This window comes from Malaclemys terrapin, chromosome 4, assembly GCF_027887155.1.
Source record: "Malaclemys terrapin pileata isolate rMalTer1 chromosome 4, rMalTer1.hap1, whole genome shotgun sequence".
NCBI lineage: Eukaryota > Metazoa > Chordata > Testudines > Emydidae > Malaclemys > Malaclemys terrapin.
This window is the reverse complement of record NC_071508.1, coordinates 132,792,235-132,899,379: the sequence shown is the minus strand read 5'-3', so window position 1 is coordinate 132,899,379 and position 107,145 is coordinate 132,792,235. Positions and strand designations below refer to the sequence as shown.

Sequence of the window (107,145 nt, the reverse complement as noted above, 5' to 3'; positions counted from 1 at the left end):
AATGGGTCAGACCAATGATCCATCGAGCCCACTATCCTGTCACCCAATGGTGGCCAATGCCAGATGCTTCAGAGGGAATGAACAGAACAGAGCAATTATCGAGAGATCCATCTCCTATTGTCTAGTCCCAGTTTCTTGCAATAGAGGCTAGGGACATCCAGAGCATGGGGTTGCATCCTTGACCATCTTGGCTAATAGTCATTCATGGACCTATCCTCCAAATGTAGGTGGGCACGTTCCTTGTGTGGAATGTAGGTTACTTTAGGACTAAAGGAGGTACAGCTGAGAGGTGGCTGAAGGTATATTAAGCCCTATAGGAGCAACAAGGGGGGAAAAGGCAGATGGGTGCTCAAGGGGATTAATAACATCCATTTGTTGCTTTTCTGCTTTCCTAAGCACCAACCCAATTGGGGACTTCTTGAAGTGGGGAAGACCTGGAGCCCCAGTGCTCTGTCCTTTGGCCTTGCTTGATCCTCTGGCCCTGCCAGATGGGGTCTCCTGCTGTTTCACACCTCTGTCTGTCCTGTTCTACATGCACGAAGCAGGAGATGGAGGGAGGGGGAATGGGCTATGACAGTTATTGTTGCCAGTTTCATGCCCACTCCCTCCATCCCACTTTGCTCAGAGGAAGCTGTGAGGGGGTGGAGGTGGGGGGCAGGCATCAATGCTTTTGGTCTGAGTACCATGGCAGGCCACCAGAAAGGGCTAATGTGCTGTGCCATGCATACTATCTCAATTCAAGTCAGATATATTATTCATATAGCACTGGAGATGCACCTGGAGCTTTGCAGAATGTGTAAGATGATGACAGTGTCCCTGCCCCCAAAAGGTAGTCCAACTCTGATACACAGGTCATGCAGTTCTGACATGCAGGCTTGCCTGGTGAGAAAACAGCCCAGGAGGGTTTGTGAAAGAAGTGAAGAAAAGCCTGGGTGTTTTTCCCTCCTTCTACCAATCTGTCTCCCATTCACTGTTCTCTGCCCAGCTGCTGCACTCATTTGAATGTCATTAGGCAGCTGCACCTGTATGCAATTTTGGGTATGTCTACACTGCAATAAAAGACCCACGGCACAGCTGTGGCTGGTTCAGATCAGATGACTTGGGCTCAAGGGCTTGGGCTGTGGGGCCATACAAGATATTCCGGCCCAGGTTGAAGCCTAGACCAGGGTTTGGCAACCTTTGGCATGCAGCCCATCAGGGAAATCCACTGGCAGGCCGGAACAGTTTGTTTACCTGCAGCATCCGCAGGTTTGGCCGATCGCAGCTCCCACTGGCCGCGGTTCGCTGTTCCTGGCCAATGGGGGCTGCGGGAAGCGGTGGCAAGCACATCCCTTGGCCCGCACCACTTCCCGCAGGCCCTACCTCCTGGATAATGCTTTCCAGGCAGCATTCAGGGGCATACATACAAGATTAGAGGTGGATCCCCACATGGGTGTAGTGCAGATAATGGGGTTGAAAGCACTGGCTCAGGAACGTGAAGCAGCCTCTCGACTCATTCCAGACCCAAACTTGCGTTGAACCTTTTTTAAAGCTTTGTTGTATTCAGAGAGAGATCTCATCTCCTCCACCAGCATCACAATATCAGGAGACGGGACAGTCACTGAAGCAGTTTTTCTGTTCCGGGCCAAGAGCAAAGGTTCTAGATCGGGGTTCTCAAACTGGGGGTCGGGACCCCTCAGGGGGTCGCAAGGTTATAACATGGGGGGTCGCAAGCTGCCAGCCTCCACCCCAAACCCCGCTTTGCATCCAGCATTTATAATGGTGTTAAATATATATAAAAAGTATTTTTAATTATAAGGGGGGTCGCACTCAGAGGCTTGCTGTGTGAAAGGGATCACCAGTACAAAAGTTGAGAACTAATGTTCTAGATGCTAAAATGATAGATGCTGCAGAAGAACTGAAGAGAGGGAGGGCCTGATCCTCAGTTGGTGCAAATAGGCATAGGCGTACATGCAGTGGTACCCTTCACTGTTTCATGAGCAAATGAATGAAAGGATGTAAATGATCTTAGTTTATGGGATCTGTCTGTTAGTCTGATCCTCAGCCGGTGTAAAATCAATGTAGTTCAATTGATTTCAGCGGAGTGGCACCTATTTACATCAGCTGGCGATTTATCTGAGAGAGAGAGTCTGGAAATCCTCATTTTGCAAGCTCAAGAGGGTTCAGAGGATAAACCATCTTATAAGATTCGGATAAGCATCTTGGATCCTTAAGCATAGCTGAACAGCAGACTTTAAGGTTCACTGATCACTTCTGCACACCCAGAGCCAGTCCTGATATCTACATTCTAATGGCCAAGATCATACAAATGTGATATGTCCTGTAATGAATGCATGCAAGATTGACTGATTTTTGCATTTTGTGCAACAGAATGAATAATCATTTTCCCTTCAAAAATAAGGGAAATGCAAGATAACCTCGCTATCTGTATAAACAACCATCTTTTTTATATCCATTATGCTGTAGGCAAGAAACTGGTACAAGTACTGTGTGAATATGATCAGGTTTGTTATGAAGTTCCTCTTGTGACATTCCAGAGTCAACAAGCTAATTATAAAAGAATAAGTGCTTTCTTATTTGAATACACTTATTCACTGGGATGTGTCTGAGATTTCTGGTTAAGCACGTTTTATTGGCTGGATTACCAGTGATAGGTAATTTTATTTCCTCATTGGGATTTTCCAAGAGCTGAGCTAATTTAAATCCTGCATGAATCCAGCTGCCCATGAATAAGTCCTAGGATGCCAATACATGTACAATCAGGTTGTTTTTTGATTACAGACTAAAACCACGTGCTAACACATAGCTAGCCATGGTCTCTGTTTCAGATATCTTAGAATCTGATTTGGAAACACATTCACTTTCTGAGTCTAAAATAATGGGAGGGGTTTAACTGCATAAAAACAAAATAAGTGCAGCCCTGTAGCTGAGTTTATGGAATAGTTCCCAAAGCAGGTTGAACTGGAAAAACTACTGTACACTAAACTAGCTTTTCCATAGAGGCTATAGGGGGCTGAGTTAATGCAGTAGCCTTTTTCCTATGGATACATGGATTGAGCTTATCATATGTCACAAACAGAAAAAAGTCTGGAATCAATTTAGCCCACACAGGAATTTGCTCACGTGACCAAACCGATCAAACAGTTGCTCTATTCTGCGCAGAAGAGAGTAACTAAGTCACTTAGTGGGTTCACAGAAACTCAGCCAGACACCCGTTTCCTTACAAGATTTTGAATGTCAGCTCACATCCACCATAATCTCTTCACTGCCGAGAGGACAGCCATACAGTCCCTGAAATCTAACTATCAGATAGAGATCAAAGCAGCAGACAAAGGGGCACCATTATAGGCCTCAACTGTGATGACTCCAATAACAAGGCTAACCGCCAACTCTGACACCACCAACTATAAAGAACTCAAAGAAGACCCTGCACCACAATTTACCCAGGAACTTAAGGATATCATCAATTCCTTCTCCTAACAACACCAACATACATTCTACAAACTTCACGAACCCATCCTAGGGACCTTCTACATGCTTCCCAAGATACACAAACAAGGGAACCCAGGCAGACCCATCATATCTGGCCACGGCACTGAAGGAATATCGGGACTCATAGAAACCACCCTCAAACCACTCACCATACAAAGGGCCAGCTTCCTCCAGGACACAACCGACTTCCTCCACAAACCCCGCAACATTAACAACAACCTCTCTCAGAACACCATTCTTGCTACCATGGATGTCACCTCCCTATACACCAACATCCATCACAATGATGGCATCACTGCCTGCCGCAAATACTTACAAGACAATGGACAACCCTCAGCTATTCACCCCAAACACATCACCAAACTCATCCATTTCATCCTCCCCATAACACTTTTACATTCAACAACAAACATTTTGTCCAAACCATGGGAACAGCCCTGTGTATTAGGATGGTTCCCCAATATGCCATCCTCTTCATGGGCCATTGTGAAGGGCTCCTGTGGGCCTGTTCCATGGGCTCCTCTGGGCCTGTTCCATGCTAACGAGATGCACCTGCAAGGTTTGTTCAGCCTGGAGAGGGAGGAGCTTAAAAGAGGGAAACTTACCACAGAAAGGGGTGGGGAACAAGAAGAAGGCTGCTCCACCCAGAGACTGCTGGTAACAGAGGTAGTCCAGCTGAGGAGTAGAAAGCTGCAAGACACACCACTCCTGAAGATGCCCTGACTGACAACAAAGCAATATGTCCCAGGAAGAGGGGTAGAAGGTAAACCCTGTGAAGGGGCAATGGACTCTGAGAGACTGAGCCCTTAGAGTTGAATCTCTAGGGACTGCCTGAGAGACTGGTCCTCGTGCCAGCCTGATCCTCCTCTCTTGCAAGGGGAAGAGACGAGGAGGAGCTACCCTCTGCCCATGGGTGGCTTTCCTGACAGAGCTCCCGCAAGTGCTGCCAACCAGGGGAGAAGAGAGGGTAAACAACAGACGGTGGGACTGGATATGCGGGGTCTAGGAAGCCCCCCCCACAGCTGCCTTGAAGAAGAATTTCTGAACAAATGCATCACAAAACCAATGATATACCTGAGATACATCAATGATATTTTTATTCTCTGGACAGATGGCTTAAAATCCCTCATAGATTCCTACCACAACTTCAACAACCATCACCCATCCATTAAACCCTCTCTGGAATACTCCCCCACCAGCATCAACTTCCTGGTCACCATAATCAGATTTAACAATGCAATCCTACAGCCAACCACATACAACAGCAGAGGTCAATTTTTGTGTCCCCTTCCAAACACCTCCATTTCCCCTACCTCCCAAAAAAATCTGTTGATGGGAGTGCCTGAGCTGGATACATTGATGTGGGACACGTGACCAATATCTTGTGTGCCCTGCATTGGTCATAGATGCTGAGCTGGTCATTGGTTCAGAGATCCTAAGAGAAAAGAATGGAACATATTGGCTAGGGTGGAGCATATTGGTGGAGTGGGAGCAGCCAAGAGCAACAGAATATGGAGGGCCCTGGTGAATTTATTGAGGTAGGTGTGCCAAAAGACCCTGTGACCATATTTTTGTGTCTTTGGGCCAGAAGTATAGGTGTGTATGGGGTGTAGTGTTAGCTGAAGGTTTTTCAGTTTCAATAAGTCTGATTGATGGAACCCAGACGGTAAGGGGAAACAGCCGATCAGCCAATAGTACCTGTGTGAAAAGGGGGTACCTGGTTCAGGAGGGAGTGGTAGTGCCTGCAGGCTGAGGCTGGGACGTTTGAGCCAAAAGTGTCAAGTGTCTGAAAGAAAGCAGCTGGTAGCTCAAAGGGATCGTTGTGAGATGGGTGAATGAGGAAATGTGATCTCTCGCTTTAAGAGGTGGGGGCAATGGAACCAGTTATTGAAACTGCTTTGCATTTTATCCAAAATGAGTCAGAGCACAGAGCTATCAGTATTCTTCGGCAACGTAGTATCTAAATATTGACCTGAAATCAGGGTTTCTTTCCTTCTAACCCAGTGGTGTTCAAACTTTTTCAGTCAGCTCGCATCCCCCCACCCCCAGTAATGGAATGTGCCTGTGCCCCGCCTCCCATTACTGCAAATGAAGCTTATGTCGACCTAATTATGTCAGTGTCTACACTACAGCCTTGCTCCCACCAGTGTAAGAGCCCTACTTCACTGACATCATAACTTCACCTCCACGAGAGGCATAGGGCTTATGTCGGTGTAGTTAGGGCAACACAGTGTCCTGATAGATACTGTGCTACTTATATCTATTGGCTGTCATTCTGCTGGAGAAATTGACAAGAAAGCTGGCTCCCGGCTCCCCAGCTGGGCTGCTGCCCGGTCTCCACTCCAAGCCAGGCTGCTACCTAGGCTCCCGACTCAGGCTGCTGCCTGGACTCCCCGCTCCCTGAGAGGAGCCCTGATGCCCCCAACTCCCTGCAGGGATGTCACCCAGGCCCTTGACTCCCCACTACCCGCTGGGAGCATGGCAGCTGACTCTGGGCACGGGTTTCCCTACCAAGAGCCCAGCTGCCCCCTGGGGCTCTCTGCTCCCCACTAGGAATGGGACAGCTGCACCGGGCTTCTCGGCTTTCTGCTCCCCGCCATGAACAGGACACTGACCAGACACTGGGTGCAGATCTCCATGCCGGGAGCCTGGCTGCCTCCCCGGGCTCTCGGCTCCCTGCTCCCCACTAGGAGCATGGCTGAGCCCACCGGGTAGCTCTTCACCCTGAGTCCAGTCAGCTGCCATGCTCCTGGCGGGAAGCAAGCAGCTGAGAGCCGGGGCGGGGGGAGCCAGGCTCCCAGTGGGGAGATCTGCGCCTGGTGTCCGGTTGGCTGCCCCATTCCCAGAGGGGAGCCGAGAAGCCTGGTGCAGCTGCCCTGTTCCCAGAGGGGAGCCGAGGGTGGGGGGCAGCCCAGCTCCAGGTGCGGAGCTGTGCACGGAGCTGAGAGCCCTGGCTCTCAGCCCCCCACTGCCCCTTTTAAGTCAATGGAAGCACTCCTGGTGAGGACGCTCACCACCAACAGAAGGGAGGACAGCGTGGACATGAACCACTGCAGTAATTGCTGCGGTGCCTGTAAGTCGACCTAACATAGATCAAGTTAAGTTCATAGTGTAGACGTGCTGTAAGAGTGCCTTGTGAACACCAGCTGCCAAACTTTAGGTTTGGGTTAGAGGACTAACCTGAGCCAGGGTGGTGGCTTGATGGTTCCAAGATCTTGAGCAGTTCTTTTGAGATCTTGGCTTCAAATGCTATAAATCTCTCACAATCCGCTGTACAAGATATTTGTTCCATCTTGAGCCACATTTGTACTGAACTGTCAATGTAGGGCCATCTGGTTTTGACCCAACCCAAAATCAAAACCAAAATCAAATTCAAATCTGACAGCAGCACTCTGAAATGTAGGTTGGAGGAGGAGTTCATTTTTGTGGCTGGTCTGACATCCTCACCCAGATACTTGTTGGAGGAAGATCCATATTTGAGGTTTCAGTTTGGGCCCAGCTGTCATTGGTATGTTTTAAATGTACAGGAGCTAGTAATGTTGGCAGTATAGTCTAGCAGCTAGGGCACTGCCCAGCAGTCAAGGGACTTGTGTGCTAGTCCTGGGTCTGCCACTGAACTGCTTTATGACCTTGGGCAAATCACTTAGCACTTTCTGCCTCCGTTTCCCCATTTATAGAATCGGGACGGTGATACTTTATTTTTGTCAAGTGCTATGTGAGGTCTAAGTAGTATTATTGTTAAATATATTTAATGGTGAATATTAAGGAATAATGTCTGAGAACACTCTGAATCTATGGTGACCCTTTGTGCAAAAAAGTCCAATGATAGAGGTATTCTCGTTTATTTCTACGATTCTTGTGGCTATCATTGTGGCAGAGTCAATGGAGACAGTTGGGTGAACGGTGTTAGCACAGGAAATATTCTCACTTCCCCATCTTTGCCTGAAACACCTTTTGCCAGGAATTGATTTGGGCTTGAGAAATCTGTGCCTGGAGGTTTGCAAAGAGAAAGATTAGTTTTCTCCTCTTTGCTGGTGCTGATAGGCTTTCAAGGAGCGGAAATGGGGTTATTCAAGCTGCAGCACACCTGAATTAAAATGCAAATATGTTCCAGCACTTTCTATTCTCAGTGCTGCCTTTTCAATAGGGAGGGAGCATTGATTAGTGGTTAGAGCAGAAGACAGTCAGGAGAGTTGAATTCTATCCTTGGCTTTTCCACCGGCTGTGTGATCTTGAGCAATTTACTTAACATCTGTGCTTCATTTTCCCTATCTGTACTGGGGTGTTGGCGGCAATAATTACCTATATTAAAGGAAGGGTATGAGGCATAATTATGCATGTTAAGTACTTTGAGATTCTGGAATAGAAAGCTATATGAAAACACCACACTATAGTTGTCTTATGACCCCATCTTCATGCCGTTCATGCTCCTTATTTATATAAACTTGCCGTTGTTAACAACTTCTGAAGGCACACACCTGTTGTGGTATTATCACAAACATGCAGCAGTTAACCCTCTACAACACCAAATGAGGTGGGGATGTGCAAGCTGTATATTTTCCTCAAATACTTAAGCTACTGGTGCTATCCAGAGAATCCCAGATTTCCAAATATCGCTCAGCAAAACCGCTTGTTACTCACCATTGCTCAGTATTTCAGATGTATCCTTCCTCTTTTGACTCCTGGTACCTCCTGGTTAGTGCCCTAATGCGAGTGCGGGTAGGCAAGTGCTTCAACTCAGGTGCCCATGCACTGTGCAATCCAACACCTTCTGAAATAGTTTCCAAGAACGGATATTTAAAATGGCGCCCAGCAGCTTGCAAGTCAAATCGTTTTCAACAGCCTTCTGTTTACCCTGCTACACCCTGGCTACCAGCGGGCAGCACAGCTGTTACCTGAAACCCTTTGACATCCTGTAATAGTTCTTCCCTCGCCCGCTCAGAGGGTGGCCACTCAGGCCGGCCCTGTCTGGCCAGGCCCAGAGTCTACAAGGCAGCCCATAGCCCACAATAGGGTCGGGTGATTAAGAATCACTATTGGCTTTAGCCGGGGCTTGGGTAGCTCTAGTAGTCAGCCCTTAAACGCAGTCTCTCAGGGCTGGCTTTGGCCTGGGACAGGGCTCAGGCCACCAGAAAACAGTGTTTTAGGGCTGGCTCTGGCCTGGGGCAGGGTTCAGGCAGCCAGCAAGCAAACAGTCTCTCAGGTGAGTGGTAAGAGAAGTTCCTCTCCTGAGCTAGAGCCTCCTTGCACAGTGTAGGGGGTCAGCTGCTCTGTGGTGGGGTGGCAGGGGGCTGTGGGCCCACCCTACCCCACCGCATCCCAGCCCAGGGCCCTGGCAGGGGCAGGAGTGGCTGCCCCTGTGTCGGTGGGGGTCCAGCCACAACACGCTGACTGAGTCACACCGGGCTCTGCAGCCGGCTGCTCTGTGGCTGCCCCTGCGCTACTTCCTGCTTCCCCGGGGTTTGGTACCTGCAGCCTCCAGGCCTCTTCCGACTCCTCGGGATAAACAGCAGCAAGTACTCCGGGCCAGTCCTCGTCAGCGTCTGGGAATTGGGAACAGCCAGGTGCAGGGTCCTCTCAGGGACGTGGGACAACCGGCAGAGCGTCCTTCTCCTTTTCAGGCTCTCCCCCAACTGCGCCTCTTATACTTCCAGCCATGCCCCCGTACTTCCGGTGAGGGGGGCAGGGCGATCTAGGCTATGTCCTCCAAGAGGCGTGTAATAGTTCCTCCCTCCCTGCTTGGAGGGAGGCCACTCAACCTCACTACACATCCGTTCATGAAAACAGTTTTGAAACTGTCAGTTTCTCAGTGGAAATGGGGCCATTTTTATAGATAACCTCCCCTATGTAGGTAGAAATGTTTATGTCCTTAAAAATCTTTAGTTCAGATTTGTCTTTGACCTCCCTGAAACAGTCGCTCAAATGCAGGCTGTTATGTAAGTGTCATAGTGTAGCTTCTATATTGTAGGTAAGGAGCCTAATTTTAGATCAGAAGGAATGAAGTGCTGATTCAAAAGGTCATCCAACCATACCAAATCCTGTCTGGGCTACAGCTTACAATAGGGGAGTCCTGTCTGATGGTAGCAGTTCCTGACATATATGGGAGTATGCCCTGTTAACGGTGATCCCAAAATCTTTTGCAAAGGGGAAGGGAGGGTTTCTAAGAGTAGCGAGAGATGCTGGGCAAAGATTAGAGTGTTCTTGGCGATGGTAGGAAGGCTCAAAGGAGCCTCACAAGGACCACATACTATGTCAAACATTATAAACTATCCATCCTGGGCTCTGACGAGTCAGCAAAGCCCTTAAGCATGTGCCTAACTCTAACCAAGCCGTAATGCCAATGGGACTACTTATAGAATTCAGTGGTTAGAATATAGTGGTTAGAATTCAGTACATGCTTATGTGCTTTGCTGGATCAGGACCTTAATCCGTAAAGGGAAGGAGTATTACTGCTCGTATGGTACATTCGCTTTCTTTTAGATATAGAATGCAAACAAGCAGAGACTGTCTCTATCCCACTTAGGCCCTCCCTTGTACAGCTGTCCTGTGGCAGTAACTTGGACCACTTTAAAATTTACCATATTTTTACCTCTTTGCCCCCAGGAAGTTCAGCTGAATGGGGTTCACCTGCATCTTTCGGAACTGGAGGCACTGTTCCTCCTGTCTCAGAGAAGATGGTAGCAGATCTTCAGCAGAAGTTCATTTGTTGGGAAATAAAGTCCTTGCTCCCCACTTTAAGTACACGGCAGACCTCCTCAGAACCTTGGCGTCATGAATCTTTCCTGTGCTTTCCCTATCTGCGTTTAGAAACCTGCCTCTGTGGTCAGCCATGCCCTGAAGAATGATAGGATGATATCCATTGTGGTTCATTCTTGCCCATTCTGACTGGCAAACTATGACCGCAGTGCAGTTTGGGAACTCCATCCTCTGAAAGCCAGCAAATATTTTAGGCACATTTCTTATGCCAACCACCTGTGTGTAAATCACAGGGTTAATTGCCTCACAAACCTTCACTACCATGACCCCAATAGTGGGCTTGCCAGCACCAAAGTGGTGTGCTAGTGTCACAACTGGGACGTGAGTGGTCTGAGAAGGGCTCGGGACTCAGGCTGGGTTAGAGGCCTATGGCCTGGTCTACACTAGGAGGTTATGTCGAATCTAGCAGCGTTAAATTGAATTACCCCTGCACCCGTCCACACAACGAAGCTATTTAGTTCAACATAGAGGTCTCTTAAATTCGATTTCTGTACTCCTCCCCAACGAGGGTGTGGTGGGGCGGCTGCCCCATGCCCGGAGAGTGTGGGCTGTGGCAGCCCCGGGCGCCTGCGTATTCCGGCAGCCAATGAGAGAAGGGCTTGTTGCGAGCCAATTAGAGAACAGATTGGGGCCAGCCAATCAGGGCCCAGCTCAGCCATATAAAAGACTGCTCAGGGAGCAAGCAGTCAGTCTGTCCCAGGCCTTCAGAGGGGAAGGTCTCTCTCCAGAGCTGGGAGGCCAGCACCACGGACAGTGCCGTACAGGCCAGCCTTGGAGAGCGGGAGAAGGTCCTACTCCATAGCCTGCCAGGCGACCGGCTTTGTAGGAAAGGACCTAGCGGGAAGGAGGGCCGTTGGGGAAGCGGTCCAGAAGAGCAGTCAGAGGAGGAAGGAGAAGGAGGACAGCAAGGCTGTCACTAGAAGGCCTCTGGACCGGGATTCAGAGTAGTGGGCGGGCCTGGGTCCCCCCCCTTCCCCCTTTTTTGTTCCCTTTGGCCATACACTCAGCTATAGGCCGCAGGGAACAGCCAGCCGTACCCCCCCAGATCCTGGACTGTAGGGATCAGACTTAAAGGTGTGGGACTGTTGATCATCCCCCTGGCCCCCCGGAAGGGGGCACAAATAGACAGAAGGACACTGTCGGAGGGCAGTGTTCCAGAAAGAGGACCCTGTGCGTTGGGAGCACTGCGGGTCCACACGCCAACCCCTGGCGGGATGACAGACGGGACACCACCAGAAGGAGGTGCTCTACTGGATCGAACCGATTCCCCGAGACGACCAGTAGGAGACGCTGCGGTGGTGAGTCCCAACCCTGTCACAGAGGGGAGTGGCGCTAAATTCGACATGGCCATGTCGAATTAGGGTAGGTGTGGATGGAAATAGACGCTAATAGCTCTGGGAGCTATCCCACAGTGCACCACTCTGTTGACGCTCTGGACAGCAGTCCGAGCTCGGATGCTCTGACCAGCCACACAGGAAAAGCCCTGGGAAAATTTGAATTCCTTTTCCTGTCTGGGCAGTTTGAACCTCATTTCCTGTTTGGACATCGTGGCGAGCTCAGTAGCACTGGCAACGATGCAGAGCTCTCCAGCAGAGGTGACCATGCAATCTCAGAATAGAAAGAGGGCCCCAGCATGGACTGATCAGGAAGTTTTGGATCTGATCGCTGTGTGGGGCGATGAGTCCATGCTTTCGGAGCTGCGATCAAAAAGACGGAATGCAAAGATCTACGAGAAGATCTCTAAAGACATGTCAGAGAGAGGATACAGCCGGGATGCAACACAGTGCCGCGTGAAAATCAAGGAGCTGAGACAAGCGTACCAGAAGACCAAAGAGTCAAACGGATGCTCTGGATCCCAGCCCCAGACAAGCCGTTTCTACGAGGCACTGCATTCCATTCTAGGTGCGGCCGCCACCACTACCCCACCACTGACCGTGGACTCTGAGGATGGGATATTGTCGACGGCCGCTTCCTCAGAGATGTTAGCTGACGGGGAAGATGAGGAAGGTGAGGAGGAGGACGAGGCAGTCGACAGCGCTTACAACGCTGATTTCCCAGACAGCCAGGATCTCTTCATCACCCTCACAGAGATCCCTCTACCAACCGTCCCCAGGCGTTAACCCGGACCCTGAATCAGGGGAAGGATCAGTCGGTAAGTGTTTTAAACATGTAAACATTTATTTTGAACAGAACAGGAATATTAACAATGGGTTTATCATGATTAGTTTGTCCTAGGCACTCTACTTTTTAGTCCTTGCCATTGCAGCTACTGGAAAAGAAGGTCTATATGTCCAGGGATAGAGCTGAAATCCTCATGGGACATCTCCACGAAGCTCTCCTGGAGGTCATTGGAAAGCCTTTGCATGAGGTTCCTGGGGAGAGTGGCCTTATTGTGTCCTCCGTGGTAGGAAACTTTTCCTCACCAGGCTATCATCAAGTACTCTGGGATCATTGCCTTGCAGAGCATGGCGGCATATGGCCCTGGTTTTTGCTGGCTTTCACGCAGCATGCGTTCTTTCTCGGTCTCAGAAATTCTCAGCAGAGTGATGTCGCTCATGGTGACCTGCTTAGAATTAGGGGAATGTTACTATTGGGACTGCTTGCCTGTTCCTTTACAGAACTGTCACCGGCGGTTTACAGCCACATGGTGGAGGCGGGAGAGGGGCAGCATACCGGGATCTTTCCCAGGGACAGCCGCGAGGGGGTGGGACAGGGCAGAGTTCATGATTGCCGGCAGCAGGAACTGGCCAATGATAGGAGCATTGAACGTGAAAGGAGGGCACTGCTCTAATTTAGTTTTAAGCAGCCAAAAGTCTACTGCTTACCATGTCAGCCTGCTACCCGAATTCCGCTGTCCTGCCCCGCTTGTCTGATCTCCACTGCAAGACCCCAGGCACTGAATGTGAAGGCCGAAAATTTGACCTTGTCCTGAGTGCGCATGTGATAGGTGCTGTGCATGGTCTTGTTCACAGAGAGAGACTATGTTCATTGTTCACAAAAAACTATCTTTGTGAGGAATTCACTCCCTTTTTCCCATCCCACAGCTGCGACTGTCTCCCAACTTACCCTGGCATCCCCCTTGCAGAGGCTGGCACAGATTAGGCGGAGAAAGAAAAGGACACTGGACGACATGTTCTCAGAACTTATGGGCTGCTCCCAAGCCGATGCGGCCCAGCAGACCCAGTGGAGGAAGAACATGTCGCAATACCAGCGAGCACACAGCAAACAGGAGGAGAGGTGGCGGCAGGAATCTTGCCTGGCCATCCTACGTTGATGTTTGTAAAACGTCCCCTATGGTCCACCAGTGCTTGCAGCACCATTGAAAAGTAGCCCTTTCGGTTAATGCACTGGCTGGCCTGGTGGTCCGGTCCCAGGATAGGGATGTGAGTTCCATCGATAGCCCCACCGCAGTTTGGGAATCCCATCGCAGTGAAGCCATCTATGATCACCTGCACATTTCCCAGGGTCACTACCTTTGACAGCAGTAGCTCAACGATTGCTTTGACTACTTGCATCACAGCAACCCCCACGGTAGATTTGCCGATGCCAAAGTGATTCGCGACTGACCGGTAGCTGTCTGGCATTGCAAGCTTACAGAGTGCTATGGCCACTCACTTCTGGACAGTCAGGGCTGCTCGCATCCGGGTGTCCTTGCGCTTCAGGGCAGGGGACAGCAACTCACAAAGTTCCAGGAAAGTTCCCTTCCGCATACGAAAGTTTCGCAGCCACTGTGATTCATCCCAGACCTGCAGCACTATGCTGTCCCACCAGTCCGTGCTTGTTTCCCGGGCCCAGAATTGCTGTTCCACAGCATCAACATGACCCATTGCCACCATGATGTTCACGACGCGGGGTCCCGTGCTTTATGAGAGGTCTGTGCCACTCTCAGACTTCATGTCCTCACCGCGCTGCCGAAGCATCCTCGCTCGATTTCTCAGCATCTGCCTCTGGAAAAGGTGGATGATAAGGTGCGAGGTGTTGACAACGGCCATAACTGCAGGGATGGTCGCAGCGGGCTCCATGCTCGCAGTGCTGTGGCGTCTGCGCTGTCACTCACCAGAAAAGTGTGTGAATTGATTGCCCGCCAGCACTTTCAGGGAGGGAGGGCGGTAGTGATGGTTGGATTACGACAGTTACCCAAAACCACCCTCGACACACTTTTTTTCCCCAGCAGGCATTGGGGGCTCAACCCAGAATTCCAATGGGCAGCGGGGACTGCGGGATAGCTGCCCACAGTGCACTGCTTCCAATGTTGACACTTGCCCCGTTAGTGTGGATTCACAAAGTCAAATTATTGTCCTTAGTGTGGATACACACATTCAACTTTGTAATATCGATTCCACATATTTGATTTAAGTACAATCGAACTACTCTCGTAGTGTAGACATACCCATAGAATATCAGGGTTGGAAGGGATCTCAGGAGGTCATCTAGTCCAACCCCCTGCTCAAAGCAGGACCAATCCCCAGACAGATTTTTACCCCAGTTCCCTAAATCGCCCCCTCAAGAATTGAACTCACAACCCTGGATTTAGCAGGCCAATGCTCAAACCACTGAGCTATCCCTCCCCCTGTTAGATAACAGGAGGTCAGAGTTGCAGCAGGCCAGGGGGAAATCGGAGAGTTATGTGTCAGGCAGGGTCAGGTTACCAGGAGATCGGCAGTAAGACCAGCTTTTGCAGGGGAAGCTGTCCTAAGCAGGGAGAACAGGACAATTTCCTGTTCTTGTGCTTGATTTAAATAGAAGCTGAACCAATCCGAACCCCCAGTGTTCTGCCAGTCAGCTCCCACGACTGGGGTCCTCTGTCAGAGTTCAGCACTATTCTGACAACTGTTAGCAGGTCATTGGGTGGCAGGTTGGAACTTACTAGCTCTAAAGAGCCCTCTAGAGCAGGGTTCAAGTGCCATGGTCCCTGTCAGCTGAGGACCTGTAGCTGTCCGGGGTAGCCAACCCCCAGAGGGAAATAGCAACCTGCTTCTGTACCGCTAATGAATTCCTCAGTTGCGTTTTCTGGCAGCCGAGGCTTGGTGCAAGCTCCTCATGTAGATCCACGAAGATCTATTTCCTCATACAGAGGTTCTGGAGCCACTGCTGATCATCCTAAGTCTGAAGAACAATGTGAGCCCACCAGACTGCACTAGTTCTCCTGCACCAGCAGTGATGGTAAACCCAAGCCTATTCCATGGCAATAGCAGCATTCCTCATGTCTGTCCAGTCTGCCATGAATGAATAGTCCTCATCTTCCAGGTCCAGCTGCCTTCGACATCTCAGAAAATGCTCCTGAAATACAATCCAGCATCTCGCCGTGCTCATACTTCACTACACAAACATTGTACCTGCAAGAAAGATCAGGATCAGCTCATTCAATGGATTCATGGCTGTGACCCAGTTTTGAATGGACAGAAGTAAGGAGAGACCTGATCTGGAAGAGTCACTGGCCAATGTGAAGGTGGGGAAAGACTCTCTTCTGCACAGGAGTCCAGAAAGAACAGGAATGTGCTACCAACAACATGCCACAAACCAGTTCCTAGGGAGGTTCCGTCTGACACAAAGAACTCTGGGATATGCCCCCTGAAACCATAGCCCCAGAATTGCATATCTGGAGCAGCAGTGTGGATGCAGTACACAGAGTTCTATGCATGACCAGCACAGCAAATGTGGACTCTTGGGGTGGGTTTGCCTAGCTTGCGACTGCATGGACACAATCCACGATAGGGGCATGCACACCAGTGTAGACTTACCTATAGAGAGATGTGGCCGGAGGGCCAAGTCACTGGACCGACCACCAAAGTCCGTAGGAGGAGGGTCAGACAGAGGGGCTGCAATGCTGGGTCTTGCCATGAGGAGGCACTCTGGGATGATTACTCTATGTTATTGTTACTATAGTAAGCGGCAAAAGACAATTCTTTGGAGCTGGACGCTTACAATACATGTTTCGATACAAATTATTGCAAACACTCCACTCATAATGAAAGAGACATTACAAACAACAAGAAGGCAGTAGGCCAGGGAATAACTACTAATGAGGCTGGATCAGTGTCACTAGTCTGAACACTGTTAAGTGTACTGTGAATTCTTGGTGTGCTCTGTAATATCTTATGTGGAATTCCCAAGAGAAAAACTGGGCCAGGGCTTTGTCAACAGCTAACTTGAATGATCCTGGGATTATATGACAGGGTTGCCTGTAATAGGAGGGGACTGGACTTGATGACCCAGGAGGTTACTTTCAGTCCTATATCCTGCCTACCTTATGGAAATGAAGCAACCGTGAGACTTAAGTATGTGGATACAGTGATGCCTACAATGTAATATTTAGACCTACCATGAGTGATCACAGTATCTTTTCACTTGAATCCTCCTGCCTTGGCTGGGGGTGCTTTCCACGTTGCATTTCACCACTGTTGTGGCATATCTGATTGGAGACAAAATCAGAAACCTTCTCTGAGAGCTTAGCAAGAGTTCTGCTGCAAGATTAGTAACTTCTCTTCATTGAATGTGTAAGGGGACAGTACCCCTCACACTGCCCCCTTCAATCCAGGAATCTTCTGAAATGGATCGCTGGCTTTAAGAAGTACAATTGTCTCAATGTGCAGTGGGAGAGGGCGGCAGTAATGGCAGGTGGATGTGCAAGCGTCAGCACAATGCCGTGATGTCCATTATGTGAATACACTTCTAGAGGAAATACATCCAGTTTGTTTGTATCAGTTAAATTAGGTTGTTGAGATTTCTAGGTTCTAAAAATTGAATGAATTGTATTTTATTGGTATTGGAGGAACCCCAGTCATTGTCCAGGACCCCGTTGTGTTAAGCACTGTACAAACAGATATATTTTTCTCTGAAGGTTTCAAAACTGCAACCATGGGAGAGAAAGCGAAAGGTTGTTATATTTGTAAGCATTGAATCCTTATTTTCCCCAGACTTCACATTTGGCATTTACACAGGCACTCTCCTCCAGCTGTGATCTCATCACATATTCTAAGCCAAGCGGGCTTGGTTAGTAATGCATGGAAATCTTCCAGGGAAAACCCTAACCAGGGTTGGTTAGTAGTGCACAGAAGTCTTCCAGGGAAAATCCCGCTGGTGCTATGGATTCAATAGTTGAAGTCAGTGGGGCTTTTACCATTGATGATTGTGGATGAGACTTAAACCCTAAGGCCCCCCTGATCTTCTGTGCACGATAAAATTCCCATGGACCATTTCAGAGAAAGCAGTAGCTGTAATGTCCTGACCAGATAACAGTCACTTCATTCTGCCTCCCTAAAACTCTCACTGATCAGTCAGTTTGTTAAAATGTTCTTTTCCCGCCCTGCCCTCTTGTGCAGTGTTGCTACGTTCCATCCCAGAGGGAGTCAAATTGCAGTGACGGGTGAGGTGATTCACATACATGGACCCATGCCAGCACTCATGCAAATTGTTCCAGTAACTCCAAAGGAGTACAGAGCCCATTCTTAAATCATCTCTGCCTGCAATAGCATTACCACAGTATTGGTAGCATTCCCTATCGTAAGCATGGGCAATACGGTGCCATTATTGTAGCATTAACTAGTCATCAAAGGCAAAATGTGAGCAGTTGTAAAGGTGACCACTGGACTCGCGTGCATTTGTAGCTACTTGCGTAAGAAAGGGCTTGCTGGAATAGGCTTTGTTTATAAGGCTTATAGCACGAATGTCTCTCAGAACAATTACTCTATTTCCTTTAGCAAAAAGTCCTGGCGCTGGGAAGCTGTTGGGAAACTCCCAGGCTATTTTTGGCTCCTGTGATGCCCATTCACAAATTTGCAGTGAATAAATTAGCTGAGCTGGGGCTAGGAGGCTAAGGGAGGAATTTACAAGCGGCAACAGTGAATATAAACTTACCTACCGAGCGCTGTGATAATTTCTTAAACAGGAAGGGCAAAAAATAGTAGTTGTCATTTGTAGCTGCATGAGAATAACTCTATGAAGCTGTAACTTACTACAGCTGGTTTTGCTCATAGCCAGCAGGCAGCTGTTCCATTAGGCTCGGTGTTGTCTTTGTCCTACGTGCTTAATCAAGCAAAAACAGGCACCTGCTCAAATTAACCTATCCAGTACTCCCACAAGCAAAAGGGGCTTCTTAATGGTAATCCAGTAAAAGAAATGTGCAACCGTGGGCTTGTTTAAATAGGGAATGGTTCACAAGAGAGACTGTCAGAGGACACAGAAAATACTGCTCAGGCTCAGGGCCGGCTCCAGGCACCAGCTTACCAAGCAGGTGCTTGGGGCGGCCACACCAGAGAGGGGCGGCACCTCCGGCTCTTCCGCGGCAATTTGGCTGGTAGTGGGTCCCTCACTCCAGCTCGGAGCGAAGGACCTCCTGCCGAAGTGCCGCAGATTGCGATCGCGGCTTTTTTGTTTGTTTGTTTGTTTTTTGTTTTGCGAGGGGGGGGCGGCAAAAACCCTGGAGCCGGCCCTGCTCAGGCTGAATGCATGTCCGGGCCCAAGTGCGGTGGAAACGCTCCATTTCTGCTCTGAAGGGGAAGGCAGGCAACAGATGAACTGCCAGCTCAGCTCTGTGTTCTGTGGGGCAGAGCTCTGCACCATCGATTCAAAACGTCACATGCTGTGCGCTGTAATGATCCAGTCAATAGCAGAAGTGTGATCCCTACATCTATCACATCTGATCTGTACGAGCTGTTATCTGCATCACCCAGAGGCCACATGCGGGGGTGACTTTGGTGTATTGCATAACTTCAGTGAGATTGCTCTAGACATGAGTAAACAGCCATTATTTACCTGGTCTCAGTGTAGTAGTGAGGCTTCCTCAGTTACAGACCTAGGGCCCAGCTCTGTTGCTCAGGGGGTTAGAGCAGTGGTCTTGGACTGCAGGGGTCGCAGATTCAAATTTCACAGGGGTCTAGGTAGCAGTCTCTGACTCAGACTCTCCTCGCTGGTAGCTCATCTCTCCTCATGTGTCCCCCCAACCCCAGATTTCTGCCTTCCATTTAGCAACAGCTTTATAAGAGGTTTTCAAACTGTAGGGCGCACCTCCCTACGGGGGCACGGAGGAACTTTTGGGTGGGGGGAAGCAGCAACGCCAGGCAGCTCAGGCCAGCCCTGTCTGGCAGGGTTCAGGAAGGGAGCACCACCTCCACCCCCTGACTCACCTCAGCAGGCCACCCAGCCTGTCTGGATTGGGGGTGGGAGGTGCAACCAAAAGGGTGGTTTTCAAACTTTTTGAGCTGACCCCCCTCCCTTTGAGTTACAATTTTTGGTTGCACCTCCCCCTCCCCCTCCTCCTCACACACATCGCAGACAGGCTGAGTGCCCTGCTGAGGTGAATCAGGGGGTGGAGGTGGCACTCCCTCCCCGAGCTGCCTGGCGTCACCGCTCACTGTCCTTCCCAAACATTCCTCTGTACCCCCGTAGGGGATGCATCCCACTGTTTGAAAACCTAGTAGATCCAGAGGTGATGCATGGGGCAGTCACATGCCCCCCTAGAACCTTTACATTGTGCCCCCACTCTATCAACAGCTACACATCGCCTCTGGCACCATCAAACAGTGCTGCAGCTGAGGGCCTGCAGGGCTGTCTCAGTAGAGCATAGGTACAGACTAATAGTTGAGAATCCAGTTGTGTTTAAAGAGCAATTTGCCTTTGACAAGCTTTAAAGTGATTGAGGCTCTTTGGGCCCAACCAGCCTGTGTGTAAGCAGCGCAATTACTCTAAAGTCAATGGAATTGTGCCTGCTTATTACAGGGCTGAAGTTGGCTCCACGGATCTTGCTGTGCAGAACAGAAGAATGAATTCATCTGAAAGTAACCAAAGGAATAATGGCACTTGAAACCATGCACTTTATGGAAAAGAGCTTCATGCACAATGCTGCAAAGGCTGAAAATTCAAGCGGTTCCAGGCACGAGATCCAAGGGAGCTATTGAAATCCTAGGTTTCTGGAACTAGTGTTCAGAAAGACATCGCTCCGCGTGGGGTTTCTCAGTGGGGGCAGAGGCAAGTGAAGGGTTGGGCCATTGGCTACATCAGCGATAGAAGGAGCATGGATTAAGCAGCACAAATAGCATCCCTGAATGCCTCCCCTTTCCCCTACAGTGCTCTCTGCACCTCACCCCACAGTGCACAACCATTCTGCTCCCCTCACAGTCATCAAAGGTCAAAGAAAAATCACCCTCATCAGCTTGGTGTTTCTCAACATCTTCCTGCTGGGTTAAATGAGTCACAAAGTGAGAACTTTCCAAATAATGGCTCCTTCGGGAGGTCGTGGAGTGGAGTAACTCTAGATTGACTATAAATCCAGCACATTCTTTCTGAAATATTCATTCCTTGTCATACAACTCTGTTAATACATTACATGTGTCGGTCCTCTGGAGTGACTCTATGTCGGAACATGTGAGTTGCTACTACTAACCAGGTATTCAGTGAGAACATACACAATCTGGAGATAGTCTTGAGATGCCAACAGGTAATTCATTCATGGTCTCTCTCTGGTGGTATAAAATTCTTAGGACCCATTCAGTTATAGGGAGTCTCATAAGGAAAGCCTGTGTATTGCATTCTTGCAGAGCAATCAATGTGTTCTAAAAAGAGCGGATTGCTGGGATATTCATGTGTGAAAGTTCCACATTCTTTGTGGCAAAGGCACTTATCCACTGACATTTTTGGCCATCCAAATCCCCAGTGAACCCCTGAAGTATAATCCCATAATTACACATTATCCACTGAATGCCCAACAAATGGCATAATGTTATGCTTATAGCACAGCCTCCTCATATTGAAAGGCAAATAGATTCCAAGATGTGAGATCCCCTTAATGCCCCCAATGAGCCATGCAGAATGTCATGTTCAGTTGCTCGAGATATCAGTTTTTTAAATCCGATTACATGGGTTACAATAGAACAAGAGCAAACTGAATGCACTATTTGAGCTAAGCCTGAGACTGAGCGCTAAAATCCCCAATTTAAATCCCTTTCCTGTCACTGATGCACTGTGTGGCCTTGGACAAGTCACTTAACCACCATGTCTGAGTTTCATCCTTTACGGAATGGGGTCAGTTCTGTTGATCTTCCTCATGGGTGATGGGAGGGTTGGTTAGTTGTGTTTGTATGGTGCCCTGAAGATTCCAAGTGCTGTATAAAGGATAGGTAGGTGTTAGCAGCTGCAGGTTCAACATACTGTTGTCACATCAGATTCACTAACTCATTTTCATACGGCCATAGGATTCGTGTAGTCAACAATCTCATCTGATTCACTCATCCTGCAATTCGATCCATGCAGATGGAAGATGATTTAAAATCGCTGCTGTTCAAGTTTGCAGCTGACACAATGATTGGTGGGGTAGTACATAATGAAGACAGGTTACTGTTAGAACAATTTGAATCTCCTGCTATTACAGAGTGTACTACCTTTTACAGGCGAGCCGGGTGCTGCAGTGAGAACCACCTTCATATTATCAAGGAGCCTCCCTGCTCCAATCAAGGGCTGCTCTATTTAAAACAGGAAGCTGAGGTGATGGGGCATAGCGACCAGGAGCAGCACAGCTGGTGATCTCTGGCCCAGCTCCCTGCGGGTTGGGTTTATGCAGAGACTTTTGTTTTGAAATTTAAGTTTTGAGTAATCCAAACCTAGACTCTGAGGTAAGAACCTTTAAATTGTTGTTCAAGTTCTCCTTTAAGGGTAGACATGTTAATTAGAGTGTTTGGTTTCTCCAGGCTGGAAGCTGAGTTGTGGTAAGAGATGCCCAGGGAATCTGGGCTGCTCGGGGATCCCTGGACCCTCGATCTACCCTGGGCGGTGCACGCTAGGGGACAGGGACATGGGTTGGGGGCTGCTCTTGGGCACCCTAGGCCTCCGCCCACAGCAGGCGGAGGGTCTGTGGTGCCTTGCAGTTGCCAGGGATCCCTGGGCGGCTCTTATCACAGCCTAGGGTGACCATACATCCTGTTTTGGCAAAACAGTCCCTTTTTTAACTTTTTTGGCAAAACTGGGCATTTGTCCTGTTTGCTCTTGCCAATTATCATCAATTGGCAACAGCAAACAGGACAAATGCCCAGTTTTGCCAAAAAAGGGCTCGGGGAGGAGGTGAGCGGTGGGACTCAGGGGGTTGAGTGGTGGGGTTCAGATGAGGCCCGCATGGGCGAGGAGAGGAGCTTGGTGTGACATTATCTGATTAGAATATGACCATGCAAATCATTGTTGCTACCACTGTTATATAATTACAACTAATTTTATACAAAGTGTGTTAAGTAAGGTGTCAATAGAAAGGGTTAAGTGGCTCACAGGCTAAATGACCCAGAGTCAACCTTTAGAGACATGTTAGAAAAGTATGTGAATAGTCATTAGGGCCATTCCATGATAGATAGACTAGAACTTTGAAATGCAAACCTGTAGTGTTAGCGAATTGGAAGTGATACTAATTGTATGTGTTTACTTGTATCTTGTTAGATGTTAGCCATGTAAACAGACAGTTCCTATCTGTTTCTATAGCTATTAATGCAGAGATATCAAAAGGACATCTTAATATTTAAATGAACTGTAAACATAGTGGTATCACTGTATTCTTTCTTTGAAATGTGTAGCAAGTCACCTACAAATGGTGGAAAACAGGCAACTGCCTTGTGTTAATCCCTGTAGCTAACTACCAGTGCTACTTAGGAAATAGGTCTATTTCAAAGTCTCCTTGATTACCTATTGTTTGTTTAAGGACTCTGAGCTGTCAAAAGAAGACCTGGAACTGTATAAAAACCCTTTGGTCCTGATCCTTTTTATTTCAGAATTGCTTGATGCTTCATGCAGGGGAAGCTTAAGTCATAACACTGAGATCTTCAGTCCTATCTGGATCACCCTGAATATGGACATTGGATTATAAACTATGGACTAATTCTGCAACTACAAAGCTCACCATCTCTACTATGAATCTGATCTCATGTCTGTATGCATATTGATCTTTTAACCAATACTCTCTCTTCTTTTTTAATAAATTTTAGTTTAGTTAATAAGAATTGGCTGTAAGCATGTATTTGGGTAAAATCTGGAATATTCATTAACCTGGGGGGTAATGTGTCCGGTCCTTTGGGATTGGTAGAACTTTCTTATATGATGAATAAGATTTTCAATAATTCTCATCATATTTGACTTGGGTGTCTGGGTGGAGCCTAAGGCTGGGATGCTTTAAGGCAGTGGTCACCAACTGGTCCATCGTGATCGACTGGTCAATCCTAGAGGATCTCCCAGTTGATCGTGATCTCCGGTGGCTCAACGGGGCTGTTGCTAAGACAGGCTCCCTGCCTGCGCTGGCCCCACGCCACACCTGGAAGCGGCCAGCGTGGCCCCAGGGGTGGGCGGGTAGGGGTCTCCCTCTGCACACTGCTCCTGTCTGCAAGCACCACCCCTGAATCTCCCATTGGCCGGGAATGGGGAGCTCTGGCCAATGGGAGCTGCGGGGGCAATGCTTGCAGAGAGGGGCAGTGTGCGGAGCCATGTGCAGCCCGCCCCCCCACAGGGACCACAGGGGTGCATTGGCCCCTTCAGGGAGCGGTGTGGGCCTGGGGTAGGCACTTAGCGGCAGCCATGCTGCACCAATGACCGGGAGCCACCATTGGCAAGTGCTGCCTGGCGGGAGGCCGCAGCCCAACCCACAGCCCTGAGCCACCTCCTGGAGTTAGCACCCCAAACTCCCTCCTGTACCCTGAATCCCCTTCTGTACCCCAAGCCCCAGTCTTGACTCCCCTCCCAGAGCCAGCACCCCATGCCCCCTCCTGCACCCAAACTCCCTACCCCAGCCCAGTGAAAGTGAGTGAGGGTGGGGGAGAATGAGTGATGGGGGGGGGGGAATGGAGTGAGTGGGGCAGGGCTTTGGGAAAGGGGAGGAGCCTCAGAGAAGGGGCAGGGTAGATCCTGGGTTGCCCTTAAATGCAAAAAGTGTTCTTGGGCGTAAAAAGGTTGGAGACCACTGCTTTAAGGGAACAGTGTTGTTGGCTTCGGGGTAACCAGTAAGGTATTATAGAAGCTGTTTTGTGCTGATTTGGTAAATCTAAAATATTGGGCTATCCACCAACTTTGGGGATTGTCTACCCCATTCTTTGGAGTTCACCCTAATTGAGTAACTACAGCGTGGCTCCCCTGGGACTCCTGGTCACACTTGGGCAAGTGGCTTGGGCCAGCTCTGGTTCAGGGGTTGGGGGAATATGGTCACCCTACCACTGCCCGGCTCTGGCTTCAGGCATGGCCTCAGGGGGAAGAGGAGCAGCAGGGCGGCAGGTCCCCAGGGGGAGCGGAAGAGAAGGAGCAGGGGATGGGGCCATAGTTCCAGTGTTGGCAGCCCCTGCACTTCTATATAGGTTCTGGCATTCCATGGGAGCCCCCAAATTGGTTGGGGCCTCTGGGCCCGGGCCCCATGGGCCCATGTGTTTATCCACCACTGAACAAGATCCCGTGGCTGGAAATTTAAGAGAAGTTCTGTAACCTGTATATGAGGGGAGTTGGACTAGATGGTACATCTGGCCTTGCAGTCTCTGAATCTATTAGTTCCTGTGTTCATTTCTTTCTTTCATGAGCCTTGGGGAGAGCATGATTGCCTACATTCCCCTCAACAGATTCCTAACACTTGTAGCTCTGTATCATAAAGATTATAATCTAATCTCATGCTTCAGTATTTAAACCAGTCATGTGCAGGAGCCAGGAAGAAATTCCCCCTCCCCCGATGCACTGTTGAAATCTGGTTTTTTTTTTTTTTTTTTTCCATCTTCCTCTGGAGCATGAGAGATTGGTTACAGCTAGAAATAGGATACCAGCTGGGGCACACAGATGCTCTGTGGTCATACAGAAAATCCTCTGTTCTAGATGCTTGGCTGGTGTGTCTTGTTCACATGTGCAGGGTCAAACTGATCACCAAACTTGGGGCTGGGAATTTTCCTCCAGATCACACTGGTAGGGACCTTTGTTTTGTTCCCCCCCCCACACACACACACCTTCCTCTGTGTCATGGGGTGTATATACTTGGTGCTGGCCCAGCAACCAAGGGGTTAAAGCAGGTACTGCTGGCCAGTGCTGAGTGGCAGCCTCACAGGAGCTGGGAGAATAAAAGAGCTGGGATACAGAGGGGCATGTTGTCTGCCAGAGGAGCAAACTGGCCAGAGAAGGAAACTTCTGGCCAGCCGTGCAGAGACAACACCATGAGAAGAGACAACTGGACCTACAAGCCAGAAAACCCTACAGCAACCAGGGGAGGTAGGAAGGAGATGAGGACACAGCAGGAGCTGATGAGGCCCAAATCTGCCTGTCTAGCTTAAGGGCCCTGATCTGGAGCCCAGTGGAGTAGGTTGGCCTGGGTTCCCCTTTCAGTTTCAGCTCCAGCCCCCTGAGAGACCTAAAAAGTGAAGTATCAGAGGGGTAGCCATGTTAATCTGGATCTGTAAAAAGCAACAGAGGGTCCTGTGGCACCTTTAAGACTAACAGATGTATTGGAGCCTAAGCTTTCGTGGGTGAATGCCCACTTCGTCAGACGCATGTAATGGAAATTTCCAGAGGCAGGTATAAATATGCAGGCAAGAATCAGTCTGGAGATATTTATACCTGCCTCTGGAAATTTCCATTACATGCGTCTGACGAAGTGGGATTCACCCACGAAAGCTTAGGCTCCAATACATCTATTAGTCTTAAAGGTGCCACAGGACCCTCTGTTGCTTTTTAAAAAGTGAAGGGGTTTTCAGAGCACCAGGACCAGCTGACCCTGCCTAGCACAAGGGGGAAACCCCAAGCAAGAGGAACTCCCTGGCTAATGGGGGTTCTGTTGCACTGACAGTGACACACCACCTCACACTCCACAACAAGTGGCACAGATCATCTGTGAGGATCTGGATGCATCTCACCCAATCAATTCCCTGCCATTGCAGGGCCTCCACATTGGTGGAACCTCAGTCTCAGCTGTTTGCTGCCTGTGGCACACCACAGCTTAGGGTGAAGATTATGTCATAGAAATTTCTGTCAGTTCCAGCTGAGGAATAAGGAGAGACGGACACAGCTAATCAAGCAAGGAGCCCCGGGAGGGGCGATCCGTTTATTTCAATTGCAATTGGGTTCGAGCTCATAAGTCAGCAAGAACAAAGAAAACACTTACGCCAAAGCATTATATGCAGTTGCTTATGATAATCTATCGCGCTATGATTGGCCAAAATTTGCCATCATTACCATACATAATTAGCAAACTACATGTATCTGCCCCTCTTATGACTCCTTAATGTTCATCTATTTGCCCCCTTCTCCTTGCTTATTTTGCAAACTAAGCGGTTAGCTATCTACAGGACGCAGGCACAGAAAGGTCCATTGTCTCCAGGTTTGGAGTTTGGCTACATTTCCTCTTGAAGGAACTTCCTGACTACCTATAGCTGACCCTGCATTTTGTCCTTCTTTCTCCCATGTGTACGTGACAAATTTGCCCCCTGGCAATTAAGTAGAATAATTTTATATCAATTTAAAATACTTTAGTTTAATTGAGGTCATCTGGTTTGCCATAGGGATATTTGGGCGACATTTAATGACTTGTGATATGCCCATCAGCCTATATGATCTAATTGTTCCCCTTCAGCCTGAGACAATGGACCTCTAATGCACTCAATGGCAGCCCACCTGCACAGATCCAGTTGTACAATCAGGGTCTAGTAATGGTGCCAGAAACACTTCTGTGTCAAGTCCTGGTGTACTTGTTTCAAATATTAACTGGGATTGGGCGGGAGCAGGAACTTGCAAGTGATAATTTTGGTTCACTCATTGGCTTCCTCTACATCCCCCAAGCAAGCCACTTAATTTACTTATTTCCTCATCTGTTAATAAGAGATTACTTGACTCACACAGGTGTGCTGAGGGTTGGTTAATATTTAATAGTAGCTGGCAGATGGAAAGCACAGTAAGTGGCCTTTTTCCCCATAGTCCTATAACCTTGTATGGTGTAATAATACTTAGCCCTGCCGGTGGGCACCCTTTCAAAACCTGCTAACTTTGTTTTAGACAAATAAGAAACTCAGTATTTACTAGATTTGAGGTATTTCCCCTGCTAACTATAAGGAAGTATAGGGAATATAGCAAATGCTGAGGTAATCTTACTTGTCTGAGGCAAAGTTAAAGGGTGACCAATACAAGTGTTAACTATTGGTTGGTGTCATTGTTTCTATTCTGTAAAACATTACAGAACTGGCAAAAAGATGGACATAGAAGAATTGTGTGTATACATTTTATTGACTTCATGAAACTGAATACAGGATTGTGACCAACATATGTGACTTCAAGATTCTGCTTTTCAGCTAATGCAGGCTAGAGAGTGGTGTGTGGTGTTTTTTTTGTTTGTTTGTTTGTTTGTTTTTTTTAAATAAACTGAAAAGAAAAAAGTCAGGTTAAAAAAACAGTATAGAAAATCAATCATCTGACCTATCAAATAAAAAATATATTAACACCATGGGGTTCTGATGACATTAAAGTGCTTACCCTACAATCTGGTGTGGTCATGATGTCAGCAGCATGTCTGGACTATATATCCCCTAAATCCCAGCATAGACTATGTCTGTGTATAAATTTAAAACTCAGCTGTGTATGCACCTCCATAATATGCATTTATTAGATAGTTTATTCCCAACTCTACCTGCTTGCTGTGTGGTATTGTACAAATCACTAGATTTCTCTCCTCATACATTCCCATCTGTAAAATGGGTGTAATATATTATTTATCTACCTCACAATGGAGTTGAGAAGCTTAATGTTGTTAGTGATTTGGGATGCTTCAATGAAAGGCACTGCCTGATGAAGTACAAAGAATTGCTGGCCACTGCTATTATTCTAAGTAACTTAGTATGGAATGTTAGTAAAGACAAACTACAATCTAGAATACAGAAACCGGCCATCAGTGTTGATGAAGGGGGGAGAAAAGGTGAGCTCAGGGGTCCCCCAAATCATCTAACATCTGTGTAAATAAAGTGAAATGGGAGGGTGTGGGACCCCCAGCAAACATGATGTACGGGGCCCCTAAATTTCTCTCAAAGGGTCTGCAGACCATCATTTTCACTGCATTTCCCTGATATTGTGCACCATTGTAACAAGACCATTTCATCTGTCTTGAATAAATGCAGGTTATTCCAGTCATGTCCTTGGGGAATAATTAACACTTGGTTGAGAATCAAGCTCCTTACTTGAAACGTCAGTGCCCCCAAACTAGATCTTTCTCTGTATTTTACAGATATTTAGTCTTGCTGTGGAACATGAATGGAAAGCGGGAGGGGCTTGATTTGACCAGATTGCTAAACTTTATCTCTAACACTTCCTCTAATGCCAGGAGTTTAGTTTGTCCTTTTCTGTAATCAAACCATGTATCTATTGGCAGTTAAGAGCCTCTTAGGGATCAGTTTGTACTTTCTCAAATCATCTCTATAGAATGGGCAAAAAATAATCACAGGTGGGATGGTAAAGCTTGGCCAGAATTTTATCCCTTCTTTTTAATTTTTGTTCAATATATTTGATCAACTTCATATAAACTTACACTAGATCGGATACAACACAAACTTGGGAAAAGAGCAGAATCCTAAAGCTCTGGTTTACTGAGAGTAATAACGTAACTCTGAGGTCACCCCTGCTTGCCTTAAATCTGCACGTGCTCACATTGAAGCCAGTTGGAGTAAAGCAAGCAGGATGTGGCCCTTACTGACTATGTTATCAGCCCTCAAATCAAGGCATCATAGCATAGGTATGGACTGGCTTAGAAACCAACCCAATCCACCAGAGCAGATAGACTTTCAGAGGCAGCTCGCAAAACACTCAGCAGGAAGGAGCTGGTTCTGAATCTGCAGACCAAGTTTCTAATCCTTAAGAAAAGGATTGGAGTGCATCCAGCAGTAATGCAGGCAGTTTGCCCCTCTTCCGAAAACTAATCCAAGTGTCGCCCAGTCTGCCCTTGTGGGTTAGTGGTAGACAATGCATTTTTCAGCCAGCAAACACAGCAAGTCACCAGTTTAATGGTGCTCTGCTACTTACTACCCAAGAGTGAGATACTTACTAATACATACATCATTAATCCTTGCTTTCACTGTCCTGGCAAATGAAGTGTTTTCCCAATAAAACCAGGCCGATTCACTAACATTCAAATGCATGTTATAGGATAAATAGCTCTTCACTCAAGAGCCCCTGGCCTTGTCATCTCCTCATTCAAATCCTGCCTCAAGATTTGCTTCTTTGCAAAGCTGATCAACACTCACCCACAGCTGTCAAATGCCCTCGCCACCCTGATATTACATGGGTGAGAGCTTTCCTCAATTTCCACCTGCTTCTGTTGGTACCAGGCTGGCTTGGATTTTTCCTGGAAGCTTAACAGGTGAAAAGGCCCAGAGCAGCAACTGTCTATAGTGGCGCCTTGTATAGTTCTAAGCACATAATCACAAAGCCTAGAAACAGGATTGCACCTCTAGGTATTGAAAAATCATGTCTCGTCCAGAAAATCATGAGACTGAAATTAGTAAATAAACAAGGGGGTGCTTTTCATTTGCCTTTTGGTTTTTGAGGCTCTAGGGTGCATTCGGGTCCTGTTTTGAACTCCAAGCTCTCCTCTGCAGCCAGCAAGGCTAGAAAATGAAAGCTGAGATTCCCGTGTGAACCCAGGCCTCAGAAGCTGGAGCTTTAAGAAAAACAAAATCTTGCCAGATTTGTGATAAAATCATAAGACTTGGTGTGATAAATGGGGATGGGGGAAGGTAGTTCCCTTTTATGGACACCCAGCCAGTCAGTAGTGATAGAATCCTCCTTGACAGTTGTACCCAGGGGTGGCTCTATGGTTTTTGCCACTCCAGTCACGGCAGTCAGGCAGCTTTTGGCGGTGCGCCTGTGGGCGGTCCGCTGGTCACGCGGATTCGGCGGCGCGCCTGCAGGAGGTCCGCCGCTGCTGCGCCATCGGCGTCCCCGAAGCCGCGGGACCAGTGGACCTCCCGCAGGTGCGCTGCCGAAAGCCGCCTGCCTGCCACCCTCACAGCAACTGGCAGGCCACCTCCCGTGGCTTCCCGGCACAGGCATGCGCTTGCTGCGCTGATGCCTGGAGTTACCCCTGGTTGTACCCTAATTGCCTTAACTGTAAAGGGTTTAGAGAAGCTTAACCTGAGTTGGCACCTGACCAGGGGAACCAATAGGGAGGCTGTACCCTTTCAAATTGGAAAAAACTGCTGGGTGTGGGAGGTTTTGTCTTTGTCTCTTGGGCTGGAGAGAGGGGAAGGCAGCAACAAGCTGTAAGCTTTAAGCCGGTATGGGAAATCATCAGCATCATACCTAGAAACTCCTCATTTGGAACCCCAGATATGTAAGTAGCACAGGAAAAGTTAAGACAGATGCGATTAGGAACGTTTTTGGTTATTTTGGTTTGTGGGTTCCTCTGTGCTAACCCAAGATGCTTTTGTTTAGCTTGTAACTTTTAAGCTGAACCCCAAGAAAGTTATTTTCGGTGTTGAATCCCTAAAGCCTGAGTTTTCAGATTTGGGGTGGGGGGGTGGGAAGGTCTAAGGGGACCAGACATCCCGATTTTTATCATGACCATCCTGATATTAGGGGCTTTGTCTTATATAAGCAACTATACTGCACCCTCCCCCGCCCCAAAAGTGTCCCAATTTTCACACTTGCTATCTGGCCACCTGTGGGGGTCGAGTAAGTTGGATGAGGCTGCCCAGGGTGTCAGTGAAAAGCTGACAGGCTCAGTGATGAGACTCAGAGGGGGAGGTTAGCTTCAAGTGTGCATGCAGGCTGCCTTCCAGACCAGGGGCAAGAGCTCTGCATTTAGGCTTGGCTTTGCCTTTTGAACCCAAAGTACTTAGCCACCTGGTGTCTAATCAACACTGTCCTGTTTTGCAAAGGCTGTCCTGTGTCACTGCAGACATCTGCCGCTTGCACAGCTCCCAAGAGGGAAAGGCCAAGGGCATTGGCCCTGCTGAAGGAGCCATAGTGAGAAAGATGCGCTGACGCCAGAGACCCGGTCTTGGAGTAGTGGACCCTGGAGCAAAGCAGAGGCCCGGGGCATATCACTGAGGGGGATAGAAAGGTTAGAGGCAAAGCAACAATAAGTTCCTTTTGTGTAAACTCTATACCCATAATCTGGATGTAACAGGTCAGATCCTCCACTGGTATAAATCTGTTTAAGTCAATAGCACTCCACTGATTTATACCAGATGAGGATCTGGTCCAATGTTGCTGCTGGCATCTGCCTTGCATTTGCATTCTGAACACTGCTGGCAGATTGTCATGGATTTTTCAGGAAGAACAGGGATGGAGGGAACACACAGTAAAACGCCCACCTTCTCCTCCGATACGTCAATAGTTCTGTGCTGCCGTGGCTGCGCCATGTGAGTGCCATGGGCCATCGCTAGCTCCCTGCGCACAGTCTGAGTGTAAATGGGCTGTGTGCCATGACCCACTACTCAAGACTTCACATCCTTGTCTTGCTCCTTGACGCTTCACAGGGCTGTAGTCCTGTAGATCCTTCCAGGATTGTGGAAGGATCCCTCCTGTTCAGAGGTAGCTAAGATTCAGGGGCGGATTCAAGTGGCCCTACATTCAACAGTCATCTTGGAATCTCCATCCTTCACACCCTGTAGAAGATGGAGTTTCCCACAACACAACTTAGCACCATTGTGACGGTACAGTCTATATGGTTTTATAAAAACATAAGTGAATATAATGTAACTGGAATGTGCTTCATGCAAAAGGTCTCTTGTAAGGTATCATTACAAGGCTTATAATCTACTGAGTGTGATCATCCTATTTGTATAAATGTACCACTCTTGTATCTGAAACTAGAAATTTAAAATAGAACTCTGAGGGCCTATTGTAATTATGCAAAGTGTGGGCCATTAATGGTGGTTTGGAATCTTGATGACTCTCATTAACCAGGACCATTGTCCGCAGATGGCTGCGTTTTACCTGTGAGTCTTCCTGTATATGTGTGTGCTGGCAAGTGGGCAATGAAGTCTTGCAGTGACATGTGATCATGTCACCTGAACTGGAATCCATCTTTAACCTGGTGCTTTTCCAGTGGGGGGGGGGGGGGGGGTGGAAACCCAGAGGGAAAAAGGGTTCCCGCCTTATGCAAAAGCAGGGCCGGTGCAACCACTAGGCGCCCTAGGCAGCTGCCTAGTTTGCCAAGTGGTTGGGGGGCGGACAAAAGTGTGCTCCGGGGCGGCGGTGGAATGGAGGTGAGCTAGGGCAGGGGGGCACAGGGAGGGCCGCCTGCAGCAAGTAAGGGGGGTGGCACACAGGGGAACCGCTCCCCGCCCCAGCTCACCTCTGCTCTACCTTCTTCCCGAGCACGCCGCCCCACTCTGCTTCTCTCCCTCCCAGGCTTGCGGCGCCAAACAGCTGATTGGCGCTGCAAGCCTGGGAGGTGGGAGAAGTGGAGCAGCGACGGCATGCTCGGGGAGGAGGCGGAGCAGAGGTGAGCTGGGGTGGGGAGCTGCCACGCGCGGGGGTGCCTCAGGTTGGAGGGGGGAGCTGCCGCAGGGCTCGGGGAGGGGGCGGAGCAGAGGTGAGCTGGGGTGGGGAGCTGCTGCACGGCTCCCCAGGCCAGAGGTGGGGGGAGCTGCCACCTGATGTGCCAAGACTACCTCTGCTCTTATTTTCCCAGCGAGCTCAGGACTCCAGCACCCTGTCTTGCTGAGCCAGACACTCCCGTCTGCTCCAACACAGACCCAGGGTCTGAATTACTTGCTCCACAGCTGCAGGTTTACCTGAAAACAGCTCACAGAAATTAGTTGGGTTAGACTCCCAGTGGGGTCTAAACCCAAATAAATCTGTTTTACCCTGTATAAAGCTTATGCAGGGTAAACTCATAAATTGTTCACCCTCTATAACACTGATAGAGAGATATGCACAGTTGTTTGCTCCCCCAGGTATTAATACATACTCTGAGTTAATTAATAAATAAAAAGTGATTTTATTAAATACAGAAAGTAGGATGTAAGTGGTTTCAAGTAGCAACAGACAGAACAAAGTAAGTCACTAAGCAAATAAAATAAAATGCACAAATTTATGTCTAATCAAACTGAATACAGATAATCTCACCCTTAGAGATGCTTCAGTAAATTTTTTCCTCAGACTGGACCCCTTCCAGGCCTGGGCACAATTCTTTCCCCTGGTACAGCTCTTGTTCCAGCTCAGGTTGTAGCTAGAGGATTCCTCACGATGGCTCCTCTCCCTCTTTGTTCTCTTCCACCCCTTTATATATCTTTTGCATAAAGCGGGAATGCTTTGTCTCTCTCTGGGTTTCCACCCCCCCCCCCTTGCTGGAAAAGCATCAGATTAAAGATGGATTGCAGTTCATGTGATATGATCACATGTCACTATACGACCCCAAGCCTTCATTCCTTCCAGCCTGACTCACAGGAAGGCTTGCTTGCAAACAGAGCCCCAGTCAATTGTCATGGTTGATGGGAGCCATTAAGATTCCAAACCACCATTAATGGCCCACACTTTGCATAATTACAATAGGCCCTCACAGTTATATTTCATATTTCTAGTCCCAGCTAGGAGAGTGGTACAGTTATACAAATAGGATGACCACACTCTGTAGATTATAAGATTTGTAATGATACCTTACAAGAGATCCTTTGCATGAAGCATATTCCAGTTACATTATATTCATTCATTACCATATTTTTATAAAACCACATAGACTGCACAATGTCACACTGCCCTCATTAGGGCCTGCAGCTGGGCTCCCTGCTAAGGGTCTTGACCCATACACCTAGGGTGACCAGACGTCCCGATATTATTGGGACAGTCCCGATTTTAGGGGACTTGTCCCGTGTCCCGACCAATGTAAGGTCGGGACGTCTGGTCACCCTATATGAGGGGGACGGAGGCAAGCCGGCGCCACTCACCTTCCCTCCCTGGGCCCTGGGGCAGCGCGCAGTGAGCTCCCGGCGTGGCGGCGCCAGCCCACAGGGACCCCTGCCTGGCCAGCACGAGCCTGCAGAGCACAGCCCTGCCCCTGCCCTGGCACACAGAGAGGCAGCGAGGAGGTCTCGCTCCCCTGTGTGCTGCAGCAGGGCGGGGCCTGTAGACTCCGGCAGCAGGCAGCGGTCGCCGGGCAGATAGCCCCCCCCATCCCTGCCCCCCTCCCCTTGACCTGACCTGACCCTAGGAAGGGGCCAGAGGGACTAGGAGGGACCTGCCTGATGGATGCTTCCTGGGAGCCGCTCCAGGTAAGCACTGCTGGGCTCACCTGGCCTCCTGGCAGGTCCCTTGGGGGGGGGGCTCCCCTCAGACCCACTGCCCTCAGGCCCCACCCTAACCCTGTTCCCTCAGCCTCCCCCGCAGTCCCCCCCTGTGGCCCCCAACCTCAATCCACTGCCCTAAGCCCCCCGACCCTGTTCCCTCTGCCTCCCCCACAGTCCCTCCCCTCCTCCCGATCATCTCACCCGACTCACTGCCCTCAGCCCCCACCCTTAGCCTGTTCCCTCAGCCTGCCCCGCAGTGTCCCCCTTGTGCCCCCCACCCTCAATCCACTGCCCTCAGTCCCTGCTCCTGTTCCAACAGCCTCCCCCACAGTCCCTCCCCTCCTCCTCCCCCCCCCCCCCCCCGATCATCTCACCCTGCATGGATGTGGAAATCTGTCCCGGATTCCAGGCTGTTGTTAGCCCCTGGGGCAAAAGATCAGCAGAGGTTTCCAAAGGGAAGTTTGCAGCCTTTGCTCAGACCCAAACATTTTCACTTAAAAAAATAAATAAATACCCAAACCTATCCTGACACCCATCTGCTCTGTCCAGATTTGCTGTTATCCCTGTTGAGGCCAAAGTGGTTTGAAAAATTAAAAATCCTTGACACCATTGTGTTGCCTCCCCGTGTTGCTCGTTAATCTGATGGACCTGCCGATAATGAATAAAGATGAATGCCCTGGGAGCAATGTGTCAGGCAGACAGTTTGTGAAGTAGGAATGTGAATGCTGAAGCCCTCACAAAATGCAGAGGCTTTTCTTAACCTGAGAACTGAAAAAGAGCCAGATACCCTGCATGAGTTTGAAAGTGACAAGAGCCTAGCGACTGACCAGAGCAGCATCAGGTTTGAAGTGACGAGGAGGGTCTGTGTCATGAAGTCTGCATTTCCACTGAGGACTCTTCCATTGCCAGGGTAGCGCTGGCGCTGGTCTGCCCAGCACAGCAATGCTGAGAGGTGTCAGTGTAGACCTGCCCCACTGCCCTCAGCCCCCACCCTGACCCTGTTCCCTCAGCCTCCCCCGCAGTTCCCCCTGTACCTCCCACCCCGAACCCACTGCCCTCAGTCCCTGCCCTACCCCAAATCTCTTCTTCAGCCTCTCCCATCATCCCACCCCCATCACTCCCCCTGCTGTCCCACCGCCTCAACTTCCCCCCATTTCAGTCCTGCTCCCCTCTGTCTTATCACCTCCAGACCCTGTCCCTCTCCCCAACCCCCCGACCCTCCCCAGCCCAGCCCCATTGTCTCCCCCGCTCCACCCCACTCTACACAGCTCTCTACCCTGTCCCATTCATGCTCCCTTCAGCCCCTACCCGACTCCCCACATCCCAGTCCTGTCCCATCCCCCTCAGCCCCCCCGACTCCCCCAGTCCCAGTCCTGTCCCCGTCAGTTCCTCCACCCTGCTTTCCCTGGTCCATCCCCACACACCCACCGATTTCCTCAACCTCCCTCCCCCCAATCCCACTGCCTGGACTCACCCCCGTCCCACTCAGGACATGTAGGAAAAAGAAGCAATGGGCTTAAATTGTAGCAAGAGAGATTTAGGTTAGACATTAGGAAGTTTTTCCTAACTGTAAAGGTAGTTAAGCACTGGACAAATTACCTAGAGAGGTTATGGAATAGCAGTCATTGGAGTTTTTTAAGAGGTTAGACAAACACCTGTCAAGGATGGTCTAGTGGTGTTATTACTCAGTCCTGCCTCAGTGCAGGGGTTTGACTAGATGACCTGTTGATGTCCCTTCCAGTCCTATATTGCTGTGATTCACACTGAATTGCCTTGTGCCACTGTCTAGTAGTAGTGGCACACAGTTCTCTGACATGCAGGTTTATAAAATTGTAGTTAATATACAGTTTAGAGGATAGCAGTTTTAAAGCTCTGCATGTTCAGACCAATTGAACTGAAAATTGTGATCTATAGTATTCAAAACTATTAAGATGTGGGCTAAAATAAAATCAGCATGAATTGCTCAACAATATCAATGGAATCAGCATTGCGCTGCTATATATTGTAAAACATTACAGTGGAATCTTGCAAGTATTACATAGCACACCGCCTTGCCCAAGTGGTAACTACGCATAACATCTTCCTGTTTCAACATTCATAACTTGTATCCCAGAGCTCCTAAAAGTTGTTTTTTTTTTTTTCAAACACTGAATACTGCTGTTATGAGTTTTAACAGGTTTTTTTTCTTTTAAACCACAGCACTGAATGTTATTCTAAAATTGTTTTCCAAATATTCTTAAACTCCCAGTTTATCCCCTGCTGATTTTCATTGTGAAAAGTATTGCAGGTCTAATAATAATATTTGGCATTTTTGTAATTCACTGTCCAACATGTGTTTTGTGCCCTCCTCTGTGGATTTTTAGAGGATAATTGTATAGCTACCAGCTAAGGGAGTTATATCTTGAACTCAAGTAGTAGAAGCTCATGCTTTTAAGTCTGGATGGCTCAGGTTCAATCTTTGGTGACTAGCTATGATGGAGGTTGCTACACTTATAATCCCCTTAATCAGAGGTTCTGAATATGCTTTGTTGTAGGCAGAGCTAGCCTATAGTTAAGCAACCGAAAATTTAGAATGGGAAGTGTTGAAATGTTGGGAAGCCTATAATTTTGCCAGTCTGGAACGAACATCCCATCTGAGGGATGGGGGCGGGGAGAGAGGAGAGTGAGACAGGACCAGGAAACTGGGACAAGGAATCCAGAGCTGTAGTGGGGGGCAGTTGAAATCAGATGAGGAGCTGGGGCGGGTTAGACAGCAATAGGATAGACATAGACTGGAGGGGACGGGGAAGAAGGGTCTTTGGCTACTAGAGACCACTCCATTCAGGAGCCTGGAATAGACCCAGAATTCCTGAGTTTCACAGTTCCTCTTCTGTCAGCAGATATCTGTGATATCTCAAGGGTGAGAGTAATTAACGATTAACAATATACTAAGGGTCATGGTGTTTTTCTAAAAGCTTTTTCTAAAAGCTATCCTCTAGGAATTATTTTGGGAAAGTTCTATGTCTGTGCTATACAGACGGTGAGACCAGGTGATCACCAGATCCCTTCTGGCTTTATAATCTTAGAACTAGGTACATCAATTCACATGCAAAATTCTCATTGAATTCAATAGGTGTCCTTGCCCTGTGGCTTGTGGTGCGGGCTGCAGCAGGGGCCGTACAACCCCTCTCGCAGCTTCCTAGGGCCCCCTCTCATGGCTCTGTGCACCTGTGTCTGTCATTGTTGTCCTCTCCCCTCCCCCCACCCCGCTCGCCCAATGTGTCCTGATATTTCACTTCCTGCGATCTGGTCACCCTACATACACCCGGCCACCCTACAGGGAAACAGGTGGAAGCCGGCTCTTTAACAGGGCAGCCAAAGGTTTTATACCTCTGCCCTGTGACTCACCTCCCACCTTTAATGAGCCACAGGCTCAACCAGCTCTGGCCTCTTCTTGGCCGGACATATTGGCCCTTCGGAGGGGTTTCTTTTTCTACCGCTGTTGGTTCCTGTGGGTCCTCCCTGGGATTCTTAGGCCCCACCTCCACGGTAGGGGCAGGTCTCCCACACATGTCCCTTAGCCTGACAGAGTCCACAGTCCTGTTCAGGCTGTGTCTGAGTGTTCCCTTGCCCCTTCTGGACCTCTCTCTGAGATTGCTGGGTGCCTAGATACCCCAACTTCAGGGTCGGCTCCAAGGCCCCCAAGTCCTTTGCCTTCCTGACCTCTTGGCAGTGCGGGCGCCCTGGCCATAAAAAAACAGGACTGCCCTCAAATGGAGTGTGGGCTAGCAGACTTTTGTGGGTGGACTGGGGGGTGGGAGGAACCAGGAAAATTGGCCCTTAACAACCAATCCTGTGTTGGTGGGGGGAAGCCCCAAAAGGGTTTGGTGGGCTCTGCCTCCACCTGCTCACTGGTCGGTAAGGGTCTGGTGAAGACACATTGGATGGTTCTGGGGACAAAGGTAGCCTTCGGTGTGTCCATGGGGAGCCCGAGTTCCCCTGGAGGTCCAGGGGCATTTCCAGTGGCAGCAAGTAGGGGTAGTGGGGAGGTTACCCTACCCAGGCCTACTGGGAAGCGATTCAGGGGGAGGCCCTACTTGCAGGAAAGGAAGTGGGCCCTGCACTGAGGCAAAACCAAGTAAGCCTAGACCATCCTTGAATGGTTTTTTGTCAACCTGTTCATAAAAACCTCCTATGATGGAGATTCCACAACCTCCCAAGTAATTTGTTCTAGTGCTTAACAACCCTGACAGTTAGGAAGTTTTTCCTAATGTCCAACCTAAACCTCCCTTGCTGCAATTTAAGTCTATTGCTTCTTGTCCTGTCCTCTGTGGTTAAAAAGAAGAATTTATTACTCTCTTCTTTGTAACAATCTTTTACATACTTGAAGACTGTTATCATACCTCTCCCCCACCCCCGGACTTGTTTTTTCAATCTTCCCTCATAGGTCATGTTTTCTAGACCTTTAATCATTTTTGTTGCTCTCCTCTGGACTTCCTCTAATTTGTCCACATCTTTCCCAATGTGGAGGGCACTAAACTGGACACAATACTGCAGCTGAGGCCTTATCAGTGCTGAGTAGAACGTGGGAATTGCTTCTTGTGTCTTCCTTGCAACATTTCTGCTAATAAATCCCAGAATGATGTTTGCCTTTTTGCAGCAGTATTACACTGTTGACTCATATTTAGTTTGTTGATACACTACAAACTCCAGATCCTCTCTGCGGTACTCCTTCCTAGGCAGTCCCTTCTCATTTTGTGCAATTGTTTCTTCCTTCTTAATTGGAACACTTTTTTCCTTTGTCCTTACTGAATTTCATCTTGTTTATTTCAGACCATTTCTCCAGTTTGTCAAGATCATTTTGAATTCTAATCTTGTCCTCCAAAGTGCTTGCAACCCCAGCATGGTATAATCTGCAAATTTTGTAAGTGTATTCTCTATGCCATGCTCCAAATAATTTATGAAAATATTGAATAGAACCTGACCCAGGACAGATCCCTGCAGGACCCTGCTTGATATGCCCTTCCAGCTCAACTGTGAATCATTGATAACTATTCTCTAGGTATTTATCAGGGCTTGCTTAGGGACCTCTTTGTGCAATATATTGACTCCTCCATTGTCCTTGTCTTCTAGAAATGAGAGTCAATTTCTGTACATCTGTTACAATGCTTTGAGTTATGGGCAGGGAGGAGCAGAAGTCATGTTTAGGAGCATGACTTAGAAGAACTGTAAAAATTTTGGATGCTCTTATTTCTGTTGTCTAGCTGGTCTTTAAAAGCATGTGACAAGAGTTGGAGTGTCAATCTCGGCAAAGAGTGTTCTATCAGCCGCGCTTTCTGCATTTTGTTGGAGTTTGTCTATTTTCTGAATAATGGACTTTTTCTTGTTCCGGTCCAATCCTCGACAGGTGAGAACAGCTTCAATATGTTCCTTTCTGTGAAAAACAAAACCAGTGTCATTCTTGGGGAGCCCAAACAATGCAAATAAACAGCAAGCCACGCCCTAAGGTAAGGTAGAGCGGAAACAGCCAAACACTGTTTCCATCCCTTAATATATCTCAGGTGTTCTCTGCCTATTATCCCATAGTCACCATGGGCTGACACAGAGCATTGCTGAGGGGCCTGGAGGCATAAAAACTCTGGGACAATCAGTGATGCTGATGAATGGGATAGCTTAATGGTCTCTGATACAGGCAATTGTGGATAAAATACAACATAGCTGCAAGTGCCCAGGAATGTCTTTTTTACAGTCAGCTGGGAGACTTGCCCGTGTAAGGACTGCTGGGTCAGGGTACAATGTAAGTGTTAGTATAGAATCAAATTCTGCCACCTTTATGTCGATTAATACCTTATTCTGTGAGGAGTCTCATTATCTTCAACATGGCCACTCGCCAGGTGGGTTACTACTTATTATGAGTAAGGCTGGCAGAACTGGGCCCCAAGATTTGCAAACACAAAATGGGAGTTCAGTGCTCATCTCCTATTGGAAGCCAATGGGAGTTAGGTGCTTACCTGCTCTTTGTGCTTTGAAAATCTACTCCCTGGATGTTTTCGACATTAATGTGAAATCTCCACCTTCATCGCACTAAGATTTCCTGAGAAGCTGTGGGTCTTTTATGTAACGAGTATTTGATTGTTAAATAATGTGGGCAGTAATACTCAAGAAATGGACAGGCACTAATTAGATTAGAGCTAGTAAAGAAGACTTAAGTAGTGGGCACTATTTCAGAAATCTGGGCGCAGACAGATGCAGAAACCCATCTGAAAATCTGAGTCATGACTGCTAGGCTCTAAAGCAAGACAGTGCTAGGAGGCTCTGGCTGGTTTTCAAAACTTGCTTGGCCAAAGATTCTAAGATTCAGCAAGTGCAAGCTAAGAAACAAAAGCCAAGTTGATGAACTTTGAAATCTACTTGTAGCTGCGTTTTAAGGCTAATTATTAAAATTGTCATTGACCCCAATCCAGCAGATTTAAGAGTGTCACATGCTTTAAAGTTAAGTATGTGCAGAAGTCCTTTGGGGCTTTTTTTTTTTTTTTAAGGGTTAGATTGGTTAAATATTTTGGATTCAGTTTCTGTGTTCTGAGCAATCTGCTAAATTTAATGCTTAAATTAATCCGTGTGCAAATAACATCCAGTGGTCAGGGCTGGTACAAGGAAGTTTCGCGCCCTAGGCGAAACTTCCACCTTGCGCCGCCCCCCGCCCCCCAGCCCTGCGGCAGCTCCCCGCCCCCCCCCCCATCGTGAGGCGCCCCCCCCCCCTGCGGCAGCTCCCACCCCGGCCTGGGGAGCCATGCGGCAGCTCCTCCCCCGCCTTGAGGCACCCCCCCGTGGCAGCTCCCCACCCCCCCGGCCCGGGGATCTGTGCAGCAGCTCTGACCCGGGGAACCCCTGGGCTGCCGGTGGCGCGCTGACCCGGGGAACCCCTGGGCTGCCTGCCGACGGCTCAGACTCCCTCTCCCTCCCAGCGTAGCGGCCTCTGTAAAAAAAAAAAAAAAAAAAAATGGGGGGCACTGCTTTTTGGTGCCCCCAAATCTTGGCACCCTAGGCAACCGCCTAGTTGGCCTAAATGGTAGCACCGGCCCTGCCAGTGGTAACCACACAACATAGTGCAATCACCTGCATTAGCTTTACAAACTAACTTTTGTGAAACATACTTTAAGCTATGCTGTTTAGTGGATATATTGATGTCATAAAACTCTATTGTTTTTGAAGTATGATAATACCACCAAAGTTCTAGTTCTAGAGAAACAATAACCTTACATGTATCAGACTCCTTATTGAGTCATGGAAAATCAATTGATAGTTTAGAGGGGCCTAAGGATATGAGATCATACCTGACTTGTAGGTACTGTGGACAAGCACAGTGCTTCAGATTCACTTTGGTGTAAAAGAATGGCCCAAAAGCCCACAATAAAAGCTGAGAAATGTGTATCAGGTTCTGCTCTGTCTGATGTCGCTTTGCCACTGAAGCCTGGATTGTAACCTTACAATCCCCTGGCCAGGTTTGGAAATCTCAACCATAACTTCACTTTTTAAAAACAAAAGACTAAATTCTGCAGCAATCTGGGGCCCAGGAGAAATGCTCAATATGCACCTACCACTGTGTAGTCATAGACATAGAGTTTAAGGCCAGGAGAGACCAGCAGATTCCAGTCTGATCTTCTATCACAGGTAACCAACACCACCCAGCCAGCCTAGCACCAAGTCCAACAACTAGCATTAGAACACATTATTGTAGTCCTGGCTCCATCCAACCCCTGTATTGATGTTATATTTATATTTCTAGTGTGCCAACCACCATGGCATCTAGTAGCCAAATTAGGATATTATTTATCCTATAATCCTGGAAGGATACATATTCTCTGCCTCACCCTCAGTAGGGTTGAAATCCATACAGGAGGTTTTAGAGAGGAATTCGCCCCCACTTAGAGAGGAAGATGCCCTTTCTTATACAGCTGCCATTCCACATATGGGTTTTTAAAAACAGCCTCCAATTTTGCAGGTGCAATTTTGGAAGCACAATAAATTGAGGGCACAAAAGAGAGCATTGAGATGCCAAACTACTGGATTGTGCCAGCAAAATCAGGGTCTGGGATGCGGCCCCTTCAAAAATCCAGTTAAAATTTTCAAAAGCAGCAACTGACCTTGGAGGCCTCAGTTTTTGGGTGCTCATCTTAAGACCTAGACCAAACCCATTTCCTCCAACGCTGAGCCCTGCAAATTGGCTAGCACAGAGCCTTCAAATAAAACACAGTAAAACAATATGGGATCGGAAATAACTTCTGTGCACCATAAAGTTCAGCTGATTCTGCTGCTACCAACCCGGAAGCAAATTATATAAATATTCAGGGGCAAAAAACCTGAGCTTCATCCTGCTCACAGCACTTTACATTGAGAGAACCTCTGATATTAACCCCACATACCTGACATCTGGATAAGCCTGACATATTTCCTCAATATATTCCTTGATTTTGCATCTGTTCTTCTCGGAAATTATGTTTGCAATGTAATGAATGGCAGAATTAAGCCAATCCACATCAGAGCCCTAGAAATAAATTAGAAGAGGTGAAGTCTGTGATCTGTATTTTAATGAGAAATGTCAACATGTATGATTCACATTTACAGAGAAGTTAACCAACTTGCTTAAGATCATGGCATGAAGCCATGGCAGTCAGCCTCGAACCTTGTTCTTCTCCTGACTCCTAGTCTCTAACTTGTAAGCCATGCAGCCTCCCTGTGAGACTCTCTATAGAAACAATAACACATGGCAGTGGATGTTACACTGTAATATGATGTCTTGGGTGTATTGCAATGTTGCATAGAAAGGACCAACAGTGAGTCTGTGAAATGAAGGGGAACAGGGTCCAGAGGTTTTAGTTTTTCTGTGGCATTATCAACCGTTTTTAAGGCATTGTTAGTCTCAGTGGTTCACAAAGGGTTTTAAAAGCAAGCAGCTGCTTTCAGGCTCCTTCCTTGGAACTGGGAACAGTGGGGACGGAGCTCTTGTGTGCATGAAGGCTGCTTAGATCGTCCTACTGGAATTTCAGTAGGGGTCCAACTCTGCAGTCACGTGAGTAGGCCCAAGGGGACTGAGTGCATGAGTATGGCCCACTCATGTGAATAACAGTTTGAAGGTTCGTGCCTGGACTAAGTCGACCAGATAGAAGCGTGAAAAATTGGGACAGGGGGTGGAGTGGTATATAAGGTGCCTATATAAGAAAAAGCCCCAAATATTGGGACTGTCCCTATAAAATTGCAACATCTGGTCACCCTAGCCTGGACCCTGCATGATAATATGGTAGATATCAAATGCCAACCTCTCGGAAAGCTGATTTGTCTGCATTGCCCTGAGTGGCTATTTCCTCTACCTCGCTTGCCAAAGAAGCACTACTCTTGGCTCACTAATGATCAAAGCTGGGAGGTTTGAAAAGAACCTAAAGCAGTTCGGTGCCCAAATCCCTTGAATTTCAATAGCAGTTGGGCACCCACCTCCCTCAGGCTGGGATATTCAACAGCATTGAAGTGCTTTGAATGTTAGTATCAATGACTACAAAGGGTGCGGTCAGCAGTAACTCAAGCCTGAAATATCACCCATCACAAAGCCCCGGCTTCTGCCTCTCCAGGCCTTCTCTGGACGAGGACGGTTTTCCTAAAAATATCCCACCGTTGATCTCTCTGGTTTCTCTCCATCAGTTGTAGCAAAGGTGGGCGTAGTGCTAATGTAGACAAGCTTCAGGCAGCCCCTAGCATTTTAATCACTGCCATCTAAGCCTGTTGTGAGCAGGGTTCGGTGGGGCAGGGCCTGACCCATATTTTCATTTGAAGTCACTGGGAGCTTTTTGAAAAGTAGGTCTGTGGTCCTTAAGCTACTAGTGACTGCAGACGATTTGTCTACACCAGTTCTAGAACTGGTTGAGCTGAACCAGTGATTGCAACAATAGGGGATTTTAGGAAAACTATGCTAGTGTAGTCACAGCCCTATCGATCGGCTGCTTCTCATGTTGGGTTTCATGCCAGCCCACCTTTCATTTTCTGTAATGCAGCTAAAAAGGCCTTGATGCAGTAGGAGGTTTTACATACCAGCTCTTTGAAGTGCTTATGTATGACAGTAGCTTCTTCCTTCATCTTTTTGCCAACCTTTTCCCGCTTGGCTCTCTTCATTCTCTTTCTCGGTTTGATAGCCTGTGTGATGTACTCTCTCACCACGTACTTGTGAGCATCCCCTAGAAAATCCTGTTTATTTGTTTTAAAAGAAAATATGGAGGGCAATGAGGTGTGAGAGCAGAGGAGCCTTGGAACTCCTTGGCAATGTCAGAAGAGGTAGATGAGAATCCTGGGCTGAGCATCTCTGGGCTAATGAGCACACGTGAAAGGCCAGCCCAGGATTCTGTTCTGAATGCCACTTTTCGGAAGAGCACTCCGCGCAGTGCGTGGATGCTTCTGAGCAGGACACATGGCTCATGTTCCCTTCCATCCACCATCTGCCTAGACATGAAGTGAAGATAGTGAACAAAAAGAAGCCGTATAATTACTCACTGTCTCTATCCAAAATTGATCCATGATTATATGTTGGTGATTTGGTTCTTCAGTAACTAATGGGGACATGTGGGACTGTTTAATAATAGGTTTGGATGCTGCCTGCAGACTTTAAATTTAGAGCTATTGTTACCTATCCTTGTATTTCGCGAGTGTATAGATCTGTGCAGTGTATATGACAGTAGCATGTTAAAGTAACTACTGCAACCTTCTTCGTATGGCAGATATAGATGTAAAGCAACAACTATAATTCTACATTTAGGTGGCTAAGCCAGATAATTGCGTCAGGAGTAGTAGAGTATATCACTGTGATGCCTCCTTTGTATTTGTGAATCGAGCATTGAGTCGTTTTATGTTTCATGATCTGTTCTGGGTGACCACAGTTGCACACTGGAGAGTTTTTTTGTTTTCCATTTGTGCAACAAGTATACACATCTGCCATGGTTTGCATGGATGTGTTTTAGGGTTGCCCATGAGCTTCCTGAAAGATTGAAACCAGGGGGTCTCCTATATTGGATCGTTCACAAGGTACTTGTGACTTCTCGTGAACTTCATTCAGCTTTCCAAGCTTCATCAAAGTTGAAGTCACACTATTAAAGGTTAAGCACGTGGGTCCAAAAGGGCTCACACGCCTTCAAGTGGAGGTGGGGGATGTTGTTAAGGTCTTGGTGGATGTGGAGACATTTGCTTCCCTTGAGTCGCTGGACTTCCCAGAGGGTTGCAGCATTGCAGCGAACCAATGGAGGAACAATGTGCAACAGCACTGGCAGCCAGGGTGTTACAATTGAACAATAATACTAACCAATGCTTTTGGTTCCTCCTTGAGACCACTTCCCCTATTTCAGTTGTAGAAAGGAAGCACTAAAAGGTTATTTCCATGAAAAAGTAAGGGACTGTGACAGCGTACCCCATAAGGCTTTTTGGGGGGGGTGTTTATAAATGTATGTATGATATAACTGGAATATGTTTTGTGCTGCCTGTGCCATGTAACATATCTCCGTAAAGGTTATGGTCTACTATATCTATTCATCCTATTTGTACATATATATCATTTTCTACTTAAGATTAAGAATATGGGCTGTATGCTTGCTTGGTTTCTAAGTAAGCTTTGGGAGGCATTTGGTCAGCTTCTTTAGGAAGGAATTCACCAGGTTAAGTACCTGATCAGGAAACACTTGGGGAACAATGCATCTTGGAATGCTCCAATCCACATGAGAAGTTTTCCTGGAGACATGCAAGATGCCATGTGGACAATAGCGTCGGCGTGTAAAGACTGAGTTATGCAGGGGCATGTGACTTGCCCAGGTGACTCCAGAACTCCATCTTGGAGCTGGACTTTGCATAGGAGGGAGGAGGGGGGTCTCCACCCACAAGAGCCTATTTAAACCCATGGGAGACCCCTCCATTTGGTCTTCAGCTGGCTAAAGAAGGAGCCTCTCCACCCCTCCCAGGATACTTGAAGGAGACTGAAACAAAGGACAGTAACTACAGGGCGTGTGAGTGATTGCTGGACCCAGGCTAAAAGGAGATTAGCCTGTAAAAGGGAGTGCTCTGGAACTGGTGAGGAAATTATCTGTATTTAGTTTGATTAGACATAGATTTGTGCATTTTGTTTTATTTTGCTTGGTGACTTACTTTGTTCTGTCTGTTACTACTTTGAACCACTTAAATGATTAGGGGTCTGGAGCACATGACTTATGAGGAGAGGCTGAGGGAACTGGGATTGTTTAGTCTCCAGAAGAGAAGAATGAGGGGGGATTTGATAGCAGCCTTCAACTACCTGAAGGGGGGTTCCAAAGAGGATGGAGCTCGGCTGTTCTCAGTGGTGGCAGATGACAGAACAAGGAGCAATGGTCTCAAGTTGCAGTGGGGGAGGTCCAGGTTGGATATCAGGAAAAACTATTTCACTAGGAGGGTGGTGAAACACTGGAATGTGTTACCTAGGGAGGTGGTGGAGTCTCCTTCCTTAGAGGTTTTTAAGGCCCGGCTTGACAAAGCCCTGGCTGGGATGATTTAGCTGGGAATTGGTCCTGCTTTGAGCAGGGGGTTGGACTAGATGACCTCTTGAGGTCCCTTCCAACTCTGATATTCTATGATTCTATGATTCTATGAAATCCTACTGTCTGTATTTAATAAAATCACTTTTTATTTAGTAATTTACTCAGAGTATGTATTAATACCTGAGGGAGCAAACAACTGTGCATATCTCTCTATCAGTGTTATAGAGGGCGAACAATTTATGAGTTTGCCCTGCATAAGCCTTATGCAGGGTAAAACGGATTTATTTGGGTTTAGACCCCATTGGGAGTTGGGCATCTGAGTGCTAAAGACAAGCACACTACTGTGAGCTGTTTTCAGGTAAACTTGCAGCTTTGGGACAAGTGATTCAGACCCTGGGTCTGTGTTGGAGCCAGACAGGAGTGTCTGGCTCAGCAAGACAGGGTGCTGGAGTCCTGAGCTGGCAGGGAAAACAGGAGCAGGGGTAGTCTTTGCACATCGGGTGGCAGCTCCCAAGGGGGTTTCTGTGATCCAACCCGTCACAGTGAGTCGCTGGACTTCCCAGAGGGTTGCAGCATTGCAGCGACCCGATGGAGGAACAATGTGCAACAGCACTGGCAGCCAGGGTATTGCAATTGAACAGTAATACTAACCAATGCTTTTGGTTCCTCTTTGAGACCAATTCCCCTATTTCAGTTGTAGAAAGGAAGCACTAAAAGGTTATTTCCATGAAAAAGTAAGGGACATACCTTGCAAACTTTCATTTAAGCAATTGTTAGTTATATCAATAGCTGCACTGACGGGAAGGGAGTGACCTTTGCAGGGTCAGCCCCTAGTCTGGAAATAAGATCGCCACCTATACTGCTGTAACAACATGCCAATTGCAATGCATAGGAAAAGGATACATACCTTGTTAACAGGTTGCTCTAAATGTTTTAGGTGTTGGCAAAATTGTACAGTTGCTGACATTATTGAGTCCAATATTTCACTATTTAACCTCCATGCGTTGGTCAGAATTTTCTTAAAGAGTGGCTGGAAAAAGACCAATTCGCCAGCGTTATTATAGTAACATCTTCCAAACCCAAATTACTGAGCAAACTCTGTATTTTGGGCACTGTACACAGCATACAGGAAGACCCAGACTAACTCGTTCAGAAATATCTTAGGCACTAAAGGCCAGATAATTAAAGGGATTTAGGTACCAAACATGCAGATAGGTACTTAGTGTGATCTTCAAAAGCATCTAAGTGCCTAACTCCCATTGATTTCAACAAGTGCTAGGTGTGTAGGTGCTTTCGAAAATCTTACTAGGTGCCTAAGTACCTTTACCTTAGACTCTAAGTCACATTGAATTTCAGTGAGACTCAAGCCCCTGAGTGCCTTTTACTTTTGAAAACATTACTCATATGTTTCTAAGTCCCTTAGGAGCATTTGAGAATATTACCCACACCCAGTAACGTTGAGACCACTCCTGCTTTCACTGCACACTCAAAGCTCTTTCGGAATTCTGCTGGAATTTTAGGCACACAAGGAATGCAGGAGTGCGTCCGAAGTTAGACATGACCATGGTTCAGAGAAAGACAGTGTGCAGCTGGAGCAGGGCTAACTCTGAAGTGCAGCTATCCTGAGGGATCAGTGCTAGAGCAGTGGTAAACGTCATGGCGAGCAGGCTCTCACTTACAGTACATGCTTTGTTTGATTAAGGGGATTAAGTGCAGATGCTGTGTTTTTCCTGCATTTTGGTTTTGTGTAATCCCCTGACTCTATTTTTTTAGATAAATAAAACCCTTTTGCATCAGCTGGCAAATCTTATGGGTAAGGAGAGAAATTGAAATATTAATCATAGAAACCCGAAGTGGAATGTAAGAGCAACTCACTGAGCACTGTTGGAACACAGTGATACTTGTGGTCAGGCTGTTTTCTTGATATATTGTACAAGGTTCAGCTGGTGTCAGTCACCATCGCTCCCTTGCTTTCAGCTGAGCTACACAGATTTACACCAGCTGAGGATGTGACTCATCCATCAGAAGCAAACCTGTTGGAAGCTAGCTCTGAAACTAACCACCTCCAATCTCAACTCTTATCCAGAAATAAATCAAAATGCGCTAGGGCAAATCCCTCCTTTTAGGGAGGCCGTCCCCAGTGTCTGTGGATCTCATGCTGAATCCTCCTCTGCTTGTCACTCTGATCTGGGTGTGGTGGATCTGGCTGTGGGAAAAGTTCCCAGATATACACTCCACCTGTTCATGGTAGAGGTTAAACCTGTAGTGACCCAGCCTGCTCATTAACTCCTTCACATCACCACCCAGGGTACATCTCTGCTGAAATCCTTATCCATGCCCTGCTCCTCTCTTTGATCATTGCAGGTCTCTTCCCTGTGGTCTGCCCATGGCTCTCCAGACACTAGCATCTCCAGAATTATGCTGCCTACGTGCAGTCGTACCAAGAGAAGCTCCGTCATAGCTTAAATGCCTCCACTGGCTCCCAGTGGGTATTCAAGTTCAAGTTCAGTTGCCCTCCTTCTGATGATTCTCTTGCGATTTGCCCAAGCTCAGCTTTCTGTCTGCTTCTTTCTACATCTCTCTAAGCTCCTGACCATCTAACTCCTAACTGAGCCTTCCCGCAGTTGGTCCAAAAATCCCTTCCTCTGCATGCCCTGCCATCTGGAACAGTATTCCCATATCTCTCTGCCTCACCAACTCCATGCCTTTCCAATTCTATCTTTAAAACATACCGCCTTCTCCTTTGCTGGGGCTCTTGGCTCTGCCCCACCCCTGCCTATGTGTGACAGGCCTGAGACAAAGCTTATGGAAGCCAATGGAAAGACTCCCACTGACTCTAGTGAGCTTTGGATCATGCTGGAGCTGGGCTATGCCCAAATGCTTCCATTTGTTTGCCAGGATGTGTCTTTGCACCACTGTTTCCTGTTGTTTATTCTCTCTAACTTACAGAGTGAAACTCCTATCTGACAAACTATAGGTAATTCATCAATGTGGGGCACAAGTCCCAAACTTTCCTCTCATTTCCTTCACACAACTCTGCTCCCTCCTGCCCCTCAGATCCCTGTACTCTCCTTCCAGGTCCATGTTCAATCTATAAACCATCTGTGGTATATCACTGCACAATCCTCTTTCTGTTTTAGCCACATTATGCCTTCTTGGGGGAGATCGCCCAGAGCCAGTGTGCACATAGCATGCAGGCTGTAGAAATCCCTATCAAAGCATCTGAAAAAGCCCTGCTACAACAGAAATAACTTGTCATTTCAGCCTCTTATCCCAGATCTCCACTGTAGTGCTGACAGGAGGACTTTGCCCTTCCAGTGGTGAAAGATCTCTTCGGTTTTGCTATGACAACATACTTGAACAGAGCCCTGAGGCAGAATAAACTCATTTCATTGTCACTATGCTGTGATATGACTTTAGATAGAAGTTGGTAATAGATCAGGGGTCGGCAACCTTTGGCACGTGGCTCGCCAGGATAAGCACCCTGGCGGGCTGGGCCAGTTTATTTACCTGCTGACGCGGCAGGTTCGGCCGATCGCAGCCCCCACTGGCCGCGGTTCGCCGTCCCGGGCCAATGGGGGCGGCGGGAAGCCGGAGCCAGCAAATCCCTCACCCGCGCCGCTTCCCGCCACCCCCATTGGCCCAGGACAGCAAACCGCGGCCAGTGGGGGATGTGATCGGCCGAACCTGCTGCGTCAGCAGGTAAATAAACTGGCTTGGCCTGCCACGGTGCTTACCCTGGCGAGCTGCGTGCCAAACATTGCCGACCCCTGTAATAGATCATGATGGCAGACTTGTGAATAAATTAGGCTAAACAAAGCCCCTAGAAAGCTATTTTTTAATCAAACAGCCAAATTCATTTCTGGTGTAATCTCACTGCCTTCACTGGGGTTTCACCAGGAGTGAAATTCACCCAAGCTGTTTTAGGATATAGTATGCTAAGAAGCCCCCAAATATACTTATTTGTTTTGTGCCAGTGGCTTAACCAGTGCATCAGTGTTTGTAACAAAAAGCCTAAAACCCTAGAAACCTGACTTGGGGTTGGAGAGGTTTAGTACCAAAACTAGACATGCCACATTTTGAAATGACCATGATCTCCTATCCATGGAAAATGGGATGTGTATTGGGGAAATGGCAATAAATCCTGAACTACCAGGTTCAGCTCAAGTCCCACAAACATTCCAAACTCTTCTTACCTGCGTTTTTTGTTTAAATTTATCCAGAACATCCTTTCTGAAGCTCATTGTCACATCAGTCAGGACATTTTCCAGTTCTGTCGTGTCAGCGTTAAATGTTGTTTGTAAGCCTCTCCTAGAGAGAGAAGTAAAAGCAATGATTTAATGGTAATCGGCATCATGTGCTACTGCTCTGGACAAGTTAGCCAAAATAATCAGCTCAGATTTTTCAAAGGAATCTCATGCTTCCCCAACAAATTCCTTTCTTTCCACTTGTTAATGGTCACAAAGAATTGCAGAGATGCCAACCCCCTCTAATTTTTAGTAATCCTCCTGGTTTTTTACATATAATTATGAATTCAGGCATAAATCTACTACTTGTGCAAGCACACAGATAAAGTGTGTGTGTGTGTCACTGCCATTCAGGCCCGACGAACACAGCACATAAGGCCTTGGGGGTGTTTTTCTCCACCTCTCCTGTGGCACATACACGGATTGCGCACTGAGGGGCAATCACTGAGGTGATTTTGAATGGGATGCTGCTGAATTCCCCACCCAAGACACGGGAGCGGGGGTCGTGCTCTAACTGCCCGGTGAGGACCGTGCTGAGCTATGTGAACACACTCTAGGTCAGTGGTTCGCAACCTTTGCAGACTGCTTGGACCCCTTTCAGCAGTCTGATTTGTCTTGCCTACCCCAAGTTACACCTCACTTAAAGTGCTTGCTTACAAAATCAGACATAAGTGTCACAGCATACTCTTACTGAAAATGCTTACGGGCTCATTTTGTCTGTATGGAATTTTAGTTTGTACTGACTTCACTAGTGCATTTTATGTAGCCTGTTGTAAAACTAGGTAACTATCTAGATGAGTGGATGTACCTCCTGGAAGACCTCTATGTACCCCAGGTACATGTACTTCTGGTTGAGAACCCCTGCACAACACACACCACCTGTGGCCTGGGTGCTGCATTCACCACCCCAAACCTCATTGCCAGTCGCTGTGGCTTGCCTGCTCTCAGTCCCTCACTGCACAGCCTGCAGGGGAGGAGAAGCCGGAGGGACAAGAGGAGATGGGGCAGAAGAAGAAGAGAGAAAGGGAATGTGACAGAGGAGAAGGATCATCCCAGGAAGGAGGTCCAGGCCTGGAACTGGTCCAGGTAATGAAGAGCCCAAGGCAGCATAGGAGGGCAACTTTCCTCAGAGCTGATCCTCTCCTTCTCCCTGTTTGGCAGTGGGGATTGGTTGGGGCATTGCTCAGGCCCCACCCTGTTGGCCAGAGATAGGGAGTGGAGGGGCAAAAGGTCCTGATTTTTACTAGGGTAGGAGAGATGGAGGGAGAGAGAACCCGGATTCTGCAGGGTGAGGGAGGAGAGAGAAGTCCAAGCAACCTCCCTAATTTTTTTTCTGTAAACGTCCCTAAAAGTTTCCGAGCAAGATCACTATCTCTGCAACAGCATCACTACTAGGGGTGAGCCAGAGATGAACAGTTCTGATCTGGAGCTAGATATTGGCCACCTGCATTTCTGTAATCCAGGGAAGTTCAAATGCAGGGTTTTGATTCAGGTCCATTATGATTTATTTGCAGTAGAGCTCACTGACTGGTAAGTGCTTTCCAAGCATGTAAGGAGGACAGTCCCTATTCTAAGGAGTGTATAGTCTGAGACAAGTAAACAGCGGTCAGGGGAAGGGCAATAACAATAAGCAATTTATGGTAATACAAAGAATAAATTATGCAGAAGTCAATTTGATTCCCTATATGCAGCATCTCTTATCAATACGGAATTGAACAATGAAGTGTAAAAAGAGGTGTGCCTGTATGAAATTATGTGACTTTGTTTAAAACACATAAACTGTTAACTTTGGAATGTATTAACATGACCAGAATGGAATGAGTGACAAGTTCAAGGTGAAATGAAGTTTGGAAATTTTGGTGAAGTCCACAGCAGCTTAGATAGGACAGAGCCTCTTTATATTTCCCACATTACACAATAGCAATTGTGCAAAGCTCTCTTCAGCAAGTTGAAGCAGCAGCAATAAAATATTTGTGGCTAACCTTACAGCTGTGTTAGAAAGAATGCTTTTCATCTCAAGCCTTCTCTGCACACAGAGCTGTCCTAGTTCTGGTGCAAAGCCTGTGGGAACCCTCTTACTTAGGTTGAAACTGGGCTTAGTTTGTTGAGTTTAAGTTGATTAGGAACAGGGTAAAGCTAAACTAAACTAAGCCCCTCTGAAACTGAAGTTAAAGTGTCCACACAGGCGTTGGACCTTGTTTAACTAAACGGCTGCAAGTACCAGAGAGAGAAATGTGAGATGTAGAAACATATTTGTGGAAATGTGTATATATATATTTGGGGTGGGAAAAGGCTAGTGTAGACACAGGCTGGGTGGAATGGTCAGCCTCTCATTTTTGTTTCTGCTCTGTAGTATTAAGGGTTGACCAGCTCCGAGCTAAGCCAATGACAAAACCCCTACCGAGTGGTTTTTCAGTGTGAGCAGGACTGAGCCATTAGTCCCAAAGTTTCATATTTGGATGCATAAAGCTGGACACCTAAATCTAAATTTCAAAGCACCCAGACAAGTAGTCTGATACTTTACAGGTGCTGTGCACTTGCAGCTTCTCACCTCCAGGTGCTCAATGTCTTTAAAATCACGCCACTTAAGTGCCCAAATAGGCAACCTGACTTTAGCAATCCGGCACCCCAGTCCTGCAAACACCTGTGCACATGTTTAACTTGATGCATGAATACTCCTGCTGGCTCCAACTCCTCTATACAGGGGTGCTGGAACTAGAGGTGCTGCAGCACCCCCTGGCTTGAAGTGGTTTCCATCATATACAGGTTTTACAGTTTTGTTCAATGGCTCTCAGCACCTCCACTATACAAATTGTTCCAGCGCCACTGCATCTACATCAAGGTAAGCAGGTGCTTAAGTGCTTGCGGGATTGGGCCCAACTTTGGAAATGCTTCCCTTCACTTCACTGTCATATGAAATCCTTAGCATGGAATTCCTTAAGAGCTAGTATCACTTAGAAATAAGAACGAGGAGTACTTGTGGCACCTTAGCCCTGGTCTACACTACGAGTTTAGGTCGAATTTAGCAGCGTTAGGTCGATTTAACCCTGCACCTGTCCACACGACCAAGCCTGTTTTGTCGACTTAAAGGGCTCTTCAAATCAATTTCTGTACTCCTCCCCAGTGAGGGGATTAGCGCTAAAATTGACCTCGCTGGGTCAAATTTTGGGTAGTGTGGATGCAATTTGACGGTATTCGCCTCCGGGATCTATCCCAGAGTGCTCCATTGTGACTGCTCTGGACAGCACTCTCAACTCAGATGCACTGGGCAAGTAGACGGGAAAAGCCTTGGGAACTTTTGAATTTAATTTCCTGTTTGGCCAGCGTGGCGAGCTAGTCAGCACAGGTGACCATGCAGAGCTCATCAGCACAGGGGACCATAGAGTCCCAGAATCGCAAAAGAGCTCCAGCATGGATCGAACAGGAGGTACTGGATTTGATCGCTGTATGGGGAGAAGCATCCGTGCAGGCAGAACTCTGTTCCAAAAGACAAAATGCCAATATATTTGCCAAAATCTCCAAGGGCATGATGGACAGAGGCTACAACAGGGACACACAGCAGTGCCGTGTGAAAATTAAGGTGCTCAGGCAAGCCTACCAAAAAACAAAGGATGCAAACGGTCGCTCCGGGTCAGAGCCCCATACATGCCGGTTCTATGATGCGCTGCTTGCAATTCTAAGGGTGGCCCCTACCACTACCCCACCACTGTCCGTGCACACCTGCAAGGGGGGAGTCTCACGCAACAGGGATGATGAGGAGGAGGAGGTTGAGGATAGCGTACAGCAGGCAAGTGGAGAATCCCATCTCCCTGGCAGCCAGGAACTGTTCATCACCCTGGAGCCAATACCCTCCCAACCCTCCAAAGGTGGGCTCCCGGACCATGAAACCCGAGAAGTCACCTCTGGTGAGTGCACCTTTGTAAATATAATACAAGGCTTAAAAGCAAGCGTGTTTAATGATTAATTTACCACGCCAAGCCAGTAGCAAGTAGTCTGGAATCATTGCAGAACAAAACTTTGCAGCGAATGGGCCCGGGCTTTGGCTGTTTGCCTTTGGCTGAAAATAAATCATCCCGCTGTTACCCACGCGGTGGGGGGAGGCCCGTTCATGCTGAGCTGTTCGGGTTTGGCTGACAAGGATCTTCCCTGATACTAGCCACATGGTGGGGGAGGGGGTGAAGCGATCATCTGAGAGAATTGGGTGGTGGGGGGAGGGAGGGAGGTTTGGGTTGTGCTGCACATTCACCCTAAAAACCACAGCCCCTCCTTTTAAATGGCCAACCCAACGGGCTTTGCTTGGTATGGGAAAGGAGGGTGCTGCTGTTTGAAACCATTCCCACATGTTATGAAGGTTGAAGAAGCCGAAACCCTTTGCCTTACCATGGCTGCCTGCAAGCCAAATTCTGTTGCCCCGCCGAGAGTGTGTGATGTCTCACACCAAACTGGCAGGCACTCAACATAAAAGGCAAAATGCGACCTTGTACCAAAAGCACATGTGCTATGTAATGTGAATCGCTTGATTCAGTGTGAAATAGTCTTACATTTTAGAGAACAAAGGGATCTTTTTTTAAATACTACTCTCCCTTTCTTTCCTCCCACAACTGCAAATGTTTCTACGCCCCCACCCATCATCTCCATCCCAGAGGCTTGCGCAGATTAGAAGGCGAAAAAAACGCACACGCGACGAGATGCTCTCAGAGCTCATGCAGTCCTCCCACACTGAAAGAGCTCAGCAGAATGTGTAGAGGCAAACAATGGCAGAGTCCAGGAAAATGTTAAATGAATGCAATGAGAGGAGGGAGGAGCACGCTGAGAGGAGGCAGGATGCAATGCTGAGGCTAATGGGGAAGCAAACTGACATGTTCAGGCATCTGGTGGAGCTGCAGAAAAGGCAACAGGAGCACAGACCACCACTGCAGCCCCTGTATAACCACCTGCCCTCCTCCCCAAGTTCCATATCTTCCTCACCCAGCTGCCCAAGAAAGCAGGGGGTGGGGGGAGGCTATGGGCACCCAGCCACTCCACCCCAGAGGATTGCCCAAGCAACAGAAGGCTGGCATTCAATAAATTTTTTGAACTGTAGTATGGCCTTGTCCTTCCCTCCTCCCCTCATCCATCACCCCACCCGGTGCTTCCCTCTTCACCCACCCCTCCCGGGCTACCCCTATTTGTGTGGTGAATTAATAAAGAATGCATGATTTGAAAACAATAATAACTGTATTGCCTCTGAAACCAGTGATCGAAGGGGGGAGGTAGGTTGGCTTACAGGGAAGTAGAGTCAACCAAGGGGGTGGGTTTTGATCAAGGAGAAACAAAGAGAACTGTCACACCGTAGCCTGGCCAGTCATGAAACGGGTTTTCAAAGCTTCTCTGATTTGCAGGGCGCCTGGCTGTGCGTAATCGGCCACCAGAAGATTTGCCTCAACCTCCCACCCCACCATAAACGTCTCCCCCTTACTCTCACACAGATATTGTGGAGCACACAGCAAGCAGCAATAACAATGGGAATATTGGTTTTGATGAGGTCTAACCTAGTCAGTAAACTGCGCCAGTGAGCTTTTAAACGTCTAAATGCACATTCGACCACCATTCTGCACTTGTTCAGCCTATAGTTGAACTGCTCCTTACTACTGTCCAGGGTGCCTGTGTATGGCTTCATGAGCCATGACATTAAGGGGTAGGCTGGGTTCCCAAGGATAACTATTGGCATTTCAACATCCCCAACAGTAATTTTCTGGTCTGGGAAGTAAGTTCCTTCCTGCAACTGTTCAAACAGACCAAAGTTCCTGAAGATGCAAGCGTCATGCACCTTTCCCGGCCATCCCATGTTGATGTTGGTGAAACATCCCTTGTGATTCACCAGTGCTTGCAGCACCATTGAAAAGTACCCTGTGCGGTTTATGTATTGGCTCGCTTCTCAACTGTGAGGGCTGCTCTCATAGAATCATAGAATATCAGAGTTGGAAGGGACCTCAAGAGGTCATCTAGTCCTAGTCCAACCCCCTGCTCAAAGCAGGACCAATTCCCAGCTAAATCATCCCAGCCAGGGCTTTGTCAAGCCAGGCCTTAAAAACCTCCAAGGAAGGAGACTCCACCACCTCCCTAGGTAACGCATTCCAGTGTTTCACCACCCTCCTAGTGAAATAGTTTTTCCTGATATCCAACCTGGACCTCCCCCACTGCAACCTGAGACCATTGCTCCTTGTTCTGTCATCTGCCACCACTGAGAACAGCCGAGCTCCATCCTCTTTGGAACCCCCCTTCAGGTAGTTGAAGGCTGCTATCAAATCCCCCCTCATTCTTCTCTTCTGGAGACTAAACAATCCCAGTTCCCTCAGCCTCTCCTCATAAGTCATGTGCTCCAGACCCCTAATCATTTTTGTTGCCCTCCGCTGGACTCTTTCCAATTTTTCCACATCCTTCTTGTAGTGTGGGGCCCAAAACTGGACACAGTATTCCAGATGAGGCCTCACCAATGTCGAATAAAGGGGAACGATCACGTTCCTCGATCTGCTGGCAATGCCCCTGCTTATACAGCCCAAAATACCGTTAGCCTTCTTGGCAACAAGAGCACACTGTTGACTCATATCCAGCTTCTCATCCACTGTGACCCCTAGGTCCTTTTCTGCAGAACTGCTACCTAGCCATTCGGTCCCTAGTCTGTAGCAGTGCATGGGATTCTTCCATCCTAAGCGCAGGACTCTGCACTTGTCCTTGTTGAACCTCATCATGTTTTTTTCGGCCCAATCCTCTAATTTGTCTAGGTCCCTCTGTATCCGATCCCTACCCTCTAATGTATCTACCACGCCTCCTAGTTTAGTGTCATCTGCAAACTTGCTGAGAGTGCAGTCCACACCATCCTCCAGATCATTAATAAAGATATTAAACAAAACCGGCCCCAGGACCGACCCTTGGGGCACTCCGCTTGAAACCGGCTGCCAACTAGACATGGAGCCATTGATCACTACCCGTTGAGCCCGACGATCTAGCCAGCTTTCTATCCACCTTACAGTCCATTCATCCAGCCCATACTTCTTTAACTTGGCGGCAAGAATACTGTGGGAGACCGTATCAAAAGCTTTGCCAAAGTCAAGGAATAACACATCCACTGCTTTCCCCTCATCCACAGAGCCAGTTATCTCATCATAGAAGGCAATTAGGTTAGTCAGGCACGACTTCCCCTTCGTGAATCCATGCTGACTGTTCCTGATCACTTTTCTCTCCTCTAAATGTTTCATAATTGATTCCTTGAGGACGTGCTCCATGATTTTTCCAGGGACTGAGGTGAGGCTGACTGGCCTGTAGTTCCCCGGATCCTCCTCCTTCCCTTTTTTAAAGATGGGCACTACATTAGCCTTTTTCCAGTCATCTGGGACCTCCCCCGATCGCCATGAGTTTTCAAAAATAATGGCTAATGGCTCTGCAATCTCACCCGCCAACTCCTTTAGCACCCTCGGATGCAGCGCATCCGGCCCCATGGACTTGTGCACGTCCAGTTTTTCTAAATAGTCCCAAACCACTTCTTTCTCCACAGAGGGTTGGTCACCTTCTCCCCATGCTGTACTGCCCAGTGCAGCAATCTGGGAGCTGACCTTGTGCGTGAAGACAGAGGCAAAAAAATCATTGAGTACATTAGCTTTTTCCACATCCTCGGTCACTAGGTTGCCTCCCTCATTCAGTAAGGGGCCCACACTTTCCTTGATTTTCTTCTTGTTGCTAACATACCTGAAGAAACCCTTCTTGTTACTCTTAACATCTCTTGCTAACTGCAACTCCAAGTGTGATTTGGCCTTCCTGATTTCACTCCTGCACGCCTGAGCAATATTTTTATACTCCTCCCTGGTCATTTGTCCAATTTTCCACTTCTTGTAAGCTTCTTTTTTGCGTTTAAGATCAGCAAGGATTTCACTGTTTAGCCAAGCTGGTCGCCTGCCATATTTACTATTCTTTCTACACATCGGGATGGTTTGTTCCTGCAACCTCAATAAGGATTCTTTAAAATACAGCCAGCTCTCCTCATCTTGGTATTCCTGCGCTTCAGGGCAGGGGAAAGCAAGTCACAAAGTTCCATGAAAGTGACCTTACACATGAGAGAGTTTCACAGCCACTGGGAATCATCCCAGATCTGCAACTCTATGCGGTCCCACCAGTCTGTGCTTGTTTCCCGGGCCCAGAATTGGCATTCCATGGCATGAACCTGCCCCATTACCACCATGATGTCCAAATTGCTAGGGCCTGTGCTTTGAGAGAAGTCTATCCATGTCCTCATCGCTATCGTGATCGCGCTGTCATCGGCTCCTCGCCTGCTGTTGCAGGTTCTGCACATACTGCAGGATAATGCATGAGGTGTTTACAATGCTCACAACAGCAGTGGTGAGCTGAGCGGGCTCCATGCTTGCCGTGGTATGGCATCTGAAGGAGAGCAGGAAAGCAGAGCTGCAGCAGAATCGGTGGATGACGACTGATGCCACGAGAACGGATAGTTATACCGAACAATGAGAGGACCCACGAGGTGGATTCATGGCACTGGGAGAACAGAGTTGCAGTAGAAGTGGTGGAGGATGACGGTTAGCACCGCGCACATTTCCCGAGGAGGAACACACGTACCCGGGAGCCTATGACAGACAACGTGGAGAAATTCTCTACCGAGGCAATAGCAGCAGAGCAGAAGCGGTGTATGATGATGGTTTGCAGACCTACAGCACTGTCTGCTGCCAGCAGCACCCAGGACACAACAGCGGCGGTGTCGGTGAGCTGAGCGGGCTGCACACTTGCCGTGGTATGGCGTCTGCACGGAAAAAAGGCACGAAACGATTGCCTGACACTGCTTTCACGGAGGGAGGGGCGACTGACCACATGTACCCAAAACCACCAGCGACAATGTTTTTGCCCCATCAGGCATTGGGAGCTTAACCCAGAATTCCAATGGGCAGCGGAGACTGTGGGATAGCTACCCACAGTGCACCGCTCTGTAAGCTGATGCTAGCCATGTTAGTGAGGACGCACTCCGCCAACTTAATGCGCTTAGTGTAGACATACGCAATTGACTGTATAAAATCAATTTCTAAAAATCAACTTCTATAAAATTGACCTAATTTCGTAGTGCAGACATACCCTTAGAGACTAACAGATTTATTTAAGCATAAGCTTTCGTGGGCTAAAACCCACTTCATCGGATGCATGCAGTGGAAAATACAGTAGGAAGATATATCTTGTGTGTGTGTGTGTGTGTGTGTGTGTGTGTGTGTGTGTGTGTATACACACACACACAGAACATGAAAAAATGGGTGTTGCCATATCAACTATAACAAGAATAATCAGTTAAGGTGGGCTATTGTCAGCAGGAGAAAAAAAACGTTTGTAGTGATCATCAGGATGGCCCATTTCCAACAATTGACAAGAAGGTGTGAGTAACAGTAGGGGGAATAGTTCTACCTTATGTAATGACCCATCCACTCCCAGTCTTTATTCAAGCCTAATTTAATGGTGTCTAGTTTGCAAATTAATTCCAATTCATCAGTTTCTCGTTAGAGTCTTTCTGAAGTTTTTTTGTTGTACTATTGCCACTTTTAGGTCTGTAATCGAGTGGCCAGGGAGATTGAAGTGTTTTCCGACTGTTTTTTTAATGTTATAATTCTTGACGGCTGATTTGTGTCCATTTATTCTTTTGTGTAGAGACTGTCGGGTTTGGCCAATGTACGTGGCAGAGGGGCATTGCTGGCACATGATGGCATATATAACATTGATAGATGTGCAGGTGAACGAGCCCCTGATAGTGTGGCTGATGTGATTAGGTCCTATGATGGTGTCCCCTGAATAGATATGTGGACAGAGTTGGCAATGGGCTTTGTTGCAAGGATAGGTTTCTGGGTTAGTGTTTTTGTTGTGCAGTGTGTGGTTGCTGGTGAGTATTTGCTTCAGGTTGAGGGACTGTCTGTAAGCAAGGACTGGCCTGTATCCCAAGATCTGTGAGAGTGAGGGATCGTCCTTCAGGATAGGTTGTAGATCCTTGATGATGCGCTGGAGAGGTTTTAGTTGGGGGCTGAAGGTGATGGCTAGTGGCGTTCTGTTACTTTCTTTGTTGGGCCTGTCCTGAGGTAGGTGACTTCTGGGTACTCTTCTGGCTCTGTCAATCTGTTTCTTCACTTCAGCAGGTGGGTACTGTAGTTGTAAGAACACTTGATAGAGATTTTGTAGGTGTTTGTCTCTGCCTGAGGGGTTGGAGCAAATGTGGTTGTATCTTAGAGCTTGGCTGTAGACAATGGATTGCGTGGTGTGGTCTGGATGAAAGCTGGAGGCATGTAGGTAAGTATAGCGGTCAGTAGGTTTCCGGTATAGGGTGGTGTTTATGTGACCATTGCTTATTAGCACAGTAGTGTCCAGGAAGTGGATCTCTTGTGTGGACTGGTCCAGGCTGAGGTTGATGGTGGGATGGAAATTGTTGAAATCATGGTGGAATTCCTCAAGGGCTTCTTTTCCATGGGTCCAGATGATGAAGATGTCAGCAGTGTAGCGCAAGTAGAGTAGGGGCGTTAGGGGATGAGAGCTGAGGAAGCGTTGTTCTAAGTCAGCCATAAAAATGTTGGCATACTGTGGGGCCATGCGGGTACCCATAGCAGTGCCGCTGACTTGAAGGTATACATTGTCCCCAAATGTGAAATAGTTGTGGGTGAGGACAAAATCACAAAGTTCAGCCACCAGGTTTGCCGTGACATTATCGGGGATGCTGTTCCTGACGGCTTGTAATCCATCTTTGTGTGGAATGTTGGTATAGAGGGCTTCTACATCCATAATGGCCAGGATGGTGTTTTCTGGAAGATCACCAATGGATTGTAGTTTCCTCAGGAAGTCAGTGGTGTCTCGAAGATAGCTAGGAGTGCTAGTAGTGTAGGGCCTGAGGAGAGAGTCTACAGAGCCAGACAATCCTGCTGTCAGGGTGTCAATGCCTGAGATGATGGGGCGTCCAGGATTTCCAGGTTTATGGATCTTGGGTAGCAGATAGAATACCCCCGGTCGAGGTTCTAGGGTGTGTCTGTGCAGATTTGTTCTTGTGCTTTTTCAGGGAGTTTCTTGAGCAAATGATGTAGTTTCTTTTGGTAATCCTCGGTGGGATCAGAGGGTAATACAGACTAACATGGCTACCACTTAGAAATAAGAGTATGGACAGAGCTGATTTTGTAAAAAAACATAGCTACTGCTTTAAAGACCATGGCATACGAGTAATTACTGGAGAGACCATGCCATCTAGAGGCTTTCTGATGTTAGTGCTTAATGTGGATTCTAACAAAAAATGCACTGGGGAGAATGGAAGCTGCTACAACTTAAAACTAGAGCTGTCAAGCGATTAAAAAAATTAAGTGTGATTAATCGCGCTGTTAAACAACAATAGAATACCATTTATTTTCAATATTTTTAGATGTTTACTACATTTTCAAATACACCTCTACCCTGATATAACGTGACCCGATACAACACGAATTCGGATATAACGCGGTAAAGCAGCGCTCCAGGGGGGGCGGGGCTGTGCACTCTGGTGGATCAAAGCAAGTTCAATATAATGTGGTTTCACCTATAATGCGGTAAGATTTTTTTGGCTCCTGAGGACAGCGTTATATTGGGGTAGAGGTGTATATTAATTTCAATTACAACACAGAATACAAAGTGTGCAGTGCTCACTTTATATTTTTTTATTACAAATATTTTCACTTTAAAAAACAAAAAAAAATTATTTTTCAATTCACCTCATACAAGTACTGTAGTGCAATCTCTTTATCGTGAAAGTTGAACTTACAAATGTAGACTTGTGTACCAAAAAAAACTGTATTCAAAAACAAAACGGTGTAAAACTTTAGAGCCTGCAAGTCCACTCAGTCCTACTTCTTGGTCAGCCAATCACTCAGACAAACAAGGTTGGTTACAATTTTCAGCAGATAACGCTGCCTGCTTCTTTTTCACAATGTCACCTGAATGTGAGAACAGGCATTCGCATGGCACTGGTGTTGGTGTTGCAAGGTATTTATGTGCCAGATTGCTAAACATCCATATGCCCCTTCCATGCTTCGGCCACCATTCCAGAGGACATGCTTCCATGCTGATGTTGCTCATTAAAAAATAATGTGTCAATTAAATTTGTGACTGTACTCCTTGGAGGGGAGAATTGTATGTCTCCTGCTGTTTTACCCACATTCTGCACATATTTCATGTTATAGCAGTCTCGGATGATGACCCAGCACATGTTTGTTTTAAGAACACTTTCACAGTAGATTTGACAAAATGCAAAGAAGGTACTGAGGTGAGATTTCTAAAAATAGCTACAGCACTCAACCCAAGGTTTAAGAATCTGAAGTGCCTTCCAAAATCTGAGAGGGGCGAGATATGAAGCATGCTTTCAGACGTCTTAAAAGAGCAACACTCTGATGCGGAAACTACAGAACCCAAACCACCAAAAAAGAAAATCAACCTTCTGTTGGTGGCATCTGACTCATGATGATGAAAAATGAACATGCGTCAGTCTGCACTGCTTTGGATTGTTATCAAGCAGAACCCATCATCAGCATGGAAGCATGGCCTCTGGAATGGTGGCTGAAACATGGAAGGGGCATACGAATGTTTAGCATATCTGACACGTAAATACCTTGCACCGCCAGCTACAAAAGTGCCACACGAATGCCTGTTCTCACTTCCAGGTGACATTGTAAATAAGAAGCGGGCAGCACTATCTCCCATCAATGTTAACAAATTTGTTTGTCTTAGCGATTGGCAGAATAAGAAGTAGGACTGAGTGGACTTGTAGGTTCTAAAGTTTTACATTGTTTTGTTTATGAGTGCAGTTATGTAACCAAAAAAATGTGTATTGTAAGTTACACTTTCACGGTAAAGAGATTGCACTTCAGTACTTGTATGAGGTGAATTGAAAAATACTATTTCTTTTATCGTTTTTACACTGCATATATTTGTAATAAAAATAATAATATAAAGTGAGCACTGTGCACTTTGTATTCTGTATTGTAACTGAAATCAATATTGAAAATGTAGAAAAACATCCAAAAATATTTAATAAATTTCAATTGGTATTCTATTGTTATAAGTGTGATTAATCGTGATTAATTTGTTTTGAGTTAATCGCATGAATTAACTGAGATTAATTGACAGCCCTATTTAAAACCAGATTCTGGGGGCCTATTCTGACCTCACTCACTCACTACGGAGTGTGACTCGATTGATGCTATTAGTTACTCCTGATTTCCAATGGTGGGAGTGAGCTCAGCATTGATATGTGATACATCTCCCATCATCCTTAGGGATGTGGAATTTGAGTTCTCTGAGCACCCGGGTAAATAATAAACACCGTGATATACCTGAAAGGGTTGTGTTTTCAAAGGACCCCAGATATGGGTATTTGCAAAAGTTGGCTGCACAAATCCGGTAGGATGAAATTCACCCCTGCCTCACAGGGCCAGTGCAAAACCTCTTATGCATTGTGTGGGGTGGGTGGGTGTGTGTGGCCAGGCCATGCAGGAGAATCTTTGTACCATCTATGTGCTCGCAACTGACCTAGAAGCAGGGTGTGGGAAAGGCTGTAGATCCCCTGGTCCCAGTGCCTCATGGAAGCAGTAGCTGTTATTCCCGCCCAGACTGGCATAGTGAGGCAGCCCTGGTGTGAGGCAGCCCTGGTCCTGAGCTGGGGGGTGGATTTCACCTCTGATGACCTCTATCCACTTAGAGCCTGAACCCTCTGGCTTTCTGCCTGTGGGGTGAATTTCAGCCAAACTGCAACATGCTGATTTGGCAGTTAGACACGTGCTAATAGGCACATGCACTAATCAGGGGTTATTAGCTCCTTTGTAAAGTGCTTTGAGATCTGCTGATATACAGCCCTATATAAAAGCTAGGCATTATTATTGATCTGAAAACCTGACTCTAAAGCTACCTTTGACATACGCAAATCCCTAAAAATCACCACAGCCAGCAATTACGTTGAGAGTTTCTTTGCAGGCTAAATGTTTTCTATGGAGTTGTTCTAAGGCCAAAGGAAGCAATCATCAGATTATGCTGCTGTTTACATGCGCTTTTAACTTGTTTTTTAAACCATGACCATGTGTCTTTGAAATCTGCAAATGGGCTGGAATCTAAACCCCTCTTCTGAACACCAAACATTTCTGTTACTCCATCCCTATTTCCCAGACAAACTGAGCTTTTATCTGTGTCCCTGACTCTGAGCTAAATTTTACCCTGGGAAATAAGCACTGCTATGCAAATCAGGAGTAACTCATCCAAATCCATCCCTGGCATAACGCCATTGTTGCCCTGCAGTTACTCCGAGGATGATTCTGGCCCGTTGACTCTGGTGGGACATAATTTCTTCCTTGTTTCTTTGCTAAACCATAAGATCCAACAGACATCTTCCCCCCTCCCCCCCCGCCTCCAAAATCATAAAGGTGTTATAAGGGAAATGCAGACTTACATCAGATCACGGAAGCTGTTAACGTAGGCTACTAAATACGGCACAAACAACAAATCCTCTCTCTCTTTGTACCACTCCACAAATGCCTCCCTGAATCTGCAACAGAAATTTCAGAAGACGTCATTGCTGCTGGTTGTCAATAAAACAGGGTCGAGTTCTTAATGAATTCTTTAACTAATAGAGCTGCAGTGACCTTGCTGCATGTAATGGGGATAAAGAGACAAATTCACTGCTTGCCCATGCCGTTCTCAAAGTACTTGCATTTTTTATCTGTGCGTTATGTGCGTTAGAGGAAGATATACCATAGATAATAATTGTTTGGCTTTGTGCTTGCTTGAATCTGAAATCAGCAAAGCTCAGGATGGATTCCAGAAATGTTTCCCCATAAAAGGCTATAGGTGAAAATTCTGATCTTTAGTTATGGGTGATTAAATGTGTCATTGATAAGTGGGCTTGTAAATCACTCCTGTAATTTCTGTAGCTTTTGGACCAGTGTAATGTATACCTACTTTAGCCCAAAGGAAAGTGCTTTAGCTTAAGGCTCATTTTACAACAGAAACCAAATATGAGCAAGGCAAAACACCTACACTTACACCACACTGACAAAATATGGGGGAATCGGGTCTATATTTCCTATATAATGCACCTTTAAGGACACTGGTGTGTACAGAGACAAGCAGCCACTTTGCACTGAGGTCCATACAGACTTTGGGAGGAGACACACAATGCACACTCTCATGGAGACTTTACTTTTGTTCTTTCTTGTTTTATTGCTCTGTTAGTTTTAGATTAACTTATTCAGACTGACAACTTCAATTTGCATATGCTGCCTAAGAAAACACATAAATTGGGCAGCATATTCCAGTGAGTTATTCAGTCAGGTGCTTATCTTCCCTTGTGTGGGACTCACATTGGGACTCCATTTATAGAAGGAAGTTTAAAAAAAATAAAAGGGAAAGGAACATCTTTAGTTCAATCACTTTTAATGGTGAAACCAAAATATTGTTCTTATTAAAAAAAATCTCAGACAAACTGCTGGTGTGAACTCCCCAGGATTTCCCTATGGTAACTGGGAGATTAGAGATGAGACTTGAGGGATAATTATTGTCTTTAACATTTTAAATACCTGTCATGCATCACAAAATGCTACAATTTCACATATTAGAACAGAAATTTGCAGTCTTCCACACTTGATTTTGTAAAATACTTAATAGCAAACTACCATTTGGCTCATTCGTGAGGTGCTAAATTTCACCAGTTAATGCACAATTATTTTTAGTCTCTGTTTGAGTTGGTTCATGCTGAAAGGTCCTTCTGTTTTTTGCAACTTCAGAGTGCTGATCTGAAAACTGGGAATACTTAAATACAACAAACCATGGGCCGTAGGAGGTTTAGACCTGTCCCAAGATGAGGAAATAACTTTTTCATCTATGGAACCCAAATCTTTCCAGGGAGTGTCCCAAATCTGTGTGATGATCTAGAGAACTGAAGAGGACACCAGGGCTTGAACGTTAGAGGTATTAAAATATAGGCATTTAGCCATAACCCCAGTGGCTACTCCCATGCAGAAAGTACGTAATTCCACCTAAGGGGCAGAATAATCTCCACTGCTAGAACTGAGTGAAGTTAAGTGAGATTCAGAAGTCAGGCTAGAAATGAGTTGTGCATATTCTGGGCCTGATCCTTTGCCCATTCAAGTTAATGGCAAAGGTCTCATTGGTTTAATAATGCAGGATTGAGGCCTGCGTCCCTTATTTGGGCATGCTCAGTACTACGTTTAATTGTTGTCCAGTACTTACATACCACAGAGATAACTGGAAATCCAGTTAATACTGACAGATAGAAAACCCCTTTTCAGCCATCCCTGTTTACAGAGCTGACATCAGATGTATGGGAGACGTGCTGTATGGGAGACTCATGCACCCATCTGTCTATTTACTATTGTGTATGTTGATTGTTTTGGAAATCTCTCAGATCCTCTGTTAAGTTTGTCAGGCTCACAAGAATTCAGACGAATCCTGATTTTCCTAGAAGCAAGCACATGCAAGCCCGGTGCTAGTGTTAGGCCCACAGTATGAATACTACTACTGAGCGGTGGCACCAGGATACCCATTTTGGCAGGACTATGTTGCCAGAAACAGCACTGACCTTGGTATGAATTCTCTCAGTTCTCTTATGCTGATCTCAAGAGTTGCAGTTTCCAGACTTCCCAAGATTTTGCCAGATTCGTTCTTATGCTGTCCAATGAACTAGAAAAGAGTCAGACGAGAATCCAATGAATGGAAGGACAACAGCAGAAAAGCCTTTGTCCAATGAACTTGTGTTACTTGGGTCAGCACTAAAGTTAGTGATCTGCGTATCTAGGGGGAGAACCCTGTGATATTTACCAGACTTATTTTGGCACTTTCTTTTTAAAACAATAATCCAGAATGGACCAAGAATTTATGGTGTGGTAATTCATGTCTAATGTTTCAATGTGCTGTCTAAGCAACCAAAGATGAATTATCAACAGCCCTGAACTGCCTTGATGCAAATCTCTCTCTTCTGAGCCCTTGTTTAAGGCCCAGTTCTCTGCCCAGCACCCGTGAGTAGCTGCTCTGAACACTGGGGAGATGTGCATGGAGCAGTGGAAGGTTTCCTCTCTCCCAGCCGGTGGAGAGCAGCTAGCTATGTAGCTCTAACAAGAGTCACAGCAGGGATCAGGGAGCTGCAAAAGTGGCTTGAAGCTGCCTTGACTCCAGCTCACACAAGCTGTTCTGAGAGCAGCTCGGGTGCCTTTTTAACTCCAAAATCCTTATTTGTACTTGAATCACTGCCTGTACTGACTACTGTACTTCATTCTCTCTCTCTTCTCTCCCCTCCCCCTGCCATGGTCCCTCCTAATTTCTACTCACACAACTTCAGCTGTGTCTGGAAAGTTAGACAAGCTACAATCTTGCTCAAATGCTGTCCACGACATCCTGCCCATCTGCTAATCCAATTCAAATCTGTCTTTCTGGTTATCAAAAATGTGCAATATTCTTCTATGGAAAGTGAGTCATGGCAGTGGAATAAAAATCTTTGGTTCTGTTCCCCCCCCTAGTATTATTTAATTGAAATGATTCAACCCTTTGAAAGTCATGAAAATGAATCTAAAACCCTCCTGGCTTTATTATCCTGCAGCCCCTGATGCTAGTAGGAGCTTTTTGTTTTTTCTTACTGTTTAAATTGGAGTGGCTGTCACTCTACCAGCACCATTTCTGAGGTTGCAGCAGCCCTGGGACAAAGTAGCTCTTTCAGCAAAGAGGCTTTTCTAACAAACCATTTTAAATCTCTTTGATTAGAATTTTTTTTTTAAGACTTTAAAATCAGTTGCCTATTATGTCTGTGACACAATTGACAGCAGGTTTAATTTGCAGCTAAGAGGCGAGTGGTAGAACTAAAAGGTGTAATAAACGGCATTTTTTCACCTCCTAATGTATTCTGTGAGCGTGTGACGAACATAAATTATCACAGGAGGCAGCACCTACATACCAGAATGTAATATTTAAGAATGTACTTTATACACGCTAATCAAATACCGTTTGAATATCCAAGGACAGCGATGAGTCGTACTCGGTTTGTGAGGTTTCTGGCTGCTTTTCCTCCTTCCACTTTTTTCTGGTCTCCAGCTTCAGAATGTTATCCAAATAGTGCTTTATTTTCTCCTAAATGTTAAAGGGGAGAGAGGGATGGAAACGTACAGATCAGCATTAATAAAATAAACAGAGGTTAATAAATACACACTGTGTAGTGCACATCCTGGAAAAGCACAGGCATCCGTGCAAGGGGAGCTTGGAAAGGTTCAAGAAGAGCTCTGCAGCAGACATTCGTGGGGCTAGACCTTGCCACTGTTGCTCGTGGTGGTGAGTGCTCACTCCCAGGGTGGGTGCTGTTGCCTACTGTTCATGAGACTCATGCTCACCAGTGTGAGTAGGGGAGGCACAACCTCTCCCTCCTGCTGGCTTTTATGTGGGGGCAGCAATTGAGACCTGGAATATTCATTACAAAGCACATTTTTCTTACCATCCTACAAATCACAGGCACTTAGCTGGTGTGCTGCATTTAGCTATTAGTAACCTGTATAAAACTGACATGTGCATTCAAAAAAAAAATCATATGTTCCAAACCCTTTACAATCTTTATAGAACCCCTATGGAAATCAGGAGACCGTTACTGTTTAAGGATCGTATTCGGCACTCAGTTACTCTCAATCTGAAATCACTCCATTAATTAGAAAGAAGAGACAGATTTTCTGCAGTGAAGGTAATTAATCACTGGAATGGTTCACTTGGGGCCGTGGTAGATTCTCCATCACTTAGTCTATGAATCAAGACTGGATGTCTTTGTATGAGATATATTCTACTGCAAGTTATAGGTTTGATGTGGGATCAACTTGGTGAAATTCTATGGTCTGTATTATGCAAGAAGTCAGACTAGATGATCATAACAGTCCCTTCTGGCATTAACATTTGAGTTACTCCGGTTTGACACTGGGAGGACTGGACCAAATTCTGCTTCCTGAATATTAAATCTGTCCTCCAGCTGCTGGTGAAACAAAACAGTCCGTAGGAGAAAGGGTTGGAAATGCTGATTTTAATCATAAAAAGCCACATTCTGATGCCCTGACTTGTACTGAATAATGCCTTGTTCCATAAGCAGTCCCCCTGAAGTCAGTCAGGCCCACTGATCAGTTAAGATCCTGTTCAGTGGAAGGACATCAAAATCTGGTCCCCAAATGTTAATTTCAAAAGCATTTCACATTCTGACACGCTGGGGAGCCCTAAATACCAAGTGAGCCAAGATACCTGACTGAGCAAAATAGGTGCAACTTTCTTGAAAGGCTTTGCAGCTACGCTGATATAGCTATACCAGCAGAGCCCCCTAGTGGTGGAGTTACAGCTTACACTGGCATAACGTGATCTTTTGCTGGTGCACTTACACCACCTCCCCAAACGACATAAACTATACTGGAAAAAGGACTCTTTGGCTGGCATAGTTGCATCTACACAAGAAGGGGAGGTGCTGGCATAGCTATATTGATTAAGGGTGTGGATTTTTTCACACCCCTGACCAACACAGGGGTGTGAAAACTTTGTAGCATAGACCGGGCAGAGTTGAGCAGTCTGTAATGCAGCTTGTCACTGCAATAAACTCAAAGCACAAGTGGAATTTTAAAAAACATAAATAAGCAACATTCACTGATCATATTTTTGAAATATCTCATTTAAATGAGTCTATTATATTTTCTAGGGGGTTTCTCTTAAACTTGGCTAAGTATGGTTGTGAATTGTCCTTGTGTCTGTATAATGTATGACATCACTGGAGTTACTCTGAGTTCACATCAGTGTAATAGATTGGAATCAAGCACCACATTTAGATAGCGTGCTTCCATTTCCTCTTTCTATTCATTTAAGGCCAGGTTCTGCCTGGTGCTGAGTGCCCCGTATCAATAGGAGTCAAGGGCGCTCAGCCTACTGCAGCATCAAACCCTGTAAGAGAGACTGTGATTGGAGGATGCAAATCCCACACTGGAGAACAAGGGATTAAGGAGCAACTCTGGTCCCTGGCGACCCCACCCTACTGCACCTGTGAGGCCTGCATGAGAAGAGAGGTTTAAAAGGGGAAGCAGAGCCATTTAGAGGAAGTAGGCAGTGGAAGGGAGCCTCTCTGAGCGCTGGGGAAGTGCTGCCTAGGAGCTCTCGCTGCCTGAGACCTGGCAATGCAGATCTGACAAAGCCTGCAAAGGAGAGACTGGTGATGGATTGTGAAGGTCAAAAACTTTATTTGCCGTTCATTAATTTATCCCATGAAGAAAAGGGGGATTTATGGGATTCATGGAGGCAGCTGCTTAGCACCTCAAGGTGCAGAACTTAGCTGCCCACTACCGGGCCCTGGATTGGAGTCCAGTGGCAATGGTGGGACCAGACTCCCCTACCAACTTCAAAAAACAGGACAACAATAGAAGCATTTACCTTGGTGGAGAATCCAACTGGGAAAGACCCTGAATATTCCCAGGCCCCAAGTCCCCAAACTAAGGTGACAGCCCCGAAGCCCATGCGGGTGCTGAAAGACTTCTACGTGATCAGACTTTTTTTTTTTTTGGTATACCCCAAAAGGCTGGACTGAGATGTTTGACCCAGCTGGAGGGCTGAGCCTCAAAAGACGGGACAGCCCTACAAGAGAGAGTTATAACTGACAAGGGGGCACATCAGGGAAGGAGACAACCTGCTGTACTCCCCCCTGACCACTAGGCAGCCCTGGTGGTGAGCGTTCCCCTTTGGAGACATCTGAATATTCTATGTAGGAGGCTGGAATTATTTGTTCCTGTATAAGCCAGACAACAGGGCCCAAAGACTTACCGCTAGAGAATCCTTGTAGTCCTTTTTCAGTTTATCCCAAGTTTCTGATGGTAACAACTGAGGGAGATTCTCAGTCTTTACCTCCGCTTGGAGATCAGGGTGTCCCAGGAGAGTTTTGCTACAAAATTCAAATGAACACATTAGGTTGCCTTGGAGAGTAAGTAAATGGAATATTCATGTTGCATGAGCTACATAATTATCATCTTGTGTGAAATTTACTTAAAGCTTAAACTATGTGGCATGCTTTCAGGCTTTAACAAGAAACCATTCCTCACTATTTAAAATTGTAATTCTTCAAAATCGTAGTGGTTCTGAAGACTAGGTTTCAGCCCAGTTTAGAAAGCATGAAACCCTTGTGTTGCTTGGACATGAAAAGTTTTATATAAACAAAAAAACATGAAACTGATTCATTTAACAATGAGTTGTTGGGATTTTTCTAGAGCTTGTTCCAGTAACATTGTTTTTGTTTTCTTTGGCGTTAGCTGGTCACACTGTGTGTCTATTTCCTTTGGAAGATAACAATGAAAGTTCACAGCTCAGCTCATCTGGGTGATATTCTGAAGGGCAGTGTCTGGAAATCATGCAAGGGTACAAACAAGTTTGGACATGAGAAACATTTCCTTGCCTACGGAAGAAGTAGGTGGATGCTGAAGTAGAGGCTGATTTTAAAGGGAATTGAATTGATAAACTACTTTACTTTACCACTCATTTCTCCCATGAGTTACCATGCAATACATGACAGCTGATTAGTGGGAAGGTAGAGTACCACTTTGGGGTAGAAACAGATGTGCTGCTTACTCAATAGCAAAAAATCCATTATTGGGTGCCATTATGATTCAATATTGTACGATATTCAAATGTGCTATCCACCAACCCATCCATACTCTGCACAAGCAAGATCAATTTACAACTCTGTCTTCTAAATACAGGATGAGAAAGGAAGAGAAAATGTTTGTAACCTCCTTGAATGTGGAACATGAATTACTAACTATTCACTAGAGCTATATCCGGAAGTCAGCTGCAATGACAACATCTCATAAGGGGCTTTATCTTGTACTCAAAACTCCCATAAATTGCAATTAGGTCTGAGTACGGAGTGCAAGATCAGATCTAAGTTGAATGAAAACTGCACTGTATCAAGTCTGGATTCTGGCAGGCTAATGCAGAGGGAGTTTATTAGGAAAGAGTTGGTGGTGTTGCCCTGTCATCTGGCCAAATTTGTGGGTTGGGAATGTATAAGATGACATTAGCTGTACAAATAGTGTGTACTCCAGCATGCTGCATGAATGTGTCATTCATTTAAAAGTACACCCAACCTAGATAGCGCCTTTCTGTCTGAATTTTTTTTACCCACTGCTGTTGCAAGTAAAGACTCAGATGACTTTATATGAAAGAGAAATGTATTTGCTTTTTGATTTTTAGTTTGTTTGCTTTAGTTTATTTTGACAGGATGTTTGGTATAATCAGCTTCAATCTCACGTCTGTGGAATCAGATTCCTCTGTTTATGTGGGTTTTACACACAGTAATGAGAGGGAAAATATTTCTTAAAATAAGAAAAATGCAATTGTAAAGTCACAAAAACTGGCAAGGGGACTCAGGCAGATGTAGTAGGAGGCGTGAACCGGAGTGACATCGTTCTTCGACTAGAAGACCGGGACCAAGAGACTTTCTCCGTGGGATCATATGAAGTGGAACCATAAACTCCCTGAACATTAAATTTCACCAAATGAGGGTCAATCTATCTTCATCATCATATCCACTCATTATACTCCACACTGGAACATAGCCATTATATGAACATCATACCCTCATATCTCAATGTCTGTACTTTGACCCATCAACCTTTTACTCCCAATCGGGGATATTGCAGATTATGTATTCCTTAGGACACCCAATCTTAAACCGAACTTCGCACCCCTCGATAATCTGTACGTGATTCCCTGATAACCAGAAAGTTCTGTGCTTAAACTCTGTACCGTTCACTTTTTTAAGCATCATCTTAATAAAAATTTTAAATCTGAAAGTACTCGAAACTTATGGCTAGATTTCAAGTTGATTACATCTGGCTAAGTAAACAACTTCACATCCAATGCAATTTCAATCACCATTTTTGAACAGGGATGCATAAAGCTAAGCTCCTCAATCAATAGTTAAGCACTTATATATAAGTGGCCCAATCTATCCACCTCTTTTGCAACTGCTTTTGTGTTTACTTCGGTGTCACTGGAATGCCCTTCAGGTGCCGGTTGGCCTGTCTACTGCCCTCTCCTCATTCAGGTTCCCCCTTAAGACCCACCCACACCTGCAGTGATGCTGCTCTGAAATTAGCCAGCCACTAATGTGTAGGTAGAGAATCTGTATAAACAAGCATATCATAAACAAGTCCGGCTGATTTGTATATTGTATCCTTTTCCCTCCACCCTTCATGTATTTCTATTGTCTTCGTAGGGCTTATCTACATGGAGTGGCAATGCGCACTAGAAAGGTGTGCCTTCTAAAGTGCACCAATGTGTTGTGCACTAACTAGAAATGTGGACCCTGCTGGGGCTCACTAAAAGTTCCCTCCTGTGTGCTAACGTTGAAACAGAACTTTTTAGTGTGCACCAGCCAGGTCCATGTGGGCCAGTTTGTCGCACAACATGTTGGTGCGTTTTAGACATCTCACCCCTGTAGTGCACATTGCTGTACCATGTGGACAAGCCCTTAGACTCAGTAAGCTGTTAGTGCCAGCCCCAATGTCGTCTTGCGTATCTGTACTCTGTATACCACCAAGCACAGTTGGGTTCCTACTGTGCTGTAAATAATTTTTAGAGGTTCTGAGACCCCACACCTCTAAAGTTATTTATTTGAGCCAATTCCTCTTTTTCTTTGGGCTAATGCCATCTAGTGGTGTCCCACATACCCAGGCTCAGGGGGTGGCCATCAGGTAGGATGACAATATTTCCCAAAGGGAAAATGGGACACCGCGTGGGGCTAGCCTGAGCCCCCCCTCTCGCCATGTGGGGCTGGCCTGAGCTGATCACCCAAGCCCCCTTCCCCGGTGGGGCTGGCATCGCTGCTTGCCTGAGCCCTGCCTGCCCCCCCCGCCCAAACCCTTCCTCTCCCCCTGCCCAGGGATGGTGTCACCACTCGCCCCCACACCCGCATGTTCCTCTGTACCCCACTTTTTGACAAAAGTGGGCATTTGTCCCGCTTGCTCTTGCCAACTGATCAAGTTGGCAAGAGCAAATGGGACAAATGCCCACTTTTGCCAAAAAGGTCGGGATGGGCAGGACAGAGCTTAAAAAAGGGACTGTCCCAGCCAAACCGGGACGTATGGTCACCCTACCAACAGGGACAGGTGGCAGTGTAGATTCTTTCCAACCTGCATCACAGCTTAAACAGGTGCAGCCCAGAGTTCCTCCACGCACCATGCATTACAGCTGGAAAGATCTGCTAATAGAGGCTGCGCTTTGCAAAATGTTTCCATGGGGGGGAACTGAGCTTTCTTAGAGCTGAAATATAACATTGGCAAGTGGAACTTATGGGTATCGTGGGCACTGCAAGTCAGTGACTAAGAGAAACAAGGCAATCTAAATGTACAGTGGATGCATGTGGTAAGCATTTTACGCACAAGCCTTTGCCACTATCTTTTATCAGATTGGTACGTTCCGTTATAGTTCAAGTGGTTGCATCTGTCTTACTCACATGGGAACCCAAGAATAACTAAAAGTGTCTTGAAGCACCTTGCAGATTTTCAGAGCCAAATTATTATTTGGAGGAGAGAGAGTTGGCATGGAGAATAGTAGCTTACCTATAGTACGTGTTAACAACCCAATCAAGTAATGCGTAAAGTTCATTGAATTCCAAGGGTCTCTGCAAGAGATTTTGCAGGTGTGAAGAAATGGCACCGTGAAAGGACTCCACGTATCTTCCACAAACTTTATAGTCATCTGGGTAACACTTTTGTACCGACTGCTTGATTTTCAATAAATCTTCAATAACACATTTTCTGAGGAACCCTAAATGGATAGCGAGCCAAGAATCATTGTCCTCCTTCAATGAAATAGGCACGTTACGGACTCTCTTTTCAGCACTCCCTCTGACAGCTTCCTTCCACACGTCTCGCCATTTTCTGGGTCTGCCAACCTCGTCCGATTCTGAAGAGCTGGGGCTCTGTACATCAGCGTGAGCTTTTTCTTCCTTGGAGATTACGGTCACCATAGAAGTCAACAAACTTTCATCTGTATCGCACTGATCAAGTGTTTCCTCCACAATGGATCTGATTGCGTTAGCAACAGAGTTACAAAGCAAATCCACATCCTTGGCTTTCCGGGCATATTCTGTAGGATTGTCTTCATATTTCTTGGCCTCTTTTTCAGTTATAACTTCTTTCTCCAAACACCTGATGCTTGCAAATGCCTCCAAAAGTTGCTTTTTCTGAATAAGTTCATTTATTTCCATAACTGCAGAGAGAACATGGGCGGGGGAGAGAGCAGATTGTGAGTTTACTTTTAGATATTTAATGTGCCTATTACAACAGTAAAGAGCACAGGAGAGAGCAGTGTCTGAGTCAGGACTGCGGGGCTGCTTTGGCTCTCTACTGCATCCTGCGTGAAGAGTGGCATTCCAGGTCACCTTTAATCTCCCTAACTCATGTTTGACATAGAGGAGAAATACTGTTCAGATGAAATCACTGAAATATCCGAGCCATGGCTCACAGGGTATGTCTACACTGCAATGAAAGACCCGCAGCTGGCCCAGATCAGCTGACTGAGGTTCGCGGGGCTCGGGCTGCGGGGCTACGAAATTGCAGTGTAGATGTTTGGGCTGGAGCCTGGGCTCTGAGACCCTCCCCCATGGGATATGACCCAGTGGTCCTAGCCCCCCATGCTACTGGTGCACAGTGGTAGTGTCACTGTTCTAACCCAGATGTTGGGAGGGCTGGAGTGCAGCTCTGAGCTGGGGGCTAACAGCCTCTATCCATCGCCCCATACTTTGCCTGCATGAACCTGATCTCTTGGGCTTTGTACCAGTGATGTGAATTTCACCTGAATGAAGAACCAACTTCTTCCAAAGCTCCTACCGTTCCAGCAGGTCTTGTGAGCTGTGGAAATGGCACTCGGGAATTAAAGTAGTATCTCTCTAGCATCTTGTGAGCAGGTCTTGTGAGCTATGGTGCGTTTTAGACATTCTGTGTCATTGGAATGCCCTTCATGTACTGGTTGGCCTGTCTACTGCCCTCTCCTCATTCAGGTTCCCCCTAAGACCCACCCACACCTGCTGCCTTAGACAGCACATTGAAATGTTTGTAGCTCTAGCATCTCAAACTCCAAGATGGGACCGACTTAAAGCTCTTGCTCCGAACACCCCCGAACTTCTGTTTGGGTCTATGCCTGAATTTGGCAGCACAGGCCCATCTCTGCTTAGATATATTTCAGATTGGCGATCTTATTTGTGGTGCTATTTCTGGTTTGTACTGTGTATTTTAAAGCAAATATGCGTCATACGGCATTGTTCCTATAGTTGTCACTGTAAATCAGTCTGGCTGCGCAGATTTCACACTGAACATAAGACCACTGCATCAAGTCATCAGAGGAGGCAAGATCTACTGGAGAGAGCCCTGGACTGAGAGCTGGGATTAGATCCCTGTCTCCCAGCTCCACCAGTGCTATGCTTGTGACTTTGGGCAAATCATGGTCCCTGCGCCTCTGTTTTCCCCTTCTCTCCCTTTGTCTGTATTGTATCTTTTTTCTGGGCAAGTGTTCTCCAACGTATGTTTGTACAATGCCTAGTACAATGGAGCCCTGATCTCAGTTGAGGCCCCTATGTGCTATTGTAATAGAAATAATAATATTTGCATGAGTCTACTAAAAAGATCTCAAAGAATGGGTCTGACTCATCCCCACCGTAACTTCCTTGAAGCCAAAGGAGCCCCACCATGGCTGGCATGACACCGTCATTTTGCAGACATGCACATAACTACTAGGTACTGACTATTCGCTGTAACGCTGGTTTCCAAGCACTCTATGCTGTTACCCAGTCTGGGAGGGTTGGGGAAAATCCATTCTCAGTCTCCGGTCACTTTAGGAGTGGGGGCCTTCCTTTTACACTCCCACTCAGCTGAGTTATCTACTGTGCAGATTTTGAAAAACGATGATAAAAGTGCCTTGAAAACACAGTTCTAAGGGACCACAAACAGCCAGCATTATACCTCGCCACGCCATAGGAGTGAAGGTAGTTTGCTAGTAATAATTTGAACCAATTTCATTGGTTGATGCACCATTTGGACTATGATAATCATCAGGCCGGCTCCAGCTTTGTTGCCGCCCCAAGTGGCAAAAAAAAAACAAAGAGAAAAAAGAAAAACCCGATTGAGCTGCCGCCGAAATGCCGCCGAAGTGGAAGAGAGTGAGTGAAGGACCCGCCACCGAATTGCCACTGCAGACCCGGACGTGCTGCCGCGTGAGTGCCGCCTCTTTCTATTGGCCACCCCAGGCACCTGCTTCCTTCGCTGGTGCCTGGAGCCGGCCCTGATAATCATGGAACACTAGAGTCCAAAAGGGGGCTGATCCAATTAAATTTTCCATTTCCCACTGTCGCACCAAGAACCGCAGCTCAGTCATTAGTCTAATTTCACTTGCTAACCAGAAATGGAGAGCGTACAAAACTGCCTTTCTGGATGCAACACTGGTGTGACAGCAGAGATCCTAGCTGCTGTGTGAGAGACTCCTATTCTGGAGCATCTTCCGGCTCCCGGAGGTCACTGGGAACTTGAGCCCTCTAAACGGGAGCTCTGGGTGTGGTGACGTGGCTAAGGGAGTTCAATCTAGTCAGTCTATCAAAGAGAAAGTTTAAGAAGCAATTGGATCACTGTAAGTACCTAGGCAGGAAAGAGAGCTCTGATACTAAATGGCTCGTTCATCTAGCAGCCAAAGGCCCAACACGATTGAATGGCTGGGGAAACTGAAGGTCGACAAATTCAAACTGGCAATAAAACCCACTTTTTAAAAACAATGAGGGCGATTAACCACTGGAACAGCTTACCACTGAGTGTGGGAGATTCTCCATCACTTGTCATCTTTAAATCAAGATTGGGTGTCTTTCTAAAGGAGATGCTCTGGTGCAGACACAAGTAATTGGACTCAGTGCAATGACACAAGTTTATGCAGGAGGGGAGCCTAGATTATCATAATGGAGCCTTCTGGTCATGATCTGTGAATCTAGGTCATTAGGTATGCAAAGCTGACAAGATGGGCTCAGTTCCATTTTACAAAGCTCACGCTGTAACAATGTGAAGCAGTTTAAGCACCTTCACTGATATAGGTCTCACAGTTGCCACACTGCCCTTCCAACCAGTCCATACAGTGGCATCAACAATGGCCTCTGGGTCTTGCCTAGATTAGAAATGTGGGTCAAGGTTAGGTCAGGGTGTATTAATTCATCTCAACCTTTTTCCTAAGTGGAAACACTGTGTTGCCTTTTACCTTGGCTAAGCAGTTAGAAGTGTTGCTTAGTCAGGTTGAAAGGCATTGCAATGTGTCCACTCTAGGAAAGAGATATGATTAGGTAAAGGTCAGTTAACATAGACCCATTTTTCTAGAGTAGACATGGCCCATGTGAGTGCGCAGCCTTATGACTTGGCCTGGGAAAAAAAAGTGCAGCAGCATTACTGTAAGAAATAGCAAATTAAAGGGATGTATCAAGACAAGTGTCCCTCTTGAGGATCCTTCAATGCTAATAAAATACCATTTGAGGGGGGCGCAGAACTTCCCATTCATGGGGTCTCCCTTGGTATCTGGGAGACCTCGTCTCTGTGCTCAGCCTTTAAAGACTCCAAAAAGACCTTGCAAGGGATCAGGCTATTCTCTACCCAGGCAAGTCCATTTCATTCAATGCTCTATTGCGCTGGGGCCCTGCAGAGTCTACTTTGATTGAATCTTATTAGAATCCTAGCAAGTGTTTTTACAGTGGGTTATATTTTCACCTCTTACCTGAGAGAATGGGCTCTGCCCCTGTATTCTCCGCACTCTTGTCCACACTGGTGTCGGTCATGTTTTTAGCACTGCTGCTCTCTTCATTTTGTTTGAAGCCTTTCAGTGTAAAACCTTTGTTTCGTCTCAGGGTGCCAGAGTCTTCGCTTGCTTTGTCTTTGGCTGGACTTCGTTTACTTCTCCTGAAGCTTAACATTCTTTTGAGAGCACTTTCGGGGCTCTTTGCCTCCAGATTGTTCACGGGTGAGCTATTCAGTTCAGAAACAGAATCCGTTCCTTCATCCTCAGTGCTTTCTACTGGGGAGGCTGGTTCTGCTGGAGACGCCATTTTTTCACTGGGCTTAGGTATCTGGTTTTCAGAAGGAGGAGGAGTAACTAGTCAAAGAAAAGAAACAGACAAGAGCAGAATTAAGCAGTAAGACTTACATGGGATCTATGTAATGCTGGGATATTGCTGTGTCTCATGAGTCACCCTTAGGCGGCAACTCTTTGTATCCCCCCAGTCTGTTGAATTGACAGAGGAGGCAAGTCTGTAATAGCCTTTGTTGCACCCCAGTGTAACCAGGTTGTGAAGCATGAAGCAGTCTTGTCTATGCCTGCTGTGGATCAGGTCCCTGAAAACAAGAGCCCCTGGCAGGATGAGCATGGAGTGATGTTGCACTCTCTGATTTTATGAAAATATGCTAATGTGTGTGATATAATGTAACTGGAAAATGCTTCATGCAAAAGGTCTCTTGTAATGTATCATCACAAAGCTTATAAGTGTCCCTCTTGAGGATCCTTCAATGCTAATAAAATACCATTTGACGGGGCCGCAGAACATCCCATTCATGGGGTCTCCCTTGGTACCTGGGAGACCTGGTCTCTGTGCTCTGCCTTTAAAGACTCCAAAAAGACCTTGCAAGAGATCAGGCTATTCTCTACCCAGGCAAGTCCATTTCATTCAATGCTCTATTGCGCTGAGGCCCTGCAGAGTCTACTTTGATTAAATCTTATTAGAATCCTAGCAAGTGTTTTTACAGTGGGTTATATTTTCACCTCTTACCTGCGAGAATGGGCTCTGCCCCTGTATTCTCCCCACTCTTGTCCACACTGGTGTCGGTCATGTTTTTAGCACTGCTGCTCTCTTCATTTTGTTTGAAGCCTTTCAGTGTAAAACCTTTGTTTCGTCTCAGGGTGCCAGAGTCTTCGCTTGCTTTGTCTTTGGCTGGACTTCGTTTACTTCTCCTGAAGCTTAACATTCTTTTGAGAGCACTTTCGGGGCTCTTTGCCTCCAGATTGTTCACGGGTGAGCTATTCAGTTCAGAAACAGAATCCATTCCTTCATCCTCAGTGCTTTTTACTGGGGAGGCTGGTTCTGCTGGAGACGCCATTTTTTCACTGGGCTCAGGTATCTAGTTTTTAGTAGGAGGAGGAGTAACTAGTCAAAGAAAAGAAACAGACAAGAGCAGAATTAAGCAGTAAGAATTACGTGGGATCTATGTAATGCTGGGATATTGCTCTGTCTCATGAGTCACCCTTAGGCAGCAACTCTTTGTATCCCCCACTCTGTCGAATTGACAGAGGAGGCAAGTCTGTAATAACCTTTGTTGCACCCCAGCGTAACCAGGGTTGGGAGGCACCTCACCACCACCTGCCTCGTGCATGAAGCAGTCTTGTCTATACCTGCTGTGGATCAGGTCCCTGAATACAAGAGCCCCTGGCAGCATGAGCATGGCCTTCCAGGCCTCCACAGACAGCCCCCTCTCTATACAAGTAGTGATAGGTACACACCAACCTCCAAATACTCTGAGCGTTCCCTGCATGAATAGCCACTTGTCCACTAAACTCTCACAGAATTTAGAGTGAGGCCTGCTGCTCCCAAAGGAACAGGACACACAAGCTTATAAGAGACAACTCTGGACCAGCTCTTTGTTTACCACCACAGCACACAGATATATTTATAGTGAAAACAAGAATCAGTTTATTATCAGAGACGAGAGATTCAAGTGATAGTGAGTAAGAATATGAAAACGAATGGTGACACAAAAACAAAATCATAACAGGCTTTCTAGATACTAACCTTAACTGCCAAGTTACCCTCCTGTCTAAAGAAGCGTATCTCACCCAAAGTTCTCTCCAGAGTTTTCAACCAAGCCTGGTTGAGACCCCTGTTTTACGATGCAAAAGCACTTTCTTCAATCCCTGATGGCAGCCCTTTTACTCCCCCAGTGAAGGGGGCCTTTGTTCCCTCCAATCCCCAATATACTCAAGCAAACTTTTGCTATGCACCTCCAGAGAAGGCTCTCTTCTTCCCCCCTGTGCTTCACTTCCTGTTAGATTATATCTAAGGTTCTTTCTTACAGTCCTTCATCTGCATTCAGTTCAGACTGGCGATAGGGGACCCACTGTGAATGAGACAATACTCAGTTTACATGTAAATGGATAGGCATCTCCTGTCTGACAGACAACCTGTTTGTCACTTTTCCTGTTGACTAATATCTGGATACAGACTTTAAAAACAGATTTTCTGCATATATGCACAACTCCTTACAGAGTACCTGTACGTACCCATGTCACAAAGATATTGATGACCGGTGTGACGCCAGCTTTCATTTAAGACTTCACATGACATTCTTTGGTGAACCAGAATGTACAGACCAGAATCAGGTGATTCCTGTAACCCTTCTGCACCCCCTTGCCACTTAGCATTCAGAGGTTCTTGGGTCCCCTAACCCTACCTTCAGAGCCTGGCTCTTTAGCACAGATTGTGCACGTGCATGCTCTTAGTCTAGAGGGCCCCAGTTCAATGCCTGAGAGCAGCCCTCTTGTATACTTTCAGGTATGCTATGCACTCTCAGTACCTAAACTGGTACCACTAGTTTCCCCCTCCAGCTGAGTTTAAAGCAATTTAGGGCAGATCTATGCATTAGCCTATATGCGCATTCACAGCCTATAACCCAGACATGTTAGCTTTGGGCTTGGTTGCTGCTGCCTTGTTTATGCACAGAGATCTGCAGACATTCAGCCTTGGAATCTGGCTCGAGATGTGGATGGTCAGTTATCGACATCACACAGCAGTGACTAAAGCACACTGAAAAGACTCAGTTTTCGCCTCTAGTTCCTTAAATAAGAAATCAAAGCATAATGCTTTCTGTGCTCTGAATTGTCATGGTTACAGTTCTGCAGAGGCTACACAATGCAATGAACTTTTATATAGCACACACTGTCTGAAAGCACTTCAAAGTCACACAAATCAAGGCCAGTCTGGGAACAGTTTGCAGATCGATCTGATTTTTTTTATTATTATTTTTTGGTCTCACAGGCCTTACCTACACTAGGAGCATTTAAAAACAGTTGCCCACAATTTCTAATATGTTAGGAGCCCGAGTGCAGGCAACGAGCCAGCTGCTGACATCTTTTTCAGTGTCATTTCATCTCATTTCTCTTTACGGTAAAGGGCTAAATTGTGATTATTATTTTTTTAAGTCCTGTGCTGAGGAAGCCCTGGTGCAAGGGCAAGACACCGTGCCCCTGTGACACCTCCTAGAGGCACAGTATCTCCCCTGTTTTCTGAAGGGAGGTTTGACTTCCGTATCTGGATGATTACCAAGGCCTGTTTAGTGTTCTGAATGCCCCATTACCCACCCTGGGAGGATCCCTAATTGCCTCCTCCATGCAGACCGTGCTGCCACTGCCTCTGGGAGTCCAGCTGGGGCTGTGATGTGAATCCCTGGGGCCTCATGTCTCTGGCTGGCTGGGAAGGGAGGGTCCCAAATAAAGGTTTCTCCTTCCCACAGATGCTGCTGCTGCTTGAGATGGAGGCAGGGCCTGATATAAAATTTTTTATTAAGATGATGTTTAAAAAAAATGTGAACGGTACAGAGTTTAAGCATAGAAGTTTCTGATTATCAGGGAATAACGTACAGATTATCGAGGGGTGTGAAGTTTGGTTTAAGATCGGGTGTCGTAAGGAATATATAATCTGCAATATCCCTGATTGGGCCTAAAAGGATGATGGGTCAGAGTACAGACATTAAGATATGAGGGTATGAAATTCATATAATGGCTATGTTCAGGTGTGGAGTAGAATGAGTGGATACAATGATGAGGATGGGTTGACCCTCATTTGGTGAGATTTAACGTTCAGGGAGTTTATGGTTCCAGTTCATATGGTCCAACAGACAAAGTCTCTTGGTCCCGTTCTCGTAGTCAAAGAGCGATGTCGCTCTGGCTCACACCTCCTGGTACTGTCGGTGGCCAGTGACATGTTCGATGTAGATGTCCCTGGACCATCGGATGGTGTCTGAGACCATGCGGCGCCACATGAGCCATGCATAGCATCAACCGATCCCGCAGGTCCGCAGCACACGCTCGTTGCAGGGGTCCCAGGCACCCAAGGCTCCGACGATCAGGGAGTCCATCTGCACCTCGTAGCCCTTCGCTCTCAGGGTGTCTACTAAGGTGGTTCCTTGGCCCTAAGTGCTTCTAAACTACCAGCAAATTACAGCACCGCTTCATGTCTGCAGAACCTGGCTGGCCATGGAGTGAGGGGGTGGAGCCAGTGCTCCTCTCAGTCCCTGCCTGCTTGTTCCTGAGACAGTGAGCCTGCAGCCCCAAGGGCCTGGTAGCTGGCATAGGTATGTAAGGAGAGTCCTTGCTTCCCCTTCCTCCTTTGCGCAGCACTGTCATCCCGACACCCCCCGTGGAGTGTCCTCTTTTTTGAATGTTCAAATATGGTAACCTTACCACACCCCCACACCTCCACATGCTGTCCTGTGACTCAGGGTTCAACATGGGTTACATTGAGATGGCTTTTGAGAACATTAGAATTGTACGCAAAGGCTGGGGACAGTTATGGTTATGAAGTGTTTATACTGCAGTAGCCCTCAGCAGCCCTGATAAGGATCAGGTCCCCACCGTGCTAGAGGCTTTACAAACATATCGGAAGGCACCGTCCCTGCGCCAAAGAATGCAATATTTACAATCTATCAGATAATATTGTGCAAGAGGGTGAAAACGTAGCAACACTGCAGTGAGGCATCAGAATAAAATAGCAGCGTTTTACCAAGATGGTAGGAAACAATTTGCAGGTAAGTCCAGATCACAGCATTAAAGTTACAATTTAAAAAAAATAGGAGAGGTGAGATGCCATTTTTTTGTTTTTGATTTGGAACCGTCAAGTTGTACACTAGCTTAGCTAAATATTATTATTTATATTGTAGTCGCACCTATGTGCTCCAGTCATGGACCCCCACTATGTTAAACACCATAAGAACACAGAATAAACCACAGGCCCTGCCCTAAAGAGATTAAAATTTAAGTATAAAATAGGAAAGCGAAGGTGGATACAGACCGAGGGGGGAGCACAAAGTGTTTCATGTAGCTAGGTTAGGGGTTCTCATAACAAAAATTTTGGTGGCCTCAGAGTGCGGCCACCAATTCTTGCTGGTGGCCACTGACAAATTTTCTTAAAATACTTAATTAACTTTAGGAAAAACAAATAAATATGCACATTCACACATTGAAATCATTGTAATTGATTTATGTAGGGCGCCTTTTGCAGACTCAATAAAAATCATGCCCAGTTGTATTTTGGTTTGCTGCGTCCCTCCTCAGTCCCCCACCCACCGCTCGCCTCCTTCCACCTGCCACTCACCTCCTCACTCCCCTGCCAGAAACCCCCATACCCGAGAACCCCAGCCTGCCGCTGGCTCGCCGCTTCTTGCCTCCTCATCCCCGCCCACCCGCCGCTGGCTCCCTCATCGCTCACCTCTTCAACCCCCCGCTGCCCGCCGCTGGCCTTTTCACCCCCTCTACAGTGGTGGTCCACCACAGGAAAAGCCAGAGGAGCGATACCTGTCCGGGCAGGCCCTCTGGAGAGCATGTCTAATGGCTCCTTCCTGTGCTCTGCAGGTAGCTTGGAATGAACATGGAGGCCTCTTGCTGCTGTTAGGATCCCTGCAGGGCACAGGGGGGTTGGCAGAGAAACTCACCTGGTTTAGCTGGTAGCAGCAGTTCCTTGCTCTCCTGAGAGCCTGGCAGCTGATCCCTCTCCCTACAGTGAGGTTCTCCTCCTCATCTTCTGGATTTCCAGGGGGCTTTATTGAAAACAGCCCGTACGAGGAAGAAAGTCAGTGTCTCCCAGGCAAAAGTCCCTGCAGCAGTTTGCTTCACCTGTTCGGACGTCGAGACTGTTTTCGCTTTCACTCTTGCATTGATAACAGAAGGAAAGGGGACTAGGCCCTGGGGAAATTCCAGGAAAAGGAGAGTAATGATTTACAATGCCCTGGAGTGCATGAACCTATGTACCCGAGTCTGTAAACACTTAGCCGGCTGCTGCCGTGATTCTTTTGAAGGTCATTGTGTGCAGCAGGGAAAAGGGAATCTTTCCTTAGCCCCAAAATGATCTGTGCAATTATATTTCTCTGCCCGAGGCTTGTGTGGGCACTGGGCAACATTCTGACCTATTACCACTGTGGCTGTGCAATCCCAGGCAAGTCTACAAGAGGAGAAAATAATTTGGTTTTGACCCTTGTGGATTTGAACTCCAACAATATTTGCTTTGGGGTCCAAATGCATGTCCAACCAAATCTCAATTGCAACTGTTGTATTTAGCCAACTGTCCTGCATTCCCTGGAATGATTCACTGGCTTGGCTTGTGCAATGAAAGGATAAACCAGGAGAGCTGTGTGTGTGTTCAGGTGGTGGTGGTAATACTTTTGTTCACCTCTTCTCTCTGTGCACCGGTCAGAAGAGCAGCAAAAGTATACCAGATTGCTTATGGGGACAGTTAGAAGAGCTAAGGATCAGTGTAGTTGCTTAGCTAGTTAGTGATTTTTAAGTGCTTTAAAAACCCTTTCAAGCCTAGAATGGGCTAAGATCTGATCTTTCTCCCTATGGCCTTGGCTACACTTGCAGCTGTACAGCGCTGTGAGGTAAACCTGTCTTCGTGCAGCTGAGTAGGGAAAAGCGCTGCAGTCTGTCCACACTGACAGCTGCCAGCGCAGTGATATGGCCACACTTGTAACATTTGCAGCTGTGTTGGGAGGGGTGCATTATGGGCAGCTATCCCAGCATTCATGTGGCTGCAACGTGCTTTTCAAAACGGGGGGGTGGGGTGGGTTGTGACAGGGAGTGTGTGGGGAGAAAGAGTGTTTTTTGGAGCATGTCAGCTCTCTATTTTGCAAGTTCCGAACTCCCGGCCCCCTGCTCATTCATTCACTCACTCAAAGCAAGCTGCAATCTGTTTGCTTTTCTCTGTGGTACGAGCTTTGAAACCGGCACTTCCGCATTCCTGCAGCCGGTCACAACAATGGAGAGGATTGGCCACTTGACAAGGTGATTAGTACAGCGCTGCAAGCGTTTACACTCACACCCCTGAGTCGTAGCCACTCCGCTGCAGCTATTATTCCTCTCAGAGATGTGGAGTACCTGCAGCGGTGTACCCAGGGAGATACAGCGCTGTAAGTGCCCTGCCAGTGTGGACGGGGAGTGAGTTACAGCGCTGGGGGAGGCTTTACAGCGCTGTAACTTGCAAGTGTATGTGACGATTCTGTGGTTGCAATCAACAAAGTGTGGTGTTTAGATGCTGCTTGTAATTATTAGAACTGGGAGCACTGGCTGTTGGGGGTCTGAAAGGACAGGAAACAGGAAGGAGGGGGAAGGAGTTGAGGAGTCTGGGAGAGTTACAGGGTGTGCAGCTACAGCTTGGAAAAGAGACTTCCGCTGTAAATAAAGTTCTGTTAAAGTTTGTTAAAACCTTGCGTGGTGGATACAACACAAAGCCACGGGTTATTTCTGCAGTGCCATAGGTGTGGATGGTGAGTATTCACAGAGAAGAGAAGGACTCTGCCCCGAGGAGGTCACAGTCTGCAACACAGTGGCCTGAGGTACCAGATCTAAATAAGCTACTTGCTTATTTTACAATACGATATGGAGCAGTTAAAATAACGGCACTAAGTCCAACACACCAGCAATGCTCTACAGCAGCTCCTACGCAGAAGGAGGCAGATTTGGATGCTAATTTGAAGAGGAGTGAGTGAATGGCAAAGGAAAAGCAAACACTGGTGATGAGCCAGTGATGTGATGGAAGGATCTAAACTAGGCCTAATGGGAAAGCTCTACATGTACAAATATAAAAATATTCCTTATCAGCACTTGGGATTATCCCTGATCAGCCTTTGGTGTCCAGAGACCCCTATAGCTGCTCCAGTGCAAACCCCCACTATAGACAAGGCTTCAGTGTCCTTCTCATATCGTACTGAGTAGATGCTGGTGCACTCAATAAACTGTTGTTAAGCCCTGCAATCTTGCATCTGGAAAACACATACTCCTGAAAAGTGTTCACCATCCTGAGGAAGCATCACCACATTACCTTTCACACATCAGCCATAGCATAATTCCCTGTCTGCTCTCTGGGTGCAAATGGTGCAGGAGATTTATCATCAATATTATTTGTCTCTCTTTACGTGCGATTGCTGATCCTCCCAATCAAAGATATTATCAGGTTGCCTCTTACAGTGAAATGCAGTGACTGGATTTAAGCCGGGGCCTCCTTCCAACCAAACCAGTTCAGAAGGGAGGAAAGAAAAGAAAAGAAAAGAAAAGAAAAGCACAAATGGTTTGAGAATAAAGGGCTGAGAGAAAATCCATGTGAATCTGTCAAGATAAGGCCTTTTCCTGTAGCCATAGTGTGAGGCCTAAGGCCTGTGTCTGCAGCCATCTTAGGAGAGCAGCAGCCATTAGTTACGAAGCCAGAAGTCACATCCTCACATTCCATCTTTACTACATTAAAACAATGTAATAGCAGGCTGTTAAGAAGGCGCACCTGTCCTAATAGCACCCACCATCACCAGATAAAGAAACAGATCTTAAGATGGTTAAAGAAAACTTAGGGCATGTCTACACTCGCACATGTAGAGCGCTTTGAATTAAAACAGCCTTTGTAGAGCACAGTAGGGAAAGCGCTGCAGTCTGTCCACACTGACAGCTGCAAGCTCACTGGCGTGGCCACATTTGCGGCAATTGCAATGCTATTGGGAGCGGTGCATTATGGGCAGCTATCCCACAGAGCACCTCTTCCCATTCTGGCGCTCTGGCTTGTGGGAAGGGGACGGGCGGTTCAGGGCATTCTGGGTTCTGTCCCAACGCCCCATGATGCATCAGTTCGCAGCCAGCAATCCCTGTGCTTCCGTCCACATTTGGTGCTAGGGTGTCCAGACGTCCCGATTTTATCTGGACTGTCCCGATATTTGCCTGTTTGTCTCTTGTCCTGACCAATGTTAGGTTGGGACATTGGACAAACAAGCAAAGGCTCCAGAGCCCGGAAGGGCTTGCGCCCCCCCGCCCCGACTCCGCCCTCTCATTCCCCCATTGGCTCCCTCCCCAAATCCCCTCCTCTTCCCCAAGCTCGCCATTCCTCCTCCCTCCACAAGCGCTGGGGGAGGCCCCGGAGATGCAGGGGAAGCACGGGGCCAGGGTGAGTGAGAGTCCGGCCTGGCCCCGAGCGCAGGCAGGACTCAATCGGGCGGTACCTGGAGGGAGAGTAGGGGGGCGGCCCGCGGGGCCAGGCAGCGGCTGTTCTCCCCACCTGGGCAGCGGGACTCGGGAGCAGCCGCTGCTGCAGCTCCCACTGCCGCTGTGGGAGGAAGTGGCCAAGCACGTGGTGCTCGGCGGCTGTGGCTCTGGTGCCTGGGCCCCGGCCCGAACCCCCCGAGCCCGGGCCTGTTGCGGGGACCCAGCAGCGCGCACGCTGCGCCCAGCCCCTGGCCAGTCGCGTCTGGGCTGGCTGGCTGCCCAGCTGGTGCAATGCCCCGGGCGGCCCCAGAGTGGGGACAGCAGGCCCCAGCCCCCCTGTCCCGCTTGGTCCCACAGGGGAACGAACGAGGCTTGGCTGCCGATGCCTCCGCCCTGGGGCCGCCGCGGGATAGCACCAGCTGGGCAGCCAGCCAGCCCAGACGCGACTGGCCAGGGGCTGGGCGCAGCGTGCGTGCTGCTGGGTCCCCACAACAGGCCCGGGCTCGGGGGGTTCGGGCCCGGGCGCCAGAGCCACAGCCGCCGAGCGCCACGTGCTTAGCCGCTTCCTCCCACAGCGGCAGTGGGAGCTGCAGCAGCGGCTGCTCCCGAGTCCTGCTGCCCAGGTGGGGAGAACAGCCGCTGCCTGGCCCCGCGGGCCGCCCCCCCTACTCTCCCTCCAGGTACCACCCGACTGAGTCCTGCTTGTGCTCGGGGCCAGGCCGGACTCTCACTCACCGCAGCCCCACGCTCCCCCTGCATCTCCGGGGCCTCCCTCCAGCACTTGCGGAGGGAGGAGGAAGGGGCGGGGGTCGTTATTTTGCTCTGCCGCTGTTTTTTTTTTTTCCCCGCCCCCGCGTCCTGATATTTGATCTGGGTGATCTGGTCACCCTATTTGGTGCCATCTTTCTACGTTTTTTATACTGCGCACTCTGTCTTCCCTTTCGATCTGTGGGAATGGAGCCCGAAATGCTGAGGAATTTGCTGACGAGTCTTGCCAGCACGTCACGTTTGGCAGTTGAGTTACTCCTTAAGATCCAAACTGACAGTGAGGACTCCGACGATGATATCGACTCGAGTAACGCATACGATAAGAGATTGCTTGTGGCATTCACGGACATGCTCACCACCATGAAACGCCGCTTTTGGGCTCAGGAAACAAGCACTGAGTGGTGGGATCACATCGTCATGCAAGTCTTAGATGACGAGCAGTGGCTGCGGAACTTTTGGATGAGAAAAGCCACTTTCATGGGACTGTGTGAGGAGCTCGCCCCCACCTTGCGGTGCAAGGACATGAGATTGAGAGTTGTCCTGATGGTGGAGAAGTGGGTGGCTATTGCAATCTAGAAGCTGGCAACTCCAGACAGCTACCGATCAGTCGCTAATCAGTTTGGAATGGCAAAGTTGACCGTTGGAATCGTGTTGATGCAAGTTTGCAGGTCCATTAACCGCATCCTGCTCAGAAGAACCGTGATTCTGGGTAATGCGCATGGCGTTGTGGCTGGCTTTGCACAAATGGGTTTCCCTAATGCGGAGGAGTGATAGATGGGACGCATATTCCAATTCTGGCACCAGCCCACCTAGCCTCCGAGTACGTTAAAGGGGTATTTCTCTATGATTCTCCAGGTGCTTGTGGATCACCATTGGCGTTTCATTGACATTAATGCAGGCTGGCCTGGAAAGGTGCGTGACGCCCGCATCTTTCGGAACACTGGCCTGTTCAGGAACCTGCAAGCCGGGACTTTTTTCCAGACCAGAAGATCACCGTAGGGGAAGTCGAAATGCCCATTGTGATCCTTGGAGACCCTGCTTACACTTCAATGCCGTGGCTCATGAAACCTTGCACAGGGAGCCTTGACAGCAGCAAGGAGCAGTTCAACAACAGGCTGATCCGGTGCAGAATGACTGTGGAGTGTGCTTTTGGTTGTTTAAAGGGCTGCTGGCACTCTCTGTATGGGAAGCTGGACCTGGCCAATGACAGCATCCCTGCGGTTATATCTATGTGCTGTACCCTCCATAACATTTGTGAAGGGAAGGGTGAAAGATTCACTCAGGCATGGAACTGAAAGGTTCAACACCTGGAGGCTGAATTTGAACAGCCAGAGAGCAGGGCTATTAGAGGGGCCCAATGTGGGGATGCCTGGAGGGAGCAATTTGAGGCTGAAAGCCCCAAGCACCGGTCGCAGCAACTGGCTACCCTCCTCCTGGCTTGAGAACAGCTCTTGGCTCCATGCATCTAGGAAATCCAAGGTGTCTTCCTCCTCCAAAGCACCCTTGCTCCTGCTTTCCTCATCCTCCTCCTCCTGCCTTGTTGAAGTGGGCTCTGAAGTGTCCATGATGGTCCTTGGAGTGGAGGTGGGGTCACCCCCAAGTATCACATCCAGCTCTTTGTAGAAATGGCAGTCGCGGGGTCACCACCAGAGTGGCGGTTTGCCTTGTGGACTTTGCGGTAGGCATTCCGCAGCTCCTTCACTTTAACCCTGCACTGCAGTGCATCCCGGTCATGGCCCCTTTCCATCTTGTCCCTTGATATCTGCCCAAAGGTATCATAATTCCTATGGCTGGAGCGCAGCTGGAACTGGACAGCTTCCTCCCCCCAAACACTGATGAGATCCAGCACCTTGCCATTGCTCCAGACTGGGGATTGCCTGGCACATGGAGGCATGGTTACCTGGAAAGATTTCCTGAGAGCACTCTACGCCTGGCTGAGCAAGCAGGAAGGGGATTTTCTAAATTCTCAGAGAATTTAAAGGGCGGGTCTGACAGTTGGTCACCTGAAGGCAGGGCAGTAGAGTTCAAAGTGATGACCAGAGTGGCTAAAACAGGCATTGTGGGACACTTTTGGAGGTTGATCAGAGCACATTAACAGACCAGGGCGTCCACACTGGCGCTGCAACACTCTAGCGGAGACGCATCAAACGTTATTCCCCTTGCCAAGGTGGAGTACCAGGAGCGCTCTAGCCGTGGAGTCCGGACGCTCTACGTGCCTTGCCAGTGTGGATACGTCGTGAGTTAAGGCATGGGGCTGCTTTAATGTGCTCTAACTCACAAGTGTAGCCATGCCCTTAGTTTGATAGCATTCTGTCTGGTAAGAAATCAATTATCAATAGTTGTGGTTGTGAAATCCTCATTTCTTTATTGTTTTGTCTTTCTGGTCCCCACTTCTCTATTGTTTGTCTGATCTCTGTCTGGTTCTTTGATTGTTTTTGTCTGTTATATAATTAATGTTGCTAGGTGTAAATTAATTAAGGTGGTGGGTCTGATTGGTTAGAGAATTTTGTTACAATATGTTAGGATTGGTTAGTAAAATTTTAGTAAAATGATTGGTTAAGGTATAGCTAAGCAGGACTCAAGTTTCACTATATAAATTGGGGTCCAAGAAGGAGACTAGCAGAAGGAACAGAAGAATAAGAAGGAAAGACCTGAAGAAGAAGAAGAACTCACCTCTAAGGGTAGGTTTACACTTACCTTCGGGTCTGGCGGTAAGCAATCGATCTTCTGGGATCGATTTATCGCGTCTTGTCTAGAGACAATAAATCGATCCCGGAAGTGCTCGCCGTCGACGCCGGTACTCCAGCTCGGCGAGAGGAGTACGCGGCATCGACGGGGGAGCCTGCCTGCCGCATCTGGACCCGCGGTAAGTTCGAACTAAGGTACTTCGAATCCAGCTACGTTATTAACGTAGCTGAATTTGCGTACCTTAGTTCGAAGTGGGGGGTTAGTGTGGACCAGGCCTAAGACACAGCCTAAGATCAAAGTTGCTAGGTTTCCTCTGCACGAACGTGACGCACAGCAACTAGAATCCAGATGAGACTGGCCTTGCCTGGCCAACAGGGAAAGTCCACCTACATGATCAGGATTGGTGAGCATAGCATTGCATGCTTAGCATGTATATTCTGTTTGGTAATTGTAAATAAATAGAGAATAAGGATATTACTGTGTTAGGCTCTTTCACTGGTAAAAGGTCCTGCAAACCCGCAAAGAGTAAGCTCTGAGCCCTAGGAATTGGGTAAAGGTGGGTGCCCGAAGAGTGTGTGAGTAACAGAGAATTTTGTGCAGGTAACAAATCCACCTCTACATGGGGCTGTACTCAGGGACAGAGACTTTGTGCCAGTACAACCCCACAGCTAACTACCTGCAGGAGCAGTTTTTATACCATGTGAGGATTCTGCAGAACGGCTTTGAATGAAGGGTAAACCATACATAGAGAACTGGCTTTTGGCTGCCACCCAGGAACGTGAGCTTGAGTGCTTTGTTCAGATTCCGCCGTATTGTATTGTGCAAAAATACCAAGATTTTCTAATTCTCCCTCATCACAAGGTGTGATTAGTGCAGGGTGCTACTGGCAAGGTGCTGCTGATATCCATATAGCATAGTGGTGGGTGCATCAGTGTTGTGGGAGATGACAGGACATATACAGACATAATGTGCTTCTGCAGAATAAGGCTATGTCTACGCTTAAAATGCTACAGTAGCACTGCGGCACCACTGTAGTGCTTCAGTGTAGATACATACTACAGCGATGGAATGGGGGGCGGTTCTTCTGGCACTGTAGGTAACCCATCTCCCCAAGAAGAGGTAGCTAGGTCAGTGGAAGAGTTCTTCTGTTGACCTAGCACTGTCTACACCAGGGGTTAGCTCTGCTCAACCACATCTCTCAGGTGTGTGGATTTTTCACCCCCTTGAGAGATGTAGCTGTGCAGATGTAACTCCGACAATGACCTCCAACCTGGAAGTCCTTCAATATCCAGATATGTAGAAGGGTGGCAGCCTGACAATGACACTGGGCAGAGTTGAGCTTGGTTACATTACTTTTGCACTTTCATACTTTCTGATATTTGAGCTGGGTTTTCAAAGTGTAACCTTAACTCCCAGTTTCTAGGCTTTCCAACACTTGTGCCTTTCTGGAGGGTTTTGCCCTGAAAATGACTGTGGAAATGGCCTTGTGGGTTTCCATGGTGACTGTGTCTGACTCCAGATCAAATTGTTCAAGAGTACTAGTAGAGAAATGTGGTGGGAGGTAGGGTTTTTTTTTTTTTTTTTTTCTAATTGCGAGTTCACCCTTGGATCTGAAAGCCCAGCTGTATTCTTCCTAGCTCATACATCTTCACTACCAAGAAGTGTTCTGCAGGCCAAATGCTGTCCTGCCTTACACCTGGGCAACCCCTTTCCCTTCACATGATGCCTTCACCTGTATCTTCAGTGAGGGTGGCAAAGGTATACGGTACTCTGTTAGTCCTGTAATTGAAAATTGGTGAACAGTTCTGTTAATGACTGACAAGATGGGCTAGCTACCAACACATTTTTTCTGAGGGTGTGTCTACACTGTAGTCCCGGGGTGTGACTGCAGCTCATGTAGACACACCTGAGTTAGCGTTAATCTAACTAGCTCAGGTGCCTGAGCAATGAAGCTGTGGCAGCACGGGCTTCAACATGGGCTGTACAAGCCTGCCTGAACCCTGGGCTAGCTGCATCCCATGCTGCTGAGGTTTCACTGCTCCAGTACCCAAGCTAGCTAGATTGGGTAGGTGTACATGAACTGCAATCAGACCCTGTGATTGTAGAGTAGACATAACCTTAGTAGCTGTCCTGGCTCAACCAGGCCATCGGGAGCCCAAAGCACTATGAAACCATTCTGTCCCTAAAGCAACTACATAAAAATAGCACTTTCTTTACTTGACAGATGTGCTCCATGAGCCTGATTCAAAGCTGGCTGAAGGCAATGGAAAGATGCCCATTGATTCAGTGGGCTTTGGAGTCAGTAGAACCATACTTGAAATAACTGATAGACATTTGCAGCTTTAACTCCCAACTGAACAAACTTTTTGGCTGGGATTTATTAGAGGAGAAGGATCCAGGCAACGCAAGAAAGCTGGTCATCTAGCAGACAGTGGCTGCTACACTACTTATCACCTACAACAGGCTAACTTGCTACACAGGGCTTTCAGGAACATTGTCTGAGATCAATACACAACACCTCATTACCGTTTCATTATGATCTCTTCCTTTGTCCATAGTTGTTGACAGGGTATAAACACTTAGATCCATCTCACTCTGTAACATTAGTTTCATTAGATGACAATGTGTGGACATGTCCACAAAACCTACCCTGTGAAGAGGAAGGTGGTCTTGAGGCTGCTGTGATCTGTAATTTGTTTGAATTTTTCAACACCTTGCACATGCAAGACAGAAATAACGATTTTTACACTTCATGGTCTTTTAATCTGATGGTCCCTCCGCCGCCCCAAGTAAGTATATTTCAGAAATATCATTCTGAACATGTCTCTTGCAAAGAGCTTTGCAAAATTAAATGTGAAGGAACATAAATCCACACCGTGTAGAAGTCAAGCATAGGAGTTTATTACGTACAGCGCTGACGGAGTGTCATCTTGCTTATTTGGCTCAGAGACACTGTCAATCAATTGATTACAATGGAATATATGGATTTTCCATGGGCGGGGGAAGGTGACAAGGTAGGCAGTTCCACGACCCTGGATAGGTCTAGCAGCAAGACAAGGTAGCACAGTAGCCAATGGTTAAAAGGTTATATAATGTCTTCGCCCATGGTCTTAAGTTTACAAGTTAACATTTAATTAATACTTTGATAAAATGTATTAGTATAAAATATATATATGTATGTTGAATTTTGATTTGGGGTTCATAGAAATGAAGTAGCTCCTTTGGTTGTTCAACAGGTACATTCCTAGGGGTTAAAGCAAAGAAACAGTGAAAGTATATGGCAATAAAGATTGTCTCCTTTGTGTTTTAAGGCAGGCATTGGTCCCTGGGAAAGGGAGATGGGAGGAGGCCATATCTAATACTGACATGTTCCAATCTTTCATAAACTCAAGGTTGAATGTGTAGGAAAAACATCACCCTACAGAAAAAACTAACACAACAGAAACAGGGCGTCTTTGTTCAATTTGCTACTTGAATAAGACACAATTATTCAGTACTCAGCTTCAACACCTGTCAATTTGCTGATGAGGCTTATTTTAGCAAAGCAAGGTTATCTTTTGTTTATTCTGCTTCTCTTAGCTAATCACTATTTGTTAGGCCTCTGGTCTCTTGACCAAACCGTGTTGTGGGCGGATCCCTGCTGAGCGGGTGGCAAGGGGAGCCTGCCACTACAGGGCCCTGGGCAAGGATGTGGTGGAGAGGGTGGGCCCAGGTCCCCTTACCACCACTAACCCCGAATCGTGAGGAATCCTAGGGGCTCTGGCTGCTAGGCTGCGCTACCCCGCTTGTGAAGGGGATTGTATGGACTCTGGCCATTAGGCTGCACTGCTCCCATGTGGGGGAGCGAGTTGTATGGACTCCGGCCGCTAGGCCGCACTATCCCGCCAGACAGGGGTGATTGTGTGGAAGGAGGCCAGTAGGCTGCAACCAGCCGCCCACAGAGAGGCGGGTGCAGGAACTTGAGTGGCGAGGTGCTGACACCCCATCGTACTCCTGCCACAAAGGGGCACTGCGGTGCCAGACCTGCCACAGTAACTCTGAGGTTCTACACTGTATTATTACTCCCATTTTACATGTAAGGAAACTGAGGCACATTCAAATGCCTTTCCCAAGGTCTCACGGGAAATTTGAGGCAAACCTAGATTTTCCAATTCCTAGTCCTGGCCCTTAATCCAAAGACCATTATTTTTCCAGTAAATAAAGCTGAATGCATAAAGTTAAGCACTTCATAAGTGTTTGCAAGACAAGGTGCAAATGAGCAGCCAGAGCAGAGTGGCTTCCGGTGGGTGTGTTGAGAGGCAGTATCATTACTCTGGCTCCAGTTACTGTATCAAATTCTCACCATCCACGTTGCTGAGCAGGGTATGAAAAGCAGGAGAGAGAGATGTGACCTTCGCCTTCTTGCACAAGTGTCATTGCAATGCGAGAGAGCAGTGCTAACGGTGGCCAGGGAAAGCTTTAGAAAGTGTAATGGATTTTCTTTGCTGTGTGTAGCTTGTGACCCCAGTGCGATCCTTACAAAGAAAAACTCAGTCTGCACTCTAATATGTGCTCCAGATTAGTAAATCCAGTTAGTAAATCTGCCCATTATCCCACCTTCTGTCCCCCAGGAACTGCTGGCCTTTGTTCCCTGCAATAAACTGATGGCACACATTTCTGTCAGACCTGTACAATGCGGAGCGCTTCCTGTTGGGAGAGGTCCAGGGGGTGCAAAGTCCAGACGTCTCTTGGCTCTGGTTACACAGTCATTGTTTGCTGCTGTTGCATAACATGGCAGAAGGAAAGCGGGATGGGAGCATCAGAAATGAGATGTAACACGAAGGGTTCTTTGAGACATTCAGTGTTTGCACTTACTCTCCCTGCTTGTGAATGGACAGTGAGGAAGGTTGACTGCTACTTTAGTGCTCCCCCCCCCCTTTTAATCTTGCAATAAACAGTCCTGTGGCATATGGGGGGCATGGGAGAGGTAGTACCTTTGGCTGATTCGAAATGCCGCACTCCTTGAGTGATGTTTCCTCTCTCGGGTCCTCACTGTACACCCAGCTCTCACCTGTGGCTCCACGTAGCTGTAAGTTTGCGACAGCGGCCACACCCCGGTAAACTACCTCAGCAGGTGGGCTAAACCAGCTGAGGGTAACCGGAAGTGTGGAAACTGACGGTGATTTAGGGATTGCCCTCCCAATCATACGAAGACTGTTCTGTGCAGCAATGCATTGTGGAAGGCGAAAGGCACGACGGGGCACTATAGAAGTCCTGGCTATCCACTGCAGCTAGAGAAGCCTCCAATTGTAACAGCCTGTGTGCTACTGGGGAAAGCTTCAGCAGCCGAGAGAATGGGATTGTCCCAGTGCAACGACTCTCCCATTTTAATCAACCTCACGCACACGTCATTCATGCACATCTCTCTTTCTGTCTAAAAGAGAGAACATGAAAATGTCATTGTTGAACCGACGGACTATGTGAGAAACCATTATAAAGTGCAAGACTTGGGAACTTAAATGGTTGGGATGTTTGAAAACAGGGATTCAGGCACATTGGAAAAACCATATCAAAAGGGCAAAACAACAAAACATGGATGAACACGATTCTTTACATATTCTGCATTTGCAAGATCTTTGGGGCCATTGATGCTTTTGCTAAAATAGCCTCTGCTTCCTAGAAGAGCCTTGCTTTCAAAAGGTGCGCCGAGCCATTTTCAGTATTTCAGATGTAGCCTGTTCATTACAAAACAGAGACAGCATAGTCCAGTGCAAGGTGGTAGAACCTTTTCACTGCTGTGGACCGGATGCTAGTTTGAAGGCACCTCCCTGGCCACAGACAGAAACATAATTCCAGAGTCTAGAATCAGATAGTTCTTGTAGGGTAGAGGATTTAGCCATTAAGGACTAGTTTTGTTTGAATCCAGCTCTTACTGTACAGTGGTTTCCCCCAAAGGGGTAGATCAGCAGCTTGGGAGAATTCAGGCGAGTTCTCATTGTCATGGAGGCCACTCTTACGGGTACCTCTACACTGCAGCTGGGCACGTGCTTCCTAGTGTGGGTAGACAGACGGGGCTAGCTCAAGGGGAGATAGCACAGTAAAAGGAGCAGTGTAGCTGGGGGTAGCATGGGTGGCAGCTTGGTCTAGCTGCCTGCGTACAAACCCAGCTAGACTTACTCGGACAGTTAGCCCAGACACAGCCCAGGTTACATCACGCTATACGAGCTGCTTTTAGCACATTAGCTCTGCTCGAGCACACTCCCGGCGGTAGTGTAGACATACTCTTAAAGGCAAACTTCAAAGTAGGTCTCTGTGAGCAAAGGGTCTTACGGTCGCCTTCCCTTTTCCAGGGCTGAAATGTGTCTTACCGTAGCCTTCCGTTTTCCGGGGTTGCATGTTTGTTTGTTTGTTTTTAATGTAATAAAATATTGAATATTTTCTACAAAATAAAATCGCTTGGCCGCGCATTTTCTGGGCACATCCTGTCATATGGCTGTCATTCAAGAAGGTATTAGCTGGTTGGTTGGGAATAGGCTGGCCTTTCATGTGTGCTGTCTCCAATCCCTACATCAAAAGACAAGTCAGCGCTTTCAGACGGAGCGTTGCATCAAAGCAAACTGCAAAGGCTTGGTAAAAATGAAAGGGGTTTGTAAGGTTCTGAAAGAGGGGAAGAGTTTGCGGCTGTTTAGCAGTGGCGTTAGCCTTGGGCTTTATCAGAATTACTTCCCGATGAGGCTGGGAAGTCTGCACTTTAGCATCTCTGGAAAAGCTGGCCTCTGGAGTTCAGGGGACCAATGGCCACAGCTAAACTCATCAATTTTTTTCCCCACCAAAAAAGCAAGTCTGTTGTCCTTTGTGTTGTGGGCCCAGCCTTGAAAAGTGAACCCGCACTTGCCCGATCCCTCCTGCTGAAAGTCTGCCAAATAATCTCTTCCAGAAACTCACATGATATCCATAGTCCCCCAGCTCTGGCCTTTATGGACTGTGAAATCTGTGGTTACCATTCCCTCTAGTGTTTTGCGGGGGACCCCTAAACCAATTTTTGAGTGACTGTGGGTAGTGAGGGCCAGAAGGCCTGCCACCAAGGCCTCGAAGACTAGCTCTGTCCTGGAGGCCAGTTAGCTGCGTGCACTTCAGTCAATTCTCTGCTGAGAAGCCAGTGTGGCCTCAGGATACTCTTGGAGCATTTTAATAGCTTGAGGAAGCACATAGTCTAATGGGTCAAGCATAGATCTCGTCGTAAGGTGTGTCTGCATTCCAACCTTCTGTGCTCCTGGTCAAGTCACTCCCAGGTGGAGTTTTAAAATGTAGCCAGTGTTCTTTTGGTGTGATTTTGTTGGGGGACAGGGGAGGGTTAGTTGTCCATGCACAAAAGCCTTAAACTTCTTAAGCAAAGTAAGTATCGCTCCTCTTCTTCCCCACCCAGCACTGTGATATGGTAACTGAACAAGGGCCAAAGGGAATGTTTTCAAACTTTCCAAATATATAAAGAAATGATCCATTTTCCCCCGTGGCCTGAGTCAAAGTACAGAAAACTTCCACTGAGAGGGGAGACTGAGTGATCAATGCGGAAGACGTTCCATTGCAGCTTTAACTAGGGGTTTATCACAAAGGATAATCTTTTATAGTATGGCAAGCACAAGCCAGTCAGATCACTTGGTTTGCCAATCCTGTTTTTATTAAAGAAACTTCATACCAACTTTCCCAATAACTCGACTAGTAAAGTGGATTAGTACAATTACAGTGAAGCCTCTCTCAATCCTCCTAAAATAAAGGGATAAAAACACTCCCTTGTGGCTACTCTATAAATGTTACTGAGGGCCAGATCCTCAAAGGTATTTAGGTGCCTAAATACCCATTATTGGGAATTAGGTACTTAAATATCTTCGAGGATCTGGGCCCAAATCTTTTGTAAACTGCGTGCACTCGCCAAACCCCAGCTCCACTGAGGTTGAGTCACCTCCGCTGACGGAAGTATTCCTCTGGCTCATCATTCGCAGCACCGAGTGCTTTCATATAATGTTTGTTTTTAAGTAGCAGTTAGTTGATGAGTAAATGGACTATAATTGCTTTTCATGTGCTAGCACAAAAATGAGCTCTTTGAGTTTTGCTGTTGCTAGACCACTCATTTGTAGCTAAAATACCAGCCAGTCCAGTCCATGACCCCTTCCTCTTCCCCGTCTACCATCCTACAGATTTGAATGTGACTGTGTACACATTTTAGAAGAAAGCTGCTATCCTACTGTGTAAAGTGCCTTCATTACATCCATGTGAATAATTGCTGAAACGGATCTAAAAGCATATGCATTCTGCACATCACGGAACTTGCAGATTTTCTGAATGTATTGCACTTCCCTCAGTGGCTTGCAGTGTGCTTTGTAAAAACGTTGGGTCTGATTCTCATCTCATTTGCAGTTATGGTGTGTGTATGTATGTGTGTATGTGTTTGTTTTTTCCTGGTGTGGCTTCATTGACTTTACAGGATTTACACCAGTGCCAGAGGGAGGAGAATCAGGTACATTGGCTAGACACTGTGTGCTTCAGTTGACACTAAAAGGTTATTTCATAGAGGTGGCCACAGCCTGATTATTACTCGGCTGGAGCCAGCAATTTGGGGCGGGAATAAAGTTTGAGTTGAGTAAGGCAAGCAAATCTCTTCTGCTCTGTTATTTAAATTCAGCTGCTAAGAGCAATAATTTCTTCAGCAACGGCATCCCACCTGCTGCAGACTTCACGGTATCTAGAGGTCTACTGTTGCAAATGGGTTACTTGGAAGATGAAAATTAAGAGCTGTAAACGCAACGTGATACAAACAGTGCAGAGGCAAAATAGGTAGTTGTCTGCATATATGCAGTATCTTTTATACCTTAAGGTGCTTGGTTTAGAACAGCAAATATTTCAGGTCTATTATATCTAAAAACATACTATTGATATCTACTGAGGGAGGGGAGATTGTATCACTACACATTAGTTTTATTATGAGATTTTTTTTTTTTTAGACTGGCTATATTTAAAAAAAAATTATTAGGGCTTCTGTTTGTTACTATACAAGTAAAAAACCAGATTAGTCAAATCTATGCACCTACATGGTGTTTTAAGCCTACCATGTTAGTATTTAGAACAAGAACGCTGTGATGATCTGTGCATTGCAATCATCCGGTGAAAGGTGTGACAACACCTTTCGCTGGATTATAAAATAAAAAAAAAAAAAAAATAAAATAATGGAGATATCCTATCTCCTAGAACTGGAAGGGACCTTGAAAGGTCATCAAGTCCAGGCCCCTGCCTTCACTAGCAGGACCAAGTACTGATTTTGCCCCAGATCCCCAAGTGGCCCCCTCAAGGATTGAACTCACAACCCTGGGTTTAGCAGGCCAATGCTCAAACCACTGAGCTATCCCTCCCCCCGCAATGGGCTTTCAAAAATAGGACCTTCTTCATGCTTCATAGAGGTGGAAGTAGAGGCCCAGGGAGGTTAAGTGATTTGCCCAAGGTCACACACAGAGTGTGTGGCAAAAACAGGATTGGAATTGAGATCTCCTGGTTCCTAGCCCTTGTGACTAGTCCGTGCTGCTTTGAATTGCTATTTAGAAAATGGTATATAAGGAGTTTTAAAAAAAATCACCTTTTAGGAACTAGTCTCCTTCTCTGACTGAGTTTTTCCAGCTTTATACAAGGCTCGGTTTGGGGGATGGACCAAGGTGTAGACTAGTATTTTTATTATTAATTAATAATTCATATAGCATCACAGGTCTACATGGTGCTTTTCAGAACATCAAGGAAGATATGCTCCCTGCTACAAAGAGTTTTCAATGGTCCTCCAAACACTTATGGATGTGAGTAAGTTTACTCAGACAAGTAGGCCAATGTCGGTGAAATCACTGGGATTACTTGTGTGAGTGAAGGTACGCACATAAAGAGCCAGATCCTGCAAGTATAAGAGTGACAAGAGCCGACACCAGAGAACAGTATGGGGAAGGCAGGATGTGGAGTCAAGGTGGGAAGGAACTGAAGTAGGACAGAGGGTACCTGAAAGATTAGGCTATATGTGCCTAAACAGACAAGGCCTTCTATCTGTGACTGCTAGCAGCAAATATCTCCAATAGCTGGTGATGGGACACTAGATGGGGCGGGATCTGAGTTACTACAGAGAATTCTTTCCCAGGTGTCTGCCGGGTGGGTCTTGCCCACATGCTCAGGGTCTAACTCATGGGTACCGGAATGGGGGAGATCAGGGGGCCATGGCCCCATCACTTTTAAAAGTGGGAGAGTTATGCATTCCCACTTTTTACCGGCTGTAAGGGTGAGCGTCAGGGGGAGAGAGGAGTGAGCTGGGGCAGCATGTTGGAGGGGGGGGAAGAGGCAGCCTGGGGGAGGGGCCTCAAGGGGAATGGGTGGTGCAAGGGTGTGGGTTCGGGGGAACGGGAGCTTGGGGGCGGGTTAGGGCCACAGTTCAAGCACAGGTGGGGCCCCCCACTCTTAGGGAGCTTCCGCTGCTCCTGGTCTAATTGATCACCATATTTGGGGTTGGGAAGGAATTTTTCCCCCTGGGTCAGATTGGCAGAGGGGGTTTCGCCTTCCTCTGCATCATGGGGCACGGGTCATTTGCAGGTTTAAGCTAGTGTAAATGGCGGATTCTCTGTAACTTGAAATCTTTAAATCATGAGTTGAGGACTTCAGAAACTCAGCCAGCGGTTAGAGGTCTATTACAGGAGTGGGTGGGTGAGGTTCTGTGGCCTGCAATGTGCAGGAGGTCAGACTAGATGATCATGATGGTCCCTTCTGACCTTAAAGTCTATGAGTCTGCATCCTGGAGAGTTTGCCCATTTGTAGTGCTGAATCGCTTGTAAGGATGAGAATCCTCCACTGTGAATTCCTCACCTTTTGTGGTTGCAAAGCTGATCACTCACATTCTTTAAATATATATTTTTGTACTCCTTTTTTTAAAACATGTATTTTTGGCGTTTCATGGAAGATATTGTCATTGAAATCAATAGATTGCTACTGAGATAATAATGACTCCTTTTGAAGAGTTAGTCTCTGTCAGTGCTTAATTCACATATCAATGACTCCATAAACCACAATGGCTCTTTTGAAGCTGTCAAAATCAATTGTATCAATGACTGTTTGTAAGGATTGTCAGCACAGAGAGAACTCACCTGATGAGCTGCCACAGACCCGAAGGAGCAAACGGTTTATCATGTCCGTGGTCCATACTTGAGAATGTAAGGGTTTGTAAATGAACCCTTGTAAACACAAATGGCTCAGCCCATGCACTCTAGCCATGCTGAATTGTCCTGTGCCCATGTGTTGCAATGCCTTCTGGGTACCTATCCCACAGTTCTCAGCATGACTCCTAGGAGCAGTGCACTCTGGCTTATTTTCACCAGGCCAGGCCACGGTTGTACTGTCAGGCACTAACGGGAGGCCTGAACCTTTTCAACTTGTCTGGGTGCACAATGGCATTAACTTTGTTAGAGTGAATTGGTTATATTTGAAGTGGTTATTAAACCTGTTGAAAGGCCGCTTGTTCTAAGTGGTTAGTAGATCACTTGTAAACCATTTAGTGTTTGGATGCAGAATGTTCTGTGAATGTTTTAGGGGCCGTAGCCAGTTTAATGTCTCTATTATAGAGCAGTTCTTGGTGTTTGCACTTTATTTCTTTGAATGGTACACTATATCCCCTGCAGCATGCTGGGAACTGGTGTTAAATGGTTCCACAATCCATCTACGGAGTAACATACATGGATACTATTCTCAGGGAAGTCAATGGGAATTGTTCTTGTTTGCACCAAGGCTGAATTTGACCTTTCTGTTTGAATGGCTCAGGCCTGTAATTTCTAATTCCCAAAAGTGCTCCAGCATGAGAGGCCGCTGACATTTTGTGTTTGTTTCCAGACGTTTCAAAATGGACAAACCATCTGCCAAATTCTTAGAGAATTTATACAGTTGTGTTTGAAACCTTTTAATATGTGGGGCTATAATGGAGCCCTAATTACAGGAGCATTAACAGGCAATTTCCCTTTTCAGAGACTTTAATTAGATTTAAAGAAGTGACAGGAACTCAATGAATCACTCACACATGGGTGCAGTCTGCCCCTCCCCCCACTGTCTCTTGAAAAAAATACATGTGAAAGCTGAATTTAAAAAAAAAAAAGTCTCTCAGACTTGTCTAGGCAGAAGTTGTATTTTCCCCTCCCATCCAGCTACATCCATTAGCATCTAATGAATGTACAAATTAAAAATTCCAGGAAGCTGTTCTTAACAATCCTAGTAGGGAGACAGAGCTGTGGTCTAAGCACCAGATTGGAGACTCCTGATTTTCAAACCTGGGTACCTATAGACAGGCACTTAACTCAATATTTAGGCATCTAAACAGCTGGCCTGAGGGTATACGGAGGCAGAGCACCCAGCACTAACTTGGCTCTAGAATAAAATCTGAATCCTCGGGCCTTTTTAATTGGCTTCTCTAGTTTCCATTGGTTTTCCTTCCACCAGGTGGTAGCATACTGCACTTTGTACTAAAATATTCAGCTAACAATTAAATTGTGCACTTTCAGTGCCATACCCTACATGCACAGCATAAACTAAAGACCTAAGAACCTGAGCATTATAAACAGGGTTTGCCTTCATAAGCACGATAAAAACTGACACACAGACACAAGGGTCTGCCCTCCTTTCTCTACTATAATCCATAGTTCAATATAACACACAACAATTATTTCCTCTACTGATGCATAATGCAGGCATTCAGAATATACAGCACAAAACCAGGCTAAGGTACATATGGATAAAGATGGTATTTGCATTCTCAATCGGGCCATTTAAGAAAGAGTAGACATCAGATTTCCCCAGGAGAAAAAGGCAAAGAAGGCTAGTGTCGCAAATGTAACTAGGCAGTGCTTGAATTGAATTGTTACATGTGTTAGTGTGGATTTGTTTTTATTAGAGATGAGCCAAGGAGATGGTGTTTGGATTTCCATTAGCATCAGCGTTGGGATTTGTGTTCCAGGCATTATCAGAGGTAGGGTTTACACTTGGGCTTGGATTTGGCCAAATCCAGGAAATAAGCTCTCTTTTCTCTGAGCTGAAGCAAAACTCTGGCAGAGGGTAAGTTCAGACCCGCGGGCTTGAAAGTGAGTCTGGACCTTCCCTTCTCCACCTTGGAAATTCAAAGGAATTCAGGTTTTGTCTAGTTCTTACTGATCTGTCACTCTCTCTCTGTCGTTGTCCTCCTCTGGATTGCCCCCAAGCATTGAGTTACTGAAAGTAAAAGTGTAGATTATGGCTAGTACATCTGCAACAACTTCTTTACTAAAGAGCTCTTTGGTGTTACAATGAAGATATTGATACTGGATTTTAGCATGGTGGGACCTGGAGCCAAGATAACTATCCCAGGGAGCCTTGTCCTGTTCGTTTAGTGTAAACTATATATTGGTACATAGTAAAAGAGCACATGGAAAAAATCTGCCCCTCTATTAACGATTTCTGTGAACATTTCCCCCTTCTCACGTGCCTTTTTTGTCACCCTTCACTTTGTAATTGTACTGCACTGTGTAACAGGCTGGCATGCCCCCAGGAGCTGGAGAGCCTGGGGCTAACCTAGGGTTACCATCCATCCATATTTCCCCGGACATGTCAGGCTTTTGCGTCTCTAAATAGCCATCCGGGAGGAATTGGTAACAAGGTTAAAATGTCTGGGGTTTTTTTCTCCCTCGCCTCCCTCCCTCCCTTCCATGCAGAGTGCAGCTGCTGATTGGGAGGCTGGGCCGATTGAGCCACTCCCATTGGCCTCCAGCAGCCAGAGCCCTCCCCTGCTCCCCCCTCCCGCAGCCTGCAGCCCTGTGTAACACACAAACCGACCCACCAGGCAGCGTGTTTTGCCTACACGTGGAGCCAAAATGGTAAGGGGAGTTGGGGGGGGGGGGGCAGTCAGGGAGTGGGGGAGTGTTGGATGGGTCCCCGGCCTCCACCTGTCACCCCCCCTCTGTGCGTCCCCACCCCATGGAATCCCCCCTGCCTGCCTCTCCCTTGCCTGCTTGTATTGCCAGAGCCAGCAGCAACTGCTGTCTGCTGCCCCCAGGTCCTAGGGCAGCCTGTCTTCCCATTAGTGGATGGTCCCCCATCCACTAATGGGAAGACAGGCTGCCCTTACCCTGCCCTTCCACCCTAGCCCTGAGCCTCTCC

At 47.1% G+C, this 107,145-nt stretch overlaps 1 protein-coding gene across 1 annotated transcript; it reads right to left on the bottom strand.

Annotated features, from left to right (window-relative positions):
* Positions 1-38,872: 38,872 nt before the first annotated feature.
* On the bottom strand, positions 38,873-86,159 carry EXOC3L4 (exocyst complex component 3 like 4). The gene is made up of 13 exons (XM_054026545.1): positions 86,001-86,159; positions 81,071-81,445; positions 80,026-80,400; positions 75,846-76,497; positions 72,052-72,169; positions 69,232-69,357; positions 67,820-67,920; positions 65,672-65,767; positions 51,157-51,271; positions 47,868-47,990; positions 44,505-44,657; positions 42,848-42,969; positions 38,873-39,858 (listed from the first exon to the last, which is right to left on the bottom strand). The coding sequence occupies exons 2-13, from the start codon at positions 81,396-81,398 to the stop codon at positions 39,696-39,698; spliced, it is 2,472 nt and encodes an 823-aa protein (XP_053882520.1). The 5' UTR covers positions 81,399-81,445; positions 86,001-86,159; the 3' UTR covers positions 38,873-39,695.
* Between the last annotated feature and the right edge of the window lie 20,986 nt (positions 86,160-107,145).

Bases quoted from the DNA above. Each gene is read 5' to 3' on its own strand.
- EXOC3L4 (XM_054026545.1), bottom strand. From the start codon at position 81,398: ATGGCGTCTCCAGCAGAACCAGCCTCCCCAGTAAAAAGCACTGAGGAT. The intron at 72,170-75,845 runs GTAAGCTACTAT...TGAATTTTGTAG, and splicing joins GTTGTTAACACGTACTATAG to CAAAACTCTCCTGGGACACC. The intron at 67,921-69,231 runs GTATTTGATTAG...ACTCTTTTCTAG, and splicing joins TGTCCTTGGATATTCAAACG to TTCATTGGACAGCATAAGAA.